The sequence below is a fragment of the Scatophagus argus genome, chromosome 5, assembly GCF_020382885.2.
Source record: "Scatophagus argus isolate fScaArg1 chromosome 5, fScaArg1.pri, whole genome shotgun sequence".
In the NCBI taxonomy this organism is placed as follows: Eukaryota; Metazoa; Chordata; class Actinopteri; family Scatophagidae; genus Scatophagus; species Scatophagus argus.
Genome location: NC_058497.1, coordinates 15,509,770 through 15,633,503, shown reverse-complemented (window position 1 = coordinate 15,633,503; position 123,734 = coordinate 15,509,770). Strand labels below are relative to the sequence as shown.

The window sequence follows — 123,734 nt, the reverse complement described above, 5'->3', positions numbered from 1 at the left end:
CTACCTTTCCTTATTTCTTTGCCCTTGAATAGGGTCGGCCTTTGCTGGAGTTATCTTTGGCTGTAGATGGATGAGCTTGTAGCCTTGGAGCTGAGAGGATTGTGCGTTGACCACAGCCTCATATTAAGGTGAACATTATCTAATGACTGCAGATGAAGCATTTCTCAAACAGGTTATTTGTTCCTGTTTCTTGTGCACACAAACCCAGTCACATAGACAAATATACAGCATGACAGTTTGCACATCTGATGAATCACTGTTAGTTTTCTCTGTCATTTACCCATGACTTTACAAACGTAAAACACAAAAATGAAGAATCAACGTGCAAAAATATTCAAATTTATTTTACTACTCAAAATGTTACACTATATAGACAAAAGCATTGGGACACTTTATTATTGAATTCAGCTGTGGTAGGGGACTGCTTTGCAGGGGTTGGACTCGGCCCCTGGCTTCCAGTGAAGGGAAATCTTAATGCTTCAGCATAGCAAGACATTTTGGACAGTGCTGTGCTTCCAACTTTGTGGCAACAGTTTGGGGAAGGCCCCCAGTGCACAAAGCAAAGTCCAGAAAGACATGCTTGTATGGGTTTGGTGTGGAAGAACTTGACTGGCCCACACAGAGCCCTGACCTCAACCCCATCCAACACCTTTGGGATGAACTGGAACAGAGATTGCAAGCCAGGCCTTCAACATCAGTCCCTGACCTCACAAATGCTCTGCTGCATGAATGGGAAATATTCCCACAGAAACACTCCAAAGTTTTAAGTGAAGTGATTTAAAAGAAGTTGCTGACCCTGCGAGCCTTATCTCCTCGTTCCAAAGCTGAGGAGCCCTAACAGCAAAAGCACTGTCACCTTTGGTCTTAAACCTCGACTTTGGAATGACCACAAGGGCCCCACCGGAGGATCTCGGCTGCAGGTTGGCTCATAAGGGGTCAACAACTCTGGGTAGTTATCCTTTTGCTCCCTGCTCCCGATCTTCTTCACTGTTTTTACTGTTTTTATTATATTTTGGTGACTCTTTCTTTTTAAAGAATTTCCCTTCGGGAATAAATAAAGGAATTCTGATTCTGATTAATCTCTGGTTGTTTTGGCCATTTTGTGCAGAGCTGGAAATCGACAAGCAGGACCGATTTACTGCAATACTAGAAGGATTTTTACTTAATGTCCTTAATATTAATATCATGCTCATATTGCTGTCATGATATAAAACTAAATATGCCGTCTGTGTATTTTGTCCTGCTTTTGTTTGTTCAGCGCTCATCAAGAAACAGGGCAGATATAAATTACAGCGTCCCTGGTTACACTTTTTAAACTCAGGTTTAGACATCTAAACAAATGGATAAGACAACAAACACCAAAAAGAAATAAAAGCGACTTTGTGTGTATATATGTCCATATATATGGTACAAGACTGTGTCTGCACTGACATATGAAATGAAGATGAAAGACTGTGTGTGTGTGTGTGTGTGTGTGTGTGTGTGAATGTGACGAAGGAGTGCATACGTGTCCATATAACAGACACATCCTGTGCCACTGTGGAGTTTTCAGTCTGCCTGTTGTTATCTCTGACAACTATGTTTTACTGCTGAAAGCGAGGGTGGGTCCAACAAAGTCTTTTACAATGTAACATATTTTATTTTTATCATTTATTGGCCTACAGAGATAGGCTGAAAGGTTAAACTGATATACTACCCTTGGAAACCACATATTACGTACCTAAACCCAAGAGTTTCCACTGCAGACTGTATTCTTGTGTAGGTGGGCTTTGGGCCCAACCCCTTTCACTTCAAGAAGCTGGGAGACAACAGACGAGACTTTTCCTGGTTTTGAGAAGCTGCAGCGTTTAGTAATAGTGCCCCCCCCCTCCATTAGCCGGCTGATGTGCCCTTGAGCAAGGCACTTAACCCCCCAATGTGCTCCCCGGGCGCTTGATCCAGCCCACTGCTCCTGTGTGTGTTTCATTGCATGTAATTTGCCAGGTGTTGCATGTGTGTGTTCAACTAAGGATGGGTCAAATGCAGAAGACGAATTCAGTGTGTGTATGTAAAAATATATATATTGTCAATAAAGCTGATTCTTCTTCATGATACACATGTGTGTAGCACTGTGTAACTGAACCAGCTGTTAGGCCTTGTGGATCTTTTGCTCATCTGATTTCTCAGTTGAAATGAAATATAACTGTGCAAATCTTTTTGTAAACTCTTGTACAGTTATGGTAACAAACTCTCCATCTCCCTACACTCCTATGTAGAGTGTCATTTCTTACCCCCCCCCCCCCCCAAAAAAAGAGACAAAACACACAATAAACAAAGTTAATGATAAATACAACTTATTTAATGAGCTGAGAGAGTATTATTTTTTAGAGTGAATTAGACGATATCACAGCAGCCCTGCGTGGTGTGGAAGTAGGGCCTACAGAAAGCAGGCTCGTGAATAAATAAGACCGCGAGAGAAACGGGCTCCCTCGTGAATATTACGTTACTGTTTTAAATTGTTCTCAGCAGCGTTACAGGGCGGCTTCCCTCAGTGCGGCTGAAGGTCGACCGTAGTGCTGGTCACATGACCTGTGCGTACATGTAAATGACACGAGGGAGTGGAGAGAGAGAGAGAGAGAGAGAGAGAGGGAGAGAGAGGGAGAGCTGTGAGAGGACGAGGGGGAGGGGGAGAGGAGGCTGGGGGAGACAGGCAGAAAGAAAGTGGGGGCAACTCGCCGACAAAACGCCGAGCATTTCTTTCTGTTTTTTTTTTTTTTCTTTTCTTTTTTTTTTTTGCGCGTGGGGTGAGGAGGTGATTGAAGGGAGCTTGTGTGGCTCCCTCCGCTGAGAGCGGCTTCGGTCGCCGTCACCTCTCGGATATTATTTATAACCGACAAGAAAATTGGATGGGACGCACACACGAGCAAGACAATCCCGGAAATAACATGCGTACTCTCAGCCTGTCACGTACGCTCAGTGGATTTGCATTGCTGTAGGCTGCTGTAGGTAAGCGGTGGACTCTCTTTTTTTTGTTGTTTTGTTTTTGTTTTTTTTAACTTGATTTTATTTGACGTTATAGCTGCTTTTCAACTGAATGAGTAAATCGGTGTGATGTTTCGCTTGATTTTTTTTTTTTAAAGGAAAGACTGCTAAGTTGGTAATCAATAGCCGATAAAGACGAAATGCCAAAGAGTTTACACACCAGTCGAACCTGATTTTTAATTGTAGGAACATGTGTTTACAGCAGGAATATGTTGTAATTGATAACCATTTTCTAATTCCAGAACAATTTTAGTGAAGATGACCAAAAGTGGCTTTTTGTTGGTGTCCATTCCTCGTCATTTCCCCTTAATTTCTGATCATAACTGCCCTGTTGGCACTTTTTTGCCCTTTTAAAATGATTTCAACAGGCCTGCATAAATAGGCACCTCATACATCATATAAATTCTGTAGCTTAATTAACTTGAGCTCACTGTGACAAGTGCACTGTGCTATTAATAGGCCTAAAGTGTATCATTTTACTCTCCACAGATATCCTACACGGCCTCAAAATGTTTATAAGAGGGATACAAACAAATCCGCAGCGTATTAAATGAGAGTGATATCGGTGAAATAAAGGCAAGCAGAAGACGAGTCGGACATGAAACTTATAACGACTGTGGCAAAGATCCTCTCCATCAGAGAAAGCAGTGGCTCAGCTAGAAAATGAAGCGAGGACGTGAGCTACGTGCGCATCCAGCAGATGACGAGATGAAATGGAGAGCTTGGGACACACGGACCTTTTAAACCCAAGCTATTCCCGCGGATCCGTCGCAGTTTCATCCTCGCAGGACAGAGGGACGAGCGGCCAGCAGCAGCTCGTCTGTGGGGCGGCAGAGATTCATCGAGCGGACATGGGCCTCAACGGCTTCTGCGCGGCGCCGGTGGGGAGTCCAACAGCCGCGGAGTTACTCGCGGGTTTGGCCTCTCAGACCGACTCCCCAGCGATCACTACCCCGACGAAGCAGTCCAAGACCGGCGTACCGCTGTACAACGGCGGGGTGGTGTCTCCATCTGCCACCGTGGAGGGGAGCCACGTGGGCGTTTTGGCTCACACACCAAGCGGTTACCCAGCACAACTGAAGGGGCTGGTGGGGATGACGGGCGGCCCCGCGTACGCTCTCACCAGCAGAGCCTGTCTGGTAGAGAACGGGGACCGGACGGCTCATGAGAAGTGCCCTTTGGGGATAAGGAGGATCAACGGTGACCTGAAAAACAGACCGGTGCAACAACAAAAACGGAGAGGTGGGGAGAACCGGGACATGGGGTTAGGAGCTCTTGAGGGTCTCATGTCAGGGTCGCCGGGGTTGGGGGGTTCTGTGGACCCGGTTTTTGCTTCAGGAGAGTCGGACTCTAAAAGGAGAAGGCTTGCTGATGGAAGCGCTACTCACAAATCTTCAGAGGCCTCCAGAATGGCCCGAGCAGATCCTCCTCTCACGGCCACAGTGAGCACTTCTCAAATGACTGTCAGTCGTGTGCACTATGTCACTCCTCAAGCCCCCTTCACCCCTCCTGCCCCTCATACTAACCAGCACAATGGACATAAGGTGGCTCCTCCAGGCCCGCCGGCTGCCCCCAGCCAGAACTCCCCTGTTGAGGCTGACGGCATCCCGACCCCGCCGCCTCCTGCAGGGGCTGGCTGGTCAGCAGAGCGCATAGCCCAGCAGTACATTGTCCCTTGCATGAAATACTACGGCATCTGTGTGAAAGACAACTTCCTGGGTCCTCAGCTGGGTGACAGGGTCCTCGCAGAGGTGGAGGTTTTAGACCGGAGTGGAAAATTTCGGGGCGGGCAGCTGGTGAGCCAGAAGAGCATACCCTCTCGGAGCATCCGGGGCGACCAGATCGCCTGGGTGGAGGGACAGGAACCCGGGTGTGAGAGCATCGGGATGCTGATGGCTCACATTGATGAGGCCGTCATGTACAGCGCTGCCAATGGACAGCTGGGGGACTGTGTCATCAATGGACGCACTAAGGTGAGATGTGGAGCAGGGTGGGGTCAGGCCGGAGCATGTTTTCCATTCTCCAGAGAAAACAGAGGCTTAAAAAAAGAAAAAAAAACCCCAAACCAAAACAAAAAAAACAACAGCAACAACAAATAAGCCGACATGGGCGTGACAGTGTGATGACATCACTAAGTTGTGGCTGGTTGTGTCATGTCTGCTCTGTTTTCTGCTGCTTCTCTAATGCTGACATGCAGGCAGGCGGACACACACTCACGCCACAGTGGGAGCTGAGTGTTAGGTAGGATGGTCAGGATGAGTCCTGTCGTCTTTCTGGCACGTGAGCTTGATAAGGGGGCAGGGGGGCTGCGGGCTGAGCCTTCCTCCTAAACTGGCCCTGTGCCTGGCTGTGGGCTTGCCTCAGTTTGTCTCTGCCTTCCAACCTCAGGTACCAAGAAGGAAAAATAAAACCCTTTGGGACTCTATCTCGTCTGTCATCACTTTATCTCTGCCTTTGAAGACAACTTTTTCTATCACTACTTTCACCCCTGCAAACGTGGCTACCGCTCATGGTAGGAAAGCGGGGGTTGTTTTTTTTGTTTGTTTGTTTCCTTTATGTCATATCTCATGCCACATGGGATGCATTTTTTGCTTTTATAGTTTACCGTGACTACGCTGCATGCCTCAGTTTCTCATTTCTATTGATAGGTTTCAAATGCCATGCACAGTTACTGCAGCGCACTGTAGGCACTAGAGGACTGAACAGCCTGTAACCATCTTGATTACTCTTTGTCATAGTCCACAGTTGTCCCAGCAGGCACTTCTTTTCTCTGTCCTGCACGCAGCCATGGACATCGTGTTCAGGACAGAGAATCCCTCCCGTCCCTGTAGTGACGATGTCCTCCTGGGTTATCTGAGATAGGTTATGTCAGTGACCCACTCTGGTTGAAGTCCCTTTCATTCTCCATCCTGGATTTAGTCGTATACTCCGCAATCTGATGTTTTTTGCCTGTAGCTATGAAACCCAGTGTAATAGAGTGAATAATAGATTAAGTAAACTTGTCTTTCCACCTGGCTGCTGTCTTTCTCTTTCCGTTCTTTGATCATGTTTTTTCCCTGTCAGCTGTGAGTTAACCCTTACATGCCAGTCTTGAACGTTACCAACATGTTCTCAGTGTTTCAGCAGCCCCCTTTGTTCAGATTTATTGTATAACCGAGATAGTAGTGTTGTAATGGTAGTATTGTTGTTTTCTCAGAACGGTTGGACAGTTTCACACACTGTTGTGAATCCAAACATAAATCCAGTAGGACTCCTGATGAATATCACCTCTGATCTGATCCCTAAATGTACACACAGCATTACTGTTCCCCACAGGAAAATTACGTGAAATCCTTTACCTTCACGCTGGCAACCACAGGTTGACTTCTGTAGTCTTTGATACTGAGACTGTTGAGTAAATGTTAAGAACTGTGCATACAGACATTTTGTTAGCAAACTAGCTAAACTATTATTCATATTAAGCGCACACCGATGTGAGAATTTGTCCTGTCAGCAGTCGTGCGTGGGTTGTTTCTTTATCTGTACCCATCTCCACGTTTGATATAATACCGGTCAGTGTTTTTAGTATCCCCCTTCTTCCCTGTGTATTTGCCCCACAGCCTTGTTCACCCCATCTCTGCCCACGATGCACCTTGCCCTCTGTGCACATGTACTCATTGACATAAGCTGAGCTTGAACTGGTGTTTGAACAGCAACTGACTGGGCATACCTCACATCGGCAGCCTTTGCTCTTTTAAATATAGGCTGGTGGAGCTGCTCTCAGGTCAAAGTCCCACCTGGTCTGTGACAAAATGACAGCAAAACAGGACAGCGAAGTGAATAGACGTGTCAGATTTTTCAAGATTGTTTTTTGTACTTTAGTTCCACTGCACATTTGTTTTTCAAAGGGTTTAAAATATTATGGCCACTGCTGAATGGCATTCTGTTGTCGTTATACTGTTCATCAGTGCAAATATATTGACAGGCCCGATTTTTTATCACTTGAATTGACATTCACGTTAGGTTTGAGAAGTGACTGCTTGGGTGGGAACAGGAGGTTGTCAGAGCTTATTCTTGAGTTGCCACATTATTTTTGGACGCCAGTTTTGTTAGGTTTAACTGTTTTCTATGTTTATATGTCTCTCTGTGCCACCCAGAAGCTTGTTAGGATGTCGTGTTTGCATACTGCTCCCAAAGTTATTCACATTCTCTTTTTAATTCACTAACTGAATCAAGGTAATGAATGCCTGGTAAAAGAAAAAAAAAATGTTTGATTGCCAAATGCCAACCTGTTCTCTCAGTGCCGCACAGTACAACATGTCCCAGCTGGGTGTTCCTGTAAGAGGAGTGCAGGAGACAGCATAGTGATTGATAAAATGATGAAGTGTGCACAAGACAGAGAGGAAGTGATAGTAAAAGAAAGAATCGTGGAGGATAAGGGAGAGGTGCATTCAGATCGAAGGTCATGGCATCTTTTCCGTCTTCCTCCTCTTTGTCAAGTGACAAAGAAACGGAGAGAGGTTTCCCCATTCGTTCCTTCATCTGTTTTCTCTTCTATTCCTTTTTCCTTTCCCCTGTTTTTTACTTCACCCCCTTTCTCCTTCATCTTATCAACCCTATTGCCTACTTGGACAAAATATTTCCCAGCTGTTACCTTGGTAACAGGCCCATACACAGTCAAACTCTGTGTTGTGTATGAAAGGGAAGAATGAGGGGCTGACGAGGCCCGTTTTAATGCCTCACCAGCAGTGGTGTAATAGACTTCGGTTAGTCAGCAGGAGCTGGGGTTTGCTCCCTCTTAGACCATCTGTTTGAAGGATTACAGTCGAAAGGTAAAATGGCTAACGCAGTGAAAGGTGAAGGTGGGATAGTCTTGTTCTGTGTGGAAGGGAGAAGCCGCTCCTTGCAGAGAACGTGATACACAAAGGGGGAGGGGATAGACTGGAAGAGTGGGAGGATAGCGTTAAGTCAGTGAGGGGGGACGATGCAGCAGAAGCTTCAGCATTATGAGAGTGTCTGCTGCTGCAGCAGCAGCAGCATGTCCTCAGATGCCCCTCCTCAAGCTCAGAGGTGCCTCCACGCAGGCAGGAGCCTCACACTAACACATACAACGCAGCTACAGACCTCGTAGCTAGTGTGTTGGAATGGATGGATGGATCATAGCAAGACAAATTAGCCGTTTTGGTGTTAATTTAGTCTCTGATCAGACAGTTCAGAGAGTAACCAGAACCCCAGGGCAGGTTTTAAAAATTAAGACTGTCGGTAATCATTCACGGTTAATATTAGCTTCCAAAACGGTATGAGTGACATCATATGTGTTTGTAGTATCCCCTCGGTGCAGCACCGACATGCTCTCTTAAATGCTCAGTGTAGCAGCACACATGCTGTTAATAGCAGACCTCGCTCAATGTTTTCAACTTTTGTATAAGCTGTGATTAGCCCCTCAGTTTTTGAGGGATTTTAATATCAAAAATGTAATGAATTAAGTAGTCCAGTTGATATTTTTGAGTATACTTACCTAAATGCATCAAAAGTCGATCAAGAGAAAATCGATCTGATAGTTGATAAATTGACTTACTCATCTTTCAAGCACTAAAGCCAAACTGGCTTGGTCCTTGTTACCTCATATTCATTGCAATGTCATTTATTTTCATTGTTTGTTGTTCTAAACATATTCCCTGTGTGCTTCGTATAAAACATTAATGATTAAGCATAAAATGCGTGAAACATGCATACACTCAGACCCACGGAAACACACACAGTGTTTTTCCACCCTAATGCTCAGTGGTGACTCATGCATAATGAGAGCCACTGGGGCCATAGCAGGACTGATTCATTAGGGCTGAGCACACTTGCCCACATTTTCTTTGTTTTATGTTCACATTAAGAATAACTGCTGTAATATAAATTTTAGATGCCAGTTGAATATTCAGTCATGTTAAATCATAATTCTCTCATTAAATGTATTATAAATATTCTCAGCATATGAGGACTGCTACTTGCAAACACTTCAGCCTTTTGTTTCTCACACGTCTGCACAAACCGTCAACCTATGGACCTTATAGAAACACACACGCAGGCCCTTATCACTCTAGTTGGTGCTTTGTTGTTGTGACTCAGCATAAACTAGAGGCTGATACTAAGTAAACGTGCCTTTTAAATGCACCCAAACACAGAGAAAGAGAGAGGGATATCATTTTTCTCTGGAAGTTATAACAAGTTTGAAGAGCCCCGATCAGAGGGTTGTTTTTTATTATTATGTTCTATTGCTATGACTTTAATAATTAGATTCATGGTCTGAAAATAGCCAAATAATACACCATGATGTGTACGTGGAAGGAGTTTTAGTTCACTCAGACGTGCATATGTCTTTAACCTTTTCAAATCCTACCTGTTAGAAACCACTGATAACAGCTGATTTATATCATACCCCGTGTCACATGGGTTGTCTGTGAGAATTCAGTTTTAGAAATTTAGTAAGTAGGCAGTGTTGCTTGACAGTGAGTCAGAGTGGTTTCAACATGACAAATAGCTGTTGTGTTGCACTGTCCTTGAGCGAGACCCTGAATCAGTCCCTGCATTCAGCCTCAGTGACTCACAGACTTTCTTGCAAGTTTCTAATAACCAACAAGAGCTCAGGGCTTTCTTACTGGGAAGGGCTTTTTGAGCTGGTTAAGAGACACTTTTATAAGTTTGCAATGTAGAAGAGTTTGCTTGATTTTGTTGTTGTTCTGTGAAGGCATGGCCATGTTGCCTTCCTGCACTCACGTTTTTGCCACTCTGTAATTAAAATATTTCGGGGCTCGGTGCTTAAGGTTTAAGGTGGACACTGGGACTCGTCCAGGGACCACACAACCTGTGTTTATCACAAGGACTTTTTAATATAATATCCATCTTGCATCTTAAACCGACATCTTACATGTCTGTTAGAAAAGTTTATACGATGGCGAGACGAGACAATTTTAAACTTCTTCATCTACTTCTAGATACTTTTTTCCAGTGTTTTACATCTTTATTTCAAACCCCCCAGAACCTTCCTCACAAACTTCCTCTCGCTCTGTCTCCCTGACAGCAGTAATAGAGGTATTTGTTCAAGCTTATCTAGCGTCTACCCTCCTCTGCCCTCTCTCCACCATCATTCTTCTTATCAGAATGTGCGTGCAGCATTGCAGTTTATTTTGGTTCTTGTCCAGAACAGCCTGTTTTGCCTGCCTGGCTATCACCTTGACAGCCCGGGTGTCTACCCAGCTATGCCATTAGGCCATTAATGCTGGTGCTGGCAGACAAGTGGTTGGTGCCACTAATACTTAAATTTACCGTAGAGACAGACTTCGGTGGAGATGAAGGAGCCAGGAGGGCAGAGATGACAGATAGGATCCCGCTGTGTGACTGAACATTTTGTGTGGTGTGTGTGTGACCATGTGGATGTTCAGTATTTGAGTGAAACTGAACTGAATGCAAGTTATGAAATGATGAATTCACATATTTTTTAATGCCTGAGGTTGGTTTAGACTAAATCATATGACCCTCCTCTTGAATAATTTGCCTGCCTGTTTTGATGCAGGCATCATGGATTTTCAAACTGTGTGTCTGTGTGTGCGTTGTGTTTATGCTGCAGGCTAGGGCTGAGCTGTCTCGTATGGCATATTACATGTTAATTGTGGTTAATTACAGTTGTTAAAGTTTTTTTTTGCTAGTTTGAAAAAAAAAGCTGCTGTCTGCTTGCTGGGAAAACACACAGCATGGATTTTCTCCATGCTTGAACTCTGGAAAACTCCACAGAGTGCCTTTAATGGAACCGCTGCTTGAATGAAAATGTGCAGAAGTGAAGAGACCAAATGTTTGCCGAAATTAAAGGCAATACAGAGTTTTTCTCCCCAATCCCAGTCTAAATCACCCCCTCACTGACAAAGCAGATCATTTGTAACACTATCAGCTGATCTACTGTGACAAGATCTAATTACTGTACAGTAAATCGCATTCGGATTACATTAATCTTTCTAATGATCACTGTGTGCATGTGGATATTTTTATTTTGCGTAAATTTGATGTGTTCATTTTGACGCAGCAGGTCTGGCTGTCAGCTGGAGCCCGGAACTAAAGGTCTGGAGGTTAATGAGCTCTGACTGCGAGCGTTGGTCAGTAATGAGAGCTCACAATGGCGGCTGAACATAGTCATACGCAACTCAATCCAACCCACTTGGCTGTGAAGGAGGAGGTGGGGGGTTGGGGGGGCAGATTGTTCTCTGATTGAAGCCTGCCTACACAAAACGTACCATCCCTCTTTACAAACAACCCAAGAACGATCTTAGAAATCTATGTGAACGCTGTCTGATTTCCTCGGGGTTACGACTCTCACCCAGAGCTTAAGTGATAGTGTCAGACATGTTAAGTCGATACTGCAGCTGTGCAGAGCCTGTTAGCCGTGAATGATAGTGTCCCAGAACTGCGCTGAAGTGATGCAGTGACTCTGATATTGTTACTTCCCATGCAGAACAATATAACTCAAGCCACTGACAGTATCTCCCTCTGCTAGTCAGCCTAAGAGAGAGATAATAGAGACGTTATTACTCTGCAGGCTGCCACGCATCGTCATCTAGAATCCCCCTCTACCAGCGCAGGCTGATGTCAGTCAGCATTTGAATCAGCCGTAAGGAACTGAACACTCGTTACAGCCAGTGTGGAAACTATTTAAACAGCTCCGGTCTGACACACAAGCATGTTTCTGGAGTTTAGACTGGTATGTCACAGTGACATAGTCTCAGCTCATTTTCACCTTGGCGCAGTACATTTATAGTCACGTGGGCCTGTAGTGGCCCTTGTCTGGAATGTGCATTGACTGAAGAGCTCTCACGCAGGTCTCAGTTCCTCTTGGTCTCCCCAGAGAAAGCGGCGCTCTCGTGCTTCACGGCCTCCAACACAGAGACGTCAAGCAGGGGAAATACCAGCGCTTGACCATTGTTTGAACGTGGATACTCTATCTGCAGATCATTTTGTAGCTGGGAACAGCAGCTGAACTCTGACACATTTTCTCTGCGCTTTCTCCCTCTTGTGACACAGATTACATCAGGAAATTTTCACATTTAGTATACAAACGGTTCACCTGGAAAACAGTTATCTGTGGTGCAGAGGTGGACCTTCAGTGGAAGATGAAAGGCAGACACTCGCAGAAGAAGTCTCATCTTCTTTGAGTTGGCTGAAAATTTGGAAATACTGATTGGTCACCACTTGCGCCTCAAACAGTAGCCATTGAGGACAGGTGGACTCATTCGTCACGTTGTCCTGTCCTGTTTCCTACTTTTAAATGCTAGCTGCCAAAAATGCAAGTTTTTCTAACAACAGAAAGTTACTGCAGTACCAAAACTAACAGTTCAATCTCTTCTGGTTTTAGGGCATGGTTGCCTGTTACCCAGGTAACGGGGCAGGGTACGTCCGCCATGTTGATAACCCTAACGGTGACGGACGATGCATCACGTGTATCTACTATCTCAACAAGGACTGGGATGTCAAGGTACAGTTAGAAGATCAATGTTAATATAGAAAATGTTTTTAACTTTTGAAAAGGTTGAGTATGTGTCATAAATGAGGGTCACCATTAAATAATCTACTTCCAGCTTTAAGTTTTTTTTTTTATTGTAACATTTTCCATTAAGTAACTTGTGTAACTTGTGTGTGTTTGCATGTTTGTAGAAGCAAGGAGGGATGCTGCAGATCTACCCGGAAGGCAAAAATGTGGTAGCCAACATCGAGCCTCTGTTTGACCGGCTGCTCATCTTCTGGTCTGACCGCAGGAACCCACATGAAGTCAAGCCAGCCTACGCCACTCGGTTTGTAACTATTAAAACATGTTTAGGTCTACTAAATCCGTAGAAAATTACTGCATGATTTTATATTGTATGAGAAAACACACAGGCACAGTTGCAGCTTTGCCAGTTGTGCACATCTAGTATGTTTTATATTTAACACCGTGTTCATTACAGTGAAAATAAACTGCAAATACGTTTTGGTATTATGTTACACAGAAAGAAGATATATACTTGTTTTCTCTTTAAGTCAGTTAAGGAGGACAGAAATAAAATCACATTAAATTAAAAAAAAAAAAGGATCCACCCCGTCATAGTTTCTTTGATGCTTCGATATGAGATCGGCCCACTTTGCAGATAAACGGATAAACAGACTCATGTAAGCACTTGCACACATAGTTGTTTAAATGATGGCACCAAGTAGTTGCGTCCATTGAAGGCACATGACACAACACTTGTGTGTTGCCTCTCCTCTCCTCTCCATCTGACTGCTGGGGGGCGAGGTGGAGCCGGAGGCAGGAAGTATGTGTTTCCTGGGGGGGGTCGGTGGGAGGCAGAGGGGAGGAAGGTTCGATTGCAGGACTCGTGCTGGAGAAGCACAGACATGAGAGACAGGAATAAACAACACAGCCCCACAGGAGGAACTACAAAATGTAGAAATTAACCCTCCGCTGCCCTGGACATCTGCTATCCTGGACAGTCAGTCAGCCTTTCACAACATTTTTTTAATCTGTGTCCTCCGGTTTGTGGAAAAAAAAAAGAAAAGATCAAAAACGATAGATAGATAGATAGATGGATACTTTATTGATCCCGAGGGAAATTCAAGCATCCAAAAACCACATCATTTTTGGCAGGCGATTTGGCCTTTATTGCAGATGTTTTGTTTTAAGTCATTGCTTAAAACAAATTTGTGTTTGAAAAATTTCTCTTAATGTCAGTCATTTGATGAACTTTTCATCAGCAGTTTTGCTTAAACGTTCACTAAAACACTGCTCATTTTTATATATTGTGTTGACAAAAGAGGATATTAAGCTTTTTTAAAACCTCTTTTTCCGTCTTCTGTCTTCCAGCTATGCCATCACTGTCTGGTACTTTGATGCCAAAGAGAGAGCTGAAGCTAAAGAAAAGTACAAATTGGGTAAACTTCTTTACAGTTCATTGCCAGCTTCACTTACTTAAATAGCTTGTTTATGCACCATATCACATCTGGTTATATTTGGCGCAGCTTATTATTGTATGTGACTAACTTTTTTTTTTTGTCTGTCGCTCGTGTCCATAGCAACAGGACAGAAAGGTGTTCAAGTGCCTGTCACTCAAAACAGCAGGACATAAATCTCATCTAATCACTGGAGAGCACTCCGAAAGTATTATGTGCCTTCCTGAACTCTTAATGGACGTCGTGATCAAGGGAGACACGGTGAAACTGTCGGTCATCTCTGCAGCTCCGTGCCACTTTGACAGCGTCAGGCTGACGTCATGGGCTGTGATGAAATGTTTCCTTGCCATGTGATTGGGCTGCTGATCAAAGACATGGCAGATAAAGAGCACAATGGACTGGATTGTTGTGTGGCAAAGGCGAGGTGAGAATTAAGTGTCACGGCAAAAGGAGAACAAAATGACATTGATGCTTCACTGAATCATGTATGAAGATGAAAAACTGAAAACAATGACTCCTTAATTTGATTTTTTTTTTTGGCTGTTTTGCGCTTTCATTTATCAGTGATGTGTTGGTGTATTGAGAAATCATTGTTTAACTCTGCTCTGGTGTCATATTCAATTCAAACACAAGGAGAATGATGGTGAATCAGTAGATAGATGGTGTGAGGAAAAGCTGTGCAAGAAGGAGAAATCAATGGCGTCATCCCTGCAGTTCCTTATTTCCCCTTGTCTGTGATGTGGTCCCCTTGTCTCATGATGTGGGCAAATGTGTACATGTGGTTGGTGTAAATAAAAAAAGCCAATAAAAAACAGAGGCACAGAAACGTTACAGCCCTTGACAAGGCATCAAGTGGTTGTAAGCCATGGTGCGGTGGGAAGTTGTTTCATTCAGTCAATCAAGCACTAAACCCAGACATCACAGGGATATAACTTAAACCTTGCATGAGAATAACTCTACATTGTAGTCTTACTCTATGTAGCACACTAAGTAGAGTTCAGGATGAATTCCAGGACTTTCTTGCGATACCTTTTAGCAAAATTTTAGTGCAGCAAAATCACTTAATAATCAAGCATGAATCATTTTTTTTAAGTATTGCAATGTGTGAAATGGATTTTTAAGACTACAAAGCTTTTCTAAATGGTGTGCTCTCTTTATGACTGCAATACACCGCTCACACTTGAGACAAGAGGCAAGCTGTGCAGCCACGGGGGGGTCAAAACAGGGTGTGATGAAACTGAGTATGTTTTCTGTGATGGCGTGTGTGTTTGTACATGTATGCTCATTGGCCTCTCTTACCTGTTCTTAACAAAGTGGAAACAGTCATGTGGACACTTTCTGTCCAAACAAACACACACCTGTACAATTAAGACCATTTACGGTATAAAGCACAGAGCTAAGCATACATCGTATGTGAACTGCAGGGTCAAACTACTGTCTGCTCTTGTGTGGGATTGAGTGTTTGTGTATAAATGTGTACTGGCACGTGTGTGATGATTTCCACTGTCTCAAAGAGGGTCACAGGTATTGTCTCAGTGTATTTTAGACTGGTTAAAGAGAAGGTTATTTTAAAAAGCACTTTATTGTTTGGAAATACCATGCGTGAATGATAAAATAATTGAAAATGTAGATTAATGCCTTTATGCTGTGGATAATATTGTCATTCAAATGCAATAGAAACTAAAATGATGAGAACAAATGGAAATTGTTTGCCTTATTTTTTATTTTATTTTGGGGTGTTAATTAAAACCTGTTTTCTTCTGTACACAAAAAAAATTGTATTTGATTTACTGGGGGGAAAAAAATCTTAACTGAATCCCAGTTTTATTCAGGTAGGGAGATGAGACCAAGAGAGCAGCACCAGACACATTTTCAAAACTAAATGCAATGCATTTCAATCACATGCTACTTGAGGGATCAAAATCCAGTAAACTGTAATCAAAAACCAAGTCTGTTTGTCAGTCTGGATAGGACATACAGATAAAATAGACATCAAGACAGCCCCTTCAAATGTGTCAGAACTGTTATGAGATAACCATAACTGGAGAACAGTTTCAGTCATTTTCTAGTTTCACTGTCAAGGAAAGTACACCAAAGCTCTTGTGTAATTATGGTCTAATGTGAGAGACAAAGGGCAAAAACAAACCAAAGCCTCAAATTAGTCTTTAATTACAGCAGTCAACCTGAGTGGTGCAGTGCACTGAACAAGAGTGGGCAGCTCTATGGTAATTATCACAGCTTGTGACATACTGTGCAGGACCCAGAGACACTTAGCAGGATGCACATCAAACATCAAAATATATCCAATACTGGCATGACAGCTGATTTGTTTCTGGCTTAAAAGACCTTGAAAATGTATAGCATGCACAGGTTGTATGTACTCCTCTATGTGCAGTGGTGCTGAACACGTAAAAATGTGTCAAGACTTTCCAAGGAAAAAAAAAGACATCTCTAATCAAGAACATTTAAGAGAAGTCTACACTGTCTCAAGGTATCACACCAAGAATGTTCAAAGGAATCTGAGTATTCTTCAGAATATAAACACAGATAGCACCTGTATGTGAGTGCAGTATCTGTCAAAAGATAAAGTAAAACTTGCTCTCGTGACTCAGCATGTAAATGCTACCTGAGAGCTCGCTAAGCTCTGCATTACAGAGTAAATGATTCAAGTCAAACCATCAGACTGAGTGCACGTGATTCAAGAAGGGTTTACAGAGGTTTACAAAACACACTCTGCTGTGGTTTTGTCCCCTGCTAATCAATGTTTCCCTCAGTATGATATGAACTTGTGAGAGATCTAAAAAAAAACAGAAAACACAACGCTTCCTATCCTCTGCTGCTGAATTAGTATCTCCAAGACACTTATTGCTTCCCTTACTGAGCTTTTGTTTCCTCGAGTTTGACTGGTAAGGAAGTTTTTAAAAAAGCAATAAGAACTTCCCAGTACAAGAATGCTTTGGGTTTTTCACCAAACACAGATTTCTTTGGGACAATACACATACTCTGTGACAAATAAGATAGCATCTATCAGACCCATGAGATTTTGTTGCATTCAAGGTCAGATTGAAATGATAAACTGAAATACCAGCAGGAAGAAGGACCACAAAATACAAAGTGCTTTTTAAAACGTCTCAACACTAACTACTGCCATACATGATAATCAGATACGAGAAGACATGAGAGGCCTGCACATTGTAGCTTCCTAGGGGAGTTTAGACTATCCTGAATGACAACTGGACTCGATCAATGTGTCTGACATTACACTGTGAAAAGACACTGCGGGCACATGAGGCTGCATGCATTTATGCAGCTAAATAAAAATAAATAAATATCTAGCTTAGGCCTACAGTGGAAACATGAGTGAGAAAGACGCAGTACTTTAAGGGCAACAAAGCTGCATTAACAGAACTCTGATGACTCCAGGGCAGAAGAGCTCCAAAATTAGCTCATAGGTACGTTAAGTTATTTTGGCTAGCACTAACTTATTAGCTAACACTCTCCAGCTCTTCAGCATTGTCATACAAGTGGAGTCGACTTTTTTTGACCACCTGGCGAATGTAAGTCCAATGTTTACTCTCGTTCAAGTCTCTGTTTTGGTCTCCACCGAGAATATATGTCAGGCTTCAGTCGCTAAGCTAACTGTTTCTTCGCTAGCTACCTAGTTGCTATTGCTAACGTCCTATCGGCCGTTTGGTAATGAGCTGGTCGTTTAGCATAGTGGGTAAGCTAAGTCAGAGCTCGTCAAGCTGGAAACAGGATTGAAAGAGAAAACATACTGTACATTTACAGACCGTAAAACTACATCAATTAAATATAAATTGCTAAAAATAAGATCAAATTTAGGTCAAGAATCAAAGCAAGATTAGGTGATTGGGTGTTTTTGTCACAAGTGCACCACCACTTTGAAATTACTGTAATTGTATGTTCAAGTCATTTTAAATGGCAAACATGTGAGTGTTTGCTGGTTTTTCATATCATATGTTACATTTAATGTCTGGCTTTTTGGACTGATAAAATAATTTCTACACTAGTGGAAAAGATTGACCTTGTGGTACAGGAAACTACGATGGGCAGTTTCCCAGTGAAATATTATTCTGCTGATCAAAATAATAAACAACAGATTAATCAATACTGAAAACTGACCTTAAGTCCTCTTAATAGTTGAACATAAATTTAAGCTCAAAGGACAGTGAGAACACATAATAAGAGCAAAGACAGTTTTGTTTAATAGAAAAACAAAAATGTGGGGTATACACAGTCAGATAGATAGATAGATAGATACTTTATTGATCCCGAGGGAAATTCAAGATCCACACATCTGGCCACTCTGGCCCTTTCAGTAATCATCCTCATGACAACAGTATCAACACACATGATAAATGGTCCTTAAAAACACACTGACACTGGCACAGACACCCAGATGGTGCTTATTGTATTTACACACTTAAACTAACTAAACATTAACAAACTACCTCAGTGTGGTAAATTTCCTTAATGTTTGGTAGAATCCTGCTTTCTCACTCATGTAGGACTCTGTATACTGATAAGCGAAACCGGTTCAGTCTGAAACAAATTGTGTTTGTTGTTGCTGAAACAGCAGGATCAGACAAACGCTCACTAAGACAATGCACCTTGTGACTCTGGCTGCTGTTTCGGAGCAGCTTCCTCCTGTCCTTTGCACAGTTCTGGATCCTGACCAAAAATATGAACTATATACCAGACAGTTTGTCATTGTAGTCCAAGGGGAATTCAAACGTCATCCGAGAAACTAATAAATGTTACTACAATGTGGCCCTTTGTGTGAGGTGTACATTATTGACACCTTTTCATTTAATAAATACCTCTGAAATTACTGAAATACTGTGCCTAAATTAAATAGTCTAAATTCGATTAAAATGTTAAATCAGGATAGATCTCTGCAGACATTAACTTCTAGCTTTTAGAAATAGACAGTTTTAGATACTCAACAATATGCCATGGACACATTGCTGTATGTCTTTACTAAAATACTGAGGTTCCTAATCATGTGCACAAAGTGCATTTCGTCTTTGTCTCTTCTCTGCAGTGCTCTGTACCTGAAAAGAACTACATAACAATAATAACAATTAACTGTAAATGGGCTGTACACCCAATATCTCTGACATATTTTACTTCACGAAACAAAAGCAAGTGCAACAAAATGTCATAACAAAACAAATGTCAGTTACTTACATCATTTTAGAGCTTATGAATTCACATATAACTTATAAATTCACCAGGACTGAGACAACTAGAGCAGATTTCTGAAGCCTCCATTCTCAACTATAGAGAACGGCTGATCAGCTGGTCACGAATACTATAATTTTGCCCATAATTGCTTTGGTCTTCTCACTGGTCATACCAAAGAAAGATAGGAGAGGCTGCTGGCTTGTGTCTGGCACTGAGCTCTAGAAATAGCTTTAGCTGCTTCTCCTTTGCTAGCTTCTTGTGGACATGTTCCACTGGATGATGATGTTTTAAGTGTCTGATTAGGTTTGTTGTTGGGAACATTTTCATGGTAGTCCCCCACAGTTTACTTTGGCCTTATATGTATTACAAATTGCAAGCTCTGTGTCTTCTTCACTCACAGTGAAGCACTTCGATGGTACAGACATGTTAGTCTACGGCTGTAAAGTTATCGTCTGAGCCTCTGTGCGTATGTGACGTGTGACGCATGCGTATAACGGACCGGAGATATGGGAGACAGACCGGTCACTCTCTGGTGCGGGCCGAGCACGCTGAAAACCGGCCGATTCCGGTCCCTGGTCGGTCGATCAAACATTTTTGCTGATAAATTCTCTGCAGAGTCCCAAGTAGAGTGGTGTATCTTTCATATCTGTTGTATTAGAAGAGTATTTAAATTTCTCCAGGCTACTTTGGTACCTTTTTGGGAGCATTAACATCGTTTTGTAAAGGATTTGTGTCCAACTAATGGAAATATTTTTCACATATAAAAACAGAACACAGTAATTTTTATTTGATTTATCTTTGTCCATGTTGCAGCACAGGTTCAGACAGCTACATGACAGTTTTGTTGCAGTCATCTCCCTCCACCTCGTGGCTTATTCCCTTCATCGCAGTTTAAGTTTCAGTCTTCCTGTAGTGTCATGTGTAACCACCAGAGGTCAGGACATAGCATGAAAAGTCTTGATGTGCTGAGCTACTGTATGTGAATGGTGCTCTTTGTAGAGTTAGGTTTAATGTTAGCTTTGCTCGCAGTTTCTCCCTCTCTGTGTCACTATTTGTTGCTGAACTGTACGAACTGTGATGGAACACACACACACGCACATTTTATTGAAAACACATCCAGCACGTGAGAGGCTTAGCAGGTGCACTCAAAAACATGTGCAGTCACCTAATGAAACACAGTCTCTGGCTGCATACCTCATATTTTTGACATACGTCTCTGTCAACAAGCATGGTGTAATAGAAGTAAATATTATTCTTTACTGGGGTCTTCACTGGGGTCTTAGTTTTGCTGTGCAGTTGCAATGATGCAATCCTTCCAAACTATTACTTTTAGTATAAATAGTTATATGAGCATGCTATTCTGTACCAGGGTGCGTAAATACTGACTGTGAGTTCAGTATGTGTACTTGTACTCTCTCTCTGTCCGGACCTCTACTCTGTTATACTCCGCCGTCCTTCTGCACCGAAGTTCTGACAAATTCCTGTATTTCTTTTGCTTCTGTAGGTTTAGAAATGTCTTATTTGAACCCATCACTGTTTCCTTGTACCCTGACTGTTTCAAGCAATAATTTAGTCCTCTGTCCTCTGACAGTCCTCTGTCGCACTGTTCTCCTCAAGACATTGGCATTGCTTTCTTTCCTAAGTTTCACTATGTGTTTTTGGCTGTCTTTACTCATATTTTATCATTATTTGGCTATTTCATTTATTTTTTCATCTGTGTGCCATCTCATTTTTTTATAAAAACACTCTTACGGGTCGAGTGAATTTCCATTTGACTCCAATTTTTGGAGTAAACATGATGATCATCAAGAGGCTATTGTAAGTGGCCATAGCTGTCATGAGAAAGGTCATAATTGCAGTTTACCCTGGTCTCAGAACAGTGTTGTAGTTGTCGTAATGGATAGCAGGAAACAGTGCAAATGTTGGCACCGAGATGTTTATAAAATGGGCATAACATAAAGTTTGTTTTGAGAAATTAAGTAGGAAGTGAGCCGTATCTTCACAGCGCCACCCCAAATGTTACCTGCAACATAGACAAATCTGAAGAGTGTGTGTTGTGCCACCACCAAATCTGACTTGAATTTGAAGAGAAGAATTGTTTCTATTTCTGATTCTCATAGGCGAGCTGAAAAAAAAAAAAAAAAACACTCAAAAGGGTGTTTAGTAGAATAACTGACAATACAAACCTGCTCAAACCTTTTAAAGTCTGGCTATCAATCTAGGCTTGTGTATGTGTACTTGTTGATTTAGATAAAGATTAAGGTTTGGCAAGTAGTGGTGAAGGTGAGGTTAATCTCATGGAAATTAATAAATGGCAGGGTGACTGCCAAGTTTGTGAGATAAGGTAGAAGTAGATTACTTAAACGGCTCTCGTTCCAAGCAGGAAGCAGGTGCAGTCCATATCTTTGTGTGATTATTTAGAAGTTTGAAGTTTAACATCTGTGGTATTTCTGTTTTGGGTTAATGAAATTTGCCAGTCAGCACTGTCTGAGTAAATGGACAATGGACAATACTGGCCTTTGTGCAGCCGTGGATGGTTGCATGAAAAGCTCAAGGACAAGGAAGTCCATGAGGACATGGTTGCAACATTAGGGGAGGCATGGAACTCATCCAACATCCAAGTTACATTGATTTGGCAACCTCTTCCCCAAGATGAAGAAGACTAAATGTACAAGTGTAGGAGAGGACTATGTTGAAAAACAAATGTGCTTGGTTTTCTAAAGATCATGAACAATCGTCTCATCCTTAAAAATGACATGCGTGTTTGTCTCTATGTATGTGTGTGCTTTGTGTGCGTGATTGATTCTGAATTCTTGTTTTTATGAAGGAAATAGCATCCATAACAAAACATCAAAGGAAAATCAGCAGGAATGCTATTCATAAAACACCTTCTGTGCATAACCCACATATGTATGGATATCAAGTGGACACTCATTTTTGTTCTGTATGTGCACTAAATGAGTAGCATTTTCTTTCTGTTACAGGGACAAAAGTGCAAGTGGAGTCATATGAAAAACAAGAAGTGAAAAATGAAATGAAAAGGCACACTCTTCGGGTGTCTGGCAGGACAAACAGATAAATCAAAGCAGTTTTGGATGGAAAAAATAAACTAATTCATCCTTCAAATTCTGTCATGATGAGAAGAGATGATGGCCAATATTATCAAAGAAATACCAAATAAAAGACTCCAGGATGCTTACGTATTCATCCATGATGTTTAGAAAAAACCTCTTTCCCACCCATGTAGAACATTGTCTCTCACCTTTTCTGTTTGTACTCTTTGTCACAACTAAGTATTTAAAACAACAAATTAATGTAAGCCATCAGTACTTTGTGTATTGTTGAATGATCTCTCTCTCTCTCTCTCTCTCTCTCTCTCTCAGTCTCTCTGTCACACACACACACTCACGTTATCATAAAAGTTAAAACTTGCTGCGGAAATTTGGTGTCTGGCTTCAACCTCTTGATCTTGGTGCATGAGTGCATGCCTTCGCTGATAGGCCTCAGTTCATTTTTTCCTGAAGCTGGGTCTCAGAGAACAAGATGCAGTGCACAAAATCTCATTTCATGATATTATTTTGATAATTTGCCTCACTTTCATCTTTGTTCTTGACAGCCTTTCCCATATTTGACATTTCTGCCCATCTTCCATGGTGTCCTGTGATCATTTAGGTTTCCCTTTGAGGCATCCGTAACAGTTGATGCAAAACACATGACTTTCATTCCCGTTATTTCCATGTCCCCTGACAACAGAACTTTGAGCCAAGGAACACTGGGTTCTACTGGTAATAGAATAAATATAACCTCTTCCCAGTCCAACATTATGTTTCCTGTAAAGGAGGGAGCCTGGTTGTTGTTGAGTGGTCCAGACAAGCGTGGAAGTTGTTTTAAAGCCATGTGTCCTAATACTTTCTAGTCACATATGACCTTTCTGCTATGCTCATGAATAGAGCTGCAATGATTAATCAATATGCTGATGCTAACAGGAAAGTTCATAAGTGACCAAATGTCCTGATTTCTTTGTCTTGCATGACAGTAAAATGATATTTAAAAGTGAATTCTCCTACAGGCACTGGCTTTAAACTGGAGTTGGTCCCCAGGCTGTGCACTGCTTCTGGTTCTTCAGATGGTTTACATGCAAAGGTGAAATTTCATTCATGTACTCTCTGACAGAAATAATTTAATTGTTCATGTATACAGATGTAGTAGCAGAGCTGTAACCTTTAGAATGTATGTTTTATGTTAGATCCTCTTATTATGATTATTTTTTGGTTTCAGTTTGAGACATCAGCGGCCATAGAAATTGCAGAAACATGTAATTTTGACTCTGTTCACTCTGCCCTGGAAACTGTATTCTAAGACATTGGCCTGCAAAGTCACAGCAGTAAATTAAAGCACACATATACACACACATAAATAAACACATTTTTAATGTGTAATGTTCAGCCCAATTTACAAGGTTAAATAGCAGGATTATGTCTTTCATGCTTAGTTCTGCCTTTAACATGTCCTTTACTTAAAGGTCACATCTGTAGTTGCCATGGTGATGGATCTGGTACCCAGCAGACGTCAGAATAATTAAGTGATTTCCTATGGCTGTTACCATGTCTCCTGGGCTGTGTGTGTGATAGTAAAATCAATAGATGCATGTCTGTTCCCGCATGTAAACACACAAAGTGCTGCATCTACCAAGATTGTATTTGATAGTGTTGTGTATGTTTTTGTACATAGGCCTATATAATGTAAGTGTACAGGTGTGGCGCATTTGAGATTTGACAAAACAGACTTTTTCATGCATTTTTTTAATATTGCTTTTTGTGTGTATGTATAATGTCCATTTTTGTGCGTGTGAAACCACAGATATAGTTTAGGATGGCTAGGCAGACGTTATACTTTATGGATGTGTATGGGTCTCTGAGTCCCAGGGGAGCCATGGAGTGTGACTGTTCTCACGGGTTGGGGTGTGTCTGAGCACCTATCCCAGAGGCAGCTCAGCATAGGCTTAGGTCGTCTGACCCCTCTGTCTGACCCCTGCCTGGCCCTCCACTGGGCCCCCGCACACCCAACCTCTGTTGGCGTCTGTCTGTGCAAGCCCCCTCGGCAAGATTCTTTCAGGTCTGGTTTATAAAAAAGCAGTGGGAGATAACTTATGTCACATCGCCAACTTCTGAAAGACTGCAATATTAGCCGAGCATTACAGTAAAGCCACCAGGATAGTGCAAACTAAATAAAAGTGGGTGTAAGTCTCAGACAGATGTTGAAACGGGGCTCTGCGTGCCGAAACAGGTAAACTCATACTGACTGTCCAATTAATGGTGTTAATGGTGAGAGACAGTTAAAGCAGGCTCAGACTGCAGTTTTCTCAAAACAAACACCAAAAGATTTACACTTAAAGTGGCATGAGTCTATTGAGGTTCAATAAACAGAAAACTTACATTAGATGTCAGATGGTCATTTTCATTTGGTACAGACACGTTCTTGTGTCCTTCATGACTTTTAGTAATTTTGATGATCTCTTAATATTAATAGAGAAACATCATCAGCAGGTCAGAGTTTCATTTGTTCAGTACTTTGATGTACAACTAAATACTTGCATGTACAATATATAAAAGTACTGGGACACCCGACCATTACACAAAGAGGGACTTCAATGACATTGTATTCTAAATACATAGACATTAATATGGAGTTGGTTCCCCCTTTGCAGCTACAATAGCTTCCACTCTTCTAGGAAGGCTTTCCACGAGATGGGAATTTTTGCCCATTCATGCAGTAGAGCATTTGTGAGGTCAGGCACTGATTTTGGACCAAAGGGCCTCTGTTCCAGTTCTTCTCAAAGGTGTTGGATGGGGTTGAGGTCAGGGCTCTGTGTGGGCCAGTCAAGTTCTTCCCCACCAAACTCATCCAGCCATGTCTTTATGGACTTTGCTTTGTGCACTGGGGAACAGTACAGTACAGAAAAGGGCCTTCCCCAAACTGTTTCCACAAAGGAAGCATGGCATTGTCCATAATGTCTCTGAAGGATTAGGATTAAGATTTCCCTTCCCTGGAAGTAAATGGCAAGAAAGAGTTGCCAAGTTTTTGAGGTATTTGCTATAGAGATATCTGACTTCTCTCCAATATTATGAAATAAGATGGAACTTTGCTTGTGTTTCTCAAAGCACCGAAAATACATCTGAAAAACTCAGCGATGCCCATCTTCCATGATGTCCTGTGATCATTCACTTTGCAGCAGTAATGTCCATCCATCCATCCATTTTCTATACCGCTTATCCGTCAGGGTCGTGGTGGGGCTGGTGCCTATCCCAGCTAGCAGTAATGCCTCTTACTAGAAATCATGAACCAGTTCCTCTAGATCAGACCTGGGCATTTTACGGCCTGCGGGCCACATACAGCCCTTTGTGCATCCCTGTCCGGCCCACGGAATCAGTCATTAACACAAATGAACTAGTATTTATGCTTTGCATACAATACAACTATGTTGCTTTTATTTTGAAAACCCTGGTGTTTTTATTATTTACGTCTGGACGCACCTATCTGCGTCTGTCTGCATTAATTGCCCAGTCCCGCTCTAGATAATCTACAGACCTTGTTATGAGCAGTTTTATGGAGGAACTATTTTCTTTATCACTGCCCAGAAGGAAGTGTATATCTACTCATGGATAAGAGACTAGATGGTTCAGCCAAGGACAATACCATTAATGTTTGCCTCCCCCTTGTTATGTGCATGTTCCTCTTGTCCATGAGTAAATGCATGCCTCCTTCTGTGCTGTGATACAGAAAAAAAATTTCAGTTTCTACATGAAACTGCTCAGAGCAAGGTCTGTAAAAGGGCCATGATATCTGTAAAGAGACATTGTGACATTGACATTGTTGTTTCAGATGTATTTGCCACTTGCCATTTGGCAGTGTTTATGGAAGAGTTTGGTTAGGCCTACAGACTGTGCTGCTGTTTGACAAGTAGAAGGTTATTCTAGATTTCTTTATGGTTGAATGGCCAGTCTACTGCACAGTACATAGACTGGCATTAAGTTCCTACTTTATCAGCTTATGGGTTCTCTTAGTCCAAGCCCATGTTTGATTAGGTGGCACTTTGCTGTGTATTACATGCAAAAGAGGAGGATTAGGGCAGTAAGAAACTGGGGCAAAGGAAGACACTAATGCAGACACTGTGACTGCCTGCGTAGTGGCTATTAAGTCTTAATGCTAGTACAGTCACCAGTAGGATTTTCATGTCAGTTTTTCAGATCAGGCAGAAACCCATTTGTCAATTGACAGTAGGGAACTGTGTCAGTGGGAGCAGAGCACTTTTTTTAACTGACATGGCAGCACTGTGCTTCATCTAATCTGCTATTGCAGCCAACAGCCAGAGCCAATAGGCATTATCGGCTAGAGTAAGGGGATTAGGCTGCCGTGTACTAAGGGGGAGAGGAGAGGGAGAGGCAGGGAGGGAGAGAGAGGAAGTGAAATACATGGGAAGGAAAAGCAGTGATTCTGAACATTGAGGGAGTGGAGATTAAGAGATTTTTATTTCATTTCACATGCTCACTGTACCCTCCATAACGGAGAAAGACCTCCAACTGTGTTTTCATTTAGAGCAGAATCCTTTAATAGCGCAGACTACTGAAATAATATTAAACTGACTGTGCAGTCGCCATCATGGTATAAGTTCACAGTCTTCCATAACCAATATTGATGGACTAAGATGTGATTATTATGAGAATGGTATCTATGATTGTGCTGAGGGATTATGAAGGGAATAAGCAAGAATGAGAAAATATTCCATAGGGATCCAGTGGCTAGAGGGGAGGAGATAAACAAATATTATAACCTCACTTACTGCAACAGAAGAATAGAACAGAACTTGCTCCGTAAAAAGGAAGTAAAGAATTATTTACAATACGATGCTGAACAACTCCCATGTCAGTCAATACTAGTTAAATCAGTTTCTTAAATCGTCATCATTTGGTTCAGCCAATTCGATTTAGCTTAATTTGTTACAGCAGTGATTGTTAGGTAGGGTAATTCACAGTAGCTCTTATGTACATAGTTTTTTGTCACTATTTGTAGAGTGTTGGGGCAATACTTTTGTCAAAGCCATGCGAAGGACAACAGTCAGCCCAAAAACATTTCTGAGAGGAAGAGTAAACACAGTGGTCACACGTCCAGCTCTCTAACAAATCTTGTGTAAATTTTCTTATAGATCTGAGTGACCTCTACTCTAGACAGGACCAGTTATATCTGGCTACTTCTCGTGTAAACATAACCATGAATATATCCAATATGCTCATATGCTTAATATACAGCAGACACACGAGCAGACACGCACATAGTGAACATATACAGTTACATGCACAGCTGCATGCGTACACAATTAACCCTGTGATGTCAGGAGATATGTCCATTCTCTTTTTCCTCCTCATGATGTGTGATTTCTTGAATTAACTGCTCAGTGCCTCCTTAATATTAGTGCCTCCATAATATGGTTCTCTATTTTTTTCTAAATGCACTTTGTATTCAGTTAAAGATGTAGTATGTAGCATTTCATAAAGATGGATGGATGGATGAATTTCCACATTAAAATGTCAAAAAACTACTAAACCGTTGTTGATGTTGTGGTGTATTTAGTTGTGTATTCACGTTATCGCAAATATTTCCAACAATGCTCAAACCCAGAGGAGTCTGTAATTCTGTTTAAGATAACAGTGCTTTTCCTGTGGCTATAACTTCCAGGAGAGAGAAAGAAAGTGTGACTGTTAATAAAACTTTAAAACAGTAACTCATCTGTGAATATCTCTGCCTGAATCCCATCAGGTAGATTTTCATCTGCAATGAAGACATCAAACGCCCATGATTCCACACTACTTGTGTCTTTAGTTTTTAATTGAGAGGCCCATAGTGCATTTAAGACTGATTAGCTTCACTGCTAGAAGCTTACACATGGAGTAGTGAATGTTAATTTTGACATATAACCATAAGGGCGTTCAGTAACAGATGTCCCCTTTGCCTTTTGTCTAAACTGCACTCAGTGAACCTGCCATATTATTTATAGTTCAGTGCAACCAGACTCACCTCACTCTTTCTGCAGAGTTTTGTCTAGAAGCCATATCACATGTCATAATCAGGAAATGACAGTTGGCAACCGAACACAGTGCTCACACACTATTGTCATCAGTAAACTTACTGAAGTGTGTTCACTGAATGCATTTTGATATTAATATTTTTTTGTATGCCCCTAAAATGGCTTATACAAATATCAAATCAGTAACAACCATCCAGACAGCTGCAGTCAGGCCATCTGCAGTTAAATGGATGAACCGTAGTAATATTGATTTGTCAGACAGGGCCTAGTCTTACTCCAAAAAATATTTTAGTTTCCCTGTTTTAGCAGGCATTTAACTATTTATGAGCAAAATAAGGTACATTTCTGTCTCTTCTACAACTTCTTTACATGCCAGACACCAAGCTGGAACATGCACTATCGACATGCCGGCAGCAAAAAATGTTGCTTCTGAAATATTTGTGATATTTCAACATTTTCATGGTGTTTGGTGTTCAACTTTGACAATGACTTAGCAATATGGGTTCTGCATTGTTGCATATTTCACCCCAAATGAAAAATCATGCTCAGAAAGGGAACAATTCATATCATTAAACCTTACTTTAAATCCCTGGAGTTGGAACAGGTGTGTTTTATGAGAGTCTCTTGACATTTCACACTTAAAATCAGCCAGAAAAGAGTCAGAAGAAACAGAAAAATTGTGTCTTTACCATCAGTTCTTTTTGCTCTTTGGACTGAGTTCTCGTCTACACAAAGAAAGCTAGTTAACAGAGAACCGAGTAGGAGGTACAAAACAAGAGACAAGGAGAGGGTTGGACATGTGAAAAGGGAACATTCTGAGTCCCTTCTATGCTATACAGTATCATGTGACTTCCAAAGCAGGAGTGTGGGTAAAGGAGCCGGGGGGCGGTGTGGTGAGAAGGGTGTGTTGATCTCAGCAAATCAGAGTTCTCACTTGCTCAGTCTGGTTTGTACTGCCCAGGCATGAATGTTCTCTGCAGATGTCCTTCAGGGAGATTGTTTTCTGTGTGTGTGTTTTTAGTCTGCAGGTTGCCTGCCCTCCCAACCTTCACTTCTCACATTCATGCTCTCTGACATGTGAACCTCTGCTCCCCCCCAGTGAACTTCTAGCCGACGGTTAGAGATACTGTGGCAGCTTGTTGTAGAGGTTAGCCAGCTACATACAGGACTATCTGGTAAAGCCCTAAAACACAAATAAAAAAGCAAAAGAAAGGCAGACATTTGATTCAAATGATGAAATATAAGAAATATCGGGGTAAAATATCTTAAGAGTTACCATGTTGGATTATGATTGGCTGTTGAGGCTAAACCAAAGGAGAAGTTGTTCCAGGGTGTGACAGTAGCAATTCTGCAAACAGGCCTGACTGGAAGTATAAACATGATGACGGAACTGAATGACAATACGCAAACTGGAATTTGTGCACAGTTTGTTGTACCTGATGGCCACTTGTGAGGAATGTTGAACGTTCCTCGCAGACCCCTGAGTCTGACCTTTATTGTGAGAAGAGAGCCATTTTAGTACATCCAACTTGCCACAGGCGTCTGTGTCCTGAGGCAGTAGCAAGGTGTGTTTTGACTGGACTTAAAAGACAGCTATGACCTGCACAAGGTAACTCACTCTACCTGTTACAAACACACACACGCAGCGGGAGAGAGAGTGAGAGAGAGAGAGAGAGAGAGTATATGCAAAGTAAGCTGGGAGATCAAATGACCATCTGTGAGGCAGGGGAAGGAAGAAAAATTTCTATTTGCAGTACTCCATTTTTATGAGAGAAAGCATCCAAGACTGGAGAAGGACAAGGAGGATTTTTCTCTAGATAAGAAAATTTCTAGATAATTAATGGAAAAGTTAACAAGAATGTAAAATGTCGCAGTATTCTAGATCTCATTACTTCTGACTGCCAAAATCTACTAAATTTAGTGTAAAACTCCACAGTTCACAAGTTTGTTTTTTTTAACTTAGCCTTGGAGGAATAAAATAATCCAAAGGAAAACTGTGTTGTGATAGAAGGGGAGGAGCATTATGGAGTTAAATGTGAATAGAATATATGTGTACAACTCGTCCTCTGGGGTGAGTGTGATGAAAATTTTGTTATGTGAGAGGGCGCATGATTTGGAAAACCAAAATGGATGTGGAATTTGAAGAAGCAATGTAAAGACATCCGTTGCTACCTGCATTTCTGCAGCTTAGCTTGTATGTCAAATATATGTCAAAAACATGTTAAAATAACCTCAGAGAAATACAGAGGACATGACCTGCAGGACATAGTTTTTAAAATGGATATAATTATAGTTTTTGTGCAGACCCACAGAAATGTGTCATCAACAATCCAACTATCATCAGCATCCAACATGAAAACATTTTAAATTATAACAGCATAATTACATAATTACATGGAAAATGAGCCAACTGAAGACATTGCGCAAACATTTCACTGGTTCATTAGTAAACTGAACTGTGCTTTAGTTTGACAAATAATGCAAATGTGCAAACCACAGTAACTTAGAATGGAATTATTAATAATTGTTGTAACAGAGACAGGGAGAGTGGTTGTAAGGAAAGGCATGTGAGTGATTACACAGTGTAAATCACAGAAGACAGGGTTTAGGAGCGTCCTTGTCACTTATGGTCTACAGAGATTGCAGTGGTGCTGACTGTAGTAGTAGTAGACATACTATAGCTGATGAAACAAAAAGTAAATTCACAAATGAGGAACATTCATCTGCATCCATTGTGCTTTTAAAATACAATGCATTGTTTAATTTCAGATGTAATAATACTAAGAGTCCACACCTCTATGAGGCTATAGGCTTAGGGACTGCAATGCTTTTAGCAAGATACTAACATAAGCATACTCACAGGCTAACCTCCTATAACAATGCTAATTAAATGATCTTTAGCATATCTTTGGAGATTCTCAGTCATCCAGGTCATGGTCAAGGTAGAATAGTTCCGTTAAGCAACTGGATGTAAAGAACCTTCTTCAGTTCTAACCGATGATGGGGAGTACTGCAATATATATGCAGTATATACTGTGGGTGTGACAAAAGGCAATTGGGAAACAAAGGTGCCCTAAGTCTCTCCTATTGAATGGGCCATTAGGATCACCTTGGGAAGTGTTAATGGTCGTGAAGGGGTTCTGATGGGTCGTTGACACCCCCTCAGAGTGATTTTGGTCACATGTCTCTTTGGTCTTTAGTAGTTACCAGTGCAGTGCTTGTTAAGAATGGGCCCATAGCTTGACCTTTGGTATTGCTGGTTGCAGCTTTCTGTGTAGAGAAGGAACAATCTGTAGGTTAGCCTAAACCTCATGAATATTTCTCTATTTTACTATTTCACTTTGTTTGTCAAATAAACCTTTGTTTGCTAAACCTTGTTGAATGCATGATAACAGTAGAAACAAAATAAAAGGAGGGAAGTTCTGGTTGGCACATTAAGATGTGGTATTACGTTTCCTTTCAGACTCTGCCTATTTTCTTTATCACCTTTTGTTCTCACGATACCTGAGACAGCTGCGTCTAGTTGTCCGACATGTTTTTTTCTTTTCCACGTCCCACTTTCTGAAGTCACGTGGCACTTTTGTACCTCTGTGCCTTTGTTAAGGTACATCATCAAGCAGTAACCTCAGCCGTTAGATTAAGAACAAGTGCATTTGGTTTTGAAATCGACCGTAGAATAAGCTTTAGGAAAGAAACTGGGAGGGATGCGGGAGTTTTACTTGTCAGAACAGCTCTTTTATTTCATAACCTCAACTGGTTGCTGTTATGTTGGATCACCTAAACCAGCGTACATCTGATATGAGTGAGAGAGTCTACAGCCCCAATAGCACTCTGCAGTGTTTTGAGCTAAATGCTAACATCATACACCTTAAATTCTAAACAAATCGTTATACAAACTAAACAAAGTGGAGACTAACGCTGCTCCCTCCCACAAAGCCCTCCCTTTGTCACATACTGGCTCAGAGAATGTACCAAGGAGAAAGGCCACATAAGAGATTTACTTAAAATAAGAGTCATTTATTAAACCCAAAGTCAACACAAACCGAAAGACAGTGATGAGGGGTGGATGCCAGCTGTGAAAGGGAGTGCAAGCAAACATGTGGGCCAGCTTTTATAGCCTAAATGCTCAGGTGAGTTTAACCAGCTGTTGACCCTCCCATGTCGCCTGACGAAGATGGCCAGGTCAGCGTGCATGACAGTGGAATGGCTGTCAGACAATGCTAACATGCTTTTGTTTAGCAAATGGCTATTTCACAAATTTTCCGGTGGTCCTGTCTGAATTTAGCTGAATTTGACTTGAATTTGTCAAATTCAGTTACCATGGAGATTTATTTTATGTAGCTAGCCTGCTTCACACCCATGCATCCTGAAACAACATGGAAAAGTTACCATTTCTTTTTTGTTTTTATTTTGCTGCAATCACTTTTTCTGCTGGGAGCTTGGGAGAAAAATAGATTATCATGTGCTTCTCTTTCCAGTTTATAGATTTCCAAAGTCCTGTTTCACCAGTTCTTTTTTTTTTTTATCTTCATATCTACTTTCAAGTCCTGAATATTTGTGATATTTGATCTTCAATTTTTTTTAAGCATTGCACTTTAGTAATTGTAAGTAATATTTATGGTAAATGTCCTTCCTTTCGAGGAAGTGGGCAGTAAAAATATATTTTTGGGCTTCTTTCGCATTGAGTCAATCCTTTATTTTCTGACACATTTTTTCCAGCTTTGGTATTACAGTAACCGCACTTCCCTTTTTACATGTGCTTGGCACGACTAAGCTTCATTAATAACTGCTGCTTACTCGGTGGAATCTATATGAACTGCATCTTCTCCATTTTAGGATCGGTATAGTCTTGAATGTGCATTCATCTGAAATACTTACACCTGGTTTCATCCAATTGCACTTCCTCAACCTGGATGTACGTAAGCCAGGATGTGCTGACTACACAAGATCAAGCCTGGCTTCTTCTGTTATCCTTAGTTTTGAATTCTGCATTTATGAAATCGCTCTCGGGAGTAATGTTTATCATTCGCAGTTTGGCATGTTACCATTGCTAAATAGCACTAACCACAAATTGCAGCTGAGGCTGATGGGAATCTGATTAATAATGTTGGCACTGGACAACAGCAAAAACTCATCTGCACAGCATCTGTATTGTGTGTATATGTGTGCGCTCGCGCAGCATGTGTTTTTATAGATGGGCCCCTCTCTAGAAAAACTCTTGGCTCTCATGTGCCTTTGGGTTTAGCCATTGATGTTGTTCTTTCTCACAGAGTAATGTGCTGTTTCACAGAAATCTCAGTGATTCCTGCAGTCATTCACACAGTCAGAGGGAACAAAGAATGAGCTCAAGATCACAAACTAAGCACTGAGAGGACAGCTTCCTGCCAGCCTGAGTTCTGGTCCTGTGGGCATTCTTTGGTGTTCCCACAAATTTCTACCAGTGGGACCCTATTTAAAAAGGGCTTGGATCTGTGTTTGAGTGTAAGCTAACCCGAGGCTTTCTTGGACACCTACACACAGACTTTAAACCATCAGACTGTAGGCCTCAGTGTTTCAGACAATGAGTCTGTCTCTTGTTACAGTTTGACACACACCTTTCCAAGAATGATAGGGCATTAACCAGGGAGCTAACATTTCAAAACCCCTCTAACCATTACCATTTCAAACTTTCAGTCTTTATTGTAACTTTCATTCTTACTTTTTTTTGTACACACCCCTTCCTATTAAAAAACATCCGAGTGAACAGGAAAGAATGTGCTGTACTGTCATCCTTCCCAGTCACTATTTCTTCACTAATGATTGCAAAGGTTCCGCAACAGAAGCCTTGTCGTTCGAACAGATGTCAGATTAATGTTGTCACTGTGCTTGTGGTTCCATGTGCATTACCCTTTGATGTTAAAACTACAACAATAATGATATACTTTGTTGAATGGTATTTGAGAGGAGAGCAAATAAACACGTGGAGGAGGGGGGTCACATCAAAGTCCGTTGGCAATCCACACAGCTGTACAGGCGAAGCCTATACCACTGCACCCCAACTAATGCAACCCAGTTTAAATGCCACGCTAGTAAAAATGAATAGTCTGGGAAGAGTTTGTTACTTTCTCAATTTTCTTTTTACTTCAGTATGGTTTGCATATTTACACTCATGGGAATTTTCTTACGGTAATGATTTTCGCTGCATGGTTCAATAGTTGTCTCAAGTTTCACATCATGAGCATCAAGCCAAAGTAAATAATAATAAAAAATAATAATTGTTTATCTGCTGTTTGTATTTATCAACAGCATATGTGCTTGTTGTTCAACATGCATATATGTTCTTCACCTAAATATGTAAAACCAACTAACATTTGTAGACTCGGTGGCAGGCAAAACTAATTTGTCAGTGATTTGGCCAGATCTTGTGCAATAAAAGGAGAAACAGACATAATCTGAGGAAATGGTTGAGGCTGTGCGACTTTACTTTGTGCTCCCAGAGAATAAAAGTGTATTGTGCCAAATTGTAGCCCTCAACAAACTGAATGCAAATTTAGAAAACTGTATTTCATTTGGAGAAAAAACTATGTGATAATCATTATCCTGCGGTCTTTATGTTAATGTGGCACATATATATATATATATATATTTATTATTGAATAATATTTGGCAGTAGTTGTTTTTGAAGTCACACAGATACACGCCTTAGAGTGTTGAAACAACATTTGGAATACTAAAATATTTTACATGATGCAACATTAGGTCAAATTGCAAACAAAGAACTTGATCTATAAAACATAACACGAATACAAATACAAATCATAGCTTAACTAATAAAGCTTTCCGCTACTGGTAGACCACATTTCACAGAAAATTTTCGATTTATGCTTCATTTTTTCCCTCACATAACAATCTACACTAATTATTTAGGAGACCCGTGTCAACAACAGACAATAGTTGAACATGATGAGCTTGGATATTTACAAATCAACTCAGCCTAAATGCGACATAAATACAGGAGCTCAAAAGAAACATGCCTAATTGTGTTTTATACACCGTCATGATGAATATACTGGAACGACTGACCAGTCATTTCTTCCTTTGCCCCATGTTGTACGTCTCTTGGCAGGGGGCGGAGTTTCCGTTCCTTTCAAAAGAGCTGAGTAGTTTGGTACACCCCAGTTACATTCGGGAAGCAGAAGCCACGCTGCTGTAGTAATATAGTAAGTCACTTCCGCCACTTTATACGATAGCACGGAATAATATAGGTTTTTTTTAGTGAAATATTAGGACAATTTCAGTAACTTTCAAAGCGCACAATGGCTGAGAAGATGGACCTGGAACAAGGGAGGGCATCCAACGGCGAGCCGTTGGCGAACGGACTGACCAGCCCGAAGAGCAGCAGCCCAGAGTTGCTTTCACAGCGGGTGAAGAGGGTGGTGATGGCTAACTTGTTGGTGATTCTCACCGTGGCTGGGGTCATCATCGGTGTTTTTATCGGGCTTGGTGTGCGAAACGTGGCGCTCACGAAGACCCAGATCATTTACATCGGTTTTCCCGGCGAACTGCTTATCCGGCTGCTGAAGATGATCATCATTCCTCTGGTGGTATGCAGTCTAGTGTCCGGGGCGGCCAGTATTGACCCTAAAGCCCTGGGAAAACTCGGCGGATGGGCTATGCTCTTCTTCTTAGTCACTACCTTAATCGCGTCGTCCATCGGGGTTGTGATGGCTTTCATCTTAAACCCGGGTTCGGTGCCTATATCCAAACCCGGTCTATCTGACCAAGACGATGTACCTGTCGCCAAAGAAGTGATCGACTCCTTCTTGGATTTGATCAGGTGAGTGAATCAGTACATCACTTGCTGCTTGTGTATGAATGTGTTATCTGACAAAGTATCAAACTTTTCACACAAAGTAGTTTTGCTGACTGTTTCAGTAAAAGGTGGAAAAACCCCTTGACATTGTTTTTACTCGATAAATTTTATTTTAAGATTGGAGTGTGGTTTAAACGCGGGACAGGAAATTAGATACACCTCGCTTTCCCCTGCTGTAATGAGAATATGTAGTTGCGTCAGCTCACTTACGTCTACACATGGAGGTTTAACGCGCAGACCAGTTGATGCGTACAGTTTAAGCGACCGCGCAAACTTTTTTTTTCCAACCGCGTTTTAATTTCAGCTAAATGTCATTACTAATGTTCTATTTCACTTTTTGGCTTTACTGTATAAACCCACGTGTTCCGACAAGAGTGTGAAGAGCCCACGCGGGGACATCCCCGGTTGTAAAAGAAAAAAGAAAAGATATTGAACCCTCTTAATTTGACGCTTTAGTTTCCTAGGAATTTCCTTTTGAAGTGAAATGGTTAAAAAAAAAAAGAGGCCAATGTTGATCATTTACAAACACGTGTATCGTTAGAGGGTTGGCTTTGCCATGCAGCTTTTAAGGTATAATATGCAGCAGGTGTCTGTCACCTTAAACGCAACACGGAGCAATTTTTTTTGTTGTAGTATGTTGTTAAGTCTCTTCTCCAGAACGTCAGTATTTGACTCCTTCTAAGGGAGACCCTGCAATTAACAGACTCTCCAGAATTGTTGCCGCCCAGAGACATCCTGAATGTGCCAACTCATCTACTGAGGAAATTAGGGAAGCAAAACAGTTAGGAAACAGTTTCTCAGAGACTGAAATAGTTAGACTTTCTGACACATCATAAACTGATCTACACAACTCTGAGAGGCAGTATTTTTCCTCTTTAACACATCTCCTATTCTACCTTCCAAAACTGCTCCTGTGGGCTCATAGCTTAATGAGTGTCTTTAAAGTGTTAAAGTTTATTGAAAATCAACCTGTTTGTGCACTATAAAAGCCAGTTTTTCCTTCCCCTTTCCTTGCTCCTCTGCCTCCAGCAGTGGGACCAAACCCTGGCAAAAACTCCTGAAAACATTTCATGTCGCTCAGTGCCGGATTAGACATGGAAAAGTAATGTGGCAAAACATAACCATTCACAGATTAACATTGTTCCCCTGATTTATATCAGAGAAACTTGCATAACAGCATCTGCAAGTTTCCAACACAATGGTTTGGTTTATAAAACTCAGATTGGCTGGTAAGCATTTAGTCTGACTCTCATTTAATGTTTAATAGCCAGGATGAAAAGGGAGCTCACAATGCAGGCCTCCAACAGCCCAGTTTAATGCTAAATTACATTCATCAATGCGAAATCTCACCTTTGTCCAGATTTATGGACTGTAGCTGTGCTGTGCTGTTTGATAAAGGAAAATAAAAGAACAATCAGGAAAATCATGATGATCTCGCACAGGACACAAGTCAATGTAACACACATACACACACACACACACACACATTTACACATTTTGCTGATAGGACAGCAGCCAGACCCTGTGGCTCTCATTAGAGCGAGCCCTCTCAGTCAGTGTCCTGGTTAGTTTTGACAACAAAGACAGCGTGATACTTTATGACTGAAGAGCTGTTCATCAGTGTGTAAAACAGCCTGGCCATTGTTTAACCAAGCCGTGTGATAGGTTAAACCCCTGAGACACTCCTACGTTCCTGTTGACATTTTCTTATCTCCTGTCTTTATTTGCATTCTTCTATATCCACATGGTCTACGTTAACAGGTGGCGGCTATTAGCCAGTGCTCCCGTCACCTTTGTATTTCTTGATCACGTACACCATTTGCCCTGAGCCGCAGGAAAGCAGTGACGTTAAATGCAGATTATATCTCTTAGAAGCATTATGGCTCAGAGGAACTTCACATATTGCCTGCTTTTGCCAGGCTCAGTGTTTTCATTCTGTTCACCCGTTCATCTTCCCAATCAAGCACGCAGAACTCGGTATTTACTGTTCAATGTAGACCTGTGTAAGATGTTACCCGTGTACTGCCATATCCGGCACGTGTAACAAGATGCTGGTAAGACATCAGCAGCCTGTCATTATAGAAACACATACACACACACAGAGTGATATGTGACAGCACAATGTGTGGATTGTTGTCATACCACTACATTAATGGCCAAAAATGCTGAATGTTTTACAACCAATCAACTGTTTAGCATAGCAAAACACATTTAGCATAGTGTGAATAGTTAGTAAATTAATATCCTGTTCCTGATCCCTTGTAGTAATATCCTTTCATACAACCGTGTTTCACAGAGTGGTTAATTTCATCCCATCCTTGCTTGAGAAAGAGTCTCTGAAAGATGCTCCTTTCATTCCCAGTCATGGTACTATCACCTGTCACCAATGAACCTGTTTAAGTGTGGAATATTCCAAATAGGTGTTTTTGAGTATTCCACGACTTAATTAGTCTTTTGTTGCCCCTGTCTCAACCTGTTTTAAACATGTGCTAGCATCAAATCCAGCATAAGAATATACTTATGAAAATCAATCAAGCTGATGAGGTATAATGTTAAATGTATTGCCTTTGTACTGTTTTCAGTTGAGCACATGTCAGAAAGGATTAGCACATTATGGCATTTTGGGTGGTGTCTATTAAGTGGCCAACCACAAAAAACGGCTATTTCAAAATTAGATGCAGGATACCACGCATATTTTTGGCCTATTTGTAGAGTGATAATGTGTAAATTGCAGTGATCAGGCTGAAGTCAAGCAGTTTGACTAAATTATTCATTTTTTTAAATTATGCGAAGCTGCTCTAAAATCCCCTGTAGTTCCTCTGCTCTAGTCATTCCAGGCAGTTGAAAAGATCTGAGTAATACTAATACGCTTCGTATCTAAATTAAGTCTAACATGGGTTTCAAAGCCTGGCAGCTTTTTTGTTTGTAATTCAGCCTTTGCTTCAGTTGCACACTGCACTGTCACACAGTCATATGATGTTTAATCCTGATGCACTATGGCTCTAATGAAAGGGAATGAATGGTTTGGAAGAGATTTTGAAGTTAATGCCTTATTACTCTAAATCCGTTGCAGACAGCTGAGTAAAGGGTTGTTAGAAACACATGGGTTTCATGAGTTCTTGAGAGATTTAATATGCAGTTGCACCAACATATGCGTGTGTGTGTATGTACTTGTTAGTTAACACAACAGCAATTAGAAATGGGGCCAGAGTAAAAAAAGTAGATTAATAGTTAAATTCTGTCAGCTATTTTCACATGATCGATCTTGTGATTCCCTCAGTTTGAGCTGTTGCTGACATCCAAAGGGTCTAGCTGGTGTCTCTGCAGCACCACTTATGATACTCTTCTGTAAACAGGACTAACTAGTATTTTTTTTTAAGTAGGACTGTGACCCAGAGCTGCTTTGTAGTTGATTTTAACTCTTTGTCTATGTGGCATGTAAACATTTCAGACATCATCACAAATGAATATAAACTCAAATGAGGTCAATTTATGGCTTTGCAATGTGTTTGCTTTGTAGCACATGTGGCCTTTTATGTGTGTCCATTCATATAAGTGGCAATGCTGCGGTGTGTGCAGATAGAGAAAGAACCAAACAAGGCTCAGACACTTGTATAATGTTAAGCTTTTTCACGTGTGATTTCCTTTCCTGCCATCACAACCACATCTTTTTCATCGGATTTTCTCAAGGCGTCTGGTAAATAGGTGGTTGAATTGTTTTGTTTTTTTCTTATAGAAACATCTTTCCTTCCAACCTGGTGTCTGCCGCCTTTCAGTCGGTAAGTACTGTTTTTCAGTTCTCTAATTTTACATAATTATGATTTTTAAATTGCATGAAGGAAAGATGATAAAATGAAGGAGTGTACTAAACTAGCTGTGCAAAACTTTTTCCCTCCATCCAGTATGCAACCACCTACAAGTTGATTCCCAGGAATACATCAGATGGAAACACTTCTTTCTCAGAGAAGGTGAGAAAAGTGGATGGCCTAGTTGTCCACAGGAAATACTGCATAAATGCATATAACATATGGACATCATCTTGTTTGTGTCTCTAGGATGAAGACTTGTCTTTTCATGCACGTCTTTGTGTCTCCACAGGTGCCTGTTGGAATAGAACAGGACGGCATGAATATTCTTGGTCTGGTAGTGTTTGCCATTGTGTTTGGTATAGCTTTAAGGAAGCTGGGAGAGGAAGGAGAGATTCTCATCAAGTTCTTCAACTCCTTCAATGAGGCCACCATGGTGCTGGTGTCTTGGATCATGTGGTAAGAAAGACCTGCATGTTTTCGGGTTAAGAGGAGCAGAAAGACAGGCTTTTTCTTTGTGCTGTGTTCCAGAACCATAATGATCTACGCCAGTGTACTGTCCCCTCACTTCCTCTGTCTTTCCTGCCCTTCCTGTCTCTCTACAGGTATGCCCCTCTTGGTATCATGTTCCTTGTAGCTGGCAAGATTGTTGAGATGGAGGATGTTGGCGCACTGTTCGCCAGTCTGGGAAAATATATAGCCTGCTGTATCATTGGACATGCCATCCATGGCCTTCTTGTGCTGCCTGCCATCTACTTCGTTATCACAAGGAAGAATCCATACGTCTTCCTCTGGGGGATATTCACAGCTCTGGCAACAGCCTTCGGAACAAGCTCCAGGTAATGAGCTCACCGCTGTTTGCTTCTCTCACTCTATCGCACACACATTTGTTTGTTCTCCCTGGTTGTTAAATTTCAAATACTGAGGTTCTACTGTTCTAAAACACACCCACTTTTTCTCTCTGCAAACACATACTTTCATATCCATACACTAACACATTGCTCTGTGTTGTTTCCCAGCTCTGCCACTCTACCCCTGATGATGAAGTGTGTGGAGGAAAATAACGGCGTATCCAAGCACATCAGCCGTTTTATCCTGCCCATTGGAGCGACGGTCAACATGGACGGAGCTGCTCTCTTCCAGTGTGTGGCAGCTGTTTTCATTGCTCAGCTGAACGACACTCACCTTAACTTCATCCAAATCATTACCATCCTGTAAGTAAATATGTAAATATATATAAACTAAGCTTGAAAAGAAATAATTTTCTTCAGCTGAATTCAGACAATAGAGGTCCCAGCATGTGGCAAAACAAACTCTGCCATCTGCTGGTCATCTGATTTGACAGTAATTTAGGTCTTGGGAAGCTCAATGCAAAGCTTTTGCAATCTTGTTTTTCCTTTTTATTGGAAATATTTCAAAAATGCATTCTGTCTTTTAAAAGAGATGGACCGTTTTAGAGAACTCAACTCATCATGCCTGGATCACTGCAATGGCTTTTTTACTTGCTTGATTCACTAATATTATTAACTGATATATATATATATATATATATAATATAAAACTCAACTGTCAGGCTTTTGACCAAAACCAAGAGAAGTGGTCATTGTTCCTGTTTAGGTGTGTTAACGATGGCTCCCAGTATATTTTAGAACACAATCTTAAAGATTGTATGGATTAGCTATAAAGCTCTTCATGGCTGTGCCCTCTTTACCTCTTAAGCTGAAATTATACATCGTGCATCTGAGAGTGTGCAGTCACTGAACTCTTAAGTCCCTCCTTTTAACACATACTTTTTTTTTTTACTTCTCTGCTTTATTTTCCTTGCCACTGTGAACCTTCTTGTTTTGGATGTGGATTTTAAAGTGTTCTTTAAATAAAGATGAGGATAATACCAATAATGATAATATTTGCTGCTTTGATGTTTAACTGTGTCATCTTCCCTCCTAGTGTGACGGCTACAGCGTCCAGTGTCGGAGCTGCAGGTATACCTGCTGGTGGTGTGTTGACCCTGGCCATCATCCTTGAGGCAGTGGGACTGCCCACCAGTGACATCTCTCTCATCCTGGCTGTTGACTGGCTTGTGTGAGTAACAAACCATTTATAATTTATGTGGACATGTAGAGCATGACAGCAATGTAACGGTTGTGATATACTCCAAACCTACCATGATCCCTGAAATGCACTTCCATAATTTCATGCAATGCCCAAATTGCAGTTGTGAAGCAGTTTGTTAAATTGATTGCCATCCGTTCTGTCTGTCTTCAGTGACCGTACCTGCACAGTGCTGAACGTGGAGGGTGATGCCTTTGGAGCTGGCCTCTTGCAGTATTTTGTAGACCGCACGGCCAAACGAGAGGAAGGAGCAGAGCTGACCGATGTCAGGCTGGAGGAAGGCCTATCAGTCCCTGCCCCTGAGCACTCGCCGCTCATTGGAAAACGAGACGCCGCAGTTGTATCCGAGTCCGTCATGTAATTCAGCTGCTGAGATCAATAATGACTCTCATTTATGACACTCCTACAAGATGAAACGTGAGCTATAAACCCCCCCCCCCACCTTGAAGATGAACATGCACACTATAAAATGTTCTCTGTATTTTTCTGGGAGCTCTAAAATGTAGGGGGAAATTGAAAATCTTTTTTTTTTTTTGAGGCACAGTACTGCATATTAGTCTGGCTCCTGCAGTGACTCAATTTGGTCCTCATCAATTTTAAAGTCTGAATTTTATAATTTGGCCAAGTTGTGCAAGCCAGGTGTTCATCAGTCACAACTAGATTCCATCCACTGCAGTGTCAAGAATGGTAATGTCAAATCTAATGTTACAAGCAGAAGAGATGTTAGATTTATTCATTCATCATTTAGAGATAGACGTTACAAGGATGTATTTACCCGTTGGCTCACTTTTACTGATTTGTACTTTAAACTTCTCACACAACTAGCAGAAGTAAACCACAGGTATGTCCCACCTCATAGTGGGAAATGGGAACATTTTCTGACTATAAAAGTTGATGAGAACTACCATACAACTTGCTGCACCAAATTTTGAAAGTAATAGAATCTATTACTTTCAAAATTTTATTTTATTTTAGTTGTTATATGAACATACATTGTTTGTGTGTATATATATAATACATGATTATGGACATTTTCAAGCAGATTTAATCTAATGTATTTAAACTGTAGGTCTTTGTACAAGATTTGTCATATTTAGTGTATGAAACATTAGTGTTCCATGCATGAAAATGACCATAATGTTTGTAAAATACACAAACATTTATTCTTTTCACAGTTGCTTTTAAAGGGGGTGGAAAGCCTTTATTAGTCTGTCATTGTGTCTATGGTTACTCCATGGTACCTTTTACGCATGATGCCTTTCTCATGGTGAGAAAAAGCACTAAAGCTGTAAAACCTGTACTCAAGATTATATGTATTGTCCAAAGCACACCAAATGAAATGAGGTCGTCAAAACGTCCCAGCGAATGAAGGACCTTTTTTCTCAAGGACTAAAAATACATTAACATGCATGGACACGGATTCACCTCTAAACATTTCTGCCTCTTCAGATGGACCTTAATGCAGTGGCAGGCAACATAACCTCAGGTGTAACTATGGCTTGAAGATGGTCTTTAAAATTCCATGACCAAAAATTACGCTGTCCCAGCAAACACGCAGGACACTGGATGACATTTCCAGGGAGGTGTGCTTTTTTGTTTTTTGTTTTGTTAAAAACTAAAAAGAAAAAAGAAATGTATATCTATATCCCACATTAAACTCATGCTGCTGTTCTTTGTAGGTCTCACCAAAGCTCAAGTGGGGTTTAAAAGCACAGTGTCATAATGACAATCTGTTTGATGTTGAGTGGTGTGGTTGCATGTGATGTCTAACTGACAGAAGCCGTTCTTCTACAAGAATGTCTACATTGTTTAGAGTAGCAACAGTGGACTGCCAGAGTTCGTTTTGACTGTTGAGACCTGGAGCCCTGAAGGGCTTAAGTGAAAATACGCATGTCTCAACTTAAACTACTGTTTTGATCACAAACATGAAATACTAGTTATACCACATGTCATAGATGATGCCTCCGTTAATTATGTTAGAATTCATATTTATTTCCCCAATCAAAATCCAAAGAAAGTTTTGATTTTTTTTTTCTTTTTCATCGTGTCTTCTTGTGAGAACTGAAGTATTTATTTTTTATTATGTTCATTTTTGGTCTTTGTCCTCTTTAGGGTGAGAGTAAAAACTGCTTCTGTATGGGGATTTTTTTGGTAGTGGGCTTTTAGGAAAGTTCATGACTTGAGACTTGAGACAGCGATGAGCTGTACCGGTTGGACCCCAGAGTGATACTGTCCATTTTCAAATACAGCGTGTAGTTAATGTTGAATGTTTATCTCTTCCATCCATATCATCTGAAAACCATTTAAAGCTCTACCAAACAACTGGCATGTATACTGTTATATTGATGTATGCTGAATGTACAAACATTTGGGATCTTTTCAGTGGGTTCAGTGTCTGTATTCTTTATCAGATTTATTTTGTACTAGATTTGCATTTCCCATGTTGTTCATCTCTGAAATTATTGAAGTCAGTTCAGTTTCTGCTTAACACAATTTTGGTGCAAGGTTCTGAAGATGTTAACATTCCTTTCTGAGATCTTTCACCATATGGATATCAGGCCTTTTCGATCTAATATTTGTGTACTGTCGTAATAATTTTATTACAGTGGGGTTATGTTTCAAATTGATTTTTCAGTTAGTTTGAATATACTGTTGCCAGGATTCAAAAATTAAAGGACTTTTTTTATTATTTGGCTCTCTATTGGCTGTTTGTTACAACCTTCTTTGTGTGTTTAAACTCTGTTTACTGCACTTAGCAAGTGAAAAACACGTGTATGTGAAAACTCCACCCCCACATACCATTCTGTAGTTGCATATAAGAAGGCAGACAGACACTTATGGTTAGGGGCTTGTTTTTGCAGCCAAATATAACCGCTTATGACTTTTCAGTGGTATGGATGCTGGTTATCCATTGTTATTTGAGGAATGCAATTCAACATCTGAAAGGCAACTATTGTTGAACTTCAGTTTGAGCAATTGAGTAGCAGTGTACATCTCTGCACCACAAAAGAGCTGCATTCCTGTGATGTTATATGCCTGTTTGTCCTGTCATAAAATCCTCTACCCCCCTGCCATATGGCTGAAGAAATCCTGTAATGCTGACGACAGTGCAGTGAGCAAATCCGCACAGGCTCGGCAGTGAAAAAAGGTGTCTTGTGCCACCTAGTGTTCAAAAAGTTTTGCAATCAATATTGCACATGCATTTATGAAGGATTTGCCGACAGTTGTAGAAAACAAATGAACAAGATAAATACATTAGATGATAGAATTCCTTTATTTTACCAGTTCATGAACTGGAGTGACATCTTGATAGATCACAAACAACAACCACAGGAGATATATTGTACCCAGAGAATCTGGTGTATTATTTTTTTTCATCTGCAACTTCTCTTTTAAATTGCTTTCAATAAATTACTGGACTTCCATTTCAGTCAATGCAGAATGGGTTCCCACTAATAACACACACAATTAAATGGTTGATACTGATTTACAATTAAAGTCAGCATTTGATGTTTGCAACTGAATACAAAAAGCCTGATAGAGCAACATTTCATCGTCGACATATGCCAGCAACAACAAAATGAACGAAGTGAGTTTCTCATTTCACCACGAGGAAATGTGCTCGACACATCTGCAGGGAGTGTCAGGGAGAAAATGGGAACATTCATTCATACACAAACTGAAATGATCAGTGCAAATCAATGCAACACAGTCATAAAACGCCTGTCAGGGCAAAATAAACTTATTTTTAAATAATTCTGTACAAAACCTTACATCTGCTTAACATCATGTACACTGTAGCTTTTAACAAGAAACCAGTATCATTTAGTGTTTATCATATTTAGACTTTATTATACAACACATACAGATTTAGTCTGCCATGTAGTGAAACCAGTCTTTGACTGATAAACACACTAAAGTATGGATTTAAATTTGGTAAAAACTACATGGAAAATGCAGTCATTTTGGCACCTTCTTAGTTTCCTGGCAAAAATCACATGTTGAGGCAAGACTTTCTGTGCTGTTCAGTAAACACATACAGTACGACAGAGGCTTGTGAGTCTCTCTCATCTCATAATTTGTTTCTGTCCAGCCTCTTTTTTGTGGGGTTGGGATACTGAGGGTTCTCAATAACCCCCTCTCCAAACTTGAGCTCTAAGAAGGCTCTGTGGTTGTTGGGACCGTACGCAGTGATGCCAGCAAAGGACATGGGCACCAGTGGCTGCAGGAAGTGCTCTGGGAACTCCACGTCTTGTTTGTGCTCTGTCCATGTGTCTTTGGTCATGACACCATTACGTGGATAGAATGGCCACAGGTCGACGTGCAGGTGGTTGGCCTCACTGTACTGGACTCTGTAGAAGTCTCCTTCCACTGCGCGCTCCCAGACATAGCCGTTAGCATCGACCAGAGAGCCTGAGTCCAGGTTCTTCAAGTGATCACAGTTTGGTATATCCTCCAGGTAGATGCCCAGGTCCACATCATAATCCCATGGAATGATGTCCTGATGGCGGACGGCACCGAGCAGAGTTCCTCCCTCTAGCCAGTAGCGTACACCAGAGGTCTCCAGGATATTGATAACATATTTGGTGGTTTCCCTGAGAGCTCGTAGACAGCAGGGAGGTGTCCAGCGATCCAGGTAAAGGTAGTCCGGAGTGTCATCCTGCACTGTCCCGAAGCAGCGAGTTGTCTCTTTACTGCAGCCATGCCACTGTTCCTTCCCATCAGGCAGCAGGAGACGCTTAAGACCGAAGCTCCTCATGAGCTTCCCAGTGGCCTCCTTCAGTCGAGTGTCGGCCTTCCACTGGTTGTGAGCCGAGCTGAAGAGGGGCCGGTGGTTTGCAGAGAAACAGGGGCTCTCCAGCAGCTTGACTTTCCAGCCTCTCAAAGCAGTCTGGACGAAGAGTGAGGAGAAGAGGGGGCGCCCCAAAGGGACAGACAGGTTAAACAAATCCTCAGTGCGAATGAGGATCACTGCATCTCCTTGGAGAGCTGTACACACGCTCCCACTGCTCCCGGATGCTGCTGGTGAGTAGGTGGCTGTCCATTCTCTGAGGTTCACCCGCAGATGGAGGCACTGCACAGCTGATCTAGCAAGCACAGGAGCAGCTACCAGCCTCACAGGCCCCCCACCCTCACCTTCCAGCTCCCTGATCAGCCTCTCTATAGCCCGGGGTTGCTCCAACTCCACCCCATCAGGAACCAGCAGCACAAACTCTGTCTGGACATGGAACTCTGGCCTGTGAGCTTGGGGCGGCTGGTCCGGGGTGGGGGAGAGAACCAGAAGCCGTGACCCCTCTGGAAGCACCAGGGGAGGGTATGGAAAGGTGTCGGCCACAGCCAAGAAAGGAAGCTCGGGTCTCTGGCGGAGGAAGGAATTAGCCACATCCCCAACATAATTTTCAAAGTTTTCAAATTCCCGAAGAAGAACAGTCACACGTGGGCCACGGCTGTGTCCCTCCACCCCGACCACACCAGGCTCACCTCCAGCCCCTACAAGTACCCCCAGACCTGAGGCTGGAAGGGCAGCCCTCCTTGTGCCCCTGCCGAGTTCCTTTCTCTTCTCCATCATCTGCTGCTGGGCCCGGGACACATAGTAAAGAATGAGGAGGTTGAGGATGATGGCGCCAGTTAACAGGCCCTGGCAGAGACTGATACGCATGGCAGCTAACGTTTACTTTCCGGTTTCTCTTTGGAGAAGAAGACTTTAAGGTAATTAACGTACCATAGGAGTGGTGGGTTTTAGGTCCCCATTAGTGTAATGGCAGAGGATTGAGAACTGAGGAAAACCTGTGGAAGACAGAAAACAAAGAATGATGCAGTGATCGAGTTTGACTTTCCCACACATTTAAAATAACATCTATATAACGACAAAGGACAATTTCATGCTGCTTTAAAAATGACATATGAAACATGAGATTTTGATTGAAAATAGCCAGCAGTGTGAATCATTTACTTTAAAAGTAAAACCAGGACAGTCATGCAAGCTTTTCTTTTCATTTGGTGTGCTTTTCGTATGGTCAACTGCAATCAATAAAAAACAGGCTGGTAAAATTCACGACCACCACTCACCTTTATTTAAATTATTCTTTACAAGACAATCATTTGCAGCCCAACACATCATTATGCATTACCCATGTCATCAGAAACTTCAGCAACGTTAAGCCCGTTAGCCTTGTAGGTTATATTTGCTTTTCGTGGCGGTCCATCTCAGCCAGCTCTGGTAGCATAGGAGCAAACCTGGCTGAACCTGTAGCAGCAAACACAGGGATTAATCTGCTAATATTCGTGCCGCTGTGGCTGAAGTCGAGACTTCCACATTTTAAGAATAAATCCGCAACTTACTGCACACAGATTTCATGTATATGAAGCTTAACATTTGCTTAACCCTTAAACCCAAATTCACAACTGAGCTGTCACGCTGTTGTCCGCAGCGACACCTGATATACTTCCGGATTGAATCCTTCACAATAAGGGCCATCATTACCCCCCCCCCCCCCCCCCACCCCCCCACACACGCACATCCCTACGCATAAAAAGAGTCCATATTTAGTACTGCTATGTACTACTGTCTCCTACTGTTAAAACAGTCATAAAATCTTACATGTGTATTTACAGGAAAAAATATAGTGGATGCATGTGGCCTATTTTGTTTTTTAAATAGAAATGTGTCCACTTGTGTTTTTAATTTTACCGCACAAATGATCCAATTGTGAAAGAACTCCTTCCATCACTTCAGTTTGTAGCTTCATGTGGTATACGTTTTGTCAAAAGTGCTTCTTGATAATTAAAGTCTGTGCTATTCAAGCCCAGTACATCAGCAACAAAACAGTTTTTTTTTTTCTTTTTTGTGGCATGTCAAGCTAATGCATGTATAAATGTGGTGTAAACCACCCAAGCAGGGCCGTTCAGACTTATTTTTGTAGCTCCTGCACTACAAATCACGATCTACCAATGTTTGGAGAGATTTTGTAATAAACTTTCAAACCGGAAACTAAGTTGGAGATAATTTTGGCCAACTTCGCTGTTCTTAAGCGTCCCTGCTCACAAAATGGCAGGAAATTGACTCCCTTAGCGACATGGTCGTTGTGTATTACAGGAAACATGGCCCTTTATTTGTCACCCACAGTGGGCTTTTCCAAAAGCAAACACAAGAAGGGGAAACCGATCCGTGACGTACAAAATAAATCGCAATCAAAATCTGAGCTCTGGTTTTGGATGGTAGACATTTAATGAATATATTTCGATGTGACTTTAGCAAATCTTTACGAGTAATAATCGATGTCAAATAATGGCTCATTTATAACTAAATAGTCCAAATTGTTCCAAACATGGAGCGTGAGCGTGTTTTATCTTGAAGGTTTGAAAACGGAAGTGTAGTATTTTATCACCTGAATAGTAATTTTGCTCTGTGCGTGTAAGAAAAGGAAGAAAAGAGGGTTGCTTATAGTGGAGTGCTGCTGGATTGGAAGAGGGGTACGAGGCACTTTTTAAATTGTTATTGTTCGTCCACTCTGCCCGTTTCCACCTCCTTATCCTGGCGAAAGGTTGAACGGTTAAAATGGAGGCGGATAGATCCGGCGGAGGACCAAACCCGAACTCCGGAGGCGGCAGCAGCAGCGGAGCGGGGCGCAACCCAAACGGGCCCAAAGCAGCACCGGGCCAGGCGACATCAGCTGCGACGACCGGGGCGATGGCATCAACAGCAGCAGCAGCGGCGGCGGCGGCGGCGGCAGCAGCAGCAGCCACCGGGGCCATGCCCGGATCGTCGCAGGCTCGGGAACTGCAGGACGGGGACTCGGGTATGACGCTTCCTGGGATCCTGCACTTCATCCAGTACGAGTGGGGACGCTTCCAGGCCGAGAAATACCGCTGGGAAGCAGAGAGAGACGAACTCAGGGTAAATTTGTTCAGTCATTAGCATGTGTTTCCTACGTTACCGCCGAATAAAGGCCATAGCGGATTTTGCAGAAGCGACTTTAGTGTGGCTTTGTGACAGTACACATGCCCTACAGTCAGTCACTTCCAGGATGACAAAATGCTAACGGGCTAACACTACATCCTATAATATTGTATTTACTAGGATATATTATTACCAGACAGCTAAGGAAAATGAAGGGACTCTATGACCTTCCAGCTGATGTTTCACCAATGGCCACCAAACGTAGAATAAACAGTAATTTTTAGAAAGCATTAATCTTTGCTCTTTGGCCTCCATATGTCTGTATAATCAGTTTTATTTCCAGTCACAGAGATATTCAACAGGAAGTTAGATTGATAGAGGTTTTATTACAAAAGCAACCAAGTTGTCATGCAATAAGAGATAGGTAAACAGAGTTTAGGTGTGGCTACCTTGCAGTGTTCTCTTGATATTAATGTAGATAGTAGACATCAAACACATGCTTATACCAGACTCCTTTTAACATGGGCTGCATTTTGCCATTTGTGTAGAACATAGTTTGCAAGGAGGTAATTATCAGGTTTTCATGTCCCACTGTGACAAATTCAAATAACCAGTGGCTTTTAAGATGTCACAGGGCTGTGAGTTTTGAGAGGGATAAATATTTGAGGCTCAATCGTCTAAGTGTGTGTCCTCACTTAAGAAAATTCCACTGTAAAACAGAGGAATAGTTTTATGTTAATGGTATTTTATTCACAAAACAACTGACAGGGTGACAGACCTTTTAAAAGGTTTCCCCTTTGCACTAAATCACATCCATCCATCCTCTCTATGACTAAACTCAAGTCCTCATAAATCCTGACTCAATGTAAAAAATGACAACACAAAGTGACCTGCCAATTGCGAAGACATGTATTTATTGTCCAGCTTTAGATTAGAGAAGAGAGCTTGTGCGTTCGTTCATTTGAATGTGTGAAAAGTCTGCGCAACCGTGTGAGTCAGTGCCATAGAAATGCCCTTGAGCCAGGCATGAGTCGCCCAGAGAGACAGACAGCATAAGACTGAGGTTGTATAATGCAACTCTCCTACATGCCTGTGTGTAAGTGCGTGATGCAGAGCATTGCTCGGCAAGATTGTGCTTACTCATCAAATGGTTCCAGGATTAAGGCAGGTTGGGAAAACATACCCGCATCTGAAGATGTTTTTTGCTCTCACTGCGAAAAGTCAGCTCTCAAAAACAAGAAAAAAAAATCAATACAATATGGGAAATATTACTTAAAATAAGCAAAGTTATCTGCCAAGGGAATAGGAAGTTTTTACTTGCCAAGGTTTTCTGAAATGAGCTTAAAAAAAAATCAAGTCTCAAAGAGCTCACAGATATCTTAAAATCAGTGCTGTTAGAGTACAACAGGTGCTTTTGTCTGTATACAAAGAACAGATTTGAGATTTCCTTTTTTTTTTTTCTCAAAATGCAGGAACGCTTGCTTAAATTTAGCAAATGCCAGTACCGTTACCTAGAAATAATCCCTTATATTTAGGAAGTATATTTTAAAACCAGTACAGACAATGCATTCATCAGTTATCTCTCATTGCGTATCCTTCGGAGGGTCACGGGTGGCTGGACGGAGGGAGGCAGGAGGCACCATTGCCAGTTCACCATGCAGATTCCCCACACAGAACATCTCACGTCGACAGGTGGATTTGAACCCTGCTGTGAACCCTGCTGTGAGGCGATAGTACTAACCACTGAGCCATTTTCTTACGTCTAAATGATTGCAGTCATCTCGAAATGAGGCGATGTACCCTGGAATATACTTATTTAAGCACAATATGCAGTTACAAAATAGCACATTGTAAGTAAGTTCATCCTAACTAAGATCAATGTGCTTACATTAATCTCATTAATGAAAATGTAAGATAGCAGGATAACAAATGTAAAAGTGCTTTTTAACTTGTGTGAAATAAGAAATTCTGACTTCATCAAAGTAATTTTGTACTTGTCAGTGTTGATCAGACAGCTTTGAGTGTCGGGCAATTCTGGTTTTAACCATTAAGTTACTCAGAACAACTTAAAAAAAAAAACAACTCAAAAGTAACAAGTTAAAATTTCTTATTAAGTTTACTAAGGACAAAATAGCTTGAAACAAGTCCCAACATAAAACCTGTCCCCTAAGAAGAAATATCTTGTCAGACAAAATAAAAAAAGCAAATAATGCTTTGATTTGAGGTATTTCATCTTACTTAGATTTCAGTTTTTGCAGTGTTTGGAATGAAGGAATGAACAGTTCATCTTTTCATACCATATCTGGTCTTCTCTCTGTAACTGCAGTTTATTATTTGAATAGAATGAAGTCTCATCTGCAGTTCACAAGCTTGATAAAAACCAGTGAAAAATAATTTAAAAGAACATATAATCTCTTGTCATTTGTCAGGCCGCTTCTCACATGGCCCCTGACTCAAACCTATGTAGTTATAAATAGGAGCCTGATAAAATATGGATGAACAATAACAAACAGGCTGTGCTCGCTGCTTTTATATCGTATGTGTGGAGGAGTGGGAATGGAAGTCAGAAGCAGGCCATCGCTATGCCCAACATGCCATTAGTGTTTGTTGTGGAACTTTGTTTGCGTGTGCGTATTAGCTGCACATGGTCTGGTTTCACGGGTACAATTAACACCACGTCCTGTGCTGAGAGAAAGCGAGGATTGCAAGAGTGCCAGGCTGAAAAATTGACCTAGCTTACATTTTCACACCCTTCAGCCACAGGCCTTGGGCTTTTGTTGCCAGCATGCTCGCGGTGCTCTCAACATGCCAGTTAGCATGCCCCTCCAGCCGTGTCCTGCACAGTTAGCATCATTCTCCCGCTCGCATGTCGCCTACACATGACAGTTTCTGCTTTTATGGCACTCATGAGGCTAGCAACTAAGTTGCAGCAACAACATCACTAATATTTGTGATAGATTAATGCTATCATCTGATGTCTGTGACTCTTTGTGTGCGGATGTGTGCAGCATAGCGTGTCTCGTAGAGGCTGTAACACGTGCTGTCTCTGTGAGTGTGAGTTTTCACTATGAAAGGCCACCTGTGGTGTCGTGTCTCCAGTGACAGGCCAGTCATGAGGGGCCTCCGCGCTGTGGGCCAGGTGGGGCGTCGCAGCACAGGGAACAGGTGGCAACAGCCTCCGTCCGTCAGACACACGAGAAGAGTTTTCCGGTGTATTTTACCAAGTGGCACTACTACTGTATTGTGTGTTGAGGAAGATCCTCATTGTAATTGAAGAGGCAAAACAGACTGTGCAGCAGAGCCACATCACTAAACTTATCCTACAAGGGGAAAGGGCACACCTCCACCTGTAACTTTTACTCAGCTTTTTCATTTTATTAACTGATGTGTAGAGTAGATTACTGGTGACCCAGATGACATCACTTCCTGTTGAATGTTGTCCCCGGAGGCCCAGGGTACACATCTCTAATTAATAGCTCTGTGCTCTCAGCCATGACACACATATGACATCCATATGTAGTGCTTTATTACAGCGAGTGCCTCCCACCCACACTGTCTTGCAGCGCTCCACTTACATGTTGATTTTCTTTTCTTTCTTTTTTTTTTTTAGTATTTTAGTATTTTACCTCTCTCCCTCTTTTTTTCTGTTTTTAATTCACTGTATTTATCAGTTTTAGTCCCAGCTCTTCTCCTTGAAATCTTGAAAATCTTATGATTTGATTGTTTTGTTTTTCTTCTCTTATTCAAACACATTCATGACATGCAGCATTTCTTTTAGCTTCCTCATGCTTATCGAGCTTCTTCTAATTAAGTTTAAGTAGTACAGCCAAGTTTTTAAGATGTCGTTTTCTAGCTAAATACGACACACGCGCACACGCGTATACTCAGCACACTCTTTCGCGCTCCATCAAAGCACACTGCCCCAGAAAAGTTCATTGCTCTACTTGTGGCTCATGAGTTCTCTCATAGGGATGATGGGATGAGAAGATGGAGGGTGGCCAGTGGTGGAGGAAAGCTGCCCTTGACCCTGTTCTGCTGCTAGTAGAGAGGGACTGACAGAATAGGCTAAATGTGTCAGCTCACCGTGCTACAACAAACTCTGGAAAGGTCAGCAGCGGTAGGCCATATGGAGGAAAACCCACCCACAGGAAAGGGAGATCAGATGGCACGACAGGTTTGCGCTCAACAAGGTTCCTTTGTACTTTAGGCTTTGTTAGTTTAATAACATAATACAAAGAAAATAACCACAGTGTAAGGGATGACACCCAAAAGACTAACAAATTTTCTTTAGAGATATTATGATGTATTTTGACCTGCTGTTCCACTACTGTTGCAGTCATCTCATCTGTTTTGGCTCTTGTTTTACACTCTCTTGGTAAGAACGCCTTTAATCGCTGATGAATGGACCGCCTTGTCTCTCTTCTGCCAGCCTGGGTCCAGCTTAAAAGTAAAAAAAACAAGCATGTCCCAATATGAACCAGACAAAGGCCATAATAACGAGGACCAGTGAAGGCTAAAAACAGTACAAATCTGACTGGCTTAGTAATGAAACAATCGTTTTACACATTCACACACCTTGATTGCAGCCTTTAGTTTGGGGATTTTACTTTACACTGTATCCCACCACTTTTAAAGAGAAACTATGTAGAAAGGAAGAGCAAATAAAACCAGGTCAGAGCCAAAGAATGAGTGGTTAAGTAATAGATAAAGAATGACACGAAGTAATACACCCTCTGACACATTAATCCCTCAGTTTCAGCTGTTTTTATTTATCAGGGGGAAGTTCCTACAGTGTGCGTTTGTTGTCATTTTAATATTTGGGCGTATGTGCACATGCAGCCTCGTCTCCGTCTCTGCCAGTATGTCAGGGATTTGGGGTTTTGGGCAACGGTGGGAGCTCGTCCTTCTAGGTACTCCTAGATGTGAGGGTTATCTGTGTGTCTGAGCAGGTTGTAGCTCGTCTGTGTGCGAGTGGGTGTAGAAATGCGAGCCCTGCCCCTGAGAGATGAAGAAAATACATTCCATTGAGAGGTGGATGTTACAAAGCATGTTGGCCATTTGACTGATTTAAAGATTTGTAGAAAAACCCGATCAAATCGCTGTTTGTGTGAGGCTGACAGTGTATCTTACGTTTCTGTCTTCAGTAAACTGCTTCTGTGTTCACACTCTTCGCTTGGGTTTTAACATAAGGAACGATTGCGAGGTGAAGGGCCCTGCATCAACTTATCCACGGGTAGTTCCACTATTATTTTTGGGTCTTACAGTAGGTGCAGGATTGTGTATTAAAGCTGAGCTGGCAGTAGGGTTTTCACTGCGTCTACCAGTCAGTACACAGAGGAGTCTGTATTAAAGATTTATTTGTTTGTGCACAGAAGACCTCAGCTTTAACTCTGCCCCATGATGTCACCCAAGCTGGCCTCTTGTTGACCTGCAGCAGGCCTCACTAGTAGCTATAATCGTTGTGGATACTTTTTTAAATTTATTTATTTATTTTAAGCCACATAACTGACCTTTTATAGGAGTATATACTGTAAAAGCTGCTGGTTTCTTGGCTCTGAACCTGCTTTAGTCTGACACTGCTGAGGTAACAGAACAGCCGAGCTCTGCTTGGTTTGTATTTCTGTCTGATTGTATCGCACAGGAACCAGTGTTTCTGCTTGAGTGAAATGCTACCGATTCTCCCATTACAAAACACAAAACCTACACAGTAAATGCTTGGGTGAAATGCTCAGCCAACCCTATGACAGCTGCTTTTATCAGCCACATCAAATAGATGCAATATTATTTCCCAGAAAGACTGAACTGACATTTTTTGTTGTTTTCTTTTTGTTTTCTTTTTGTTTCACTAGTCATCCCAGATTGTTAAAGCGATGCAGTGCTGTGCATCCCATTTGTTCAGTGTTAAGTACACACAAACACTGTTACTTTGCTTTTTTTTAGATGTTTTGCACAAATGAATTGCACCTCCTTGGTCAGCCCAAGTAGAAACCACATAAAGTTAACTCTGATTTCACAACTTCTTAGCTCATGCCTGCAATGTTGGCATGCTAGCTGTGACAATTATCTCCAAAATTCTCAGATAAGCATGTGAAATCATGCTGCATTAATCAGGATTACTCAGCAGCAGCAGCAGCAGTGAGGTTTGCTTGGCAGATTATCCTGTGTCCCACCAGCCCTCCTAGCTGGTTGCATGTGTGTGTGTGTGTGCGTGTGTGTGCACTTTCCTTGGTGATAGACTACCCTCTCAAGTAGACCGAGTGTCTGCCCCATGAGATAGTGTTTTTAGAGTGTTCTAGTTTTACAGAACTGCGTATGCGTGTGGGAGCAGACTAGTGGGCAAAGACGGGGATGTGCAGAGGAGAAGTGGGCTGTAAAACAATCAGCATTAATGCTCCAATACCACTTGGCAGAGAGAGAGAAAGAGAGACAGAGTGAAAATGTTGTGTCTACAATCACCTGCATCCAAACCCCGAGTGCGGAAACAGAGTTTGGCCTTTTTAACATATCTCTAACTGAATTCTTTTCCCCACTGAGGCTTTATCTTCTTCAGCCCACAGTTTTCCTCAAAAATTGCCCAATGTGCAAAACATAGAAAACCGTCTTGTAGATCTTTCTCATCCACTCTGGCAAACCTTTCACATTATTGTCAAGTCCTGCCATATGATGCTCACTCAAGGGAAAACCCTTGAGTGAGCATCATATGGTCCTCATCAAAACCTGACAGCGTATTCATTATCACTCTGATTATCACTTGTTTTCTTTTTCCTCACAATACCCTTTTTAATTGTTTGGCATATGGCAAGACCAAGCCCTGAACATCATCTTCTCAATGTAAAGTGATTTCATCAGCTCAGCGAGGAAGGAAGTGGACGAAAAGTGAGAAAGGAAGCAGACAAAGGAAGGATGTGTCTTTAAAGAGGGTATTTGAATTTGGCCAGTCTGCGCCTTGTTTTTCCTGTGCTGCAGATGCGCACTGAGGCTTCGGTTAGGAGAAGTTAAAAATAAGAGCCCTGTTCCACAACCCTCTACTTACTCTGGCCTCTCTGAAGTCATGTTTGTTATGCTCGTCACATCAAACTTTTTCCCTTCACATTCACAGTCTCTGCTGATATGAAATTGAAATTGAAATTGAGGCGGCACATGTTTTTTTTCTTTAATCCAGTTCACCGCAGAGTCATGGTGTCTGTACAAACTGACTTTCCGGTCATATGTGCCTGTGAGTGTTTTGCAGTGTGTATGTGTGTCCTCCTTACCATCCTGTGTGTGTGTTTGTTTTCTCAGGCTCAGGTGGCCTTCCTACAGGGTGAAAGGAAAGGTCAGGAGAATATGAAACAGGACCTGGTGAGGCGGATCAAAATGCTCGAGTACGCCCTCAAACAGGAGAGGTGAGACAAATGTCCCCGTGTCCTGGTGTCTGTTTTCCATTCTGCTGTTGAAATCTTTTGCATGCTTTCAGCATGGTGATTTGATAGTGAAAGATTTTATTGTATTTGCTTGTAATGCTGCCCTCATGTGGTCTTATTTGGGGTTGCAGGGCCAAGCACCAGAAGCTGAAGACAGGAAACGACCAGAGTCCTGGGGAAAAGAAACCAGAGACAGAGGCAGACCAGCGTATGTTTAATTAAGCTTGTATAATTCTGTTATTTGTAAACGCTGTATCATATTCTGCTGTTGCAACTATAACTTCCGAGTTCTTCCAAGGAGACTCAACGTTTCTGTTTTTCTCCTTTGTTGTGTTTTTCACGCTTTGCTGTTGCATCACTATTGACAAATCTATTTCCTGTAGTTCCCAATGGGCCGGCTGAGTCAGACTCTGAGCCAGCCAATCAGATGTCCTGGAAGGAGGGACGTCAGCTACTACGAAAGTAAGGCCTCTATCCGTCATCAGCTTTTTTTTCCCCTCTTAAATCTCAATACCATACTGGTGTGTTTATGCATGTCTTTTCCTGTGAGTGTAGATATCTTGAGGAAGTGGGTTATTCAGACACCATCCTGGACATGCGGTCTAAACGTGTGCGCTCCCTGCTTGGGCGGAGCAGCCCCGAGGCTAACGGACCTCCACCCAGTGAAACCTGTCCTGAGCCGGAGCCCCGGGCAGGTGGAGAGTCGCTGTTGGTCAGACAGATAGAGGAACAAATCAAGAGGTGAGACTGTGGAAGGCGGCACTTTTTCCTCTCTGCTGTTGCTCCGGTGACACGGCAAAATCATGACACTCTGCATGAGTGAAACGAAAAGGTTTTCCTTGTTTTTATCTGTCGTTCTCCCCTTCAATAAACTGCTTTACTAGTATGAACTTTCCACACCTGAGTAAATATTGGCACCGCACTTTTTCAATTCTTGTGCCGCCCTTTATAGACATGGCCTAATTTTTACACATCATGTCATAATCACACATGCCGACTATCTATTCAGAGACGTGACCTTGAAATATTATGGTATACCAATCCAGGACAGTTCACTGCGAGGAGCACACACATGGAATTTGTCTGTATAACCAAAAATGTGAAGACAACGAAACTTCAGCACATCAAATATCAATACTTTTGCTTGCACTGAGCAGGAAAACAAAAAAGTGGATTTATAAAGCTTATATACAGCATTGTTGTTATTATAAAGCATGAATATAAAAAAACATGGTTTTTGCACCCATAAAACATTTTTACAGTTATTTAAAAAATAACTGTACTATGATGTTGGATGCCATGGCGAGACTTTTAGTAATATGTTATTATGCGGTATAATTGAGGTCATCCTGCCTCCCTCTGCAAGGTATTGTCCTATATAATCTTTTTTGTCCTGTGTATTTGTAGGAACGCGGGCAAGGAAAGCTCTAAGGAACGTCTGGGAGGCTCGGTTCTCGATAAGATCCCCTTCCTGCACGGCTGTGAAGACGATGACGAAGACGACAGCGACGAGGATGACGACTTCCAGGGCATGGCCACCGACTGCATCGATGGGCCGCGCAAGAACAAAAAGTCTCGCGTAAAGGTAAGACGAGTGATTTAGAAATCAATTCGGGTGAATAATTAAAATAGAGTGACACAAGAAATAAACTGCAAACTGAAATCATGACTTGCTGCGTGAGTAAGATGAGTTTTCTCCTGTTCAGATGGGTTCGGAGGCCATGACCACAGACCTGGACCCCGAGGACGAGGAGGATGAAGATGACTCGGAAGATGCCCTCAGTGAATTTGACTTCCTGGGCTCGGGGGAAGATGGGGAGGGGGCGGGAGAGGCCCGGATCTCGGGGGACGGACGGGAGTTAGGTACGCTGTTGCCATAGCAACACCCATCAGCACCAGCACTGCCAGAATCACTGCCACCAGTGTATCTGTGTCTTTTGCCCCTCTCCGCCTGCTCCCCTTTTTATCTTTTACTTCTCATTGTGTGTTGGCATCTTCTTGTCAATAAAACCAACCTCTTTTCCCAACCACCTCTCGTCTCTCTGTCCTGTTTCACGAGCTGTCAGTCTGTGACTCTCTGCAGCTGTGTGGTTGTCATCCCTCTCTGTAGATGTACTTTCTGTGGTGGGGAGGGGTGGGGTCCTTTCAGAAGGTTATCTCGCATGCTGCCTCCACTTTTTAGAACGTCCACATTTCATTCTTTGATTCATCTTTTACGCTGTGTGCCTGTGCTTTTATTATTTTCACCCTCTCACATAAAGAATCTTGTGAGAACTGGAGGAGTGTATGTTGTGTATTTAAAGGATGAAGTTTTCGCTTCCGTCTGCATTCGTCTGTCGCTCACATGTCAACCTGTCGGCCTCTCCGTCCTTCCTCCGCCTTTCTGCATGACTGGATGTTTTGTGTCTCTCTCCTCTTGCCGGGTTCAGAGAACCGCAGGAACAAGTTACAAGGCATGATGTCGGACTTCCCCCCTAAACCCACCCCGCCTCCCTCTGTATCGGGACAGGCTCGCTCCGGGGAAGGTAAGACTTCCCCACCAAATACACCCCATACAATACCTTAGAATAGCCTCCCAAGTGTTCCAGTGTACCATCCCGAGTCTCCCACAGACGTGATTGGAGCTTAGAGTTGAATCTCAAATTTAGATGCTGTCATGTCTCAGTTTTGTTCCATTTTAAAACCTGCGTAGGGGTAAATGTACAAAGTCGTTCCTTCACCTATAAATATTTCCTCTGGTACACAGTGTGGGAGTACGGAAGCAGGATGGACTTTTGCCAGGGAGATCTTTGCTATATTTTACAGTTGTTTCAGCTTGTATTTATAGGACCCTGATGTTTTGGAAGAACGCAACAGTGACTCTCTCACCCTCAACCTGCAGGTGGCGCCCTGGGTTTCTCCTCTGACGTCTTCATTATGGACGCCGTGGGAGGAGGGGACATGAACCTGGGTGAACTGGCCGATCTCACCGTTGCCAATGACAACGATCTCTCCATGGATGTAATTACATATTTGCTCCGGTCAACACACAGGACGTAATCCAACCTGAAAATATGTAACTGCTGACTTTTTAAATGTGTGTGCCTCGTCAGATGCAGGATAACAGAGAGGAGTTCAAGAAGACGTGGAACCCTCGTTTCACACTACGCAGCCACTTCGACGCCATCCGCGCTTTGACCTTTCATCCCAGCCAAGCAGTGCTGCTCACAGCCTCTGAGGATGGAACACTAAAACTGTGGAACCTCAACAAGGCCATGCACTCTAAAAAGTAAGAACCGACAGATCCGCAGGGAGTTCTAGCAAGGAAAATGTATAATTCATTTCATTTGCACTTTTTATTATTTTGCAAAAGGTTTCCATACAGCAGTAGGGCACAAATTTAAAAATCAAACACAGTGAATAAATAAAAGGAGGAAGCTTATTTAAAAGACTGTGTTGCTTCACAGGAACGCGGCGTTGGACGTTGAGCCCATCTACACATTCAGAGCACACAGGTGAGTTTCGTTCGTGAGGTTCGTTTACTTATCATGTTACAACACATGGTTGTAAAATGGAATACAAATACAGATTCACACCTTGTGCACGTACATGCCGCTGACATACACAGACGCACTACAGCCACTGACTCCCCTCTCTTCCTGTTCAGCGGTGCGGTTCTGTCACTGACCATGGGCGAGGACGGAGACTCCTGCTTCAGCGGAGGTCTAGATGGAACGGTCAGATGTTGGAAGATGCCAGACCTCAACGTGGATCCGTACGATAACTACGGTTGGTCGTTCTCAGCTGACAAAGTATTTAGTGGTCACAGAGTAAAGTCCTCTTTGTTTTTTTTTTTTAAATATACTTATGTGTTTGTCCATTTAGATCCCGGCATCGAGAGCAGCGTGCTTGCGGGACACGAGGACAGCGTTTGGGGTCTAACTTATTCGGCAGTCCACCATCGTCTCGCCTCGTGCTCGGCCGACGGCACCATTCGCATCTGGGACCCGCAGAACTCGGCTCCCTGCCTGTCGGTCTTCAACAAGGAGAGAGGTAGAACAACTACTCTGCGCATGTAGATTTGCTTTCGCATTTGTATAGTGTCCCTGCGACGCACCATCTCCTGTGTTCTCCCAGAGCACGGCACGCCCACCTCCGTGGCCTTCGTGGCCACTGATCCGAACCAGGTCGTGGTGTCCTTCGACGGCGGTGAGACGCTGCTGTACGACCTCAACACGGAGCAGAGCACCACTGCACTAGAGACGCAGACCAAAGATGGTGGGTTTCAATTTGTAACAGCTGATTTCCCCACACGACTAATATCACTTCAGAGACCAAAATGAATGATTCGACAATTAGATTAAATCGACTGGATTAAAGAGCTTTCTGTCTTTATTTGCAGGCAGTGAACTGATCAACCGTGTGGTCAGTCACCCATCCGAGCCCGTTTCCATCACTGCACATGAGAACCGCACCATCCGCTTCCTGGACAACAAGACAGGTATCTGCAGGAAGGGCTTGGTTTGTCGTCTGTGGAGACTTTCTCTGGAACGTGAACACATCTGAGTAAACTTGCTTTGTTCGTCCGTTTTGTACAGGTAAAGTTGTCCACTCAATGGTGGCTCACCTGGATGCGGTCACCTGTCTTACCACAGACCCTAAAGGCACTTACCTCATTTCTGGCAGTGAGTACCACTCAGCTTTACTGCATCCTCGTGTCGCTGAGTCAGACTGCAGGCATCATTTTCAAACATTTTAAACTGTAATCCTACTCCCACTCGTCTGTTTTATATAACATCATGGTAACCGGAGAGAGATTTATTTTAATAGCAGCAGTTTGTGCTAATATTGCATCCGTCCTGTAGACAAGTGGCAGTTTTTAATTAAATATACAAACTCCCAATGGAAAAAAAGTGTTTTTTTGGAGATGTAAGTAGAAATGTAGAAGAAAGTACAAAGTTATTTATCAACTGTCTGACCTAAGCCTACTCTCTGCCCCCTGCAGGTCACGACTGCTCGGTGCGCCTGTGGATGCTGGACAACAGGACGTGCGTGCAGGAGATCACGGCCCACAGGAAGAAGCACGATGAGGCCATTCATGACGTGGCCTTCCATCCCTCCCAGCCCTTCATTGCCAGCGCCGGCGCAGATGCACTTGCCAAAATCTTTGTTTGATAGCACTGTTGTTCTTCTGGTGAGACAGAGTTAACACCTGATAACACCTGAGCCCTGATAAAACAAGTAGCAGTACTCTTTACTCTCATCACACATTACATTACCCTTTATTACCCTGTCGTTAGAGGAAATAGAGTATCCATTTCACATAAAGATCATTTTATTAGTTATGGTTAGTGCTCCTCTGCCTGTCTTCAGTGGCTCAGGAACGAGCTTAAGATTTACTACCATCAGGGGGGATAATAAATGAAAGACTATTGAGCTGCGTTTTGGGAATTGTAGAACTGAGCATTTTTGAAGCTTGACTCATACTAGAAACTTTAAGCCAACATGTCTTGGCCTCCACTGCTTCTGTTTCAACCGTTCATTTTCAAAATCTCTCTCTCTCTCTCTCTCTAAAAGTATGAAATGACTAAACTGACTGATGGACTACACCTTTAAACCTCTTATTTTACCGCATCCCTTATTTTTTTTTTGCCAAACATATTTTACCTAAACAGCTTAAATCTGTTGACAGATATGGATAGCTTTAATTTCTAAGCAGATCTACTGCAGACTTCAAAGCATGAATTTGAATTTTATTATATTAAAATCCATATTTATTATAGTCCAGTATTACAGTATATTATAATTCTTTGTTGAATCCTTCCTGTCTTAAATTGGGCGTTTCAGAAATTTTAAATGGCTGTTTTGGTTTCCTCACTTTTTTTTTGCTTTTCTTTTTTGCTTTGACCTCCTTTATTCTGTTATATTCTTCCAGCTCTAAATGTTCCTTATATTTTTGCCTTGTGTCAGAGTTACAAGCTCTTCTGAACGGCTGCCGGGCTAACTTTGTTTTCCTCCCTTTCTGTCTTTAGAGTCCTACAAAAAGAACTGGGCCAAAAGAGACTGAAGACTACAGTGGACAAATTTCACCTGCTTACACACACACACACACACACACACACACACGCACACACACACGTGTCCTGCATCCCACTGGCTGGGTCACCACCACAGGACGTCACCTCCCCTCAGACTCCCTCACTGTTCTCCGATGCCTCAGTGACTTCTTGTAATACTAATCACACTGCTTTTTATAACTTTAAAATCGCGGCTGCTCCGTTTTCAAATGATCATATTTGGAGTAACACTTTTCTACACTACAATATCCTGCTCTGCTTTTTTTTTTTTCTTCAGTACGCTAACTGTTTCAAAGCACTGTGTGTGTGTGTGTGTGTGTGTTTGGACTTGCTGACACTACCCACATTTCCACCAAGGAAACACTCACGCTGCACAACGCGCACAAATGCACCAATCATTTTCAGATGATTTTTTTTTTTTTTTTTAAACAAACTGCTTGTGGACAATGTGCACATGCCGGCAGGACTAAAAACAGTAACCTTCCCAAACCAACCGACCAACTTCTTCCTTGGGAATCAGTGTATTACATTCCAAAGACTGCAGGTAGAGTGAATGTGGTGTTGTGTTTTTGGGGGCAGGGTCGGAGAATGTTAAAAGCAGTTTTGCGTGATGTGAGGAGGCACGAGACAGCCGCTAACCAGTGCTGGAACAAATAGCTTTAATTTCCACTTTATGGCCAAGTCGCATTGTTTGTCTGCGCATTAATGGGTCCCCGTGATTCTGCCTCTCCTTATGCGTGTGTGTGTGTGAGCGTGAGATTAAATGCCACTCCGCTGTACAAGATAAAATGAACGTATTTCCACACCCCGGATCCATTTCTGCAGATGCGCTGACCGAGCTCGGCTCCGCAGGCCGACGCTCTCACGCACACACACCGACCAGCTACAGATGGAGATCGTAAGAGCGCGGTTGAAGACTACAGGGGTGTGAGGTCGGTGTGTTTGCGCTCAACAGATGACGTAGATTGTGTCATTCGGTGCTTTTGTACAGCAAGAGTGTGTGCGTGTGTGTGTGTGTGTGTGTGTGTGCGTGCATATGCACTAGTTAAATCACGGTGCTATGAAAGACCTTGTCAGTCTTGAGTCAGAATCTGGGACCAGTTTGCAGTTTGTGTGTTCACGTGGGGGAGAAAGAGAGTCTGTTTCTCGCTCGCCGGGCTTATAGATCTGCAATGGAGGGAATCGACTTTGTGAAGGACATTTCAATGTTGAATCATTTTGTTAACTGTGGTCACTGTTCTCATTAGAGGAATGTTAAGAATGGCGGCCTGATCGTTTCAGGCTCGAGGAGTGCCCAGAGCTGATGGTCAATTATAGGGAGGTCCAGTGAGGACCACCTGGACTGAAAAAGTTTGGTCAGATGTGGTCTTCATCATTTCATCTCTAAGTCAGTAGATGGTGCTCGGCTTCTGGCTTGCTGTTATTTATTCAGAAAAACACAAAAAAGCTTCACACCTCCTGTGTGTGTTGAGGAGAGAGTTCCCTCTTGTTCGATGTGCATCAGTTGCACAGGAAGAAGAAACATTTGGTTTTTTTTTTGTCTGTTTTTTTTTAAATTCAGCCACTTATGTCATTTCAGAAACAAAAAGAGGAAGTATTGATTTAAGAAGTGTGGGTGTTAGTTGATATTACTCATCACCTAATCTGTCTCTCTGATCTTTTATGGTTTTGCTGCTTTCAACTCAAACATTTGGCTTCGTTGGAAACGCGGTTCCTTTGAGAACACCTCGCCTCTGTCTCCGTCTGCGTCCTGCATTCGTTCTCATGACTGCAGGACACGCGTTTGTTAGGTTATAAGTTCCCCCTTAAAAGCGGAGCTGATTTCATATTAGGTGACTGTTTGTTTGTATCTTACTAGCTTGAGAAGGGCGGTAAAAATCTGCTGTTGAATCAGCTGGTTGAGGGGCTTCCTCTCCAAAATTACAGGGTCACACCAGGGGGGTCAAAGGTCAGATCTGAGGGTTTTAGGGCAGCTGGAACTAAGAACACTAGCATTCATAGTTCCAGTTTTTTCTGAACTCTGAAATTTAGGACATTATTGACTTCACTGTACTGCTGCTGGGCATAAAGTCCACTTCTCTCGTTTAACTACTATTTGGCTTCACTTTGCACTACATCTAACAGTGGACGCTTTGGGCGCTGAGTGGTTGCTGACAGGGTGCAGAAATAACGTTTTGCAGGTATTTCTTACGCAATCCGGAGTAAATAGTACAAGTGTGGCACCTGCCGTGGCTCACAGTTATTTGATAGTGAGAGTTACGGATGCTTTGTGTTCACTCTGAGCTGCGATGCTCCCTCTCCACGAATAAAAGACAAATCGGTATGACACAACAAAGAAGGGGAAATCGAAAGAGAGGTTGTAAATGATGACTAGAGATGCCATTATGTGCTGTAAATGTCCATTATTTCCCTGTTTTTTTTTCTTGCATCTCTCTTTTCTTTGATTATGAATATGATTATTAAGATGTAAGAATACTGTAGTATTATAAGTGAGTCATTCTTCCTTGCTAGGCATAGATTTTGCTTGTGATTGATAATGGCAGTGTATAGCTTGTAAAAAAGCAAAATGGTTAAAAAACATAAAAAATTAAGAAAAACAGTAACAAAAAAAACCCCAAATCTGTTATCAGTCAGAGGCCAAGGTAAAGGACTCTCGTTTTCTTTGTGTTTTTATTTTTTTATTAGCAATTTATCACTGTGTGATATTTTGTACATCATATTAAGCTGTATTCAAACTATTTCCTCCAACTACAAGGGATAAGAGACCTGCTTTTTATTGATTTTGTTTTATTATATATTTTTGAACTGCATTCTAGCTTGTATCAAATGACTTTCTCTTTTTTGTTTTACGGGTCCCCTGTTGTATGTCATTAAGGAAGAAAAAAAAAAAAATGAAGATTTTGTACAGTGAATTGAGAGCTGTGTTTGGGTTGTCTTTCTTGCCTTCCGGGAAGGGATGCTCACAAAATCGAGTGGGCATGTGGAACTATCATCCCATGCATGAAAGATACACCATCGCAGAAGTACCCGATGGAATACTACTAATAAAAGGATACTCAAGGAATTTACTGTTGCACTTCCAGGATGTTTGTTTAAAAGAGATGCAGCAGAGACGGGGATTTCATGGCTTTCAGACCCTCCATGTATGGTAAGTGTCCACATCTGTCAAACTCTGAGATAAATACAGATACATCTGTTCTTTAAATGAATAATGGAGAGTTTCAACCACATTCAATGCTCTGGGATTTTCTCACTTGTTATAAATCAAAGATCCCCTTCAGGGCCTGTTTAATGACACAGAGGAGTTTTCTGTTATGAATAATGATTTGTGTCTGACATGCTTATTCTGCAACATCAGTTACCTTAAAATATCTAAAAATGACAAAATACACTCCACTAAAATACATTGTATAGACAAAAGTATTGGGACACCTCACCATTACACACAGACAGCTTTGCAGCCATAACAGCTTCTGGGAAGGCTTTCCACAACATTTTTGAGTATTTCTGTGGGAATTTGGTGATTTCAGGCACTGATGTTGGATAAAAAGGCCTGGCCCATGATCTAAGTTATACTTCATCCCAAAAGTGTTGGATGTGGTTGAGGTCAGGGGTCTGGGGTCAGCATTAAGATTTCCCTTCACTGGAAGTCAGGGGCCAAGCAAACATTATTAATTTCAGTTTAACTAGTAGAAGCAAGATGCGTCCTACTTCAGTGAAAAGTCTGTTCTCAGTGTTTGCGCACTTTAGCTTTCAAGTTTTTACATCACACTTGTATAAATTGCATACTGGTCCACAATTGGCTGCTGAAGGACTGCTGTTTATACATAAGTGTGTTAAAATTGTTGATTTACAACAGAGAAACCTGTTCTGAACCCAGCCTTCGAGAGCCAAACTTTGTACAAGTGAGAAAACTAATTTTGACATGTGAAATTGATGGAGCGTCCCTTTAAACCTCCAGTATTGCATTTACAAGCAATAGCTGGTAAAGAAGCAGCTCTACAACGATTTGGGTAAATTTTTTGAAATCTTTTGTTGTTCGCTATCTTGACTCAGGTGCGGTGTCATCCACGAACCAAGAATCAAAGATTAATTTATCCAGCCTACCATCTTCAGCTGTGCTGCACTGTGACTAATTCTGTGATGACTGTCTACACTACATTATAAAATCTCCACATTGCAAATGCTGCAGAATCTCAGCACAAGCGCAATTAATTGTTTTTAAATCTAAAATCTAAAAATAAATCAACAAATATTGCTTTTAGTATTTAAGTATTTGATACATGTAGTATTTGGCATGTGTTATATTATGTTTTTATACATCTTGGCTGCGAATATTGATATTTTGCCCCCCTTACTGGAACATACTTTGATATGATCACGCAGGATTGTTTTACCCGTGATTATCCTATGTTCATTTGTAAAATGAGACCAACGTCTCCAGTTAATGAGGCTGCCAGCAAGGCTGCATATCTTTTAACTATTCCAAACGTCGCCCCCTTGTGGCAGAAAGCATCATAGTGAACATTATTTGCAGCCACTGAGTTCTTGAAGTCTCTTGTCACATCAGCATTTCAGTGCAGCGGCCTGTGGTTAATTTGTTTTAATGAATTGGAGGTTATGAGAAGCTCATATAGGAGGCAGAGATATGAAATAATGGCCCTGGGAAGAAGCTGAAGATGATGAATTTGAGGGGGTTAATGAGTCCCAGCATGACTATCCAGGGAGGTTTTCATGGCCAAAGTCACTGTTTCCATCTGCATACTTTCTATGTAAGATGACAACAGTTGTGCAGAGTCACAGTCATACTGATTGTGGTTACTAAGCTTAATTTACAAGCATATCCTGATGTGTGTAATGTACCACTCTTCTTGCCATGCAAGTTCCCCATTTTACTGAATCCTGCCGCCAACTTCTCATGAAAACAGCTCTGCAAATAGGTGCGGTCATGTTCTGCAGTCTGTCAGAGGTGTGTCTCATAACAGTTCAAAGACAAAAGGTATTAAAGTGGTAAAAGAAGGGGGCAGAAAGGGGCTGATATAGCAGGAGGGAAGACGAGGAAGAGATGGGAGTGTTTCTGAGCATGGACCTGCCCCCCTCAGGCAACATAAGGGGATCTTTTGCTGGCCTCAACTCAGGGAGGGAGCAAACAAGATGGATAACCCCAAACCAAGGAAGGGGGAGAGAAAGAGGAAAGGGAGGAGGGAAAAGCCTGGGAGAATGGAATCAGAGGGCGGGGCTGTGTGAGAGTCTATTGGCCTCAGGCTGTGTCAGTCATTTCACTTCCTCCTTTGCTGTGGCAAAAGCACAGAGGAGAGAGTAGGAGGGAGGGGGAGAGGGAGGCACCTTCAGCTCTCTCCTGCTCGCTCTGTGCTTTTTCACAAAAAAGACTGAACTGGGGCTGAAACTGAAACAGGGGCAAGACTCGTAAAAGCAGTGCAGTCTCATGCTCTCCTTCATTCTCACAGTTTCCTGTTTAAGGAGGCCATTTTGTAACTGAGCTTGGAGCGGAGCATAACAAAGTTTGGCATTGTTTTTGTTTTTTTCCCCTCCCTTCGCTGGGAGTTTCACAATCACGTTTGGACTTTCTCCTCTGCAGAGCAACTTCTCTGGACAAGAGAGGCGAGAGAGGGGAAGAAGGTGGTGGTGGAGGAGGAGGAGGAGGAGGAGGAGGTTAGTTTCCCTCACCTTACCGTGCTTTTCATATGTGAGTCTCTCACATACTTTGCTCACGTTTGTCATGCCTGGACAATAACAAGAGTCTGCCGACGAGAGAGCGTGAAAGAAGTGGCTGAAAGGAGGAAAAAAAAAAAAAACGCCGCTTCCTGGATAAGGATTTCTTCCTTGATCCACTGGGAGGGGGTAGACACAGGACGCAGAGGAACCTGGGACTCTCTGCTCAGTGTGTGTACCCCTGTCTCCTCTGCGAGACTCAGTTTGAATGAGTGTCGGTTTTTTGAGAACTACAGCCTGCTCCTGGGCGTGTGTTTGTGAGTGTGTATGTTGAGAGTTTCTGGCAGTCAGTAGACAGGACTCTCAATGGCTAACGCTAGCCCCTGTATGCCCTCAGGGGCCATGGCCCAGGTCTTCTTTCCTCCTGGGGGCTCCTCACCACCCTGCTCAGCTGTGATGCAGCAGGGGACCCCCATATCTATGGCCTCTATGCCTGCTCAGGGTGGTTTTAGCATGATGGACCTGACACCAGGGCAGGGTCCTGGTGGATCTGTGCTCTCGCTACCTTCTACACCAGCAGGAGTGTCCTTCATCATCCAGATTGGTCTGACCAGAGAGTCTGTCCTGATGCCCCAGACTGCTGACCTGGCTTATGTAAAACAAATTGCCTGCTCCATTGTGGACACCAAGGTAGGAAACATGTGCATGCATCTGTTGAAGTTAAACTGGGTGTCTCCTGCCACACTTTCATGCATGTTTTCAAGCTGTTTGGCAAATGACCAGTTTGGGTTGTACACTTGCTTTTCTTCTCTTTCATGCTTTGTTTGTATGACCCACTTTAACACAATACCCTTTGTTTACACTCTGCTATTCTCATAGGTAAATGAAAAGGTCTAAACATGCAAGCAGACAAAAGTGAACAGGCAGTGGCGACAGACTCTTAAGGAAATGTACAAAATGTCGCAGTGCTGCTCTGCTCTAATTACAGCAATTAGCATTTTTCCCCTCACACAGTTGGAAGAGAACACTGTTCAGTTAGGCTTTGTCATGCTACATCTAATACAGCATCTAGCAGAGGGCTCAGTGTTTGAGACTGAGACACAGTCAGAGTCATCCAGCTCTTCACACAACACGTGTGCTGCATACGAAACAAATACAGGAGATGTGGGTCAGCAATTGCAGCTCCGACCTTATTGTATTTCACCTTATTCGTTGAAAGACATGAATAATCCCAATATGCTTTTATTTTTCAGTGCCTCTGACCTTTCTTTGTGATAATCAAAAATCTCTTTCACTTCTCCTCAGTGCAACATCAGTGTTTTTGCATAGAACTGTTCACATCAGGCCAATTTTAGTCTCTTTTCTGAGCGCTTCATTGATTTCTTCCCCTTCTTCTTTTTCCTGTGACTGATCACTTTTAAGTTATAGCTTGTGTTGCCCATGATATAAAAGACTATTTGAAGAACAAGGGCATTAAAAAAAAATCACCTTTTTTCCCAATTATCTCTCCAAACATTTTAGATAACGGTCTGTTTGACGGTCGGTCTAGAGAAGGCACTTAAACTGGCTGCTTTTACGTGTGTGTGTGTGTGTGTGTGTGTGTGTGTGTGTGTTAATGTTTGTTTTTCTACAACTTCAAATTGGACATTTTGTATGTTTTTGTCTGCATCAGCATACATTTGTTTCTACTACAAATTACACCAACTGTACTTAAAATTTGCTATTTGGCATTTTAACTGCATTAGATAATGGTTGCAGTCGATCATGAAACATTTGCTTAATATTCAAGAACGGAACAGGTTGTCACTCAAAAGATTTGCAGGTTTTCCACTGCGTTTTGCTTTACTGGTCCACAGTATAAAGCATGAGGACGTCGCTGGTTTTCCAGCACGAACTGCTGAGACTTAATTCGGGAGCTGCTAGGTCGTCTGGGAAAAGATGTAACAGGTTAAAACAAATATACCTTCTTCATAAAACTGAAAAAGAAAACTTCCGAACAAACATGTAGAGGGTTGGGGAGTGAAGAGAAGTAGTAACATCCTCTTTATGACAGGAAGTAATAGGTGTTATAGGAAATATTCAAGAACTGCCAGCACTAATTAATTCAGCTATAGGGCAACACATTTTTCACAATAACCATTTTAGACCATATACACATATGGTAAAATGCACCGGAGATAACTTTATCCCCCGCTAGTGTGGCAATTTGAGCAGGCCATGTTTTTCTGTCTGCCGCTTAAACTGATAAGAGGTTAGATTAGCACATTTATACAGCCTGCTCAGAGCAGCTTTGTAGAAATGCCCACTATTGTAAATATTCCAGGAAATACTGGTAGCTCGAACCAGCCAACTTACCCACACTGCTAATGTGTTTGTGTGCACGGCAGTCTTTGTTTTCTCCTCTCGTATGAGTGGTTATGTGCTATGCACTTGGGTTCTAATCCAGCCACATACATTTGTTGCTGGAGTTCTGCAGAATATCTCCGCTTCCAGCTGTGTTTCCATACTATGGGAACAGAGTTGTTTACTTTCATCAAAAATGTAAACAGCAACCGCAAGTGTCTGCCTGTGCAGTTCACTTGTGGCTTCGTGCTCTTTTCTTCCTCTTTTTTTTGTGTATTGTATGACAGACCAAAGCTACTTGCCTATGAAATGTGAGAAAGGTTGTTATTGGGAGTTTTGATGCCTTTTCTTTGCTTGTGCTTTGCTTCCTTCCTTGCATAGACTTCAACTGATTGGCCATCAACCCCCCCCCCCCCACACCAAAAAAACAAAAAAACAAAACAAAAACACAACATAAAAATGTCTATCAACACCTGCAGCTGCTTCACAGCTACAGCCACCTTTGCTGTACATTTGAATCTCATGGGAGCGAAACAGTGTTGGAAAGCTCATAAAAGACATGTGACAAGAAGACACTAATGATGAAAGACTTTTTGTAGGTCACCACAATTGACCACCAAGAGTTAGGGGGGTCTTTCTATTTTCTTGGTTGGTGGTTCAGTGAATTGAGAATGAAAATACACAAGAAAGAAATCAACTTAATTCCTACTGTAAAGAACAATGGCAAACAGTGTGAAGCGCCAGTCCGTGACTAAATAAGAACAGCGACTCCTGTGTCACAACGCATACTTAAACGAATCAGCTGACTGCGATTTTAACACAGCTCGGACGGGGGTGTGACTGACTTTGCAGAGAAGAACTCTGAATGTATAATGAAGTTCATGATGAGGTGGCACCGTGAGGAACAACTTAGACATGTGAGTGTGAGTTAACTGGTGTGTGTTGACCAGCATCACCAAAGGCCGATTGGTGCAACTAGAGCAGAAGGTGAAGCTGAAGGATGTGTGTGTGTGTGTGTGGACATGTTGGTGAGAGGACAGTCAGGGGGAAGGCAGGATGTAGAAACATCAGTTTGACATGCTGTAAGTTTGTATTATGGATAATTAATTAATAAACAACTGGCTACATCACATCTGACTATCACAGAGTTTCTGACATGATAAAGCCTGCCCAGACTTAACGTTTTATTTTGTATTTTGAAACTGAGACAGGAATGTTGATGTATTCTAAATATACACTGGGTACCGGTTTGCGGCTCCCGCTCGCCGCATCTAATTTAGCAGAAGACTCGCTAGTAAGCAAAAGAGGAGAAATTAGCTTTCTTTTATGGTTTGCTTCTACCTCATTTTTGTACAACATATAAAGTGCAAGCGACGGGACAGTTAGTATACTGAGAACTTTATTTTAAATTCTGGAGGAAAATAAAATAATTTAATTGGATGTTCAGGTTCATCAGCATGGATTATGCTTAGGAATATGTCACTCACTGCAGAAATTGTGCAGTTTTTATTAAGAGCTGAAACAAGCCAAGTAAAGGTACAAGACCAACTTGAAGGATGCTCAAAGGGAAGATGAAGGGAGACTGGCCTAAACGCTTTGAAAATCTGTAGTTTTATTTAACCACCTATGACCCACTGGTTAATAATCAAACAATGAAGCATTAAACTTGATTGTGTGATTATTATGCTTATTTGCATCTCTCTGGCTTATCTATTAGTGATGGGTGAGGTTTATATCTGCTCTACAGATCACACTGAGCCTTTATCTGTGGTGTTTGCATGTTTCATCTCTCTCTCTCTCTTTCTCTCTCATCTCTCTCTCTCTCTCTCTACTCTCCTCCCATTCCAAACCTCATGAACAACAGACACACACTCTCGCTGCTAGTTTTGACTGAGACTCTGACCCCAGTCTGGTGAAGCTGCTCCAAGGTGTCCTTTTTCAAAAACGTAACAGAGAGAGAGAAAAAAAGTCCCTACATTCACACGAACAAAAAGACACTCAGACCCTGATCTTTCTCAAGCCTTGTTAAACCACTCACACACATGTGTACACACTCACATGCACCCAGCAATCCCCCAAATCCCCTAAATGCCACCCTCCCGCCCCGCTAGGAGCCACAGCTTTAGGTGGGAGATTTGGACAATAGACAGCCTGTCCTGGTCTGGCCAAATGATTGCGACACAGGAGTTGAACCATGTGTGCATGCGTGAATGCTTACATTGGTGTGTTTAGAGGCACAGTGAAGGCAGTTTGGTACCCCACACCCCCGCCCTCCGTCATCTCTCGCATCCCAGAAAGGGTGAGTCACCAGTTCTGTTTATTCACAGGCTCCCTCCTTGTGTTCCATTGACACGTTTTTCCATTCACTCGTCTGTAGAGGAGCACACTCTTCCCTGGCTTCAACTAACCAACACCAAGCCATCCGACAGTTTTTGTCTACAGTGTCCTGATCTGAGGATTAACCTCAGTTTCTTTGGCTGGAAATTGAAAACCACAGTCAGTCACAAACAATATCTTGAACTCCACACTTCCCACACCTTCCCAAAGCCCAGTCTGGCTCTATACACCTGGCAATAGTGCTGGCCAAAATCCCATTTAGTCTACCCCAACCCCCTCCTCCTCCTCCTCCTCTTGATGGAACAAGAAGCAACAGTGTGGCCTTGAAACTAGAGGTCTGTCTCTATCCAACCATGATGCAGCTCTGGTGTATTTGCTCTTTTGTTGGACAGGGCTCACTGACTCTCTTATTTCTGCCTCTGTCGCTATTTCCTTTCTTCATTTTACCTTGGATACTTTGTCACTCTTAATTGTGATGATTTATGAGGTGTTTCCTGCAAAGCTGTGTATATCACCAAGATAGGTTACTGTCCATTCTTATAAGTAAACAATAATACTGGGAAAAATCCTGAATTAACTGAAATTCAATTCCATAACATTTTTCCTTTCCTTTTCTTTTCCTCTTTGTTTCCTGGTATAAAAAGGTGACGTCTGTTTCCTCTTAGTGCCTTACGACCTCCTGCTCTTCTTCCTCTTGTGTCTTTCCCTCTCCGCCTTCTCTTTAGATCCTGTACTTCCCCTTCTTATCCGCTCTCCGGTCCCTTCTGCTTGCCTTATTGTCAACTTCCTCTCACGCTCTGCCTCCTTGTCCTCCTTGCTTCCCACCTCCTGTGTATCACTCCGACCCCCCCCCCCCCCCCCCCCCAATTGGCCTCGATGTCGGTCTCAATTTTTTTCCCAGTTGTTTGCCCTCTTGAACACTCTTCAAGTAAGTGGAAAAATAAGGGGAAATTCGCACTCTTCACGCTCTTCCCTGGTCGTACAAGACAGAACAACACAGCCTTGGAGCATGTATACTTTCTAGGACACGATGAGTCAAAAGTCTGATATTCCCATTTGTAAAGTGGTTACCTCAGCTAGAGTGATTCATATTTTCCATTGATGATCAGTGACGGGTTAAGACAGGTTGTACAATTTAAAAACACAAGGGAGTACGGAGTGGTGATGTTTTGAATGCTTACATCTGGCTTTGTATTTCCCCCATTCAGGTAGTTTGCCAAAAGGTGTGTCATCTTAACGATTTCTTTTCTTCCAACACCAACAGCTTGTTGTATTTCGTCATTAGTGGGTGTGTGTGTGTGTGTGTGTGTCATTGTATGAACACAAGCGAGAACTTGTCGGCCGTGGTAACGTGACGGGATTGTTGAACGTATCTGCAGACTGATCTGTGATGAGTTATGACACATTTCACAGCCAGTAAGCAGCGTCGAATCCAGCAGCGGATACAAAGGAAGCACACGGTTGTTAAGTAGTTTAGAATGTATTTATTGTATATATTTGTCATACACTCTCTTATTAAACCATTTGCGGTTTTAGGCATCACCTAGAGGTGTTTTAGTTGCTCTGTGCTAGTTTTCAGTGAAGCATATTTCATTGCTATGCGCTATTCCTTCTTATTTTTGTCCTGGTTTGTAATAAATAAGCATGCAGTGTTTCTACTTCCTACAATTCAGGTGTTTTTGTCGTTTTTTTTTAACCTGAGAAATGAGGACCGAAGTTTCTTTTTGGTCTTCAGTTAGATGGTTAAAAGCATGAACAGATATCAGTGAACACACCCAACACACACACACACACACACACACACACGCACACACACACAGCTGAGGGCCCCTGCCCTGGCCATTGTTTCCACCTCCGTTTTGGAAGGGACTGTTTCTTTATCTCTCTCCCTGGAGATGCAGTTTGGCCCTGGGAATGGGATCATATACACCACCTCCTGTTTACCTCACTCTCTTGCACATGTATTGTGCGTGCACACACACACACACTCTCTCTCTCTCTCTCTCTCTCTCTCTCTGTCTCACACACACACACACACACACACACACACACTAGAGTAACAGTTGGCCCTGATTTTCCAGATAAAGACCCAGTATGACAGACGAGGTCGTATTGTTTGTGTGAAAACAACACAGTGCCGCATTCAGCGCTGCTGTAGGTGAGGAGGCTGACTTGATTGGGACTGTATTACAACCTACAGCTACGTGTACTGATCTGATGTCAGGGGGTTTTGTCTTGATGCTTGGATTCATTAAAAAGTCGCCTGTATGTGTCAGAGCAACTGGGCAAATACACCCTGCTTATCAGCCCAAACCTTTGTTGGTCAATGAATAAATGCCAGTCAATTAGTGAGACACTGGCAGGTGGATGTGCAAGTGAAAGAACAAACCACACCTTTATCAAGACCGCATGACATTTGATGACTGAGTGAAGGTAATTACCAAAATTACCAAAACGACCAGCAGCTTCAGTCAAACACTGCAACCCTTACTTGGGTTACATACCAAACCATACTGTTGTAAAGAAAATGGTGTCTATTTTCAGAGGGTTAGACCCACAGCGACATGCATCAGTTCAGCCCGGCTCTCTCACACACCGTGTGTGTATGTGTGTGTCTCTTTTTGCTCCATTTGCATGGTAGCGGAACAGCTTTGCATGACTGACCGTGCCTGGTGTCTCCTGGCTGTTGCACTGCAAGGAAAGCTTAGTTCGCACAAGGACATTTGATTATTCAAATCAAACACTGCTGACTAGAGCCCAGTGGCAGGGGTTTGTGTGTCAGGTGGAGCGCACTGGGAGGATGAATGGATGTTTGATGGGTATGAATCTTGAGGGGCAGCTGAGATTGTGTGAAATGATCATTTGTGAGAATGCGTAAAACTCATCTGTAGTGCAGCAGCGTCTTGGTTTATTACCAAACGGGTCTTATGTTTGTAGTTTTGGCCGTCATTTCTAGTGGTAACATTGTACTTGTTAACTGCTAAAAAAGTCTGATGGGACAAGAAGAGATCATCAGGTTTTAAAATATTTTTTTAACCAAGCCGAAGTTTTGCCTCAGAAGACGAAAAAGAAGTTGGACTGCAATGATTAAACAAACTGTCCATCATAAACACAGTCAATGGCTTTAAGTTTTTACCGCACAAGAAGGTTTGCATACATAAAAAGGTAGCTGTGGACCGAAACCTTTCCTGCCGCCGTCAAACAGCATGATCATGAGAGTGCAGTGTTTCCATAACTGGCAAAAATTTGTAATGAAGCAGCGTTAAGGCCTACCTGATTTTTTTTGTCATCAGTGTGTTTCTAAAGCTCCTGCATTCCTTCTCTTGAACTGAGCAAAGGAGATCTTATGATACTAATCCAGCGATTAGCACTGGTAAAAACGGTTTTGTGTCGTAATCTAATTGGGAGCCAAAGAGCAGAGCTTTTGGTGGGAAGTAACCATGTGGAGGCTTTGTACCAGCTGGCTAGAGAGAATTTCTTTGCATGTCAGAGAAACAGCACAACACAGGGCTCTTTGAGAGCCGAGAGAGCCCTGTAAATCAAGGATAGATAAACACTCACACACTTTCATAACACGCAGAGGCTGGAGTTAGTGATGCCTGTCCTCTTTGTGACTGCCAGCCGAGTGGATTGTAAGGGACCCGACGTTTTAAGTGTCACACTTTTAGTTTTTGGCCTTGTTAAGTGAAGTTGAACATATTCTGATTTTAACGTTAATGCTGGCAGGGGACATATGAATCAAACTGGCTATTGCTATTGAAGCAGTCAAGGTGCCTGCGTGATTTCATAGAAAAATGGGCAAAGTCACATCACCACAGCCCATGAAATTATTTGCTGTTATAATGTCGGGTGTGCAAAATGTGTGTGTGTGTGTGTTTTTGGGAAGGCAGGAGACAGTTGGTTCAGTGTGAGGGTTGACGGGGTGGGTTGGGTTGGGTTGGGTTGGGTTGGGTTGGTCTGGAGCACTAGTGTCGAGACACATCATGAGGTACCTGGGACGTGTGTATGTGTGTGAACGCATGTTCCTGTAGTAGTGGGGACAAAAATCTGTTTACAAAGCCACATTGTGAGGACTCGCCTTACTTAACAGGACAAAACGCAAGTCCCCACAACATAAATCTAAATAAATGTAAATATTAGCATGAAGACTTGCTTTTAGGTCAGGTCAAGGTTAGGGTTAGGACTGGGCAGGTAATGTTTATTGTTACGGTTAGGTAGTGGTTAAGCCTCCAGGAAATGAATATAAGACTATGTAATGTCCCCACAAGTGATAGAAGCACAACTGTGTGTGTGAGTGTGTTTGTGTGCATGCAGAAGACTTTCTACGGGAAATGGACAAAACCACAGTCTTACCTCAGAAGATAAACACATGACATCAATATCGAGGACTGGTCAGTGGAAGAAGCAGCTGGAAAATAGTGTGTCCTTCAGTCAGGCCTTCAGTCCCATCATGGGTTCTGAGGAAGCTCCAGGATATTCAGCATAGTCTAATTACTTCGATATTGAATTGTGTGACGATCACAGTTCCAGTATATACAATATAAGAATGATTATTCAAAGTATACATCTTATACTCTGCAATATCCTATAAAGATGTGGTGGAGTGATGGCATCTGAAGCAGAGAAGGATGTCACACACACTCTGACCATGCTGACATCTGTGTTTATCAGTTCTTTGTTTTGGTAGCCCGTCTGGCTGTGCATGCTTGTTACAGCAGGATTTTTTTGTTTTGCTGTTGATGTTGTTTTTAACTTTCTTTGTTGTGCACATGCTCACATGCAAAGCTCATGTTAGTGCATGTGAGGACTCTCTGTCCTCTCCGCATCCGGGTTCAACATGGCGGCCTGGCTCTGTCTCAAAAAATAAAAAAAGGCCTCAGTGATTCATTAAAGACAGGAATGCAAACAGTGTCGTTTCAAAGCCTTCATTTACTCTGGATTTCACACAATAGGGACGAGCTGATACACTGTTATCTGTATCTAACCAACTAAATTATCTGTATCTATACTTATGCATGGGGTGGGCGGGGCTTAAAATAGAAATGGGTGGGGCTAATCTGAAGTTGTTAATTTAAACCTGCAAATAATAAGGTTTAGCAGAAGAATTTAGCTTATGTTTTCGATCACAACAGTATGAGAGCTATGCACAGAACAGTTTGTTTGCATAAATACATCCACATTTTATTCACATGATACTATTACTCGGAAAAATCTGTATCATATGCTCACTAAACCCTGTTACATATGTAAAAGACAGTACGCTGCTATGTAGGTAGAACAACCACTTGGATAAAACATCACAATAATCACAGGTTATTAAACTTAATTATCATGTAGATGTAGTGACAGTTATACATAATGCTAAACAGAAGGTGTCTCTCCTGCATGTGTTTGTGTGGTAAAGCTCCAGTAGGGTTTAGTGGGTTTACACTACCAGTTTTCAATAAAAGTAATTTGGTTTGGTAAGAGCTGAAGCAAACATAACCACGTGCTTGTCATATGACTGGAGTTCAGTTTCTAGCCTGCAGCGTTTGCGCTCTCCCTTTCTTTCAATCAACATCCAGTTAGTTGAGAGAGACAGAAGGGATGTGGAGAGGAGAGGGGACCAGGCGTTAAGGAAGAGGGGATGACTCAGGGTGCAGCAATGTGCCTGTTGTGGCCCTCGGCATGCAGTGTGTGTTTGGATCTGTATTCCTGTAGTTGTGAGGACAAAAATCTGTTTACACATTCACATTGTGAGGACCTGCCTTTCTTATGGGGACAAAATGCAAGTCTGCACAATAAGTCATTAAATATTAGGGTTAGGATTGGGCAAATAACATTTATTGTTATGGTTGGGTGGTGGTTAAGCCTCCGGGAAATGTAAGTCTGTGTGTCCCCAAAAGTGATGGAAACATGACACTGTGTGTGTGTGTGTGTGTGTATGTGTGTGTATGTCCGTTGCACATTTTTTTCTTAATTCTCACTCCTTAATGATTATCAGTCTACACCTGTCACCGCAGGCCCCTGAAGCACGGGTTGTTCATTTCTCAGTTCCTATCATTATCACTCATTTGATTATATTAAACAATATAAACAGGGACTTTTTCTCATGTCAGTGCAGAGACAGATGCTTCAACAGTGACCGAAACATCAAGATGTAATTCATGAGCAGCCATGCAGAGAATTTATAACGCCCCGTGTTTATATTTAATGTGTTTGTCACTGCAAATTAAAAGGATAATTATTCATTTCTGTAGTGACAATACATTAATTAAGGTCCAGTTAATAAGGAACCAAGCCAGTTTATGGGAATCTGATTGTATGTTGCTGTAGGTCAGTTCTTTGTTTTGGTAAGTGCAGTATTAAGAAGTTTACTTACTTTTACCAGGCCTGTTTTAAAAAAGACATTATGCAAGATAAACGTTTTTCCACTTAACCATTGGTGGTGAAACTGTGATGGAAATAAATGATAGAAACTATTTTATTTATTTATTTTTGTAAATTAATGAGGGACCTTTTCTTTGCCTCTTTTTCTTTTATATCCCGTACTGTTGGTGCACCATGTGTGGAGACCCATAAAGTAATTAACCCGATAAGATAGGCGTCAGTCAAAGCCACAGTCTGCTTTTTGATTTTGATGATATGTTTGTTAACCTCATAAAGAGCGTGTAACCATAGTTAATAGAATCTCATTGATTTTTGACTTTTCGGAAACTAATAAGCTACTCGGTCTGCATTCATTCCCTCACTGATGCTTCAAGGCTTCCAGCATTAGCAAACGACGTCTACATCAACTGTCTTTCCAGTATCCTCACCTCCGCGTGGAAGAACCCAACCGTCTAAACCTCAGAAGCACCAAAGTAATTCAGCATTTAAACACAGAGACATAAATACTCAGAAAAATGAAAATGTAGATAGATGCTTCAGAGGGATGTGTTCAATGTAGAAAATATGTTCAAGTGTACACTTACCGTAATTTGCCTTGTTTTCAAAGGAAAACACCTACTTTGTGGGAAATTTTGAAAATCATGTTGCTCTTGTGGCCTAAAGTTTCAAGATGCTGTGTATGTAATTGCATGTCGCATGGGTTCAAGTCCAGCCTGAGGTCTGTCATTTCCTGTCACTCCTTAGCAAAAAAAAAAAAAAATAAGCAGAATGATTTGTATTACTGAAACAAAGCCTTAAAACAAATAAGGCTTGATCCTGTCATAATTTCATCACAGAAGTGATGTGTTTTGGTTTTTTAATTTAATGACACGAAATGATTGTCACATAAATTCTGTAAAGTACAATACGACTTTGCGATTGAATTCGGTGTTGAAACAGTCTGATAATGTGGTTTTAGCATTGGCCTTTTCATTCCATCTTTATTTTCTTCTTTACTCGTCGCTCAGTCTTGGCCTCTTTTCTCTGATGAAGGCCTGTTTTCTGTCCCTCCCTCTTGTCACGAATCACTGAGTTGCTCATTGTACCGAGTGGACTGAATCCAAGGATCCTATTGGCTTACCTGTTCAGAACCAAGCCAAGGAAAGACAGAGAGGAGGAGGAGGAGGAGGGTGGAGAGTACCAACAAAGGCCAGAGTCAGAGTAGCCATGCGTGTCTCCTTTATCCCCAGACCCCTCTCTCAGGCCTGGTCGCAGATCTCATATTACCTCTCTGTCCTTCTTGATGTTTGGAGCAGAATGAGATGCTTTGTCCCTGCGCTCCTGCTTGAGACTGAACCTCTTCCCCTTACTGGCTGCAGACACACACACACACACACACACACACACACACACACACACACACACACACACACTTCTTTAACCAGTGTAGGCCTACGGGGCCGTCTTTTCTATAAACTTGATTGGTTTCAGTCCGCTGAATGTTTGTTTCCTTCTGTCTTTTTGCTGACTGAGGGAAATCTGAACTAAGCCTCTTGCTTGTAATGTGTGCATCAGCTTCAGCCTGATCTAAACAAATTCTCTCTGCTCTTTAAAATCCATTTTGCTTCTTAGTTTTTGTCCACATGGGATCTAAAGGATACTTAAAATTGTTTGGTGTGTGTGTGTTTGTGTTTTATGGGTATTGTTTTAATTTTATTGATAAGATATCAATACTGATGCTACTTATTGATATGTATACTCATCGATAGTCTTATTAATACTACTTTTTGTAATTTGGTGCAAAAGCTGAACATGTGAAAAGATTCATTATTTGCTTTTTTTATTAAGATGTCAAATCTTCTCCTGTTTAGTTGTTTCAATGCTTATGCTGTGATGATGATGATATTATTTAGGAACTTTAATTAGAAGTGCTAAGTGCGTCTTGGATCTACAGGCTTATTGTTACAACTATTTATAGATGTTTCATGAGTTTGGACGTGTTACCACCTTTACACCCAACTACCCTTTTCCCTTAAAATGCATTTAGCTCCACTTTATTGTATTTAGTAAAGTGAACCCACACTTGAGAACATGTTGGCTTTCCAGTCATGACTGCTGAGCACACAATGTAAACATGCAGTTACCCAACATCAAACGCAATCCCGGCAGCTTTGTCATCATTATGGAAGGATTAGGAATTTGAATATTCCAGCTGTTACATAACTAGTGCAGTGTCAGTCCGGGAATTTTATCCAGATTTTGGTCGGTAACAAGACAAGAACCAGTACCAATCTTGTGCCGCTTCTCGATATCAAATCCCTTATGTTTATGTATTCAGCCTGTTTGTGTTTCTTTGGGGTCACATGCTTGATGTTATATTATTGAGTATGCAAGTTGGCACGTTGTGTAGGAATCTGTATGCATATTTATGTTCTCACATTGCATTTTGTGCTTGGGTGTGTTCAGCTGTGGCTGTTTGTATGTCTGTAGGTCACATGCTTGGTGTGTGTGTGTGTGTGTGTGTGTGGGTCAATATGCATATGCACACATTTATGCCCTGTTTTCTCTGGCCTTGATATCATCCTGTAGTTTGTTTGTGTGACTTGATTTACACTAACCTCTCCAGTCACTCTGGTTTAAAGAGTTATCTCTGGTATGCAGAAACTGGCAGATCAGGAATTTAAACCTGAATACATCTCTGCTCTCTGGGATCAAACACACAGACACACACAGACACACTGAAGAACAGAACATGATCAAGGGATAAACATAAAGGTAAAGTACGCAGCAGTTGTCGTGCTCATTGTCAAGGACTTAAAGAGTATACCTTTACACTCTAACCAGTACAAAAGCAGCAGTCTGGGCTTTGCAGCCTGTGCTCTGATCTGAGGGTTGTTTCCTTTTTCTTTTTTGTTGGGTCTGTTACTGTTTCAGAGAACTCTCAAAATGCTTTTGTATTTTTATTCTGCTTATTTATATCAAATTCTCTTTGACATTATCTGCTGACAAAGAGCATTCGTTCAACAGAAAACTCACATGCACCAGAAAATATAGATTAAAGCTACATTATGTAAGATCTGACTGTTCAGGGGCAGAGAGAAAAAAAATAAATAAAATAAACACACAATAACAAAGTCTAATGCACTCAGGGCTCATCAGCTTCTGCCTTCTTAAACATCTGTCAAAATTGAGAAATGTGTGCATCCCTTGACCCGCCCTCATGTGAGAAATGTGTACGTGCAGTTCTACAGTTCACACAACTTTCTGTAGTCATTTCTGCCACTCTTTCAATAGGAAACACTTCAAATCCAGGAAGAAATAAGCTTTTGCATATGGCCTTTAATGTTTCATTACAAAATTTCATAATGGCACGGGATGTATTTTTATTATTTCCACTGATGAACTATATCCTGCTGCACGAGCTCTCAGTTTTGCTTTGAACCTCTTACCGCATGTGCATGCAGTCACACAAGTACTTTCACTCCTGTGCGGTTGTTTCTGTACATGTGCGTGAGTCTATGTGTGGAAAGTTGGCAGTGATAAACAGACAAATACTTCTGACAGAAACAGGAAGGCCCAGAACAAGACTGACTCAAAGTAAGATCAAAAGTCAGTCCCTTCAAAAGTGGGAGAAAAGGTTACGATTTGTGACATCTTGAGAGCATGAGAAGCTGCTCTACGTCGTGTAGCCTTTCAGCTGGCTTTCCTTGTATACACACTTTCTGTGCTGATTCCTTCTCATTCTGTTTTCCCTCTGTGTGTGTGCCAAACCCAGCGGTTAGCTGACGTCATGGGTATCATTTAAGTCATTGTCCTGCTGACACAGAGCTGTCACTCAGTCCTGTGATTTAACGTACGGTGCGAGTGTTGTAAAAGCAACAGGTGGATGAGGGCACAGGGAATGGTTGTCATTTTTGTTGTTTGATCCGTGTCTTTATCGGCGCGTGACCTCACTGGGGTTAAAAATAGAATGCAAGGCCAGTAACACGTTTGTTCCATCCCCAACACTGTCAGCACAAAAGGAAAAATTCCTGTGTTGCACCAAGTTGATGTCAGGAGCTAATGAGGGCAGATCGTTGACGTCTTTACGTGCCCGTTGCCACGGCAACCCCTCATTAAACACTTCATCAATTTCAGAAAGATGGGGTGGTTCTCTCTGAGTCCCGTGCCTGACATGTTAACAAGGGTAGAGGGAGTTGTGGTCCAACAATTAGGGAGTGTGTAAGGACGGCTTTGCAAATAGAAATGCATGCACCCACCCACACACACACACACACACACACACACACATTACAGTGCATCACAACCCTCCATCATAATCCTCGAGAATGTGAGGGCGAGTACATGTATGCATGTGTGTAAGAGGCTGTGTGATTTGTGACACAGTAAGACGTGGATGTTTAAACAATGTGTGTTGTTTGAAGGGATGCAGTGTGTTTCCTCTTGACTATAAAATGGCTGGATCAAGTTCCTGTTGTGATAACCAGCTTCTGTTGCAGGAACACATCAGCGTGGACGACCATGTAAGGCTATAAAGGTCATACTGTTTACAGAGCTCAGTGTCACACGCAGCCCGTTTCGTATTTTATCCATGTTGACTCTCAGTTGTTGATCACATGTTGTCGCTGTCAGAGCGTCGGCGTGACAGAGTCTGCAGTGTTTCTCTGATGTGCTTCACTGTGTAAACACAAGTGAAGCTCCTGTCGCCCTGTAACATCTCAGTCCCTCAGTTTTTCTTCACTGCAATATTAAAAAATTAAATTAAACGTAAAGCAAAGCAACAACTGCAAAGTTTGAAGTGGTTGGAAAATATATATATATATTTTTTTACTCCATTTCAGTCTTGACTACTACTTAAACCAGGGACATAAAACTGAAATATTGACAGTGCGACACTGAAGTTATTCTGCCATGTTATCAAGAACTTTAGCCCTTTATACTGATCAGAAAGTGATCAATTATTATTGATCACTTTCCAATTATTGCAGTGTATGTGTATAAGTACATTTACTCAAGTACTATATCTTAGCACATTTTTCTTTGAATATTTCCATTTTCTGCTACCTTATACTCGCTGCAGTTCTGAGGCAAATATTGTTCTTTTAAACTCTACTTCATTTATTTGACAACTTCAGGCTCCTTTTACTTTGGAGATTTAGATGAATACAAAATATAATCAGCAAATGATTTGGGATATATTTTTACAGATTAAGACAAAACTTTATTGATCCCAGAGGGGAAATTCACAAGATCCCCAGCATAAAAACTATATGATGTAGTTACACCACCTCTACCAGCATCAACATTAAAGTGATGAAAACACGAATGCATCAACAATTAGAATCCAGTCACATAACAGATATTATTCTGAACTATGCCATTCTGCATATAAAATACTTTTACTTTTGAAACTTTATATATATTTTGATGCGAATACTTTTGGTACTTTTACTTCTTCAGATTTATAACTTTTACTTGAGACGGAGTATTTCTACTTTTTATGGTATTGCCACCCTTATTTAAATACAAATATAAGTAAATCCTCTTCCTCTTGTGTGTGTCTGTATTTTCTGTCAGTGTGATCGCTGCCTTCTGTGTAACGTGCCATGACTCTTCCTCCTCAGACATCAACAACATCGTATGTTCATACACTTTACTTCACACTCTTGACAAACTATGAACCACATGCTTGAGGTTACAGTTTCCTGTGTTGTGGAGGTAACGGATAACTTTAATACTCATGATACTGCAATTACTCCTTGTTAACACTGCGAAAAGGACTGATGCTACTATTATCGGTACTTCAACAGTTGAGTAGAGGCCCCAGGCAGCCAGAAAAGTCCTTTCTTTATCAGTATATCAGTTCCTTGTGGGGTTTTCCTGTAAAGAAAAGAACATGTCACTGTGTTGGCAAAGAAACCACCAACAACAGCCTCTAATAGCTGATGAAGCAGTTGGTGGAATCTAAGTTACATCATAAGTATCACGCTCCCTGGTTCTTAGAGTTGCTTTCATTTCAGCCATTTTGCATCCTTCAAAGGAAGTGAAAGTAAGACAGGTAGGAAGCAAAAAGCATCCATAAGGTTCAATAAATACCCTTTTCTGAGAATGATGCCATCCATGAGTATGATCTTCACCACTTTGTGTGTGCCTTTAGAGCTCGCAGTAGATGTCACTAAAGCTATGAGCTTTGAACTCATGTAAGTGTGTGTGTGTGTGTGTGTGTGTGCTTGGTGGTCAAACGTGTCTCATGCTGAGTTAGTGGAGGGGAAGTTATGGGGAGGATGAAAAGGAGAAGCAGACGGCTCTCTCAGCAGGACTTTAAAGTCTTTGTGTTCTTCACACATGCAGTGTCTTCATATAAAGAGAGTCTATATTTAGACACTGCAGTTGTAGTACTGACAATCCCTCGAGGTTGAAGTGACTTGACTGGACATCAGCTAACCTGTTGGTGACGTGATGAGAAAAACTCTGCATGGCTCCGCTGCCGTTCCTTATGTTACATGTCCTTTCGGTTCAGTTTCTTGCCTTTTGTTGTCACCATCACACAAAGTTATTCTAATGCTTCTGTATTGTTCATGCATGAAGTAAGCTGGAAGAGGAAGAAGAAATTGGGTCATTGTCTCATATTCTACCATCTGCATTTGTTGCACCTCAGTCACAGCCTCTGTGCTTGTTACCTGCATCATACAGTATGACCAGGGGGGAGCTGAGGTGCTTGACGAGAGCCAGCAGGTTACAAGCACAGAGGAGAGGAAATGGCAGCCAGCACTGTGGCATCAGTTGTGTGTCTGTTTGTTTGAACACAATGTTTTAGAGCTCAAATGTCAGTCACAAAAGCCTTGTTCCATGACATCACACTCATATGATGATAAAGTCATTTTTTGTGTGTGGACTGTACACACACACACACACACACACAGAGTGATATTTGTTTTTTTTGTTTGTGAGTGTTCAGATCTTTTTGTGTCAGTGTGTGTTTTTGATAATGACTGATTGAGTAATCTGGATAAAGATGTTTGACCATGCTGACGTTACTGGCAGTAGCAACATCGCACTGAGGCCTACAGCAATGAGAAGTGGCAGTTGTCAGGGTTTAGGAAAGCCAAACCTTCTTTGGAGGGCCAAAGCTTAAACTGAAAGATGGGCCACAGGCACACAAGCCAGCACCTGATGTATTGTATTGTTAAGGTGCAAAATGGCACTAGGATCCCAAGTTGTCTTTATTGACTAACTTCCTGTTGACAACATCAGTCACTGTGTACCACCGACTGTTTAAACCCACTGGTGTGTCTTACTTTTTTTCAGTTAACATTCTTGTCTCTGGTTCTTGAATAAAAAAACACAATATTATATTTGCTGGTAGCTCATTACACGTTTTTATGGCGATCCAAGGAGTATGTGTGCATCACAAGCTTGGCCGTGTTGCATTTTTCTTAATTGGGGAAGAGTATGTAAGCAGTTATTTATTGGCTATGATGCCGCTGTGAAACCAAAGTGAAGCGAGAACCTCAGATATTTCAGTGATTTGTTTGATTACTGTGTACTGAACCATCATCATAAATCTTAACTGTAATCATTCACATCAAATATTTCTTCATTTCCAAATAGCCCTGTTTACACAGGAAAAAGAATATATGCAATACATCCAGAGCTACAGCTAATTGTTTTTATTATCAATTAATGTGCTAATCAGTTTTAATAAGATGTCAAAAAATTCTTCAAATTGATTGTTTTGTCCAGATCATTTATTCAGTATCATACATCACACTGAGAAAAACAAAACACAAAACCGCAGATCCTGGAATCCTGGAAGCTGGAACCGTTTAATATTTGGCATTTTGATTGAAAAAATGACTGAAAAGATTAATTGAAAACATGAAAATATCGACGCATCAGTTAAGCTTCTTTCTGAACACTTTGCACTCATATTTCAAGAATCGTTTAAGTATCTTCTGTCACTGTGTATATTTCTGTTAGTTTTTTGTTTTTGTTTTCCAACTTAAATGTAGTATTCACTGGCCTGGTGGCTCTGAACCACCAACTTGTGTTAAACATATACGACCAAGGAAAATCCTTTCATCGTGTGCCAAAGAATATACAGCATCAAACCCTAACATTACATCAGCTTATGAGTGATGAAGTGGACCACACTGATAACAATATTAATTGCTGGTAAATGATAAATTGCTTTTCTTTGTGCACCCTTTTCTCCATTTTGTCTACTTTTGCATGTTGTTTCTATTCAGAGACTCTCATGAAACATATATGTATGAGACTGACATCTAAAAGAAAAAGAAGATGGAGTGATACGGAAAGCTGGACGGCTCTGAAAAAAGTAAGGAGAGCCTGAGGGAGGGGATGTGGCAAAGAAAGCCTGGTCCATAATTCATTTCAGTCATAATGGCTTCATTGGCCCGAAGAGCTGGAGGAATAGTGCAGGCAAGGCAGGGCAACCTGATCCCTGGTTACCCAAAGAAACCGGCTGAGACACAGCCCTGTCTCCAGGCAAACCGCACTACACTATACTGCAGTATGTATGATAATACAGTCAGCTCTTTGTCTACACACACACAGTCTCTTGCAACAATAATCCTAACCTCTACCCTCATAGATATACAGCGCACACACAAACATGTACAGATGATTATGTAATTACAAGACAAATAATGTAATTTTTAACCATGTTGACACACAGGAAGAAGTTATGCACGGCTTTTGTGCTCTTCCCACCCTGTACTTTTACCGAAAACTGGAACAGGCACAGCAGAAAAGAAGAAAATGGTCATTTTCTCTGCGGCAGGAGTGGTTTTGGGGAGTTGAGATATTTTGTTTTCAGTAGAACTGTAAAGACTTGTGGTCTGCACAGACGTGGCAACTGCAGTTGTGGTTGGTACATTGTGTATGTTTTGGAGAGAAGACGGAGGATAATATGACTTGCCATGTGTCTCGAGTTGCTCGGTGTAAAAGTGAGCAGTAACAGTAACAGTGTGAGGTTAATGGCAGAGAGGCTTGCATGAGGCAGAGCCGTGGAGCTTAAGAATGGCTTAGGCCAGGGGTTGTCTGCGGATTTGGGCAGAGCTGGGAGTCTCCTCTGATCTGGGATTTGTGGGTGTTTGCAATTACAAGCTGTAGCAGTCGGTCTTATTTGTGGCAATCCCAGGTACTGATGCATGTAGTTATTACATGATTCACTCACTGGTCTTTAAGTCTGGACTTGGGAAAGTTTGGAGCCTTGTCTCATTAGTATCTGTATCGTCTGATCGTCCCAAAGACAGAAACATTTGTGTAGACGTCTTGTTGGGGTTAAAGGGTTTGTTCGGCAAAAATTACAGAAAACAAAACATCACATTTTCTCTCTCTCACCACTTCTAGTGGTAACTAGACATGCAGATAGTTTTGGTTTTATCTGGCTAGCTTCTCCCTCTCTGCCTCCACCCCAGCGCAATGAAACACTGCAAAAACTTATCTCGATAATCCACAGGCCTTACTGAACTGTTTTTACAGGAACTGCTATCAAAGAAAGAGCACCTATAAAAGCTGTTGACAGTGTGTTTTGTGGCTTTTTTTTTTAATTCTGTGATCACTTCTACTAAAGGAAAGTTCAGGCAGTCCAACTCAAGTCGCTACTAGAATCAATTTTCATTCTCGAGCTGCAACAACAACAACATGCGTTTATGTAATGTTATTATTTCCAGACAAGTGGGAAAGTCACCACAACGTTAACAGCTCAGTCAAAAGCCACTTTGAAAAGTGGCTATATATGGCTGTAGCAAGAAAGTCTTTACAATCAGATAAGAACTTGTTTTTTTTTCTCCATTTTTGTAATGTTATGTTTCGCTGTCTCTGTCTTCTTTTTTGGTGGTTCTCTGAAAATGTTTAACAACCAGAAGTGAGCCTGAAGTTAGAAAGGGTCTAGACTGGTATATTGGATATACAGTTTATGATATCTGCTAACACAGAGTAATAAAGATCAGTGGGAATATAACATGGTTACATCAGTTAAATGAACAACATACAACCAGATAACAACAAGGTGGCAGGTCAGGACATGAACATCATTAAAACAGTAATATCTCACTGACTGCAACAAGGAGAAGGTCATAGGACCCGACTTGGCTGTTGGGAATTACTTCAGTAGGCTTATGTTACTGAGTTGACTCTTGATTGCACTATTCTTAGCAATGTGACAGATACAGACTGTCTTAACTTAAAAAACACAGCCAGTCAAATAAAGAGACAGTTGTGCATATATGCATATAACAAATGGTAGTATATAGATTGACTTACACAAGAACCTTGTGGGTTAAGCTAAAAGTCCTCTAATTAGCACTTAAGCTGCTAATCACTGCACTGTTGACATTCTGGATTGTAGCGCTACAAAGACATAATGTAAGGTATTATTTGTGATAAGTCACAGTGTCACATCACACACTGTTTAAACAAGACACTGATTTTAAAAATGCAGCAACAGTGTGAGGAGAATTAACGGTAAAATCACAGTAAAAAGTCTGAACAAGCTGCGAGTTGCGGGAGTGCGGAGACGTTCATTATCCTACAGTGTAATTAAAGACGACTGCTTGATCTTTTCCCCAGCATCAACGTGTAGACTCAGAGTGTGCGTTTATCAAGGAAAAAGGAGTTACTATCATCGTCACCCTTTATTCCGTGTTAATACTCACACACAACCTATTCAACATGAGTTGGCTGAAATCCCTGTCTCCAAACAGTGGTATACAGTCCTGAAGGACTGGTCACTTTGTCACTCTGAGGACCCTGTGGTCAGTCTCGGTTGAGATTCTTGTCCCCACAGTGGTTGAATCAACTCCTGAACTCTTGATCTCGCACTGCTAACCTTGGCAATAAAATCAAAAGTATGTGCACTAGATACCATTCGATCTAATTTGGGTGTATGAAACCATGAAATGAGTTGTTTGAAGATAATGCGTCAGTCTTGTCTAAAAAAGCAGTTATTCCAAGTTACTCCAAATAATTTCTGCTTAGTTGCTCCAACAGTGACTGTGGCATCAGTCAAAAGTTAAGACTATTTTAGTTCACCATTACCTCCATCACTCAGATCTTCCATACCACTCTGCCCTTTTCTGCTGTGCATAATCTTGGCTCCTTCGTCATGTTTGTGAATCAGCTTTGCAGATGTGTTATTTAAAAGGTTTCACTACATTCATTTGATATTTCACTCCTCTTTACCCTTGCAAGGTTTGCAGGGTTTATACTCCACCTTCTTGTTATTATCCTTTCTGGCGTATTCTTGTTTATGTAACTTTTATTTTTGTTGTGAAATAGGTTAAGGATCTTCTGCAGTTTTTTTTTTTTTTTAAGGCCACTGTGTGCTGTTTGTGTCTCATTGTTGACAGTGTGGTCAGTAGCAGTAGCCCACTGCTGGGGCGTGGTGGACTCTGTGTGTAGCTTGGCAGCGGTACAAGCCAGGCCCGGATTTCAGATGTGGTATTGTGGAGTGCCTGTTGGGAAACTGAGGGGGAGACTCTGTGTGTGTGTGTGTGTGTGTGTGTGTGTGTTTAGGAGTAAAGAAGGGAAATTGGGGGCTTGTGTGTTTCTGTTTGTAAGGAGGGTGTGTCTGTTGGTAAGTGAGGAGACGGTGTATGTGTGTCATTGTGTCGCTCCAAGGTGGAGACCAGGGGTCCCCTTCCTGTAAGTTGTTGTTAGAGCCCAACCAGATGGTGAATCTTGACTCCAGCATGGGAAAAACAACAACAAGAGACACAGGGAGGATTATGTGTGTGTGTGAGAGAGTTATTCTCTCTCTCTCTGTCCTCCCTGTGGTGTCCTGTGTGGTGTGGCCACTGAAGTGAACCAGGCACTATTAACTATTCAGGAGCACAGGGTTTCCCCATGACAGCCTCCTTTGCTCTGCTGACTTCTGACTGACACACTCATGTCTCATATCTCTGGAAGAGCTTGATGGAAACACCTGTGTGCGTGTGTGCTTGTGTGCGTGTGTGTGCTGTGTATATGACTGATAGGAAGATAGGATAAAGTTTCTCCTTTGTCTTGCTTTCCTCACTGACGATGCTGTGGTTGATTTGTGGAATTCAGCCAGCACGTCTTGTGTATCAGTGGTTACACATTCCAACGTTATACCTTCATGTTCACAGTACTACATGTGGTGTTTCCGCATGCAGATGTTGTTGTTGTTCATTTAAACAGCACAGCAGTGATTGTTTAGGATGTGATTGGTGTAGTATGGACTTAATATAATAAATCATTTCTCCTGGCTTGTTTATGACCAGAAACACAAAGCAGGGTTTCACATGCAAGGGCGCATTGGTGCATAAAAATAAACATAGTAAGAGAAAAGAGAAAAGGAAAAACATGCATGAGCAAAGAATGACAATTAAAATGGAAAGTTACAATAAAAAAATTGTAAAAAAGTACATGAAAAATATCTAAAATACATCTGTTTTTAAAATGGAATGTGCTGTACAGTGTCTAATACAGAGGCTGGAATATGGAAATTATTTACCAAGGAATGTTCAGTGTATTTACAGTATAAATTATATGTGCAATGGAGAGGGACTGTTGTGTAATGCAGTATGTAGGTTGGTCTTCCTGTGGCACAGTTACCAAAGACAAGGTCTAAGGTACTGGCTTACTGTAGTTTATTGTGATACTCTCTCTTTGCAGGTCAATTTAGAGCAACCTAGTATCATATGCCCATGTTCTCATGAGATTATTCCAAACATTCTTGAACGGTCTTGAATGCAGCCAAATGTAACATTTAGCTCTTTAAGCAATAATTTATACAGCTATTCCAAATATTGTTCAATTTATAATATTATTAATACTATATAAAAAAATATCAATGCAGCATTAAAGGTTATTGAACTTGTGATGATTTTAAGTTGGCTGAATGAATGAATTCCAGGTTGGGGCCTGAGTTGACAGAATGAAAAGATGTTTCGACTGAAACATTTCTGTCAGTAACAGAAGTTCATTTAACTCATTTTCACATTTTGGCTGACACACATGCACTCAGACATTGCTGGCTCAATATAAAGCCCTTTATTGACGTACATGAACTATGTTTTTCAACAAAATCCTGCCCTTTCTACAGAGGATCCTCATAACATTCATTTCTATTATGTCTTCTTTATGTTTTCTAGTTCCCAGAGTGCGGCTTCTATGGCATCTACGACAAGATTTTGCTATTCAAGCATGACACGTCCACCAACAACATCCTGCAACTGGTCAAAGGAGCCAGTGACATTCAGGAAGGAGATCTGGTGGAGGTGGTGCTCTCTGGTAAGTAACCAGCTTCTCTTCTCTTCTCTTCTCTTCTCTTCTCTTCTCTTCTCTTCTCTTCTCTTCTCTTCTCTTCTCTATTATGATATGAGATAGCCATATTCAAATCTAAATTACCTTCTTACATTATTCCGTCCGTTATCTCCCTTTCATTACTATTGTCAAACTGCATCACAACTTATGAGTCCTTATCTGCTTATTTTACTACTGCTTATCTCAGGGTGGCCTAATCTGTTCTCTCACTGTCACGGTTTCAAAATGTACTTCTCCCCTATCAGGAGGAAAACCCATCTATGTTTCCATCCTGTTCCCATCTTATCCATCTAACCATTCTTTATTCTGACCGGTGCTGTAGTAGATTGCATCTTGACACCCACTGTGACCATGATCTACTCCTGTTATCCTTTTAAGCGGCAGCAACATTTGAAGATTTCCAGATTCGGCCCCACGCACTCAATGTGCATTCATACCGGGCCCCGGCTTTCTGTGATCACTGTGGAGAGATGCTGTTTGGACTGGTCAGACAAGGGCTCAAGTGTGACGGTGAGGAAAACAGGCAGATGAAGTGTGAATAAGAAAAAAACTCCACTTTGATATGGTACACAAATGGATTGTAACACTCACTAAACACGCTCCAATCTTCCCCTCTCCTGCTCTGTTGATCTCCCTGTTTTATAAATCTATGCCGCCCCCTGCAGGATGTGGATTGAACTACCACAAGCGTTGTGCGTTCAGCATCCCAAACAACTGCAGTGGAGCTCGCAAACGGCGCCTGTCCACCACCTCACTGAGCAGCAGCCAGTCCTTGCGTCTGTCCACCACTGAGTCGGTGTACAGTGTGGGCACGGCCTCCACCTGCGCAGAGGACGCCAGCCTCATCCGCTCACACACACAAATGGTACTGGTGGATTCATACACATGATGTTCTGAGCAGTTTTGGACTCTTAAAATGAAGGAGGCTTTCCATTGAACAACATTTATGTAACCACAGGAAACAACTTTGTTTTAAGTTAATGTCACAAATTTTGTTTCATTCAGTTTGGTCACTGATTTTTGCATTAAGAAACTGAGAGTAGATATACGATGGACACACGTGTGATAGGAGTTGAAATTTTTCATTTGAAAATTTCGGCACCAGTTTCCCAATGTTTTTGTTATTGGACATTTTTGCCTCTCACACAGTTTCATTGGAACTTTTTTCTACCAGAGACAAATAAAACTAACACTACCTGCATGACTGCATTCCACTTGAAGTGTTTTGTGACCACTCTAGCTTTGCTGAACTCTTAGAATAAACAGATCAGCTCCACCAAGGCAAAAACTAAAGATGTACAATAAAAACAATATGGGCAACAAATAAAGTATAAATCAATTATTGCAGGTTCCTCAGTTTGAAGTTTGTACTCCAACTGCTGAATGCACTTTTAAACTGGTGATTTAGAGTCAACAGAAGGTTCAGTGTCTTGTCTGCAGTCTACAATAGTCAACAAGTGTCCCTTCCCCTAAAAGATCCAACTGCAGCTGAGCAAGCTGGTGACAATCTTTAGTTGGAATGTTTTTTTTATTTTTAGGCCACAACCTGGAAATTATTTGACCTCACGTAGTTTACTGTGATGTGCTTGTGGTTGTAGACTACACAAAGTCACATGTTTTTTTTTTTTGTTTTTTTTTTACTATTTAACATGTGTAAACTTAGCGTGAAGAAGGGAATAAAGCACTACAATGTATTTATGCTTTTACTCTCAAGCAGGGATATTTTGGGGTCATGAAATTGCTTCTATTTTTTGCCAGGATATGGTCTTTTAAACAAAATGTGTAAAATATTGATTTTCTGTGTCAAAAAAAATTGATATGTGGACTAGGTAAGGCTAAATGCTTGGGTCCCATTTAGTTCAGCTAATAATGCCCAGGTTTATCATCTGCCAGTTTGTTTTTGTGTAAAAAAATTTAGGCAAGAATAAAAACCTTCTATTTCAGTGCATTCAAAGTTCTATAACTCAATGCCAGTGGCTCTTAAAGTGACTGAGACGGGGGAGAATTGATTAATTTGATAGTCATTTACCTTATAATAGTGAGATAATAGTGTTCTTACTTAACTATGTGCTGTAAATTTCGTATATAAACTTGTTTTCTGTCTGTTTTGTTAGCCCCGGACTCCTAGTGATGCCCGACGCTTCTACACAGGCCGACCTGTTCATCTGGACAAAATCCTGATGAGCAAGGTGAAGGTGCCCCACACATTCGCCGTCCACTCGTACACACGACCGACGGTGTGCCAGTACTGCAAGAGGCTTCTTCGAGGACTCTTCAGGCAGGGCCTTCAGTGCAAAGGTGAGTACGGACAAAGAGAGAGGCTTGTTTCTGGACGTACAGTGTGATGCAGAACAATAGCTAAATCTAATCAGATTATGCGTAATCCGATCACAATGAATTGCGCTTTGTTCCCCCCCAGATTGCAAGTTCAACTGTCATAAACGCTGTGCGTATAAGGTTCCTAATGACTGCCTGGGAGAAACCATTGGAGGTGAGGGAAGATATAAATCTGTCACTTTTCTAATGTGCCTATGACTCTGATAACACTACATGGATTTAATAAAAGTGTTTTTTCTCTCATCTGCATGCTTCCATTGTCAGAATTCGGTTACTCTAATAACTGTGTATAATTAAACGCATTATCTCACAAGACTGAAACTCACTGGCACTAATGTTTTTATCTTCTCAGACAACAGAAGTAACTGCGGTAAGTATTGTCAGTACTGGCTACTGATGCATGTACTCCTCTGATAGTGGTCTTTGTCGCAGTCATAGCAATAGCAAGTAGTTTTCTGTGTACAGGATTTTAAAGACATAGTTACTTTGACTGGAGTTGCACTCAGGTGCTTTTCTTCCTCTGTTTTGCCCCAGACATGTTGAGTCCCACTGCAGATCCTGAAGTTCCCATGGACTACAGCACAGAGTACGATGCCTCAGATAAGTCTTCTATGGATGACTCAGACGAGGCCTGCAGCATCCCCGGCTCCTTTTCTCCTGACAACAACCAGGACGGAGCCAGCGGCGATCAGAGGTTTGAGAAAAACATAAACACATGGAGAAAAACTACTAATAAGCCCCTAAAGGAGCCTTTAGGGAACCTCAAACACATTTCACCTGCTGAGCATCTGAATTCTGTCCTCCTTGTTCTAGTGTTTACATCCCACTGATGAGGGTGGTACAGTCGGTGAGACAGACAACTCGTCGATCGAGTACGGCTATCAAAGAAGGATGGATGGTTCACTACAGCAATAAGGACACACTGGTAAAAACATTTCCCATACAGTCACAACATCAACAACTATACTTGTCAGTGCTGGAGGAGCTGAACATATAGATTTAAGTTAATTTATTCTAGGTGCATGAACTCCCTTTCTTCACTTTCTTTTCTATGATTCACTGCAAAAAAGATTTTCTTTAACTTTCCACTCAGGGATCTCAATGACCTTGTGGTCATCAATCTGTTTACTTTTTCCACCAGCTACCCACAACAATTTCATCCTTGTTCATTTGGTCTCTGCCCTCATGCACTATATTGGTTCCTTTTTCCTTTAGATTTGTGTGTGTGTGTGTGTGTGTGTGTGAAAACTGTCATAGATTGATGATGAGGCTAACTCTCCCTGAACACACACATAACAGCACTCAGCAGATGTGCGGAGAATTCAAGCTAAAAGCCCATTTTCAGCATTTGATTTAACTTATTCTATATATTTGGCCTTGTCCTGCCTCTCTAGTATTGATCTTGCTTGAGTTTTCTTCTTGGCTTTGCTAACACACTCCTTTCCTTCCTTCTCACTTTTGTCCCTTTTCTCTTTCTCTTTGTTTCCAACTCCTTATCCTGCAGCTTGTACTCCTGCACATCCCTCTCATCTGGTCTCCTCTCATCTGTCTTCCTCTGGACGTCAACTTCAGACTTGAAATGCATTCAGTATTGATCCCTGAATTTTGCTCCAGTCCATGCCGCATCCCTCACTATGTGTCCTCTGTCCATCCCAACCCTCAATGTCCTGCCATACCTTTGTCACCCCTCCTCATCCTTCTCTACTCCAACCTCCAATAGAGGAAGAGGCACTACTGGCGTTTGGACTGTAAGTGCATCATCCTTTTCCAGAACAACACCTCTAACAAATACTACAAGGTAAATATAGTTTACTCCTTCAACAGATATGACCTCAACTCATTTAAGTGTGAACCTTATTATTGTTATTACTGAATCCCTGTTGCATCTTCTTGCAGGAGATCCCTCTGTCTGAGATCTTGGAGTTGCGCCCCGCTGGAAACTTCGCTCTTGTCCCCCCAGGCACGAATCCTCATTGCTTTGAGCTCATCACTGGCACTATGTGCTACTTTGTTGGGGAAGACCCCAACACTATCCCCTCTCTGACCCCCAGCAATCCCCAGACTCTTCCCCCAACTCCTCCATCCCCTAGCCAAGTAGCTCCTAACAGCGGCATTGGGCGTGAGGTGGCCAAGGCATGGGAGAGCGCCATTCGGCAGGCTCTCATGCCGGTCATCTTCCAGGATGCGCCACCAGCTGAGGGGAACACACCTCACAGTAAGTTGACAGCAGAAACACTTGGCAGTGGTGGTTTATTATAGTTACTAACTGGCACATAGCACCCTGAGATTTACAGATGGACGTGTCAGTTTACTATGCCAGTCAGTTTACTGTGTCACTAGCCAACCACAAGTGCTCAGGTGACAATCTACCAAATGTGAAAAGAGCAATTTGCCAATTCTAGCTGACAAACTGGAAGAGCCTGCTTCTCCAATAAAGGCCATAAAATGTTGGTCAAATAAAGAACAGACTTGTGTAGTAAGTTTTTCTTTTTTAGCGATGTGACAGTCAGTCCATATGAGACACTTGTTGTGGACAAGTAGTGCTTATTAACTGATACACTAATGTTGCTGTTGGTGCTGTATTTTTAGGACAAGCCTCAATCAGCATATCTGTGTCCAACAGTCAGATACAAGAGAATGTGGTATGACTTTTTGTCAATTTTAGCCATTCCCTTCAATTTTTAAATGAGTTGTACATTGAGGATGATCATGAGTGTATGACATATCGCTCTCCTACAGGATATTGGTACAGTGTACCAGATTTTTGCTGATGAAGTGCTGGGATCTGGGCAGTTTGGAGTAGTGTATGGAGGTATGTAAAATTATGTCCAGTGATGCTGATTGAACTAGATTACTGTATTTCGTGAAGTCAACATCATTATGTTGGAAACACTGGTGTCTAAAGGTGAAAACTAAAAAAGACACAAGACAGGACAACACAACCCCTCCAAAGTATACTCAAAGACTGTCTGTATTACTGCTGGAGTGACGTCTGGCACTTTTTTCTTTTTTCGAGTTGAGGAAATAGAATATTCGCAGTTTGCCTAATCCAGTAGAAATTCCCTTAAAGATCAAAATTGTGTTATAGAAATTTAATGTCACCTCATGAGTTTTGTTATATGCGAGAAAACATCCCACCTTTGAAGTTGCTGGTTGCTGCTGGTAGCCATTGAACAGCATGATGAATTTAGCTTGATGTTTGGCTGACTGCCTGCAGGATAAACACCAGGTTTTGACAAGCAATAATAATGTATGGAAAATGACTCTGACTGAAGACTTTGACCTTTTTCTTGAATCTTTACAGTACAACAGTGTTACAAGAGTGCAAATGTCAAAGCAGTGGAGTACATCTCAAACTTTGCACAGCAAGGCCTAACAGATGTCCACATGGAATTCAGTTCAGAGGCACAACTCTTACTAACTTACTGACACTCTTCCTTAGGAAAGCACAGGAAGACGGGGAGGGACGTAGCTGTCAAAGTCATTGACAAGCTTCGCTTTCCCACCAAGCAGGAGAGCCAGCTGAGGAATGAAGTGGCCATACTGCAGGTGCAAACACACACATACACACACGTGGGCTGTAAATGGGTGTCGTTTGCACAGTCATACTCATGCTAACATGCAACAAGTGCTTTACTATATACTATATCTGATATTGGTGTTGTTATATTGGCACATACATGAAAAATGCTGACATTTATTACATAAAACAATTTCTACTTTTACTGCTTCTTAGTAACAGATGATTTAGTGTCTGTGAAAGTCAATCATTTTTTAATCTATGGGAAATCCCCTGACTCATTGTACCGTTGAGTAAGACATAGGAAAATACGAGGAACTTCTGCGTGATTTAACAATAGACAATTTTGTGTCTACAAAATTCAAAACAGTTAAATTGCCAGAGTTATCTCGAAACTTCCTTCTACAGTTCCAGTTAATGCTACAAGTGATGACGTCGTTATTGTCGTTGTCGTTATCGTTATTTAAATTGCTGAGAAAAAGTTTTAGGTAATTTTGAGTAAATTCCCCTATGGGAACGCAGGTTCCCATTTGCTCTTCTTTATGTTTACAATAACATTTTTAAGGGCTTCATTACCCACGTTATACATTTTATGTTCAAATCATTTAAAAAGTTTAATATAAACAGCTAACTGAACATATGTTAGCTGTAAATGTGGACTTTAATTAATGGAACATTTGTAGTGAAAAGTTGTGGCACGCTTGAATTTTTAAGCATAATTTAATGAGCGAACATAAAAATGTATGATCATTAGTATGCATTAGTATAGTTAGCATGTCATTATGTGTGTCACATGCACAATGTCAAATATGATATGTATTGTAAGAGTGGATGGCAGATCTTAACAATCTAAAGAGAACCTTCATGTTGTGTATGTTTTGTTGGAATTAATTGCAGTTGTGGTTGATAAGCCTGTTGTTTGTGTCAATAATAATTTAATGCAAACTTATAAATACATTTCAATTTACCTTTCTTCAGCAGCCATATACTGGTTCATATTCATAAATTATCATTAGGCTGCCAGCAGATGGAGACAGATGTGCATTAGCCTTTATTTGTTAAGACTCTGACACTAAATGACCTGACTTCCCCATCAGCTCTGCAGTGACTCACTTGGTCTTTCAGACTAAAAAACCACTCTGCTGTAGTTCCCAGGTTTAAAGTTAAAAACATATATTATTAAAAAACAAATCATACCTCCCTGAGTCATAAGTGTGTAGTAAAAATGTCTTGTGGAGAACAACGTTCTCCCTGCTGTGTTTCCTCTTCTGTGGTTTACTGTCTTATGCTGAAACCGTCTCTGTCTCTTTTCTCTTTCCCATTTATCTCGCACTTATGTTTCTGTTTATCACCCGAATCTGCTCTTTCAATTCTCACTCTGTCTCTGTCAATACTTTCACTTTATCACTCTCTCCTCTTTTACTGGATATTTCATCCTCTCCTGCTTCCATGCCATCCTCTTTCTCCTCCTCCTCCTCTCTGGTCCCTCTGTCAGAGTTTACGTCACCTGGGCATTGTGAACCTGGAGTGTATGTTTGAGACCCCAGAGAAAGTGTTTGTGGTGATGGAGAAGCTACATGGTGACATGCTGGAGATGATCCTCTCCAGTGAGAAAGGCAGACTGCCTGAGAGGCTCACCAAGTTCCTCATCACACAGGTGTGTAAACAGATGCTGTGACACCCAAAGTGTTGCCGTTGTTGTGTGGCCCCGCCTTACTTTCAATTGTGTTTTTATGCTGAGGTGTCGTGCAGCGTGTTTTTTGTGGTTTGCCTACGCGTATCTGATGCGTCATAAATTTGAAAGCGTGTATGTGTTTCTGGCGTTTGCACTTCTAACCAAATCGTATCCTGTTTACGTGCTTATGTGTTCGTGCAGATTCTCGCAGCGCTGAGACATCTACACTTTAAAAACATTGTCCACTGCGACCTGAAACCTGAGAATGTGCTGCTTGCCTCTGCTGATCCCTTCCCCCAGGTATACGCAAATACACAAAAGCATACGTAGAAGCACTGAAACCCATTCTCATATGCCGCAGATATAGTTTCACACTTACGTCAGCATAAGGATATGAACGACCTCATGTATTTCCTCACATCAGTCTACTTCAGCCTTTCTGCTTCTTTGTCTAGACCACAGCATATATATTTTGTCATCCAGTTTCAACAGGAACACGTCTGTTAATTCCACCCTGCCATATAACAATCATTCAATCATCATATTAAGCAGCAGAAGATTCTAAACATTTGAAGGGTAGCGTACATCCTCAAGATGCACATTGATCATACACAGTCCAGTCATGTACTACATTTTGACTAGCCAAATGACAGCCTCACTCCCTGCCCTGACTGTTCCCCACTGTTTCCCTCTCCCAGGTGAAGTTGTGTGACTTTGGGTTTGCCCGTATCATTGGCGAGAAGTCTTTCCGTCGCTCTGTGGTCGGCACCCCGGCCTACCTGGCCCCAGAGGTCCTGCTGAACCAGGGCTACAACCGCTCACTGGACATGTGGTCGGTTGGGGTCATTATGTACGTCAGCCTGAGTGGGACATTCCCATTTAATGAGGACGAAGATATCAACGACCAGATACACAATGCAGCCTTCATGTACCCTCCCAACCCCTGGAAACAGATCTCAAGTGATGGTAAACATGGGGAGGTGGGGGTCTAACACCATGACTCCCATCTCTAGGTGTTAGACACACCTAGAGATGGGAGTGGAAACTCATTTAAAAGCTAAAACTAATGCTGTCTAATACCACAGTGCTGCAATAAAGCATGAGTGTTCAGTTTGTGTTGTTCTAAAGGGAAGCTGATTCAGCTTTTGATCCTTTCAGACCACGTTGTGTTACAGATATTTATATTTCACAATGCATGTTGCAATAATGCCGTGATCTTTGATAAAACACTTATGAGGTGAACTGGGTTTTCATCTGCCTCATAATGATACAGTCATACTTACATACAAGGTTCCTGTTCATAGCATTTTATTCCTAGCAAAACTCAGCAATAGAATCTCTTTGTTGTAACTTTTTATAGACTGATCTGTGTAATTTTTTGTGTTCCCAGCAATCGACTTGATCAACAACCTGCTGCAAGTTAAGATGAGGAAACGCTACAGTGTGGACAAGAGTCTCAGCCATGTATACTTACAGGTAGCATATAGGAAACGCTCATTTGTGCAAACAACAAATCCACATTGTTCAGTGGTTATTAATAAAAGCAAATGTGGCTTAAAATCTACCTTATTATAGAGAGCAGGGGTTTTTTCCGGTAGTGGTGACTGCAGATAACTTTAGTGGCAGAGCATGCAAGAACCTAACTTTTCTATTTTCTTTTTTTTTTTTTTTTTTTTTTTTAACTTCGGCAAACCTCTTAATAAAAAAAACCTCTATTACAGAAAATTGCAAATTTAAACACGAGGAGTCTGCACTCGTAAAAAGCGTCGAGACGGCAGCTCAGGGCTGATATTTTAGAGCTTTACTGTGGATGTAAGAGGGCCCATTAGCTGTAAAAATTATGTTTTCATTGAATGACAGTTCTAAAATGGCTCCTTCAAAACAAAATGTTTAGCAGTGGAAAAACAGACCAGTCTTCTCTGTGGTCCACTTTAGTTGTTTTTGTTGCAAGGACATCCATTAATTAAGCTTCAGCCTCACAGTTCTTCTTGTTTGGATGAAACTGGCAGACCAGGCAAGGGTTCGTTCAGACACACACACACACACACACACACAAATGCACACACATGCGTGAACAACCTGAACTGATTACTGGCTAATGTGCAATAAACAGCCCACTTAACTTTGACCCAATTTCAAAGCTCCTGGAACTGAAACTTCATCCCTCTGTTTGCTTCTGTTTCTCGTTGCTCAGGACTATCAGACTTGGCTGGACCTGCGGGAGTTGGAAACCAAACTCGGTGAACGTTACATCACCCATGAAAGTGATGACAGCCGCTGGCAAACTTTTGCCCAGGAACATACTCTGCCTTACCCCGCCCATCTTGTGCCTCCTCCTCCTGCGCCAGCTTCTGACGACGAGGAGGGTGGGGAGGATGCAGACGTGCAAGGCCTCACCGAGAGGGTCAGCATCCTCTGACCAGAGAGACAGACAGAGGACGCAAGTTCATTTAGGAATGTGCAAAGACATAGGGAGAGGGAGGGGGGTGAGATGGTCAAGCTAGAGCCTGTAAGAGACATAAACTTGCTAAAACTCATATTCTAATAAGAAGAAGATCCAGCTGTTTAGCCTTTCACAGCTCAGTGCATACCAGCACTCGAATCGAATTCTCTCCTCCAGCCTGAGGTCATAAAAACCTCCTTCTAGTTACCAGTGCCTGGTCCTCGTTCATCCTTTTCCATATGAAGAAGGCTGCGGGTGTGTATGCACAACTGACCTGACAGATTAAATCGGAGTCAACTTCTAAATCAGAATTCATCGCACGAATGACAAGCACCATGTTCTCATCCCCTCACTGCGAAACCTTTTAAGGTTGAACAGGAAATACCATTTCACTACAAGATAAGAAGGTTGTGTGGCTGTGTTTACTGAGATGTTTTTTTCAAAACAAACAGGAGTTAATATTAAGAATGAAACTGCCCCCCCCAAAAGAAAAGTAATATTTGTTTTATAGTGTCATTTAATTGGGCTGACTGGAATTACAGTCCCTATTATATCTTCAGTAGTTCAATCTCGTCTTCAGTGATGGAGCGCGTGGTGACAAAAGACTTCCTCTGTGATGGTAATTACTAATGTGCAGGCATGGAGTCAAATCCCTCTGTAGTCACAAATGCCTTCCCATAAATGCTTGTTCTGTTGTGAAAAACCGGAAATATTGATCTGGTGACTCCAGTAATTACCACCAGTTCTGAGCCACAATGGACTATTAGAAAACACGTGTGATTAAAGATGCCGTCGCGGGTTTAAATGAACGTGTTCCAGGCTGCGTGTTGACCAGACCAGTTTTTAGCATGTGAGACGTTTCTACCCGCAGCAGGCATATTATACAACAATCAGTCATGGTGACTGTTGCTGAGTGGCGAAAACTGCTTCTGTTCTGTTGAATCGTCCACTCTTACTCATCACTGAAGTCAAGTATTTGTGAGTAGCTTGTCTTCAAAAATTCAAAACACTGTGAAGGCAGCATTTTTACACCCGAGCAGGTAAATCAACCCCTCTTTTAAACAACACAGTTCCCTGTTTGTTCAGTAAAACACACCTCTCCCTATGATACAAGTGCATGGACAGACAGCTTGTGTCACTAAACTAGATTTTGTAGAGTGTATGTAGTTTGATTATTGACTCTTTGTCATGTCAGTATGTTGCATGTTTCTGTGAAGTAGAATCGTCTAGATACAATACAAAACATACTCTAGTTACCTTGGTCGTTTATACACACGTGTAACCTGAAGTTTATGTAGCTGTTTGATATGTGTAGACTGTGCATAACACATTTGAAGGATGATCCTAGCATTGGAAACAGATAATACAAACATTGAACAACATTCTTTCTCGTGTTGGAGGTCTGTTTATTTTTTTATCTTTATATTATCATTGTATCATTCATCTGTAGATGACTGTTATATTAAATTTGTAATTTATCACTTTGAAGTGAGAAAACACATACAAAACTCAGCAATTCATAGATGAATTATGATGTTTCAGTACTGAAATAATTGTCTGCCATAGAGGCTTTTTCTCCACCTTTCATATTGCTGACAGACTGTTGTATTGTCCCTCCAGAAAGACTTTTTTTTTGGATATTACACCTCACAGACTGAGTGGCACTCAAAAGGACCCAGGGGCAATAGTGGCCAAGAGAGACAATTGTTTTCCATTCTGTGATGAGGACCCTTCAGCCACCTACTCTGGTGAAGGTGCATCTTTGGTTCTACAACATCCATCATCATTGACAAACAATGCCAGATGATTTACTCTTTCTCTCAGTCTCCTTTTTATGTCTCTCAAGTGTAGGCACATTTGTTACTATTCAATCAGCTGCCCTTCTGTCTGTCTCTTAGTAAGCAAAGGAGACAGAGCAAAACCCACTGAAAGCCGACCCGACCAGCCTGCTCTGTGTGACGATCGTGAAAGATGAAAGCTGCGTCTTAAGTAAAAATGTTCCTGTGCTTAAAACTGGATGGCAGCATCTTTCATCGTCGTGAACACGGAGAACAGTTCTGCTCTGTCTAAGCCCGAGAAGCAGGCTTTGCTGCCATTTCATTTCACTTTAATCGTCATTTGAAATGTGGTGAAAATCTGTTTTTTGATGCAGGAGGTCTAGAACCAGGTTAGTTCAAGTGAGACATCAAACTGATGTTAACATAACATTAAGAGCTGGTATAATTCTATGTTTTGTTATTTTCAGCAAGTCCCATGAAAAGACCCGACATCTAACTTTTTATAGACTGATTGAACATAATCCCCAACATGTCAGACAACTTTAAGTCATACTGAAGAAACATATAACGGCATTTTTAACTTGAATTGGCGCCTCACAGTTGTACGCCTAAATGTACCAATCAGTTTGCATTTTGGATATGTGTCTGTCCCGACTCGTATATGTGGTGATGACTACTGAAAGGTATTAGTCATAGTTCTTGGTTAAATGGAAACACCATTCATCACTACATTGACCTGTATGAGTCTATGAAAAAGAAACAAACAACAGACACAGAGGGCCAATAGACACATGATGCAACAACGATAGCCTATTAGTGTATTAGTTCATTGAGAGAAACAGAAAATGGAGTCAAAGAGAGACACAAACGAAACAAGATTAGTGTCACCAGTCTGGTATACAGCAATATATGAATCACCCCTTCTATTCCTCAGTTATGGTGTTAAATAACGGACCAAGAAATGTTTTTGCAGATTATCATAAAGTCACAATAAAATTGGTCTTTGACCAGTTGCAATCACTTCATCATCACCGAATTATGACCTTGACCTTTGACCTTTGTCATCATTTCTGTTCATCCTTGAGTCTAACTGGATGTCTGTGCCAAATTTGAGGAAAATTCCTCCTGACGTGTCGCATTCACAAGATTGAGAAGGTTGGATGGACAACCCGAAAACAAAATGCTGTCAATGGCACAGAGGCGTTGAAAGGCGTCAGTTATTTCCTACAATCGCTGGTTTCTGTTGTTTTACTAATGGGAGTGAAGAGCACATCAGGGACTGTTTTCAGCAGTGGATGAATATACTGTACCTTTGAGTATTTCTAGCTACAGAAAGGTGTATGTGGGAATGACAGTGTTTTTGGACAGCAATTGGGCTGTGTGCTACAAAGGAATAAGATTTATGAAGTTTTGCCTGCACGGGCAACGAGTTTTTGTAGGATTTTTATAATATTGCATGGTGAAGCTATAGCACGAGAGGATTTCTAGGCAAGCGTTCAGACAAGGAATGATCCCAAGCATGTGGAAGAGACAGTTCAATCTAGGAATTAAATACGAAGAACAGAAGCCTAACCAGTGGCCTGAAGCACGTCTTTACTGTAGCAGAAGCTACATGAGGAAGAATGAAAGGCAGAAGTGCAGGCCTTTCAGACAGAAAGAGCTAGTCATTACTTTTTTTTCCTGGCTTTTCCAGTGTTTTGTCATCCAGACCCCTGAGCAATGGGGGAAAGCATAGAAGTAAAAATAAATAAAATAAGACTAAATAAAACAAAAGATATTGACGTTATCAAATAACCTTAGCTCTGTGATCCTGCTTTCTGAGATAACCATTAACATTGTCAACGGACACAAAAAACAAAAACCTCACCTAATTGGGTAACATGATCGCAAATCCTGATAGCACTTTTCTCATCAGCCATTCAGGCTGCAGAAGCAGTGACTTGCAGTTTGACCATAATGTACATTAAAATGCCATGCCAGCTGCTGTGTTTGCCCTTGCACTTAGGCATAATACGTTTTTGGAATGGCATAACTCAACAGCGTAAAACAATTTGCAAAATTACAGAAAATTGCAGAGCAGTTCTGGTTGTCTGAGAGATGCCAAAGCTGAAAGTGCACCAGAGCTCATTTCATATCACACAGAGAAAGCTAAATTTAACATCGGCTTTGCTCAGTGTGCAAGTTTGCACAAGTAACTCCAGGACTGTCTGCCCACCTGTAACTGATTTCCTTAGAAAAGATGATTCATGTTGTTTCCAGAAAATAGGGGTGGATTTGGTAAATTCCATGACTATTGACGTTTTATGTTCTGTAGCCACCTTTGATCATCAGACTGAACAAAACTGTGTCTTACTACTGAGGACATGAGAAATGTTTTCAAGATAGCAAATATGCTGTGCCAAAGCCCTGTTTGTCTCCTCATTTTTTGCTGAAATGAAATGAAGGCTGAAGCCACAAGCCCATTTATTAACATCAGATTTTTGTATTTTCATCAAAAAAACCATCAAATCAATGATAAATATGATCCACTACCATGAGCCAGAGTCTGAAACACTCACTTGGCCTCTATGGACGGACAAAACAAAAGGTGAATGAGGGACGCTGAGGAATGAATGTTTTGCTCTGAGAAAAACCGTTTCCTCTTTCTACTCTTCCTCTTTCCCCTCTTTCAGTCATTTCTGTAGCTTACCACAGGCATTTGGTCTTGTTCACAGGAAAACAAACATCATCCAGAGCTCACATAAATGTTTATTCAACACATTAACAGATGGGCTGCAGGCATCCATCACACATTCCTTTCATAAACATAAAAAGAGCCTTGAATATCCCACCGGCACAGTACTGTTGTGAGGAAAATACTGTATCTGACAACCACGCAATTCATACCTCTGCCTGCTATGGTGCCCACTACATGTACATCAGCCTCAGCTCAGTTCTTAATCTCAGTCAAGCGGTGAAATGATTGAAGCCCTTTATTTTTCTTGCAATGAGACATAATGAAGGTGAGCCTATTAACTCTGTGTCAGAAAGTTAAAGGTAAAGAGAGGGCGAAAGATGATGAAGTGAAAGCTGTACCAAAGATGTGAAAAGCTCCACTACTGAGTCAAACACACAGTAGTTAAACCATGAAAAGACTCATTTCAATATGAAAGTCACATGGGGGAAATCAAGTTAAGGTACATCACATGGTCTCAGTTTTCTGTCCACAGAGTTTTAGTTCCACTTAAAGTCAGCTCTCAAACAACAATGAAAATTTTTGCTGGTTTTTTTCTGTCTCTCGGGAATACTAGCATCTGATACAGACAACATCTGATTCTTCGCAAATGAGTCTCCCCACCCCTGAAGCCTACTTCCTCTGTGCACGTGTGCAAAGCCAAACCTCCCTCCTCCTACAGTCTTCCTCTTTTTATACTTCAGCTCTTCACCACACTCCTTGCTGACATTTCAACTGTGGTTGTCAACACCACGTAACCAGACCAAAAAGGAAAGAAAGAAAGAAAGAAAAACTGACTGTAGACTGTAGACAGAGAGAGAGAGACAGACAGACAGAGAGAGAGAGAGAGAGGGGGAAAAAACATTGCACTCTGTAGTTATTGTATAAGAAACTGGCGTAGAGAGTACCATGTGGGACTGTGTTGGCTTGGCTTCATGTCAACAACTCTGAGGAGTTTCTCCTGAAGTTTGTCCTCTGACCCTCCTGGACTGGACTCTACCAAACGTGAGGCAGCTCTGGAATGTGTCTGAAACTCTTCACTCCCTGGACAGCCTTCTGTGAATATCGAGAGACAAGAAAACAGGTGAAATCCTTGTTGCTTACAGCTCTGAATGTGGGGTATCTGTAAATTTTGACTTTGAAAAAAGTGAAAATGAAAGTGCAAGTGAAAAAGTTAAAAATGTGACGAATTATCTTTTTTTTAATTTGTTATTTTTTTATGTTTCGCACACAGTGTGCTAATTCAGCGTGAAAGCTCACTTTCTTTGCTAGTTTTCTTTTTGTTCCCAGTGGACTGCTGTCAAGGGAAAGACGGCGTGCTTGAGGCTATGTGAGTCAGCACTGCAAATATAATTAGGCTAGAAATGTTGATTCTCTGCTGGATTGAAGGTTTTCTGTGGTTTTCACCACCGGTGATCACTACAACATAATGAAGAATGAAGCAGAGACCTGCTAGATAAAAAGAAATGGTTTAAATTCATTGGAATGCACATGTTGGACTGTGATATGTCTACAGCACAGCTTTGGTATTAGGGAGGCAAACTATAAATCATTAAACATGTCTTCCCATTTTACATGAAAAAGGAGATTTGACTACACATATATGGTCTGCAAGAAAACAGCCGAGATTTTGCCTCACTGGTGACAAGGCTATGTAATAACAACCAGGCTTAGCTCAACTTATAACATTAACAAACACATAGTTGGCTCAGGTGGACGAGAGGGCTGACTGAAACTTGGATCAGCTGTGTAGGAATATGCGACAAAATAAATCAGAAATGCTAGACAAAAAGATGCTAAAGTAAATAGAATAAAGTTTTCACCTTATTCCTTTGTTAGAAAGAGGGGAAGCCCATTTTAGGGTTAGTCAGAGAAACCAGACAGATGACTAAACAGCAGTCTATGAATAATTTAGTAAAGGTTTCAGATTTTTAAGCAAAGTTTTCTCATACCACAGTAAACGAAATTTTGTAACCAATGTTAACGGAAAATGTCATGAATAATCCATTAAGTCAAACTCATTTCCAGACAGCTGCATGCACACATGTACACGCGCACAGACACACACACACACACACACACACACACATGCAAGCAGGCACGCATTATTGTTCACTAGAGATGGTCTGACTCCAAATGGCTTCTCCATTATTGAGTTTGGATGGGACAGCGTATCTCTGTCCAGACGTTAATGGCATTAGATGCTTCCTGAGCCTATAAACACACCAGTGCCGAGCCTAAGTGATAAAACAGAACGCTGAGGGGAAACACATATCAAAAACTGCCACTGAGATACAGAAACATAGATGTAGTGCACGAGATAAAGTGCACAGGTTCAGTTTCCTAAAGCTGAGAGAGATAGAGAGAGAGAGGGGGGAAATTGACAGAATAAAATTTACGTACAAACAGGAAAAGCTTTGGAGAACCCTTGTCATTTTACATAGAAAATAGCAACCATATGTTGTCTCTGTTGGAAGTCATTCAAGGGACGTATACTGACAGGGGATGATTCTTTTTCCTTCTTTTTTTGGCCTGTACAGCAACAGAACGTTTTGAGCAGGAAGCAACTCAGACTAATATCTAAGATGTGTCTGCGTAACACGAGGGAATCACACCAACAGCTCGATGATGACTGCGACTGACCGTGCATCTACATCGTAGATCAGGGAGGGAATTAACCGATTCATTCATATAGGGCACAGAGTTCATATTACTCATCCATCAAGCCGCACTCTCTAAAAAATGCTGGGTTATTTCTACACCCAGTTACTGGGTTGTGACAGTTTGACCATTTATTGGATTATATTAGCCCATGCTGGATTATTTTCTATAACCCAGCCGCATGGTTGGTGGCTTGGAACTCCAAACAGATACATGGTATTCTACCCACTGTCTGGGTCACTTTACTACCGGTAGCCTAAATACTGGGTTAACTCACTGAGCATTTTAAGGTCATCATCTTAAAATGTCTTTTGTATACTGAAAATTGTGAACTGAACAAATTCTTTGAGAGTGAAATACCAGTCTAAAAAATTAGCACACGTGCAACTCCTGTGTCTGTGTAATGGTTGTATACAGTATTTAAAGAAATCGTTTTGGCTTTGTCTAGCTTTCATTTGGTAAATGTTGCTGATAAAAAGACACTTTCAACAACCTAGCAAATACTGAGTTAAAGAGTTATGTAAGTTTTAATATTTAATAATTTATATTCTGTCAGTGAACTTTTCATAAATGCCCACAAAGCACTGGCTGCTGACAAAACACTGTTGAAATGACAGTATTATATTCTTTAAACTTGTTTGCTTCTTTAAATAACTTATGTGTATATGTGTATAACCCGCAATATAAAAAAAATCAGCATAACATAATTCAACATAATTGATGGGTCAAATAAACCCAACTAAAAAGGTTAATGCAAATCATTATTGGGTCAAAAGGTCACAACCATTTTCTGGGTTACTGTAACCCAACGTCCCTGTCAGAATAACCCAATCTCTGGGTGGTTTAAGCTACCCACATGTTTTGCGTTAAATTACCAACCCAGAAACCACCCAATTTTGTCATTTTCAACCCAGTAGTTTTTAGAGAGCATCTCGTCTGGGAGAGATGCATCAGCCGGCTGTGTCTGCTGATGGCTGTTACATCACACATTAAACTGGACCGTCAGTCAGTCTCTGTAAGGGTACATTTCAATCAGCAATAATAAATCAGACTTAAGTTGTGTTAAGCAGTGATGACGGTAAAATGCAAATGCTCACTTTGCCAGTTCAGGCCGTGCTGCCCCTGCCTGCCACTTAGATTTCGATTATACGGGGAAAATATGTGCAACGGGTTATGGACAGTTCAATAAACAGCTGCATAAAATATTGGGATCAGTTTGGGAGAAGAGGTTTCTACATCCTCTTCATCCGATATAAGATATTAGTTCCTTAATGCCCTCAGTTTCCCTAAAACTGGGACTTTTATGAGGAAAATTCACAATGATTTCTCTCCACGCAGAGCAGTCGAGGCGGGGAATCTCAGCAATCTCAGTTTCTATTAGGGGGAACTATTATCGTCAGAATGTATGACTAAGCTTGTATATTCTGTAGGGGGGGGGGATTTCATCTCTCTGCCCGAACAGCACTTCCTCAGACTCAGAAACATCAGAGGACGCGCAAATGACTCTATCTCTCTAGCTCACTGAACCACAAAATAGGATGGAGGATACAAAATGTCCAAGCAAGTACTGTGGATTGTGAATTATCGTAGGGGTAAGCTCAGGCGGTTTGTTTCACTAACTGACAAACCCTTCTTTTTTCTTTGCAGGTTTGTTTCTAACAAGAAAAGTGAAAGGAACAATGAATGTCACAGTCTCACCGATTACCACAACCACAAACTCATCTCCAGAGTGTGTTAAAATCGGGGACATTGCCACCAGTGACTTCCTGATGTCAGTTTACATCTTGGCTTTTGTTTCTGGTCTGATCTTCAATGTGCTGACAGTAGGCCCCATTTGGCACCAAATGCAGCGGCAAAATGTTCTGGGCATCTTCCTGCTCAACCTGTCCATCTCCGACGTGCTTTTCCTCTTCACTATTCCCCTTTGGATCAATTATTACCGGCACCAACACCAGTGGATGCTGGGAGTCACCTCTTGCAGTGTAGCTGGCTTCTTCTACTACTCCAACATGTACATCAGCATCTTCCTCCTCTGCTGTATTTCTGTGGACCGCTGTCTCGTGGTCACCTACCCGCTCCGCTCCAAGACTCACCGTACATCACGCTATGCCTGGACACAGTGTGTCATTGTTTATATTGCAGTGGTGGCACTGCACATATTGGTGTTGGTGTATGACAACCTTAAAGATGTTCATGATGACCTGCACCAAAATGACCATTGTTATGAAACTTACCCCATGACTAAGTCTGTGGCCATATTCAACCTTATCAGAGTGGGCATCGGCTTCCTGCTGCCACTGCTGGTGTTGGCAGTGAGCTACTGGAGGGTGCTGGCCACTGTGGGCCAGAGTCCCGGCCTGACTGCGCAGGTTAAAAGGAAGGTTCGCCTGCTGTCCTTTGGGGTGATTGGGATATTCTCAGTTTGCTTTGCTCCGTATCACATCCTCCTGCTCACACGCTCGTTAGTCTTCTTCCACAGCGATGAAGAAAATTACTGCAAAATTGAACAAGAGATGCACTTTTTCTTCTCATGTACGCTGGCATTGTCCAGTCTGAACTGTGTGGTGGACCCTGTGCTGTATGTGATGGTCAGTAACGGAGTCCAGGAAGAGCTGAAACTGTGCTGGAGGAAGCACAGAAGAACACAGACAGACACAGACTGCGCTCTTACTGCATACAGCAGAGGAAAGTCAAATATGAATTTAATATGAAAATGAAGCTGTATGTGGGTGGACGCATGCACCTGTGAATTTATATGCATGTGTGTGTGTGTGTGTATGTGCATGTGCATGTGCATATATATTACACGATTATCCATGGCTCTGCAAAAACTCACGTCTTCATTTTCAGAATTAGCAAGTAAGTAGCAGGATTATTTACATCCCATAATCAACCTTTCGTGTATAGACAATCAACACCCCCTGAGAAATCTACATTGCCTGCTTTTTGCTCACGTCCTGCACAGTCTAGAGGAGGTGGCTGAATCACATGCATCTCAGAGCTCTGTAATTGGATTGCACTCCCAGGTTCTGCTTTCCCAAGAGGTCTTCAGTGGCCACTTCTGGTTTGTGGATGGACACTGCTGGAGTTGAAGAGCCCTTTTGTTTTCCCTCCAATCTATACAAGGATATTGCGATTGTGATTGTGCGACCCTGGTATAGCTAAAGGGGTTAACTCCAAAGAATGATATGAAAAGCATTTATTAGCATGACTGTGTATCCTTTGTGACTGGGCGTCAGTAAAACGTGTTGAATCTAAATTCAAATAAACCCGTGGCTTGATGAGCTCCTTCAAAACAGTTTGCTTAGTTTATGCGGAAAATGTGATGATCATTTTTATAGTTGGTATTCTATACATTTCCACTGAGAGCAGAAGCTCTGGGAGATGATGAGCTCAAACAAGCACTTTGTCATTATCGTCTCACATAAAGGTAATTGTAAATCAAGCTCAGCTGTGTGCTGCACACCTGATGTGTTAAATGTTCAAAGGCGGTAATCAGTTGACCAGGGTGCAGAGAGAGAGAGAGAGAGAGAGAGAGAGAGAGAGAGAGAGAGAGAGAGAGGAAGGGAGAGAGATTTATTCTTATTTATTTATAAGTTTGATCTAAAATTGTGTTGACATATATTCACTCCAGTGTCTGAAATAATGTGAGCAAATGTTGATAAATTTACTGTAAATCCGATCTATGTTAGACAGGCAAAGGCAGACAGACAGGTTTAGGACGAGAGAAAGAAAAACAAATACAGACAGAAGGAATGAAAGAGCAGGGAGAAAGTGAATAAACAACATTAAGGCTGTAATTGCTTTGTTTTATACTTTCTCAATTATTCATAAAGTGCATCTCTCATGCATCAATACGGCTCTTTTGCAGAGCACATCGATACATCACCAGCTGGCATCTTTGCATATCATCAGTATGAACCCTGAAGTCATCAAGTGTTATGCAACCAGTTCTTGTTCTTTAAAAGCCTTTACTGCTGAGTCCATGGTCTATATTACTGAATAAAGCATTCCTGTCCCCTGAAAACTGGCTCATACAGAATGCTTTCCCCAATATGCTTGAATGAATATGTAATCGCTGTCCGCAGTATTTCACTGGCAAAGTATTTTTTTTTTTTTTACATCCACGATGAGCAGATATTGTAGGAAAACAAATGAGACATGTGAGTGAACATTTCGCTGATATGTTCTTGTAGTTTTGCAGACAGTCTCATCAACTGTTCCCTCATTTTACTGATAAAAATGTAACCTCAGTGCCACATCTGTCTTGCTAAATTTCCTTTTGAAAATCAGCTTGTATGCGTAATTAGTTTTTAGGCAGAAAGGGATGTGCATAAGCTCGTTGTCACTCAGTGAAGAATGAGGCCTGTGAAATTCTTCATTTCTCTCTCTTTTATTTTTCCTGGCGAATCCCAAAAGAGACCAAAACCAATGAGCTGATCGCACCTACAGGTACTGTCTGTGTAGCTGAAGCTTAATATAGCCTATTCCTCTGGGCCACAGATCTCTATCGTTGTCCAAAAACTGTTAAAATAAACAGCATCAGCTATCGTGCTCCCTCATTATGATGAATATGAGCGCTGCATTTTATTTTGGGCCAATGCCACATACATCACCCTGGCTGAAAATAGTGCAACAAACACACGCATGCTAAAAACAGTGTTTGGAAAATGTAGTAGTTTATATCTCATGTTTTATTTAAGTGAAACCATATACAGAAGTTCCATCTTCAGTAGCTGGAAAGTAGTGAGAGATTGTCTAATGCACCACTGGATTTTGTCCTTTCATGGGATTTGTTGACAAAAAGGAAATTAATTCTAACTACTTGAGACAAGCCCTGTCGGAGTCCCAAAAGATGCCCTTCCTTTGCTCTCTTATTTCACCTCAGTACTTCTACCAGTCAAAGCTTGTGGCAATTTGAAGAAGTGCTACTTGAACAAGTGATTTGACTTCATATTTGCAAATGTTAAAATGCAGTCAAGTTTAAAGAAATTGCCGTTAGCTATAGTCCATCATCCTGTGCCATTCGGTCTGTGATATTGCAGATCCATTTTCTCTACACTCAGTTTTTAATGAGCTAACTCTGTGTCCAGACTCTCTGGGAAATCAATGTGGTTTCATTGATTAGCTTTTCTGACTCATAGCCTCATATTATTGGGCTGGACCAAACAGACAAAGCTATTCTTGGACTGAAGTTATTTTAACTTTGAGTCGAGTATTGAGACACATACTAAACAGCACTAGACGTTAAATAATTTTTCATTTCTGCTACTGCATGACTTTTTAATTTTTGGGGACAAAAATATTTCAACCTATTTTGTGGGAGCTTTTGGGTCCCTAATAATATATCAATCATAACATCTGAACCCCCCCACCCCCAATCTTGGGAGGTGACACACTTCACCCTCCTCTTCATCTGAATCTCCCTCTTCCTCAGAGTCACTATCTTGTGGCTGGTGTTCTTCTGAAAAGAAGTAAAGGGAAAAAAATATTCAAAAGAAATAAATGCAACAGTAAGACTCGTATGCATGCACGCACACACACACACACACGCAATGTTTTTACGTCCATGTCCTGTAATTATCAGTAGATTGTATCTCTACACACACATATGTAGATGCATTATATTGAGTGAAAAAAATTGCACAGTGTTGCCTTGAGGCAACAAATGACAATTAACAGTTTTACTGTATAAATAAATTTTAAAAAAAGTATAATATAATATACTTCTTTACATATTCATGCACATGCAAGTATTTTTTATATATATGTATTTCAATATAGACGTGTATAATAGTGATCTTTATCTTACCTTCTAATGGAGATGTCTCTCATGTAGTGCCGCTTGCAGAAAGGGGTCCCCACCCTCCCAAGACCTTCAACTCATCATTGTATTGGACAGAGATGTGTCTGGTAGCATTATTTGAAAGAAAAGTTTTGTTTTTTTTAAAAGGGCCAGTGTGAGGCATGAAAACGTGGTTTGTTGCCTCAGAGCAACGCTATGCAGTAGAGGGTTAACTAGTGCTGTCCTGCTGCTCACCCAGTTATTAAGAGTGCCTTTTAATGAAACAGCAAATCTTAATAGTCAGACTCAATTAGTCCAAGACACAATGCATCTCTGGACCACAAACCCAAAGCGGTTTATCATTAGATTTGATATTTCATTAGCAAATCAATAAGAGGGAATTATTGCAAACCGCCACAGTCTGTAACTACAGACATGCAGGCTGCTGTAGCTAAATTAAATCACTTTATTGAAATATGTCATACATGTTTTATGAGTGAACTTTTGTACAATATGTTTTTCATTAGTGCATATTTACGATGTTTAAGCTTCAGCTTTGTGTAGAATTGATTTAGTCCACCAGAAAAGTTATTACATTATTCCAAGGGCTAAATTTTTCTATGCAGACAGTATGACTTTCAAATTAAAAGAATACATTTAATTAGACCTAATTAGTCAATTGTAATTTAATATTTTCACTTTCTTACAAAATTAATCTTAGTTGTATTAGCCTATATGTGCAAAAACAGCCTCCTATAAAAATGATACATCCATAATGATAAGTCACACTGTACAAAACCAGAAATTCAGCTACTGAATGAATTGTTATCCCAACTCAAAAACTCCACTTTAGGATCTCAAGAAGCAAACAAAAACTTCAGTTTGAGACTCAGTACAACAGCTGACTGGACAACTGACAATCGCTTTCAGGGCAGACCAGGCCTCTTCCTCTGGTGAGCAATACCTCTGAGTTCGTTAATATTCTGTGGGAGAGACAGGAAGTTTTGGTGAATCGTGTGTGGCCTGCCAATCAACCAATCACAATAGTGGCAGTCAATCGGTCCATTTGCTGGTAAAATCTGATTTAATCCTATGCAACAGCTTAGATAAAATTAACATTGTTCAGTTTTAATTGACACTATCAGTTATGTTTATTATCAGTTTGTGGTTTGTACTGATGCTGAACTGACTCCCACTCAGTAACCACTTCATCAGTCTTAACCTCAACACCTTCCTGTCAACAGACACACAAGACTCAAAAAATATTCTCCCACAGGTTTATTACACGAAGGAAGCAGCAAAACCTTTAGCTCAAAGAGTTTATTTACTTTATTTCTCTTCTGCTGTGCATCCCGTTGCAGGTACATGCATATCTAAGCGATGCTGTAGCATACATAACAGACATAACCATAACATTTTATTTTTTCTCATCAAGACGCACAATACAAAGTTACAGCAGTACCCAGCTCCTAGTCATGGTAGTAGTTTCTTGTTTTAATTTAGTTAATATGATTTCCTGCAGTATATTTAAAACATTTTCTTTTTCATGTAACAATCCTACTCTATGTCACAGCTCATGATTTAAGGTGGTTAAAGTGAAATCTGTTTGGCAGCCCAGGAGACAACCAAATCTAAATCCTCACTGTAAGAAGCTTAGTTTGTTTACAAAAGCGAGTCTCAGCCAGAATCCACTCACTGTCAGCTGAAACACTAAAGTTTGTATATCCGTGTATTGTAATGTGAAGCAGATCAACGTGCTCAGCTCTCAGTCTCTATCCAAACAACTGAAGTGGCAGTGAACAATCTTCCAAAAAGGGCAGAATTACATTTCTTTTTCATTTTTTTCAATTTGTGTTTACCATTTATTGTGTTTTTTTAAGTGCACTCTGGCTTTACGACAGGCTTGTAAGAGGATTTCTGACAGCTTAGTATAAAGGCGTCATCTTGTTACTTTGAGACACAGAAGAATAATAATAGTGTAATATTGGACTATCACACCCGCAGTGCAATAATTTGGCTTTAATTACACTGCGTGATGTGTTTGTTCTTTGCTCACAGTCAAGAATGATGAGACTTTGTCATTTTTGTAGTTTTGAAGTTTGACACAAACCAGCAGCAGCTTACTTATTGTACTCATATGCATTCACTCAACAGTATGTCAATCATGGCTATTTAATGACAAAACGGCATTCTTTAAATTCTTTCTTTTCTTTCTTCTTTCATTCTTTTAATTTTATATTATTTTAGATTTTACTTTATTTTATTTTATGAACAGTGAGCTTTACACTGAAAATAACTGCTTCTATGGCCAGAAGCTAGAAGAGAGCAAGAGAACCGGATATGGCAGTGTGTGTGTGTGTCTGCATTATATATATGTATATATATATATATATATATATATATATATGTGCGCTGTGTGACTGAAAAACTGTGAAGAGAGTTTTACACACCATGCAGCACACACACACACACCGCCTTACATTGCTAGGCAACGCAGTGGATTAGTCTGCACATCAATCTGTGAGTCTCGTCAGGGTGTGTCTGATTTGTGTCACTTAGCATACTCGGTGGGTAATTCATTAAATCAGTGATCGATTAAGGTAAATGCAGCCTTTTTTTTTTTTTTTTAACCACGCCGAGGTACCTTGAAGCCCACCCTAAGATGTCACGTATTTTTGTTTTTACTCTGCAATGGATGCAACTTGAAATGCAGCTAAGCTGAATACTTAAAGTACTTACGTAAAAGTAAAATTACTGATTTACTGATAAACAAAATTACTGATAAACAAAAAAACTTATTTTCGGTGACATTAGGAACCATCCCTGTTAAACATTTCAAACCAAGCTGCAGGGATTTTAACTATGAACTAACATGTGTGTGTGACATTATGGCATTGGAGGAAGGTGAAATTCACAACCTCCCTTATGAAGAACAAAACAAGAGCTTTTCCACACCCTTTCAGAAACAGCATCAGGGCAAAAATCAAATTGAGTAGAGGCGAATGCAGTCACAAGGTTCACTTACAGAGAAGCATCAGGCCAAGCTGCACAGCAACAAACAGCAGTAATCTGATTGTTGAAAGGTGACATTTGGGGAGAGAGCTCTTATCAGCTCGCACTAAAGCTAGTTTTATTCCTATTAGTTTGGCTGACTGAACAAATGGTGTTTTGACAGTTTCAAATGGAATGTTTGGGTTTTTGATGGACAATCTGCCCTGCACTAAGGTACTTGTATTGTGTGTAGTGCACTGTTACTACCCCTCCACTTAACAGCAGAAAAGATTTTTTCATAAGCAGTAATAATAACAATGAAAACCGCGCACTTCATAACTACTTATTGAACACACACCTCAGCCAGTTCTCCAGTGAGTCTTATGAATGGAGTCATATTCAAAAATTGAGTTGATACCCAGGCTTTGACAAACAAAGAAACTATTCCACACTTCACAGGAACTGGATGCCAGTGGCAGCCGCACCCGGTGGAATTAAGCCGACATGAGTGACTTCAATGCTCACTGTTCATGCTATGAATGTTAAATTGATCATTTCATCAGTCTTGTGGTTTTCCGGACAGAACCAAAACACTGAGACTTTGTTCATCAGATAATTGCATTTCAAAAATCATTTCTGAATTTGGTATTGTTTATATTTCAAGCCACAAACAGAGGCTTCAAGGAGACATATAAGCTGTACATTTGATCTCCCACTACTGTATGCTGTGTATTGATAAGATAAGATAGGATGAGATGAACTTTACTGATCCCACAGGGAAATTCACTTGTCATGGCAGCTCCTAAGAACAGAATAGAGTTCAAAAAACAAAAGTGTGCAAAACAGTTTCAAAAATAAAAAGAGTTATAAATTAACAGTTTTAAAATAAGCACTGTACAATATATTGCAATATACTGCTGTATTGACCTTTCTCACTCAGTTCTAGCCAATCTGTCTGCATTACATATATTATGTATGCACAAAAACACAAATGTATTTATCTGTGTGCACAGATGACACATAAAGTTATACTGCGAAGCCAAAACATAGACAGTAAACACTACTTGATACCATTAAAAGTAGCAGGCGATGTGCATTTCGACATAATGAATCTAATGTAATGCAGGTGACATATAATACAAGAGAGACATAACTTTAATTTTGAAGCACAAACATTCGATACTGGAGTCACGTTGTTTCTTTTACACGTTCTCTTTCTGGTCAGTGACCCAGCTCTGGTGAGAAGAGTTCACTGTTCGGTCAGCTCCCTGAGGTGAACCGTTTTGCTGTTTAAGTAAAACCAGTGTAGCCCACCCAGGGCTCAGCCTCCTGCATATGTCTGCTATCAAGCCCTCAGCCTGAGGGGCTGTTTATGCCACTGCTGGCCTTTTTAAAGCTGCAGGATCTGCTTCGCGTCTATGCCAGCAGCTGGGCCATCCAAGAAAAACAACAGGATCCCAGTGGATGGCTTAATTTTGTTCATCATCTTTCTGAACTACTGTCTGGTCTGGATCTGTATAAGGGGTTTTATTTAGCACTTTCTCTGGTGACACTTTACAAGAGAGGACTGATTGTCCTGAAGTCACAAAATGCTGGAAATACATGGAGTATGTGAATGTTGAGTAACTGTCTTATTTTCTTCTAGACACCTCAGACATCAACATCAGTGTTAGGGGTGCAGGTGTTAGCTTGTGGGCAGCGACAGGGCTGTGCATGTGAGACAGGCACCATCTGAAATCAACTCCTGGACGTCGATCTTTCCACCATCCCCCTCTGGCAAGGACAGAGGTAGCCTTTCAGGTGCATGCGCACCTTGCTGTGCAGTGAGGCGTAGATGAAGGGGTTATAACATGCAGAGCTCATAGCCACCAAATGACAGCAGACTTGTAATACATTTACATAACGCTTCCCAATGATGTGGAAGTCTGGGTCCAGGTCCAGCAACAGGTTCAGCACCTACAAAGCGACATGGAAAAACTTGTGTTATCATCAAATGTATGTAATCTGCACCTCCAGCTTCACTGGATCTGGCTGAGAACCTGAGGACATGCTGTTTTAGTGACTTGTCATTCACAAGGCATCCAAGCCTGAAAGTATACCCCGCTTTATTATTTATTTTACCAAAATGTACAAAATGAACATCATGCTGAAATAAACTCAGTGTAAACTCACTGGGAAATGTAATGTGATGTAATAGATCAATAAACCAAGTAAGAGACAGGGTCATTTTCTCATAAGCTTACATAAAACCAGTAGAGTCTCCCCCCGCTGGTCATTTGAAGGAATGCAGGTTTAAGGAACTTCCCTATTGAATTCACTTTTTAGACTGTTTATGCAGTCTGTGGTTACAGCTACTGCAGTCTGTGGTTACTGCTACTGCAGTCTGTGGTTACTGCTCGTCTTTATTTGCATTTTGATTTGAATCTAGTTTACTATGAAAAATAGGTTCAACTTAAAGTCGCTGATTTCCTCTTGCTCTTGACACTTGACATTTTTGACACATTTCACTTATCACAACAACAAGTTCAAGGTCTCAGGTTGGTGCAACTCAGAGGTGAACTCAGACAACAGGTGCACAATGTGGTGCACCAGCATGCAGGAAGTCGTGATGCATTTACAATGAAAAGTTTCAGTCCCTGATTAATATCAAAACTGAGTGATTATGTGACTCAGATTTAAGGTGTAACTTAAAAGGTGTAAGTTAAGGTGTAACTTAAATCTGTATAATCAACTAATTTTCTAGCATGTGGGGCAGCTCATATGGCGCTACATCAGATTTTCTCCACTGGAAGGGCACACTACAGGCCACTTCATCACACACACTGAAGAGGACACATTATCATGTTTTATCTGCCATAGGGGCCTCCAAGAAAGCATCATTATTGTGTTTGATTTGAGCATGAAGGCGCAGCAGGATGATCCCTTGCCCCCGAGTTCATTTGGTTTTGGATCAGACAGTCTGGATCAAAGACACACCTGCAAGGGCAGCCAACACAGCGCGAAGGCCAGGACTGAGGCTACCAGCAGAGAGAAGGTCCTCTTCCTCCTTTGGCTCCAGCGCTGCTGGCTGTTAGATGGCTCCCCAGGTACTGAATAACGTTTTAGGCTGACAGTGATGGCACAGTAGGATACGCTGACTGACAGCAGCGGGATCATATAGGAGGCTATGAGAATGAAGCAGGAATAGAGCAGCCGCAGATTGCCACTATCTGGCCAGAATTCCTCACACACTACCAGATCGATGCCACTTGGTCGCAGGTCCAGATAGCGTGTATAGAGAGAAGGAGGTGCAGCCAAAGCCAGAGATAAAAGCCAGACACCCAGAGTCACTGCACCACAACCCCACACAGAGATCCTCCTCCGTACTGGGTGAGCTGAGACACAAAGGTAAAGGATTATATACTCAGTATCACCACGTTGGATCAAAGGGATGAGTCATCAGCATATGCATCGCTGTCTACCACAGTGTCTTTTTTGATAACAGCACCATATGGTTCAAATTTCTAGATCTTATTACTTGTAATTGTGGGTTTTAAAAAAAACCCTTGTCAGTAAATGGGTTCTTACCTACAACAATGTAGCGGTCCACTGCAATGGCAGTGAGTGAAAGCACTGATGCAAACACAGTGGCACATTGCAGCAAGGGGACCAGGTGACAGAGGGGTCTCCCAAAAGCCCAGCCGTGGCTGTCGAAGGCATAAGACACAGTCAGTGGAATACAACTCAAACACATCAGCAGGTCCCCAGCTGCTAAGTTACCGATGAAAAAGTTAGTGGCGTTGTGGAGTTTCTTGTCCGCCAAAATGCAAGCCAACAGGAAGGAGTTTCCAACACCGGCCACCACGACTATGAGGCAGTAGAGAGGCAGGAAGAGAGATTTGAAACGGAAAAGAAGTTCCATGCCTATGAACATGTCCAGGGGGTCACTTTGATTGAGTCCTTGGCTTTTGCTGTCTTCTAGTCTTTCCAGTCCCGTTTCATGGCTGGTGTTACCGGTCACACTGAAATCCTCATCGATGAGGACATCCATGTCTCTGGAGGCCAACCTTAAAGGAGAGCATGATCAAAAATGACATATGAGTAATACAGGAATCATAAATAAATAATCAGCCTCACATTTGGGATTCATTTGGGATCACATGGACAATAAATATGTTTAGCCTGCACTTGTTCTATACTAAATGACACTGACATTTACTTACATGTCAATAATTGGTTGGTTATTGGTATATTGTCCATAATGTTTTAGGCAAGTTCTGAAGTTAAAAGCAATTGTTCTATGATTTGTGCTAATGTCACTGTAAACAAAACAAACCAAAATGCAATAGATGTTGCCAACTAAATGCAGTTTGGCCTGGGGCCCTCCAGCTACTGTTTGACTCACTACATTGAGTGAATATACCCGCAAGCTATGCTGTTTTGATCCAATTTTTGATTT

The 123,734-nt window shown here is 41.5% G+C and overlaps 7 protein-coding genes across 10 annotated transcripts; 5 read left to right on the top strand and 2 right to left on the bottom strand.

Moving 5' to 3' along the window:
• Positions 1 to 2,760: 2,760 nt before the first annotated feature.
• egln2 (egl-9 family hypoxia-inducible factor 2) lies at positions 2,761 to 15,735 on the top strand. Its single transcript, XM_046389162.1, has 6 exons — positions 2,761 to 2,985; positions 3,511 to 4,994; positions 12,392 to 12,511; positions 12,691 to 12,827; positions 13,874 to 13,941; positions 14,083 to 15,735. The coding sequence occupies exons 2-6, from the start codon at positions 3,735 to 3,737 to the stop codon at positions 14,133 to 14,135; spliced, it is 1,638 nt and encodes a 545-aa protein (XP_046245118.1). The 5' UTR covers positions 2,761 to 2,985; positions 3,511 to 3,734; the 3' UTR covers positions 14,136 to 15,735.
• A 19,638-nt stretch (positions 15,736 to 35,373) lies between these two features.
• slc1a5 (solute carrier family 1 member 5) lies at positions 35,374 to 43,690 on the top strand. Its single transcript, XM_046389161.1, has 8 exons — positions 35,374 to 36,065; positions 39,838 to 39,880; positions 40,004 to 40,069; positions 40,200 to 40,366; positions 40,513 to 40,746; positions 40,927 to 41,121; positions 41,855 to 41,989; positions 42,173 to 43,690. The coding sequence occupies exons 1-8, from the start codon at positions 35,545 to 35,547 to the stop codon at positions 42,378 to 42,380; spliced, it is 1,569 nt and encodes a 522-aa protein (XP_046245117.1). The 5' UTR covers positions 35,374 to 35,544; the 3' UTR covers positions 42,381 to 43,690.
• Positions 43,691 to 44,920: 1,230 nt separating this feature from the next.
• Positions 44,921 to 48,472, bottom strand: LOC124059287 (fukutin related protein). 3 transcript variants are annotated; one of them, XM_046389157.1, is made up of 4 exons: positions 48,362 to 48,472; positions 48,089 to 48,266; positions 47,742 to 47,806; positions 44,921 to 47,591 (listed from the first exon to the last, which is right to left on the bottom strand). In XM_046389157.1, the coding sequence occupies exons 2-4, from the start codon at positions 48,138 to 48,140 to the stop codon at positions 46,092 to 46,094; spliced, it is 1,617 nt and encodes a 538-aa protein (XP_046245113.1). In that variant the 5' UTR covers positions 48,141 to 48,266; positions 48,362 to 48,472; the 3' UTR covers positions 44,921 to 46,091. The 3 variants fall into 3 exon arrangements, with proteins under 3 accessions (XP_046245113.1, XP_046245116.1, XP_046245115.1); XM_046389160.1 differs by having other exon boundaries at positions 44,921 to 47,667; positions 48,089 to 48,464; XM_046389159.1 differs by having other exon boundaries at positions 44,922 to 47,806; positions 48,089 to 48,464.
• Positions 48,473 to 49,178: 706 nt separating this feature from the next.
• Positions 49,179 to 66,442, top strand: strn4 (striatin, calmodulin binding protein 4). Its single transcript, XM_046389156.1, has 18 exons — positions 49,179 to 49,916; positions 57,201 to 57,304; positions 57,454 to 57,530; positions 57,706 to 57,784; positions 57,878 to 58,063; positions 58,730 to 58,907; positions 59,029 to 59,185; positions 59,752 to 59,847; positions 60,204 to 60,322; positions 60,415 to 60,590; positions 60,769 to 60,816; positions 60,969 to 61,090; positions 61,187 to 61,354; positions 61,439 to 61,579; positions 61,704 to 61,802; positions 61,900 to 61,986; positions 62,307 to 62,495; positions 63,334 to 66,442. The coding sequence occupies exons 1-17, from the start codon at positions 49,578 to 49,580 to the stop codon at positions 62,474 to 62,476; spliced, it is 2,346 nt and encodes a 781-aa protein (XP_046245112.1). The 5' UTR covers positions 49,179 to 49,577; the 3' UTR covers positions 62,477 to 62,495; positions 63,334 to 66,442.
• Positions 66,443 to 68,702: 2,260 nt separating this feature from the next.
• Positions 68,703 to 106,166, top strand: prkd2 (protein kinase D2). Of its 2 annotated transcripts, XM_046389154.1 has the most exons (19): positions 68,704 to 69,741; positions 93,222 to 93,360; positions 93,772 to 93,903; positions 94,059 to 94,258; positions 95,508 to 95,691; positions 95,813 to 95,884; positions 96,083 to 96,100; positions 96,265 to 96,424; positions 96,544 to 96,655; positions 97,451 to 97,528; positions 97,627 to 97,945; positions 98,320 to 98,372; positions 98,470 to 98,542; positions 99,173 to 99,279; positions 100,746 to 100,907; positions 101,127 to 101,225; positions 101,624 to 101,891; positions 102,316 to 102,401; positions 103,120 to 104,750. In XM_046389154.1, exons 1-19 carry the CDS (start codon positions 69,418 to 69,420, stop codon positions 103,342 to 103,344), a joined length of 2,811 nt encoding a protein of 936 aa, XP_046245110.1. In that variant the 5' UTR covers positions 68,704 to 69,417; the 3' UTR covers positions 103,345 to 104,750. The 2 variants fall into 2 exon arrangements, with proteins under 2 accessions (XP_046245111.1, XP_046245110.1); XM_046389155.1 differs by lacking the exon at positions 96,083 to 96,100 and having other exon boundaries at positions 68,703 to 69,741; positions 103,120 to 106,166.
• Positions 106,167 to 108,555: 2,389 nt separating this feature from the next.
• gpr184 (G protein-coupled receptor 184) lies at positions 108,556 to 113,339 on the top strand. Its single transcript, XM_046389330.1, has 2 exons — positions 108,556 to 108,943; positions 112,168 to 113,339. Exon 2 carries the CDS (start codon positions 112,200 to 112,202, stop codon positions 113,229 to 113,231), a length of 1,032 nt encoding a protein of 343 aa, XP_046245286.1. The 5' UTR covers positions 108,556 to 108,943; positions 112,168 to 112,199; the 3' UTR covers positions 113,232 to 113,339.
• A 7,289-nt stretch (positions 113,340 to 120,628) lies between these two features.
• On the bottom strand, positions 120,629 to 123,330 carry si:dkey-202l22.3 (7 transmembrane receptor domain-containing protein). Its single transcript, XM_046390248.1, has 3 exons — positions 122,864 to 123,330; positions 122,273 to 122,670; positions 120,629 to 121,252 (listed from the first exon to the last, which is right to left on the bottom strand). Exons 1-3 carry the CDS (start codon positions 123,324 to 123,326, stop codon positions 121,034 to 121,036), a joined length of 1,080 nt encoding a protein of 359 aa, XP_046246204.1. The 5' UTR covers positions 123,327 to 123,330; the 3' UTR covers positions 120,629 to 121,033.
• Positions 123,331 to 123,734: the final 404 nt, after the last annotated feature.

Excerpts from the sequence above, each read along its gene's own strand:
- egln2 (XM_046389162.1), top strand. The coding sequence starts at position 3,735 with ATGGAGAGCTTGGGACACACGGACCTTTTAAACCCAAGCTATTCCCGC. Across the intron at positions 12,828-13,873 it reads AAGCCAGCCTACGCCACTCG|CTATGCCATCACTGTCTGGT; the intron begins GTTTGTAACTAT and ends TCTGTCTTCCAG. Across the intron at positions 13,942-14,082 it reads TAAAGAAAAGTACAAATTGG|CAACAGGACAGAAAGGTGTT; the intron begins GTAAACTTCTTT and ends TCGTGTCCATAG.
- slc1a5 (XM_046389161.1), top strand. The coding sequence starts at position 35,545 with ATGGCTGAGAAGATGGACCTGGAACAAGGGAGGGCATCCAACGGCGAG. Across the intron at positions 39,881-40,003 it reads TGTCTGCCGCCTTTCAGTCG|TATGCAACCACCTACAAGTT; the intron begins GTAAGTACTGTT and ends CCCTCCATCCAG. Across the intron at positions 41,122-41,854 it reads ATCCAAATCATTACCATCCT|TGTGACGGCTACAGCGTCCA; the intron begins GTAAGTAAATAT and ends CTTCCCTCCTAG.
- LOC124059287 (XM_046389157.1), bottom strand. The coding sequence starts at position 48,140 with ATGATGTGTTGGGCTGCAAATGATTGTCTTGTAAAGAATAATTTAAAT. Across the intron at positions 47,807-48,088 it reads AAAGAATAATTTAAATAAAG|GTTTTCCTCAGTTCTCAATC; the intron begins GTGAGTGGTGGT and ends TGTCTTCCACAG. Across the intron at positions 47,592-47,741 it reads TAAAACCCACCACTCCTATG|CAGATGATGGAGAAGAGAAA; the intron begins GTACGTTAATTA and ends CGGGCCCAGCAG.
- strn4 (XM_046389156.1), top strand. The coding sequence starts at position 49,578 with ATGGAGGCGGATAGATCCGGCGGAGGACCAAACCCGAACTCCGGAGGC. Across the intron at positions 57,531-57,705 it reads AGAGACAGAGGCAGACCAGC|TTCCCAATGGGCCGGCTGAG; the intron begins GTATGTTTAATT and ends TATTTCCTGTAG. Across the intron at positions 60,591-60,768 it reads AAGGCCATGCACTCTAAAAA|GAACGCGGCGTTGGACGTTG; the intron begins GTAAGAACCGAC and ends GTTGCTTCACAG.
- prkd2 (XM_046389154.1), top strand. The coding sequence starts at position 69,418 with ATGGCTAACGCTAGCCCCTGTATGCCCTCAGGGGCCATGGCCCAGGTC. Across the intron at positions 69,742-93,221 it reads GCTCCATTGTGGACACCAAG|TTCCCAGAGTGCGGCTTCTA; the intron begins GTAGGAAACATG and ends TATGTTTTCTAG. Across the intron at positions 100,908-101,126 it reads CCAAGTTCCTCATCACACAG|ATTCTCGCAGCGCTGAGACA; the intron begins GTGTGTAAACAG and ends GTGTTCGTGCAG.
- gpr184 (XM_046389330.1), top strand. The coding sequence starts at position 112,200 with ATGAATGTCACAGTCTCACCGATTACCACAACCACAAACTCATCTCCA.
- si:dkey-202l22.3 (XM_046390248.1), bottom strand. The coding sequence starts at position 123,326 with ATGGATGTCCTCATCGATGAGGATTTCAGTGTGACCGGTAACACCAGC. Across the intron at positions 122,671-122,863 it reads GGACCGCTACATTGTTGTAG|CTCACCCAGTACGGAGGAGG; the intron begins GTAAGAACCCAT and ends TTTGTGTCTCAG. Across the intron at positions 121,253-122,272 it reads TGTGTTGGCTGCCCTTGCAG|GTGCTGAACCTGTTGCTGGA; the intron begins GTGTGTCTTTGA and ends GTCGCTTTGTAG.